Here is a 144,179-nt window from a genome sequence, read left to right as displayed (position 1 = left end):
CTCCTCAGGCCGCAGCCCCTAAGCCGCGAAACAACAATGTAACACTGCAGCAAATTGAAACTTTGTGAGGGACCTACCGTCAGTGTGCACCAGCAGCTGACCACCTCCACTTGGAGGGCGGAGCTGTAAGTACGTCCGTGCCAACCTTACTGGGGCAAACCTCCACCTTGTTCTGTATCACCATGGATACCCAACGCCTGCACCCCGCCTGATCTGTCTTAGAGCGTGCAAGTTTGCAGAGCAACCCCTCATCCCTAAAGAGAACGTTACTAAATAAGATCCCCGAGTTCTCCGAGGCCTTTCTACTGGCTCAACCAACTCAATCACCCGGAATGCTCCGAAGAAGGCCAAGGAGAACGTCTGCCAGAACAGAGTGAACTCAAATGACTTTGCCACCTTCCCCAGAGCTCCCACTAAACTCATCAGTAACTTCAAATCGATGGGCCGATGGGAATCCATGGGCACTGGATTCCCCCAGGCCCACCCCTTTATTGCCTTTGACAGCACAAAGGATTGGGTAAGATCCACCTTTCCCCGTAGATGAGCATGGAACGCAATCCCCGCAAGGGCAGCAGACATAGTCCCCTTAGACGTACCAGCCATATAATGCTCCCAAACAAAAGCCAACAACCTCTCTTCAAGGGACTCACCTTCGCGACCATACCTACCCAAAAAGGACTGGCAATCCATCCAGGCCGCATCATAAGCCCAATTTGTAGAAGGAGCCAACGTATTCCTGGCGAGAGCCACTATACCGCCTAGATAATCTGCCAGATATAAGGCCGACACTGTAAACCCTCGGTCACTGCCCCCAGGACCAACTCTCAGAACCTCTCCCACTGAGAGCAGGACAACGCATCCGCAATCCTGTTATCGATGCCGGGAACATGGCGGGCTGAGAAATTCGCATTGAACCTCAAAAACTGAGGAACCAAATGTCTAAGCAGTCGCAAGGCCTGCGGAGAGGAAGCACGCTGGTTATTTATGGTGTGCACCACTCCCATATTGTCGCACTGGAAAACCACTTGCCTATTCCCCAAACAGGGAGCCCACAATTCCAAGGCCACTATGATTGGAAACAATTCCAGCAACAAGAGGTTCTTGGTGAAACCCACGACTGAGGCCATGAGCCAGCACACCACTCATTCCTGAAAAAAGCACCAACACTACCTGACGCATCCGTGTAAAGCTGCAGGGAGCTGTTATAACAAAGGGAGGGTGGCAGCCAGACCCGCAAATCATCCCTGATCTCACGTGAAAGGTAAACTGTGTGGTGCTGCCTGACCACCACTGCCGTCGCTCGCTCAAGTTTGTGGCAAAAAACCCCACCAAGGGGATAATTCTGCACGCAAAATTGAAGACCCCAACAATGACTGAGGCGCACTTTGTGCTTACCTAAACAGTCCTCGATCAGGTCCAAAAGCTTCTGTACCTTGATCCCCAGGAGACGGCAACATCCCGCCTCTGTGTCAATCTCAATCCCCAAGTAGCTCAGACAGCAAGTAGGGCCCTCTGTTTTGTCTGACACAGTCGGGACCCCCAATGACATGGATAACCTCTTCTCAATCTCCTACAATTCACCGCAGGTTGACCTGTCTCAAGGGCCCACCAACATATAATAGGCAACCCCCCATTGACCCGCTGCCATCTGTATGCTACAATGCAGGAATAAGCTGAACTTTTTGAAAGTAGGCCCAGGAGACAGAGCAACCCATCGGCAAACACCTATGTATGAAAAACTCCCCTCCTAACCTGAAACCCAGGAACCGCAAGGATTCCAGGTGTAAAGGGAGAAGACAGAAAGTGGACTCGACGTCCAGTTTTGCCATCAACACCCCTTGGGCCTTCTCGAAAGACTGATAATGAATCCTGTATTCTGACTCAGGAATCACATCGTTCACCAAACCCCCCTGAGGGTGGGACAAATGTTAAATCAGTCGGAACTTTCCCGGGGTGCACTTGGGCATCACTCTGACAGGGGAAATGCACAAGTGGGGAAGGGGGGAGGGCACCGGGTATGGACCACACATGCGGCCCAAACCAATCTCCGCATCCACCATCTGCCTAACCACCGCGGAAAAGTCCACAACATAAACCGCCCCATCAATGGGCAAATGGAAACGAAACCTGAAGCCATCAAACAAAAACTGGGCAACCGCCCTGTCGGGGTATCGGACCAGCTACCTACCGAGCTTCGATAGGACTATGGGGGAATGGGCCTTAGTTATGACCTTCACTGGACGCTGTGGGATCAGTGGACTTCCCAGAGGAGCCCGCAGTACAGTCATTAGCCGGGTGACCGGCCCCACAAACTTTACATGAGTGTTGAAATCGGCAATTGGACCCCCTAGTACACTTCCCTTCATTGTAGGCAAAACATTTCTTTACCCGAGGGCTTGACCCCGGGGGTCACTGCCGGGGCTGTCTTCTTCCCGTGTGTTTCAAGGGTGGTTTGGTCTGTTGGGTCACCTCCAACCACACCTCCACGTCCTTAAAACCCATGGGCAAAACACTATTACCATCCTTCCAAGAATAGTACTTAGACTTTAGATACATATCATGTACCAAAAACAAATACTTTATCACATTCGTATACTCTTGCGCCGCAAACACACCGCAAACTCCAAAAAAACCTCCACTTGCCCCACTCCTACCCAAGCCCCCCCCCTCCCCCATCACCCGAGGGCAAGCGGGTGGAAACACCAGCCAGAGCCTGAGGGGGGTCCGCTGGGAGAGGCAGGACTGATGGCAAAGGGGGCGGAGCAGGGGCAGACCGGCCTAGCGACAGCCACGCCATATGCTAATCCCCAAAGGGGCGGTGGGTTGTAACCCTGGAACCATGTATACCCCGTGGGGGCTGAAGGCCTGGAACCACAGGCACCAGCAGACCACACAGTTGGCTGCACCAAAGGAGCACACTGTGATGGGCCAGCCTGGGACGGCAGTTGGGCCCAGGGGGGCCCTGTGAGCAGGTGGTCTGCACCCCACCCAGAGAGGTGGGAAAATAGGGGCCAACAGGCGACGTCCACAGCATGGGAAGGCCCATCAATGGAGCTCCCCGGGACAGCGCCAAGGACTGGGACCCTTGCCAGGATGTGGTAGACACATCTCCAATGAAACCTGTAGGCTGATACACTGCAGGCAATGGACCAAGCAGTTGAACCACAGTGGCCATCGTGCGCCTAGCAGCCACCACCTGCAGTAGTCCGGCTGTACCAGCAGGAGACACTGTCCCCCCACCAGCAGCACACCAGGCTGCACTAATCTGCCCAGATCCCACTAAAGGGTTTGGATAAAGCCCACCCTACTGAAAGGGAGCACCCTGTGCCCCCGGCCAGGACCCTTGACAATACCAGAAAGCTTCGGAGACACCCAGACAGTATGCACCCACAGCAGGGGTCATGTGACCGGCCACTGCAACCGCTCCAGCCTGCAAAGACAAGGGGCCTAACCCCCATGAATGGGGGGTATACACATCCCCCACACCACGACCTGCTGCCAGGACCAGCAAGGAGGGAGACACTAGAAAGCAGCACCAAGGCAGGGGGCTCCACACTGCCCGCAGGGGAAATGGGTGGGCCGCCTGCCAGAAGTAGGCCTGGGACCAAGAGCGCACTCGCCCGGGACAGCACAGCTAAGGTAGGTAAGGTGACGGGGGAAGGCAAGGGGCCCGCCGGCGGCTGCCTAACGGGGGTGGCTACCACCCAGGCATGCGGCGTGTGGTAATCCACTGAAGACAGGGGCCGTGCCGCCACCGGCGGGGTGAGGGGGCGGAGCATTTTGGACGGGGCATATTACCAGAAAAAAGGGAACAGTAATCTCAAGAGGGAGGAGGAGAGGACAATAGCCGGGCAGATACTGCAAGCTTACTCACCAGTTCAGAGGACACTGGCAGCAGTTACCCACAGCTTCCAAACAAGCAAGAGGAAGAGGCCTCATGGAAAAAAAACCTCTATACACCCAGTTCTATGTAAATGCCCCCTGTCACCCTGATAGGCTATGGCCTGTCACCAACTCATAACAGGCCACACTACCAGAAACTGAAACTAGCTATACTTCTCCTGAACTTAAACTGACTCAAAAGATAGGGCTCTTATGTGGTCTCAAGCTTATGCAGCCATTTTTATTAACCTCAATAACATTCATTTCCACTCATTTCCAGTCTATTCTGAACACCTCCAACTCACAATATTGTTTTAAGGCCAAAAGGTTGCACCGAGGTAGCTGGATAACTATGCTAAGCCACACAAGTAGGCAGCACAAACACATGGGCTGTCTAAAGGCCCCCATACACTAGGGCGACTTGTCCTTAGGACAAGTCGCCCCCGACTTCCCCCTGAGCTTCCCCGGCTGCTCCCCGGGGGAGCTTAATTAGATTGGCACTTGATGTGCCATTTTTTACATGTGATAAATCGTCTCGATTTATCACATGTAAAAAACCCGGGGAGCAGGGGGGGGGGCTACAGAGCAGGGCTGCTGGTGGGAGCAGGGGGGGCTGGGGACGCTGCGGGGGACACAGGTGGCATAGAGCCGGGCAGAGGGAGCCGGGAGCTGTCAGTGCTAGAAAAAAAAGCCTATACAATGAATGGAAAGCCTGTGATTGGCTGAGCACTCTCTCAGCCAATTGCTGACTGGCTGAGAGAGCGTTCAGCCAATCACAGGCCGCCCATTCATTGTATGGGCTTTTGTTTTTATTCAGTACTGACAGCTCCCGGCTCCCCCTGTCCGGCTCTATGCCACCTGTGTCCCCCGCAGCGTCCCCAGCCCCCCCTGCTCCCTCCACTGCCGCGCCGCCCCACTAGGTCCCAAGTCGGGTTGTCGGACGGCGCATCGGATCTGAGGGGACATCAAAACTAGCCGATTTTGGTCCGATTTCGTCCAGATCCAACTGATCTGGACGAAATCTGACCAAAATCGGCTAGTGTATGGGGGCCTTTAGAGTAACACTGCAGCAGCAGATAGGATGTCAGTCTGAAAAACTAGGCCCCAAAGAACACATAATGCTAAAAAAAGAGGTGCAAGATGGAATTGTCCTCCCACACTTATGTTGCGAAAATATGCACACTTTAACAAACCAATCATTTCAGTGGCAGGGCCTACAAAACTGTGGCTGAAATAATTGGTTCATTTGGACCCCCACAAAAAAAGCTGGCGAAGAAAAAAAAGGTGCAAGATGGACTTGTCCTTGGGCCCTCCCAACCACCCTTATGTTGCATAAATAGGACATGCTCACTTTAACAAACCAATCATTTCAGCGACAGGGCCTACAAAACTACTGTGGCTGAAATGATTGGTTTGTTTAGGCCCCCACACCAAAAAAAGCTAATCATCTCACCCTGTATAAACTGGCTCTACAAATCCAAGATGTCCTCCTTCTTATCCCCTAATTCTTCACCCAATCACAGGTCCCTCTGTAGTCTCTGGAGGCAATTGCTGGTCTTCATTGAAGAATTGATCATTCATTTTTATGAACATCCCCTTCTTCACAGTTTGGAAGCCCCTGTACAAACTGCCTCTATTTTACCTGAGAGACAGTACACAGCAGCACACACGTCTGACGCCTGACTGTGCTGCTCAAACAGTGGAGGGTTAAGGTTTTAGGGTAAGGCCGTAGGAGAGGATTAGGGGGAAGGGGGGCGGTTAGTACAGTATACTTACCTACCCAATGTTGGTATTCCCTCCATCGAGATGTCTCTATCTGTATTCTGACCACCGCCATTCCCACTGCCGGTCGTCTGTATGTCACCCTACCAATAGTCAGCACTATCTTTTATTGTCCAATAGTCCTTGTGCTCTCCAGCGTACTCAAACATAACCCCATTCACTGCAAAGACAGGTGACACCCGACAGAGCTAAGTTTGATGAAACCACTAACACATTTATCCCTGTGTGTGTTTTTCCTTTATTGACATTTTCTTGTTTTGCTATTGCTGAAATAATGTGTTGTTGGCATTATATTATTTTATATATTCTATTATGTTTTTTTATGTATTAAATAAATACATTTTATTTAAGTTTTCATTTATCGTTGAGAGAGTATTGTCATGTTTTCATGCATCCCTGGTGTAAAAAACAGAATTCTGAGCCAAGCTCTCTCTCAAACTACCGTCCCATCTCTCAACTTCCATGCAACTCCAACTTATTGGATCCGCTTCAGTCAGGCTTTCGTGCCCAACACTCCACTGAGACAGCACTGACTAAAGTTGTGAATGATCTGGTCACTGCTAAGTCTATAGGCCATCATTCACTACTAATTCTTCTAGATCTCTCTGCTGCTTTTGACACTGTTGACCACACACTTCTCATACAAACACTACAATCCCTAGGTCTTAAAGACACAGCCCTCTCTTGGTTCTCATCCTACCTTTCTAACCGCTCCTTTAGTGTTCGTTTCTCTGATTCCACCTCTTCTTTGCTACTATACCTCCATCAGTTGGAGTACCTCAGGGTTCAGTTTTAGGTCCTCTGCTTTTCTCAATCTATACCTCCTCTCTTGGCAAACTAATCAGCTCTTTTGGATTTCTGTATCATCTGTATGCGGATGATACTCAGCTCTACCTATCCTCCCCGGACCTGTCCCCATCTGTATTGAGCCGTGTCTCTGAATGCCTTTCTGCTGTTTCATCCTGGATGTCATCTCGCCACCTCAAATTTAATATTTCGAAAACAGAATTAATTATATTTCCGCCAATAAATAGTAGTTACCAACCTGATATCTCTATCGCTGTTGAGAAGATGACAATCACTCCTACCTCTCAAGCTCGCTGCCTAGGTGTTATCCTTGACTCTGAACCTTCCTTTGTTCCCCACATTCAATCTGTCTCGAAATCATGCTAAGTGCAGCTAAATACATATTCAAAATTCGCCCTTACATTACTCAAAACACTGTAAATACTCTAATCCATGCTCTCATCATCTCACGCATTGATTATTGCAATAGTCTCCTTATTGGCCTTCCCCAATACAGACTCTCACCACTACAGTCCATTATGAATGCAGCTGCAAGGCTAATCTTCCTAGCCAGACGTTCATCGTCTGCAAAGCTACTCTGTCAGTCACTTCATTGGTTACCTGTATTCTACCGTATTCAATACAAAATCCTTTTACTTACACACAAAGCCATAAACCAAACTACAGTAACATACATATCTTCTCTTATCTCAAAATATCATCCAACACGACCTCTACACTCCTCGCCAGATCTACGCCTCTCATTCACACTCATTACTCGCTCCCATTCCCGATCGCAGGACTTTCATCGGGCTGCACACACACACTGTGGAATGCTCTCCCAAGCACAATAACACTCTCCTCCAGTCTCCAAACCTATAAGCGTTCCCTGAAAACTCACCTCTTCCGGCAAGCTTATCAAATTCCAGAACCAGCCACTTAACCTTCAAATACCATTCCTATCTAATTACATCCCCACTGTACAGTCCACACATATCCACTCTTTTCTTCACATTTTTCTTCCTCTTGATCCATGGTCAAATTGCTGGGTCACCGTATCTTACAGCACACCAGGAACATTTGCATTCTGGTGGACTTTATGCAATAATTATCTATCCTTGTGTATCAATGCCTATTTCCCTATAGATTGTAAGCTTGCGAGCAGGGCCCTCATACCTTTGACTGTCTGTAAATACCCGGTTTGTTGTATCACTGTCTCCTTTGTAAAGCGCAACGGAATATGCTGCTCTACATAACAAACTGTTAATAAATAAATAATATAATCTATAATGGGTTCAAGGTGTGGGTCACTTGGGCCCCTTGGCACCCATTTAATTATTCAGAGCTGCAAATATCACTGGGAAAATGGCCACTGCAACCATTTTCTGTTGATTCCTGCATGCACAATAGAGATGTCCCTGGGAACATGGCGCAGGCACCATGTTCCTGGAGACCTGTGCATGAGCAGTAGATGTTGGCACAAGGCCAGCGTCTACCGCACTGCCGGAGAGGAGGGGGGGCGGATCAGCGCCTGCATGCCGCCCCCCTCTCTCTTAAAGCACTATAGTGCAAAAAGCACAGGATCCAGGATAAGTTCCCAGATCCATGTGTTTTCACAATCACGACAGCAAATAAATGGAACTTATCGTAGATCTTACATCTCGGTGCATATGGAACAAAATCCTGATAGTGTCAGTTATCGGGGATTATTGAATGATCCCCCCCCAGTTATTTACAACGGCTAATTGAGGGGCAGATTTATGAAGCCTGGTGAAGTGATAAAGGCAGCGTATACTGCAGGTAACCGCCGCCCACCGAACCTTGTTACACCGTGATCACTGGCGGTCTGTAATTGATGCAGTGCAGCCCACACCACTGCTGGTGGCCATTTCCCTGGCTATTTGCTTTTCTTTTTTGCAGAAGGACTTCTTGAGTATTACAATTGTATTTCATATTTATATATGTATAAAGAGGGAGTCAAGCCTTCTTTAAAGAGAGTGTTGATATTTGTATGATATTTGCAGTAGACACCAGTGAAATCCAGACACAGCAGACAGACCAAGTATTTAAACAGAGTTTATTGAAGGATAGTTTGGGTGGTTGTACAGCTGTGATCACAGTTATACCCTCAGTGGTGAGGGGCGGGAAGGGGGCGTGACACAGAGGAGGTGACTAAGGGTGTGGGCGTGGCTGTACAGTCACCATACCCACAACCCTCTCTACAATACCACTATTAAAAACATTTTGCAGTGGGGGTGGGGGCATAGGCACGATGATGCAGTTCAGCCACATGGTCCACCCACTTTAACGGTATATGGTCGACTGCCAGAACGCCCCCCCCCCCCCCCGTGCCACATGACTCCCCTCTCTAACATGCGAGGGGGTGTATTTGCTAACACTGGTGCAGCCGCCCACCCCAAGCAGGCATTACTACTCCTTCGTGTGCAGGGGAACACCCAATGTTTATATGACGACTCCCATACAATGCTGGACATTCCCCTGCTGCCGCCCCCCTGCACTCCCCCGGCCCTCCCCTTCTCGAGCAAACAGCCCGGTGAGTGTGAAACTCGCCGAAGCCGTTCGCTCCAGAGGTTTTGCATGTGCATATTCGCGTATGTGCAAACCCTGAGCAACGGGGACGGGGATAAATTCAGACCCAAAAAAATGTATATGAATTGGCCCCTTTGTGTTATTTTCATTATCTTAATATTTCCACAAACTCTGCATAATTGAAAAGCAAATGCATAAAAAAAAAAATGCAATCAATTTATACAGACCTCGTTAATGGCGCAAAATGCTGCCGAAGAAATAAATCCCAAAGTGTCACCAACGCCTCAAACATACAAGAAAAGAAGCAGAGGAGAATACTTCTCAAAGGCTCAAAGAATTAGAGTCAATGAAGAATTCCTTATCGTAGAGTGTTCTTGCTTTGGTATGTGTTCATATATACATTGGAGGTCAATCCACAATCCAAAAAAATACTGGTAGGTTAATTGGCGCCCAAAAAAACAAATTAACCCTAGAATGTCTGTGTGTGCATGTACATGTGGTGGGGAATATAGATTGTAAGCTCCACTGGGGCAGGGACTGATGTAAATGTTCAAATATTCTCTGTAAAGCGCTGCGGAATATGTATGCGCTATATAAGAAACTGTTAATAAATAAATAAATAAATGACAAGATCTCAAAGGAAATAGATAAAGAACCATATTAGTGTTTTATCACATAAAGGTACAGTATCAATATTAACGATATGGAGGAAAGTGATGGGCGTACCCCTACTCACGGTAGGTAAAGATATCGTCAAACTTGTAAAGGTTTCTTTTTGGTGTGGCAACCATATTCAGTCATCCAATGTAAGGTTTAATTGTTAATAGTGGAACCCGCACCTCCTATTGCATGGTGAGGACAGTTCTAGTAAGTGGCCAACGTCCCCCCTCGGGGGCAGGACTCACCAGCCTTCCTGGCAGAGGGTGGCAATACCGCAAAGTGACCTCCTGTACTTCAAACTTGACCGCTGATTGAGAGCGCCCTCACATGCCTATACAGCCCTTGCTTTCTCTAAGGCGCCTATAGAATTATTGTGATTAACTTTTTCTTTTAACTTAAACCTTGATTACCCTTAGAAATAAATCACACGGACACATGACCTGAAATAAATCACACGGACACATGACCTGAAATAACCACACGGACAACCACTGCGTAAGTTTAAAAGGTCAACGGTATTTATTGTTGGTATGACCCTATTGAAAAGGGATGGCCTGGAGAGCTCTTGGAGACCAGCTAAGTCATAAAACGTTAACAATGGCGGCGACTACAACGCCCCAACTTGTAATCAGGGCGATGAACCACCCCATTGAATTCAAGGCACAGCCCGCACTGTGACGGTCTTACCGCACCTCCTATTGCATGGTGAGGACAGTTCTAGTAAGTGGCCAACGCCCCCCCTCGGGGGCAGGACTCACCAGCCTTCCTGGCAGAGGGTGGCAATACCACACAGTGACCTCCTGTACTTCAAACTTGACCGCTGATCGAGAGCGCCCTCCCACCACAGCTAGGTTCAAAAATTGCCACTTAAAGACAATTACTGCAGAACCCTAGCCCGCCAACCCTATCAATAAACTAAAGCAAACCAAGAATAAAAACTAACATAAACCCCTATCTGAAACAACTAAACAAGTCCTGAAGGAGGACGGCCATGCCTGATTCTGACAAGTGGACTCCATCATGTCTGTAGAAAGATGGGGACTCCAGTACTAAAGAGGGATGCCTGACAGCTATGCCTCCCATGGACGTGACCACTTAGAGACCGCAAAGTTTACTTTGCGCCTGATCTTTTCCAAAGACTTGGGGTTCCAGCAGCCTCTCCAATTAAAACGAGGCACTATGTCAGACCAAACGATCTGCAATCCGGGCCAACGGCCAACCAGAGTCTTGAGATCGATCCTCAAAATAAGGTCTATGCTGGTACCCTGACCCAAGTCGTTCCCTCCTAAATGGACAACCAACACATCCGGGCGACCCCACCGACGCTCTCTGTCAGACAACAATGATAAAAGATCATTCCACCGGAGACCCCTGACACCAAACCAATGGACTGCCTTTGCCCCTAGCTCTACCCGGGCCCTGACAGCTAACTGATGCTTGGATGCCCAGAAAATAAAGGAATGCCCGACGAACCAGACAATGGCATGAGTCGTTGAAGGGGGGGAGGGCTGAAAAAGAAAAACCCTAACCTGTTAGCATTCAAACTTAAACTGTATGATGCACAACTTAGGGTTAGACAGATAATGCACAACATGAATTAGTACACTAGAATCCAAGTGAAGGTGAAAACCTTAAAAAACCTCCAGTGGACTTGAGGGGGGAAGCCAATTGTAATCAGCCCACTATCGGAGGAAAAAGTAAAAAATTCCCTTCACACCCTCGATTTCGGAACGCTGCCGTTCCAAAACTGAGTGTAAACAGCGTTTTTGGATCCTGCACAACAGGCGCGTGCTAAACCTTATCTAAACGAATATAAGATTTATAAGCGGAGGACTTCCAGCGAGTTCTTGTATGGCATTCACTGGAAGACCCTCTGCTGCTGCGTTGGTGGCCGCACCAATACGGAACAAATGCGTCCTGTAGTCGGCGGCCTCCAAACCCAACGCAGCCACACAGCGCTTAAACACCGCAGTGAACTGGAAGCGCGTCAAAGGTGATGCATCTGCATGCGCAAGGAACTGCGGCGGAGGGGTCGGCCTCAGAGGCAGGTATGCCGTGGCCAGACGCACGGGGCATATTTCCCCTTCCAGCTGGGACTTCAGGGTAACCCAGCGGCCTCTGCCCAACTGATCGGTCTTAGACCGGCGGATCTTGCAAAGGACTAAACCTTCCTGGAAGACCATGTCTTCATACCGCAAACCGGAATCAGTGGCACTCTTATTGGCCGCTACAAGTTCGCTTACCCTAAAAGCCCCGAAAAACGCAAATGAGAACGCCACTTGAAAGAGCGACGCCTCCTCTGCGCTTTCCGCCACGCCCTGTACACAGGTAATTAACTTACGGAGCATCAGCAAATCAATCGGCTTGCGAGAATCTGCTGCTACCGGGCGTTCTTTCGCCAACCCACGCAACGCCTTTGCCAATACAAAGGACTTGGTGGGATCACGCGTCCCGCGTAGCCTGGCGTGGAAAGATATCCCTGCTAGGGCTGCCGACATGGCGGACTTTGACAGGCCCGAGCTGTAATGCCCTCACACGAACGCCAGCAAACGGTCATCGACCGATTTACCGCTGTTCGCCGGGGACTCCTGAAAGGCCTCCCAGTCCTGTTGCGCCGCAGCGTATGCCCTACGGGTGGAACGGGCCAGGGATCGCAATGCTAGACCCATCATGTCTGCTCTACAATTTGGCATACAGAACAAGGACAAGTAAGCCCCAGGGGTGACGCGTCCGGAGCCAAAGTTGAACCGCGACAGCGCATCAGCGATGCTGTTTTCTACCCCCGGAACATGCCGCACCATGAAATGAATGTTATGCTGCAGGCAGTGCAAAACTAAATGCCGTAACAGACGCAGGGCCTGAGGTGAAGAGGTACGCTGGTTGTTAATGGCGTGTACCACCCCAAGGTTATCGCACCAGAACGCGATCGTCTGGTTCGCTAACCTCTGAGCCCACAACCCCACTGCCACAATTATGGGAAAGAGTTCCAAAAACAATAAGTTGGAAGTAAAACCTCTATCTACCCACGACCGGGGCCACGGAGCTGCGCACCACTGCCCTTGGAAAAATGCCCCAAAACCCATGGATCCAGCAGCATCCAGTTCAGAGGGCCAGAGCAACTCCCGGTTGAAGTTTACCAGAAATGATGCCCAGACGACCATGTCGTCCCTAATTTCCGGTGACAACCTGACCATGTGATGGGGGTCCCGTGTCCCTGCGGTAGCCCTCTCCAACTTGCGGCAAAACACCCTGCCCATTGGTATCACCCTGCATGCAAAGTTCAGCGAACCCAGCAAAGACTGGACCTGCCGAAGCTGGGCCTTCTTTCGTGGTAAACATTCCCTTAAGAGCCCCAGCAACTTGCTAACCTTGTCGGCAGGCAGGCGACAGCAGCCGGCAGCAGTGTCGATCTCAATGCCCAGGTAAGATATTACACAAGTGGGCCCCTCGGTTTTGTCGTCGGCGATAGGCACCCCGAGGGTTCGAAATACCTTGATTGCCGTGGACAAAACGAAAGCACAGGTGTCCCCGTCTCCGGGTCCCACAAAGAGAAAGTCGTCCAGGTAATGTGCCACTCCAGGGCACCCTGAGGCTTCCTGGACACACCAATGCAGAAAAGTGCTTAACTTCTCAAAGTAGGAGCAAGAGACGGAGCAACCCATGGGTAAACACTTGTCGAGGAACACCCCGCCGTCCAAGCGGAAACCCATGAATCTGAAGGATGTAGGGTGCAACAGGAGCAGGCGGAAGGCGGACTCAATGTCCAACTTTGCCATCAGGGCGCCCCTGTCAAAACCCCGTACCAATGCAAGTACCTCATCAAAAAGTTGATATCGAACACTGCACACCTCATCGGAATCGCATCGTTGATGGATGACCCATAAGGGTGAGACAGATGCTGGATAAGCCGGTATTTACCCGGAGCTTTCTTGGGCACCGCGCCTAAAGGCGAGAAGCACATATCGCTCAATGGCTCGGAGGCAAATGGGCCGACCATTCTGCCCAACGCCACTTCGGCCTACACCTTCTGTCTCACCACCTCAGGAAATTCCACCGACGATTTTAGATTCCTGTGGGACACAACCCTAGCATCATCTGAAATTGGCAAACTAAAGTCATAACGAAAACCTTGTAATAAAAACAGCGCATCCTCCCTATTGGGGTAGGATCGCAAACGCAGTTACAACTCATCCAAGACTATGGGGGAGGGGGCCTTACTTAGTGCCAGCGTTGTGCTCGCCACCCGTGCCTGACTTACAGGACTTGGCCGGGTGGTTGGCTCCACAGTTGCGACACTCGTGGCGAAAACGGCATTTCGCGCTACTGTCGCACTTGGAGTCATTAAACGCGTAGCATTTTGCCTTTAGCGGCGGGCTTGGACCCCTTCTTGCCCGCAAGAAATGGCTTCTTGTGGGTTGCCTCTGAACCCGGTTGGCCTTTCCTGATGACCTCCAACCAAATTTTGACATGTTTCAAACCCATGGGCATTACACGGGTGCCGTCGTGGGTCAGACGAAACTTGTCATCGTAGTCCCTCCACGCCGTGCCCTTGTAAGCCATGAACGTCTCGTTCACCAGGAATATGTACCTGAGCACATTGTTATGTTCCTCGGGCCTGGTGTCGAGGTAGCATGATGCAAATATGAGGAACCCCTTGAGCCAGTGGTGAAAACTCCTGTAAGGGTTTTCACTGGCACCAGCAGCTTTCCTGGCCTTTTCATGTTCCGTCTTCATATCGCTAGTCAATGTGAAAACGTCCACAAATTTCCCCTTGGCTATTTTTCCCTTGATGCCTTTGCGCAAGCCGCGGGATCCTGCCGTGTTGCTGCAATGGACCATGTCCGTGGAGGGCTGTGGTGCCTCCGCGGGCTTGGCTTTGCTGGCCTGCTTACCACCGCCCACCTTTTTTGCTGCCGCATGCGCCACCAACCTGGCTAGTTTATGGGGGCGTCTACCAGTACCTGACCCATCACTGCTACCAGAGGAATGGCCAGATGTGGAACAAGAAGAATCAACATCGTCATCATCATGCTCACCATCACCCGGCATGTCCCCAGTGCCCAGAGACATGGCCTCTTGCGATGTTCCTGCAACGGCCAAAGGAAGGCCCGAAGCTGCGTCAGCTGCGGAAGCCAGCGTCGTTGATGCCGGCCGGCACCCCGGCCTCGGTTCGTTGTCGCCATCTCTGGAGGGACGTTCCGCCTCTGAAACCACTTGCTGCCGTACCGCCGATACCTCGGGAGAAGCAGAAAAGGTTAACAAGGTACTGGTGGCCCCAGGTAATCCTACCTCCCTGCGGGACTGGGTGGCCGTGGCTGACGTCACGGTGGCGCTGCTAGCAGCCGGGGCCTGGGAATACCGTGAACTGGATGCAGCCAGGAAGTTATGCTGAAAACCCCCGTGTGCGCCCAGTGGGAACTGCGGGGGAAAGTGCTGCTGGCTTGGCCAGCCCTGCCCGAAGTAGTTGGGGAAGTGCCCCCCCATACCCGAGCACTGGAACCCCTGATGGCCTTGACCCTCTGCGTGGGGGTACCCCCAGTGCAGCTGGTAGGCATGTTGCACATTGGGGCCCTGCACCAAGCTGTGGTGGGTAGGGCCATGAGGGGGTGAACTGTTGCCCCTGCACCGGTGGGAACACCATTGGGAAACAGGGAAGTGGCCCGGGGTAGGGTACCTGCAGTGGGTCCCCGCTGTCGGTGGCCCCGTGTGACGGGGTCTAAGACCCCCCCTACCAGGGGGGTGTCAGGGTGGGAAGCTGGTGAAGGGGCCCCACCATGGGAGCCCGGGCGGATGGGGTGCCCTGGCTAAGCAGGAAACCCCCTATGTGCACACTAATGGGACCCTGGGAGAGCATGGATGCAAGCTGCCCAGCAGGTGGTGCTAGAGCACCGTGACCTGCGCCGAGAATGTCCTGTATGGGATCATACCCACCCCCCTGCACGGGTGTCCTGGCACCCCCTTGAATTATGGGCCAATCAGACCTGGTGCCTGGAGTGGAGGGGGCCTGGGTGCCGGAGTGGAGCTCCTGCGCGGTGTCTGTGACCCCCCAGCCACCGCCGGGGCTCATTCCCCACCGCGATGGGGCTGGGGAGAGGGGCAGCACTAGCTCTGCCAGAGCTGGCTGTGCTGGGTGATCCGAGCGGTGGCGCGGGGACCGGGGATGGTGCAACCATGTGCACACCCTGCGCCCCGCTCGGCGCGTGCATAGGCCGCACGCCGGACAGATCCAGCGACGAATCCGAGCGGGGACCCGCCTTCCACGCTCGCCACTGGAGGTGGGGAGGGGGACACTGAGGAGGCAGCCTGCCCGGAGAACAGAAGAGGGCTGGCGTCGCGGCGGTAGGCCGCGACTCCCGAGCGGTGACCCCACGTGCTGCTGCGGCAGACAGGGGACGCGCCGTGGCGGAGAGCCAGCGGGGAGGGGGGGCATGCCTTTGAGAGCGGCGCATGGTGCTAGCGGTGGGCAGAAAGAAATAACTGGGGCACAAAAATGTACTTAGCTTCAGCTTTCTGTCCCTGCAGCTCGAATTGTCCCTGATCCTGAAAGAAATCCAGACTCAAGAGGAAGATGGATCACCTGACTACCCTTTATATACCTCTGCCTAAGCTACCACCCCTTCTACACCTGATTGCCTACACCTAACAACCCTGCACTTCTATGGGTAAGGGAACTCTTATTCCAGCTTTTGTCATACCATCACAAAATTCCCAGGCTCTTATATGCCCTCATGCCTAGGCAGCCCTCGCTTTCTCTTGACTTAGTTCTATGCGCCTTTGAGAAGTATTCTCCTCCGCTTTTTTTCTTGTACAATTAAAAAAAAGTATATGCAAAAACATTTTATTTTAATTTTAATACAAAAGGTTATTTTTTTAATGGCCTGGAAGAGGATTATGATATAAGTAAATGAATTTAAATCTTCCCCTTCATACTGTAATGCAATCCAAGGCAGCTTCTTAATATTATATTTTATACAGCAATGTACCATTTCCTCCAGCTTACTGGGCTTTGTGTGGGTAAACAGGCGATGGGAATGTAACCCAGCGCTGGTCTTTAACCCCATCACCTCTTCTCTAATTGCATTATATCATGAAGCCAACGCCCCGGTGCTGGTTATTAAAAGAAACCTGCTGTTGTCAATCCATCTCCTCCGCTCATCTCCTCCACAAGTAATCATGGAAGCACAGCTTCTCCTAACCACCGTCATCCTGGCTGCGCTGGTCACTACAGGTAAGTGCTATCCCGGTATGATGTCACTTGTACTTTAGAGTTGCAGCCGCACAGAACATGACTGAGCTGATTTCTGTATAGTGCATAAAGACATGATATAAAGGGGTATGTGTATTACTTATTGCATCTAGCCTCCAAACATAAACATTCTCCTTGATTTTATTCTCCCAGAAGTACCATTACTGAGTTGCTGGGACAGGGTTCTGATAGGATCCCTCTCCTGAAAAAAGGTAAAAAGGTAGCCTATAGGATACTATAGGCTAATGTCATCTGAAGATGCCATTAGTGACCTCCGAGTGCAAGCTCCAGAATGCTTAACATTCTAGAGCAGTAGATCAGACAACACAGCAACCCCATAGATACCTAGGGGTACATTTACTAAAGTGTGAGTAGTGTGAGATGTTGCCCATAGCAACCAATTAGATTCTACTTATAATTTATCAAGCATCTTCTAGAGGATAATAGATAGATTCTGGTTGCTACGGGCAACGTCTCTCACTTCTAAAATCACAAATGGGGTCTTCTGTTGCTGTCGGTGATGTAGAGACAGCGGAAAATATTAGATAAAGGCACTGTGGTCCCTTCTTCTTACATAATGGGGATCCTTAATATTTGTGTATATATATTAAAGTATAAAGACACTTTAATAAATATGCCTCAAAATTAATATTATAATGTGTATGAAAACGATAATTATATATATATATATATATATATATATATATATATATATATATTTAATAAAAAAGCCTAAATAAGTATTTTAGAATTTTCTGTCAAATAATAAACTAACACAATTTAATTGCAATAAGGTATTTATTAATTAATGTCATTGTAGCAATATAAATATGATAATCAGTAATAAGAAATTCAAAGCAGTTAAGTAGATAATACATATATTTTCCTACATATTGTGCATTATAACAGTACCTTTCTCTACTTGGTGCGTCCTCAGTAAATGCTATAAATAACTGTGTTCTGAGATTCCCGTTATGGAGATTTTAGATTACTTATATGGGGATCTGGTCAGTGTCAAATTCCATTTATCAGTTCCGCTTGTGTCTGTGTTATGGGAATGCCAGTTACATAATGACGTTCCTTTATTTTCAGTTCTGTAGTACTGTAAGTTATACACTGCCCTGCGTACACTCTTAGTCTATAGTATACCGTTAGCTACGAAGGCTGGTGAGCTTGTTCTAGCCTGTCATCCCAGCGAGTGTTACTCTAAATATAGCAATGCTTGGAACATTCACTTAACTAGTGGATACAGTGCCAGAAATTCCAACAGTGGAAAACACTCATGCTGAGAATAGAATGCGGATTATAATGTGCTCATGTCAATAGCAATACACAGGAACCCTTGTCGTAAGTATATGCGCTCAGGCCCTCATTCTGGTTGACTCCCAAAGCAGTGAGTTTCACTGCTTTGCTAGCCAACTATCGTCCCCCGCACGAACAAACCACCCCCCTCCTCCCCACTGGATGCCGAATTTTTCCGCAGGCCTGCGAATGTATGTTTTGTATAATTGTCCAATTGCAGCCTTCCATGAGATAAAGAAACACAGAAAGCTGAATAAGCCTGAGGTGACATAAACCACTGAGGGTTCTCACAGGGTACACTCTGCTGTTGGTCACATGCTATGCTAATGAGGATGGGCACAAGGCCTATCAGAGCAGGGGGAGGGTTTAGACAGGGTAGGAATGATTGAGAGTTTAGAGTGATCACCCTCTGTCCAAGAAGCCCCACCCACCCTTACCTATTTCTCTTCCTCTTCGGCGGCGGTAAAGAACGGTCATTCTTTAAGAACTCTGTATGTGTGTAGGTAGTGGGGGTGCACTCTCCCTCGACAATGATTATCACGGGCCACGCTTCTGCCCGGGGGATGGCCGTCACCACCAGGCCTGGTGGCTGACCAGGGAGAGTGGTCATCCAGCGTTGTATGTATGCTTAAGTGATCTTTAACCCCACCTTTTCTATAATGACCGTTCTTTAGTGCCGCCACCATTTATAGTCATAGTTAATTGTCAAAATAAATTTGACATTCTGTTTTTGAAACGCCAGCACTTTGTGTCGTGTCTTTATTTTAGGTTAAGTTTTAGATAAGGTTTAAGTAAGTTTGTATTTAAGTGTATCAACAGACAGGGTGGGTCAAGGGGATACCCGATGGTGAGTTTATTCAATAGTCGTCGAACATCGAATGATTTCTCAAACGCTTGCTAATCTAAGTCACTCCCTGGTGGCATAGAGAACAGGGTGGGCAGCTGATATCCAGAGATGTCAGCCGCCCGCCCCTAGAAGGCAGGAAGCTGCCCCCTTTTGTATGGGGATGCCCAGTGGTTTCCTGGGCGCGCCCAGCGTTTTTTTGGGTACGCCCCCTGCTGTGAGCGCCTTGGAGACTATGCAAGCGTGCGGGGGCGCCCGCAGGGAAGACGAATTTGGAAAAGGATGACATGTAATAGGTTGACATGTTTGTTTTTTTCATACATTTTTTACTTTAACATCCATGTCGGCAAAGAGGGAGAATGTAATAGTGTAGCGAGGCACCGAGCCTGAAGCATGGTGAGCAAGGGTATGTGTTACCTAATTGGGGGTCCATGTCAACAGTTGTTGACATTGACACCCCAAAAATTTTTTGTAAAAAAAATCATGTCTACCTATTTCACGTGTCTTTCTTTTTCATGTCAACAGTTTGACCCTGTGGGCCTTCCCCATGTTGTCTGTTTGACCCTGTGGATCTATTGCATGTCCACCTTTTGGGGTAGACCTGTTGACTGTCTATCTCTAGATATGGTCTATCTAATAATTCACCCCCACCTTGTCTTGGGCTGTAGATTTAGAGCAGGGGTTCTCAGACTTGGTCCTCAGGACCCCACTCACGGCAGGAGCACAAGTGCACTCACTAAAATCGGGTCCTTCTCCCGCCCCCCCGGGAAGGTGGGCAAGTCTCCCGTTTTCTGGTGATAGCCCCCGTTCCCCCCTTGCCCGCTGGTTTAATTACCGTAAATCGTGGGTCCGCGGTAAGGGGGCGGGGCTTAAATGATGCGACCGCTGCATTTCGTGGCATTTAAGCCCCGCCCCCTCTCAGTGGCCCGCGAATCACAACGTTTTCCAGTATGGGAGCGAGGCCAAGTGATGTCAGCCTTGCCCCCTCCCCCCCCGGACGTGTTGCCTCTCCCGGTTTCTCCCGGAGAGGTAAAATCTAAAGTAGGCAAGTATGAGTTAGATGCCATCCCGCTATAGTGAAATCCTGCCTGACAAATAAATGTGCCGCTAGCAAGGACTTTGCAGTCAAGAACCGGTGCTTCCCAGCAGTTTCACCTAAGGTCGTGCACCCTCCCCAAAAATGCTTGGGCACGCCTATTGTTCCCTAGGCAAGCCTGCGTTTCTCTCGGCACTCTCGCTAAATGGCCGGTAACCACCCCCAGATCCCGACTTCCTGTCAATCACCGTGCGAATGGCTAGCAAGCGTGCATTGTGGCCCATTTTCCTTCGCACAGCAGCGATCCAGCGAATCAGGCCCATAATGTCCATATTCCTCGGAGAGGTTCACTGCAGGCTGCAGCTTCTTCAAGAGGCAGAAAACAGCTCAGATCCATGCGTGGCAGGTCTGAATTAGATACTGTAAGGCGGATGATAAATATTTTATATACAATGTGTCAGACGGGGAAACGAAGCAGAAAATAACTGCAGCCTCAGATTGCCAGCTATAATATTAGGCTATAGGAGTGTACACGTGGTGCAACTTACTTTCTATTAGATCCCATCCAATCAGGATCGAATCGCTTGGAGCGGTGTACACATTTGATTATTACGGAGAACACACGGTTCATTTTCATATACTTTCGTATTCGTTTTAGCTTAAATCTAATCAAAATGGAAATCAAAAGGAAATCAAACACATTTGATTCAAAATCAAATAGAAAAACAGACTGTGCAGTTAAGACTATATCGTAGTACGATATAGGCCCTTATTCTAGTTGAATCGTACGGATGCGTATTTTCGGACAGGAACCGAGTGTTCTTAGCCCCGCCTTCTATACGGATCGCTCACACCGTCAGAATGCGATAAGACGCCAACTGAACGGAACTCGAGTGGATTTTTCATGTGAACACCTCCTCCATCTGTGGGAACCTGTTAAGGTTTCGGGGCGTCCCCGCTGACCCTAACTCCGTTGTCTCGGACTAGCAGTTGACGGACACGTGCGGTGCTAGGCTTCGCCTATAATAGCCGCGTCCGAAAGAGCCAGTTAGGCCGGCTCTAACCCCGATGCCACCAGGTCTTGTGTGTGACAACGTGTCTGCTAAGGCTAGCCGACAACAAGGGGAACCTCTAACTAGTGCGGAGCTCAGCGAGGAGCCCTGAACCTCCTAAGGAGGGGTGACTCTTCCGAGATGGCAATAAAGATGTATACAGTCAATGGCAACAATGCTCTGAGGTGGTATATAACAATCAATGGCAACAATGCTCTGAGGTGGTATATATAACAATCAATGGCAACAATGCTCTGAGGTGGTGTATACAATAAATGGCAACAATGCTCTGAGGTGGTATATAACAATCAATGGCAATTCCTGCAACCTTCAAATACACACGGCTGAGATGGCAAAACAGCTTAACGTAGTAAGAGAGGAAGATATGGGAAACGTTCCCACTTATCTGGTAGGTGCACAGGAATGCTGCTGAGCGCAAGGACAAGGCAGGGTCTGGGCTGGAAAGCTGGAAGGCTAGAGGAAAATCCCACAGGACAGGCAAGCAACAGCTGACAGACAGGACTGGCCTCTGGAACCGGGAACACTCTGGACAGGACGTCAGAACTATATCCGGCGTCTGACCAGAGGCTTGAGGGGTTTAAATATATTGACCAGCCAATGCCTGCCCTGCAGCTGCGAGTGGAGACAGCTGAGAGCTACACCCCTTCCTCCCTGCGGCTGCCTGGCGTCCCCCGTCGCCTAGGCAACCGCTGCTGCTGGGGAGGAAGTGGCGATGCGCTGCTCCCCGCCTCCCTAGCCCTGCCTGTCAGTGTGGTCCTACAGCGGCGTCCTGGTTGCCGGGCAACGGCCGGGACGCGCTGCTGGGAGACCATCGGGCGGCGGCGGAAGCTGCTAGTGCGGCTAGCAATACTGTCCCCGCCCGCCGTCGTGGTCACGCAGCGGCGTCCCGGTTGCCGGGCAACAGCCGGGACACGCTGCCGGGAGCCCGTCGGGCAGAAGCCGCCAGCGCGGCTCGTAACAGTACCCCCCCCTTGAGGAGGGGTCACCGAACCCTTGGCCCCAGGCTTCTCAGGGAACTGCTTGAAAAACAGGGCCTTTAATTTAGGAGCATGCAGGAATTTCTCCGATACCCATGACCTTTCTTCTATCCCGAAATTTTTCCAATGTACAAGGAATTTAAGGTGTCCCCGAACCCTCTTGGAATCTAAAATCTTTTCCACCACAAATTCTTCATTCCCTTGGACCAGAACAGGTCTGGTTTTACGGATCTGAGAGGTTCCAAAACGGGTAGAGGAAACCACCGGCTTAAGGAGAGAACAGTGAAACACGTTGTTAATCTTTAAGGACCTGGGTAACAACAATTGGAAGGCTACAGGATTGACTTTCTTGAGAATTAGAAACGGCCCAATAAACTTTGGACCCAACTTCGCTGTGGCCTGGTGGAGTTTAATATTACGAGTGGATACCCACACCCTTTGTCCTACCCTGAACCGGCAAGGTCTTCTATGTCTGTCGACAGAACGTTTAGAAGCAAGGGATGCCCGTTCAAGGGCTTCATGAATCTTCTTCCAAGACTTCCTTAAATGAGCTACCAGAGACGAGGAGGAAGTGTCTTGTGACTGAATATCAAAAGCATTGGCTTTAGGATGTATGCCAGTATTACAATAAAAAGGAGATCTCCCAGAGGCCGTGTGACACGAATTATTGTAAGAGAACTCCGCTACTGGAAGTAACTCAGCCCAGTCATTTTGGCATTTAGAGACAAAGCACCTTAAGTACTGTTCCAGACTTTGATTGGTTCTTTCGGTCTGTCCATTAGATTGAGGATGATACCCCGAAGAGAGACTCACATGGATGTCCAGACTTTTACAGAAGGATCTCCAGAATCTGGCCACAAACTGAGATCCCCTATCCGACACGATATCCACAGGAAGTCCGTGTAATTTAAAAATATGTTGAATGAACAGACGAGCCAAGTCTTGGGCGCTGGGAATTTTCCGTAAAGGAACAAAGTGGGCCATCTTGCTGAAGCGGTCTACGGTTACCCAGATGGTGTTGTAGGAACCGGATAAGGGCAGCTCCACAATGAAATCCATGGAGATGTGAGACCATGGTTTGTGAGGGATGGACAGTGGATATAAATGGCCAATGGGTGATCTTCTGGAGGATTTATTTCGGGCACAGACCTCGCAGGACATGACAAACTGATAAGTGTCCGACCGAATAGTGGGCCACCACACCGCTCGGGACAGTGACTCCACTGTCTTCTTTACTCCGGGATGGCCAGAAACTTTAGTGGAGTGGAATTCTTTAAGAACCAACATCCGGAGGGTTTTAGGCACAAACAGACGACCTTCCGGAGTACCTTTGTGAGCCAGAACCTGGGATGCCACGACCTGGGAGGCTAGATCTTGCGTTAGACCGGCCATGATGATAGATGCTGGCACAATGGCAACCTCCGGAGACTTGGGTTCTTGAAGCGGCTGAAAACTACGGGATAGGGCATCCGCTTTAACGTTCTTAGGACCCGGTCTGAAGGTTATAATGAAATTGAATCTGGTAAAAAATAGGGCCCATCTGGCCTGTCGGGGATTCAGACGCTTGGCCGACTCAATATAGGCTAAATTTTTATGATCAGTGATAACCGTGACCACATGTTTGGCCCCCTCCAACCAGTGGCGCCATTCCTGGAGTGCCCATTTGATGGCCAAAAGCTCACGATTCCCGACATCATAATTTTTCTCTGCAGAAGAGAATTTGCGAGAAAGGTATGCGCAAGGATGGATCTTTTTATCAAAGGGATCCTTTTGTGATAATACAGCACCAGCTCCGATTTCAGATGCGTCCACTTCTACCAGGAAGGGCACTCTAGGGTCCGGGTGTCTCAGAATAGGTGCCGAACAGAAGGCCTCCTTAAGCCTCTCAAAGGCCGCAATAGCTTGAGTGGACCAACTCTGAGGATCAGCTCCCTTCTTGGTAAGTTCGACAATAGGGGCTACGATGTCTGAAAAAGAGCGAATGAACCGGCGATAATAATTCGCAAAGCCCAAGAACCTCTGGACGGCCTTCAAACTGGTGGGGCGGTTCCATGAGAGAACAGCCTGAACCTTACTTGGGTCCATAGAGAACCCCCTGGGGGAAATAATGTATCCAAGAAATGCAATTTGATCCACCTCGAACTCGCATTTTTCCAATTTAGCGTACAGGCTATTCTCACGGAGTTTCTGAAGAACCAGTTTGACGTGCTGACGATGTTCCGGAAGGCTTTTAGAATAAATAAGTATGTCATCAAGATATACCACAGTGAAGACTCCAAGATATTCACGGAGAACCTCATTGATGAAGTCCTGAAAGACTGCAGGGGCATTAGACAGGCCAAACGGCATCACGAGATACTCATAATGGCCAGTATGAGTGTTAAAGGCCGTTTTCCACTCATCCCCTTCACGTATTCTGATGAGGTTGTAAGCCCCTCTTAAGTCAATTTTGGAAAAAATGACAGCTTCCCGGACTTGATCGAATAAAACTGAAATTAACGGTAACGGATAAGAATTTTTTACCGTAATCTTATTCAATGCCCGATAGTCGATACAAGGCCGCAGGGAGCCGTCTTTTTTCTCCACAAAAAAGAATCCCGCCCCAACTGGAGATTTGGATGGGCGAATAAACCCCTTTAAAATATTTTCTTGGATATATGAATCCATGGCCTGAGTCTCAGGAATCGAGAGAGCATATAACCGTCCCTTCGGTAAAGAAGCCCCAGGGACCAGGTTGATGGCCAGGCCTAAATCTAAAAAATTACCCGCAGCACCACTATCTAAGAAGGCCGTGACAGTAGTGGCAACCCCCGCAAAATTGATCATGGTGGTAATTAATACTGAGTTTAAAGGGGAAAAACTGGCTAAACCTAAATGACGCTCCCCACCCTCACTTAGGCTTTGTCTTTTACTGACTTTTGGGGACACTCCACAGCCCGATGACCTGGACCCCCACAGTAGAGACACAAGCCCTTGCTTCTGCGACGGTTCTTCTCGGATACCGAGAGCCGGGTTGCACCCAGCTGCATGGGTTCTTCGTCGGACTCGAGCACCTCCTCAGTAGGTCTAGAGAACCACCCACCAGAGGCCTTTTCCCTCTGCCGCTCCCGAAGCCGCCGGTCTATTCGAATAGTGAGCTTCATTAACTCATCTAGAGACGCGGGCACGGGATATTGTACCAAACAATCTTTAATGCGTTCGGACAGGCCAACCCTGAACTGACTACGGAGAGCGGGGTCATTCCACCCCGAATCGACCGCCCATCTTCTAAATTCGGTACAGTAGGCTTCTGCTGGGCCCCTGCCCAGTTTCAGGGAACGCAGGTTCGCTTCTGCTGAAGCGATGCGGTCGGGATCATCGTAAAGGAGACCCATAGCCGAAAAGAAATTGTTCACTGAGGTGAGGGCTTCTGCATCCGCAGGGAGTCCAAAGGCCCAGGTCTGAGGATCCCCTTGAAGGAGAGTAACAATTATCCCAACCTTTTGTATTTCTGACCCTGAGGAGAGTGGACGTAACTTGAAATACAATTTGCATGCCTCCCGAAAATTGAAAAATTGGGATCGATCCCCCGAAAATCGATCCGGGAGATTGACCTTGGGTTCAATCTGACGGGGAGTAGCAAGGGACTGTGCTACCTTCTCGTCTTGAACATCTACCCGGAGGGTAAGGTCCTGGAGTCTCTGAGTCAAGCTATGTACCTGACCGGCCAGGATCTGAGCCGCGGACTGTTGCGTGGGATCCATCTACTAAATGAAATGAGTCAAAATATTTAAATATTTGTCTGGCCGGATATAATGTTAAGGTTTCGGGGCGTCCCCGCTGACCCTAACTCCGTTGTCTCGGACTAGCAGTTGACGGACACGTGCGGTGCTAGGCTTCGCCTATAATAGCCGCGTCCGAAAGAGCCAGTTAGGCCGGCTCTAACCCCGATGCCACCAGGTCTTGTGTGTGACAACGTGTCTGCTAAGGCTAGCCGACAACAAGGGGAACCTCTAACTAGTGCGGAGCTCAGCGAGGAGCCCTGAACCTCCTAAGGAGGGGTGACTCTTCCGAGATGGCAATAAAGATGTATACAGTCAATGGCAACAATGCTCTGAGGTGGTATATAACAATCAATGGCAACAATGCTCTGAGGTGGTATATATAACAATCAATGGCAACAATGCTCTGAGGTGGTGTATACAATAAATGGCAACAATGCTCTGAGGTGGTATATAACAATCAATGGCAATTCCTGCAACCTTCAAATACACACGGCTGAGATGGCAAAACAGCTTAACGTAGCTGCCGGGAGCCCGTCGGGCAGAAGCCGCCAGCGCGGCTCGTAACAGAACCTCCCCCATCGAATGCTGGACCGAGTGCTCAGGCAGCACCGAGTGCTTCAGACCACTCGGGCATTTCTCCGTGCAAAAGCAGGGATATGGGCGGGCAGCTGGCATCCGGCTATGTCATATGTCCGCTCCTCACACGTGCGTCAAGGCCGGATTACCATACGTACGCCCAGCGTTTTCATGGGAACGCCCATGAAATGCAGGGGGTACGCATATGGTAACGAGCAAAATCAGCCCTTCACGCCCCTCTCCACCCCCTGCTCGGATGGTTCGGATGTTGTAGTGGACATAGAAGATGAAGGCGCCACCGATACTTTCAAGACAGCCTTTCTATAATATTATGACGTTATAGTTTTGTTTAACTTCTATTCCATATATTTTATGTGTCAAATATATTTGTACTTTTATTCATCTTTCAGGTTATTCAATAACCTGTACGAAATGCGCAGGGCTGAGCGGCTTGCAGTGTTCTGGACCTGAAGTACCGTGTCCGTCTCCGGAGGATGTGTGTATATCCATGTACACAGTAGCTGTGATCGGTACGATATTATACATTATTTTGTTCTACCAAAGGCAGACAACGGATAGCAAAAATGTAGAATACCAATACATACAGTATATTAGTTTGTCTTTCTTTTGTTTTATAAAATGAACCCTTTGGGTGCCCACAACTCTGTGGGACATGTTAAAAATATCTGCCAAAAATGCCGGCGTCGCTCACATTTGTTATAGAAATTCAAATAAAAAATGTTATGTAGAAAAAAAAGATTTTTTTAAGGATTTATTAAGAAGAAAAATGTTTTCACACGTATTTTGACAAATTTACTTGGCACTCAACGGGTTAACCCTTAAATTCAATGAAACCACAAAAAGCCCGTATGGCAGCTAAGTTTGAACCTACTGAAAGATATTACACAAACACTGGTACTTGTTTCCTAGCACGGCGCCCAGATTTGCTACGTACGCAAACGTAGTCAAATCGCATCGCATAACGCATAGTACTAGCATGCGATGCGATGCGATTTTCATGTTCCCGCTACCTGTCATTATTATTTATTCATTAACAGTTTCTTATATAGCGCACACATATTCCGCAGCGCTTTACAGAGAATATTTGAACATTCACATCAGTCCCTGCCCCAGTGGAGCTTACCATCTATATTCCCTACCACATGTACACGCACACACAGACATTCTAGGGTTAATTTTGTTAGGAGCCAATTAACCTACCAGTATATTTTTGGATTGTGGGAGGAAACCAGAGTACCCAGAGGAAACCCACGCAAGTACGGGGAGAATATACAAACTCCGCACAGTTAGGGCCATGGTGGGAATCAAACCCATGACCTCAGTGCTGGGAGGCAGTAATGCTAACCATTACACCATCCGTACTGTGATTACATGTGATGGGTGCTTACAATTGTAAGGACCTCTGGCATTGTTTTGCGTCACCCCCTGTGTCCAAGTGTGGCACGCGCATCGAGCCCCTCGATGGGCGGCGGAACGCATCCTCCGACTTTTTCATATCCCACTATCCACGTTGGCATGGAGTTGAATTTATACATGTATACACCGAATATACATGTATACATGTAAAGTAATCCGCGTCCGCTCACCACGCTTTGGGCTCGGTGGCTCGCTGCGCTCGCCACACTGTATAAAATCAGCTCCACGCCGACGTGGATAGTGTGGGTATGAAAAGGTCAGAGGACGCGTTCCGCCGCCCCTCACGGGGCTTGCTGCACTCACCATGCTTTGGGGTGGCGTGGATACAGGGGGTGACGCAAAACAATGCCAGAGGTGCTTACAATTGTAAGCACCCATCACGTGTAATCACATCACATGTCATAGTAAGCACCCATCACATCTGATGGCATGGGTGCTTGTACAATGAAATATTGCATCGCATCGCATTTGGTGCCATGCGATCCTATGCGATATTTCATTGTATAAGCACTCCTGTGCACTTAATATGGACATCACATTGCACGCTTCGCACAGCACTATACACGATACGCGATGCAATGCAATGAGATTTTCCTACGCAGAATAGCCCACTAAGCTATTTGCTTAGTGGGCGCAGTGCTAGGAATCAAGTACCCAAACACTATTGTTAGTAAATGTGAGATTTGCAGCTCAAAACATTCTGGTGATAAGGGGTGATTTGGGATTTCATCCCAAAATGTTTGCAAAATTTTCCTGTGATCCAAATAGCTTGAGATCCATAAAACATTTGAATGAAAAAAAAAGTGCCAGGGAGCAAATGGACCGCCCATGAGGAGCATGTGCCACCAAGACTGCCCCCGAGGAGCATGTGCCACAAAGACCGCCCCCGAGGAGCATCTTTCACAAAGTGATGATACTTCCAGTGTATATTATTTCCATTAATCAAAATGAAAATTCACATTTAATCTACTCTTTATCTACAGGTGGAGTTGGAGAAAGCAAAATGTTTGTTAGAGACTGTGGACCACGCAGCCTATGTCCCAGTGCTATGAGTCTGAGTAACACTATTGCCAAAAGCAAAACCGGCATCACCTGCTGTTACGCGGACAATTGTAGCCCTCAGCAGCCTGTCCGTAAGTGTCCATTTTCTTGTAGTGGGAACAACAGGGGATGATCCATGCCACTTAGACCATGGATATGTAGGGACTTAGCGCTTTCATTGCAAAGAATGGGTGGAACTCGTCGTTCATAATTTTCTTAAAGCTGTAAATGACATGTCCCACTCTCGTCAAGTGCTCTCTCTCCCCTCCCCTCCCCTCCATTTACAAACCTTTTCTCCATCTGCACTTATCATGTGTGGGCAATGGGGTAACTAGAAATTTTGCACCCCCTGCAAAAAAAAATTCAGACCCCAACCCCCCCCCCCGTTCATGTATTAGACTTTTTTTTTACCTAAATGCTCATCTCCAGGGGTTTCGTGCTCATTGACAGGAGTTGCATGCTCATTGCCAGGGGTTTCATGCTCGCCAGGGGTTACATGCTCATTGCCAGGGGTTACATGCTCATTGCCATTGTCCGATGCCCATTGACAGGGGTTTACATGCTCATTGTCAGTGGCAATAAATATAATGCTAACCGAAGTCCGTAACTTCCGAGTAGTTATATAAACTACCCAGTAGGACCTGTAGCATCTATCCCTACTTCCAGTAGGACCTCTTGCATTGTCTCCTCCAAGGCAGCGGCCATTTTTGGAGGGATATTTTCTGCAGATTCCATACAGATGGCCAAACCCATTGGTATCTGCAGAGCCCATGCGCCCCCTACAGTGCCGGCTTCCCCAAGCCACCGCTTGGGCTGCAATGCCAGTGTTACGGCACTGCATGTGGGGAGTCCTGGCAATGACCATGTACCCCCCCAGCAATGAGCATGTAAGTCCTAGACAACAAGCATGTAATCCCCAGCAACAAGGATGTAAGCACCCGTCAATGAGCATGTAACCCCCGGCAATGAGCATGTAGGACAAAAAATTATAAGTAATGTATGGAAGAGTGGTGCCAGAATTTTTTGGGCCAGGGGGGCCCAAAATGTCAGCATGTTTTTACTTCTTATTACAACTATTCTCCTCAATTATTGCAAAAATCAAAAACATTTTACACAAATACCAAAATAGCTGTGTTGCTTTCAATTCTGTTTCCTTTCTGTTTGATATTTTGAAGCGCCCCCGGATTACTACAATAAGAATGGTGTTAGGTGCAAGTCATGCTATGATCTGTCAGACAAGCCCTGTCAGACTGATGTATTCATGGATTGCCTTGGGGAAGAGAAAAAGTGCATCTCTCAGGTCTCATCCGTAAGAGGTAATTGCTGTTATTGAATCTCTCTGGTATTTGCCTATTTGTGCAGTCTCCATATCTGCCGGAAGATTTCTACACTTATGGGCCCCATACATCTACAGATCGATTGTCAGATCTGGCTGGTTGGAACAAAGTCCTGGTAATGGATGAGACCAAATGACAGTTGACCATTTGCTTTGAAATGCTGGAAAACTGCCAAAAACTGTCAGTCATCCATTACCAGGTTTTTGTTCCAATCAGCCCAATCTGACAATCGATCTGTAGATGTATGGCCACCTTAACACAAGCAAAGCGGCACCGTTCCCGATGTATGGCGGGGGAAGCGAGCCAGCAAGGATTCACGTTTGTACTGATAGCGGTCACATAATATAATATATCCAAGATTCGGCCCACTTACAACAACGTTTGGTGTTGGCCTGTTGACTAACAACCTTGCCATTGTCAATCTACCATACTACACCCCTGGAAATACCCAATATTAAATCATTGCACGGAAATGTACATAAATATAGACTCCTGTTTGGCGGGAAGTAATAGCGTTCGAGTTCGCCAGAGGTACAGGTACTGGCTGAACTAGGACATTGCAGGTTACACAAGTTACATGTTAGGAGCGTCAAGCACTGGCATATCTATGGGTGCAGGCTGTGTGGTGCAATCAGGCCCCTGGGTCCAGCACACCGCACACCCTGCACTCATGTCATTCAATACTTACAGTACCTCCCCGAAGTCAGGTACCTGCAGCGTCGGCTCTGAAATGTAACTGGGAAAATGGTGCAGTGGACATTCTTCTGGCATTTTGCTGATAGACAATAGGGAAATCATTGGAAAAATGGCTCCGGTAGCATTTTCCTGGAGACCTCCACATGCACAGTAGACTCTAGCACAGTGTTACAGTATACCAGTGGACAGAGCTGACGGTAGCCAATCCCTCCAGCTCTCAGACAATGGGGGTTATTCTAGTTCACTCGGAAAGGCACAAACACTCTCTAAATGACAAAACCATGCTGCACTGCAGGGGGGCTGATGTAACATGTGCTGAGAGAATTAGATTCGGGTGGAGTTTGTATCTCAAACTGATATCTATATTGCAGTGTAAAAATAAAGAAGCCAGTAGTTACCCTGCACAGAAACATTAAAACACCCAAATCTGACTCTCTCTGCACATGTTACATCAGCCCCACCTACAGTGCAGCATGGTTTTGTCCATTAGAGAGTGATTGTGCCTTTCCGAGTGAACTAAAATAACCCCCAATGTCTAAACCGAGAGTCTTTAGGAGGATAGATAAAGGTGGACATGCACATAGTCGACATAGTGGACGTGACATTTAAAGGACATGGTAAAAGGTTGACACGAAACATGCCTATTATCTTGTTCTCCTCTCCGGGAGAGGCCCGGAGAGGAGACTTTCAGCCTGTTTCTGGGGTGAGTGTGTGTGTGGGGGGGGGCTTGCTGTAATGTAGCCCCACCCCCATCTTTACAACTGCTGCGGTTTGCGTGTGTACGCGGAGTGGGCGAGGCCCAAATTAGGCATTTTTAGCCCCCCTGAGCATTCACTTACGAATGCCGTTATTTAATCGGCATTTACAAGTGGGACTTGTGGGAGGATTTCCCAACCTTCCAGGGGGCCAGGAGGGGGACCCTATTTTCTGGATGCAAGTATGGTCGACACATGATAAGGTCAACATAAGTTTTCATCTATTTTAGTGTCCCTGATCCGACCCAGCAGTAGCGACCTGAAAGCGGTATAAGACGCAAATGTATATGCTATTTATTTTGCATTCCTTTGCTTCCCCAGTGGGATCATCCGGCGCAGCGTCCGAGAGCCTCCGCGGCTGTGCAACACCAGAGTTTTGTGCCCTTCGCCTAACAAATAAGTCCTACGGAGAGTTCACCATGAAATCGCACGTCACCTGCACGGACGGAGCTGCTGGGCTCCACTATAACTTGCTTTTGCTTCTTATTTCAGCTAGTCTCCTTTTAAAGTTCATATGATCAATTGCTACATCTATGGGCCTGATTCAGAAATGTAAGTAGTGCCACAGCAGCTACAAATTAGTATGCAGCGGCTGTGCCCACATATACCCAAATGTCGCCGGTGCCTGGATTTGTATTGAGACTGAGGCCAGCTGACCGCTTTGTACATCCCAGCGGTTGCATACAAGAGGGGATGCAGTTAAGATCCCGGCGGTCGGGATCCCGGCGTTCAGAATCCCGACGCCGGAATCCCGACCTCCGAAATCCCGACACTTTCTCCCTTCGGGGGGTGTCCACGACACCCCTGGAGGGAGAATAAATTAGTGTGCCGAGCGTAGCGAGGCACCGGGCCCGCTGCGTGGCGAGCGCAGCGAGCCCGCAAGGGGGGGCGATCCACGTCCCCCCCTTGTCGGGATTTCGGCGGTTGGGATTCCGGCGTCGGGATTCTGAACGCCGGGATCCCGACCGCCGGGATTCAATACTGAATCCGTACAAGAGGCATCAATCCCTGGCCAACTAAATCTTCCCCGACAGACCTTCGCAGTACACGCGCAATGAGCAAAAATGGCGCCAAAAAAATTATTGCACAGCGGAAAACATGGATATTGTGTACGTCTCTGAATCAGGCCCAAAATCTATACTTCCTAATTGACTCATTAATTAAAAGTGTTCTAATTTTATGCTTGGTATATCCCTGCTTACATCTATAATGCAGGTGAGGGCATGTCAGGACAGGATAAGAACGCTAGGACGACATGCATTAGGTTGACCACTAAAGGTTGACATGGCTAAAGTCAACAGGGTCGGAAAATCGACACAAGCATTAGGTCGACAGTCGGTATTTCATATCCTACCATTCACTAGGGCATGTAGTGAGAATATACCAGTATGCTGAGCGCAGCCCGAAGCATGGCGAACGCAGCAAGCCGTACGAGGGGGCGCAGTACACTGCGATGGTGTCCGTGTTGACTCACGTCGAAATTCGGGACATGAAAAACGCATGTCGACTTTTTGTCGACATAATGCTTTTGTCGGCCTTCTGAACCTGTCGACGTCAGCCATGTCAATCTATTTCATGTGTTGACCTTTAGTGTTGACGCAATGAATGTTGACATTCAGAGTGACGATCCTATGACCCATCTTCATCAGGCCTGTCTGTATTACATGACTGCGGCGGGAGGAAATACGCTGTTAAAAATGGTTATGATATGTATCATGTACAGTCATATGGTCGACGCATAAAGGTAGACAGTCACAAGGTCGACAGTGTCAAAAGGTTGACAGGTAAAAGGTTGACATGGTTATATGGTCGACTTGAAAAAGGTCGACATTGTCAAAAGGTCCACAGGTAAAATATCGACATGAAAAATGTCGACATGGTCAAAAGGTCGACATCCAAAAGGTCGACATGGTAAAATGTCGACATGAGTTTTTAATGTTTTTCGGGTGTCTAGGTTGACATGGACACTGTCTAAGTGTACAGCGTCCCCTCGCATGGTTCGCTGCGCTCGCTATGCTTCGGGCACGGTGCCTCCCTGCGCTCAGCACACCATTATATTCTCCCTCCACGCCCTAGTGGATGGTAGGGCATGAAATACCGCCTGTCGGCACATGTCGGCTGAAAATTTAGTCAAAAGATGCATGTCAATCTTTTTTAATGTTGACATTTTCCATGTCGACCTTTTGACCATGTTGATCTATTGCCTGTCGACTTTTAAACCCTATTGACCTTTTCCATGTCGGCATTTAGACCCTGTCGACCTATTGTGTGTCCACCTTTAAACCCTGTCAACCTTTTGACTGTCGACCATTAATATATCATGAGTTAGTCTATGATCAGTCCGGATACATCCTGCCGTATACGTCACTTTTGTCAGGACTGATTTGATTTGCTCCTACGGTAGAAGAGTCATTATTACAGTATGTGTCCGTATCATTCATATACAGGGGAATCACAATACAAATTAAATGTCTTTATTTGATTATAATAGAGGCAATTAAACAAATAAGATGCTGATCATTTTGTCAGCATTATAATCGCTATCAATTACACACATTTTTTTTGCAAAGTTGATTGATTATCAGCCGACAAAGCGTGTGGTGCAGATGCACAGCACGCGTACCACAGACGCACAGCCCGCGCACCACAGACGCACAGCCCGCGCACAACAGACGCACAGCACGCACACCACGCGCACAACAGACGCACAGCCCGCGCACCACAGACGCACAGCCCGCGCACAACAGACGCACAGCACGCGCACCACAGACGCACAGCCCGCGCACCACAGACGCACAGCCCGTGCACAAGAGACGCACAGCACGCGCACCACAGACGCACAGCACGCGCACCACAGACGCACAGCCCGCGCACAAGAGACGCACAGCACGCGCACCACAGACGCACAGCCCGCGCACCACAGACGCACAGCATGCGCACAACAGACGCACAGCACGCGCACAACAGACGCACAGCACGCGCACCACAGACGCACAGCCCGTGCACCACAGACACACAGCACGCGCACCACAGACGCACTGCAAATCACTAGTGACTGCTTGTGGGAGACGACAGGGAGGGGTGGCAGTGTCACAACCGTTTTCAGGGCATGTAGTCCTATACGCAGAAAACACGGCACCAGTGTCTCCGTTCTGTGTAACCATAGTTACTAAAAACAGTGACAATCGAATGATCTAAAATCGATGCCACTTTTGTGGTTGCCCGGGTCTGCGAATCAATACAGATGTTGGAAGCAACATTTGCGCATTGCCGCACAGTGCGGGTGCACCGCTGTAAATGCGTTAGTGTACTTGTAGAGCAGGCTTTCCCAACCACGGTTCTCAAGGCACACCAAAGCCCTGTACACACGGGGGGTGATATATTGCTCAGCAATATATTGCCCAGTGTCTCCTTTTCATCAGCGACCAGAGATGGTCGCTGATGAAAAGGAACCTCTGCCGGGGGAGCCGCAGAGGTAATTAGCTGGTCGCAGGAGCAAGCTCCTGCGACCAGCGATTGGAAAGGGGCTGAAAACGGGAGCACGCATTTATCGCCGGGGCACACTCCCAATCACTGGCAATATGGTCGCCAGCGACCATATTTCCAGCGATTTCAGCCCCCGTGTGTACACAGCATAACAGTGCAGGTTTTGTAGATATCCAGGCTTGAGCACAGGTGACTTAATTAGTACCTGAGTGATTCTGATTAAACCATCTGTGCTAAAGCCTGGATACATACCCTCCAACAATTCTAATACAAAAATCGGTACATGCCAGGGGGTATGGCCATATATGGTGGGCGTGGCCATCTATAAAGGGGGCGTGGTCTTCACTTTTCCACTGGACCGTTGACTACACATGTGTGTATAACCGTTGGCTACTCCGTGAGCCCCAGCCTCTGTGTCCTCCCCCCCCCCCCCCCCGGTCCCCGCTCACCTGGATCCCCGGCTCAGCGCCCAGGTGAGGTGCCCGGAGGGCAGGTACTCTTTGATCAGGGCTCCAATCCGGGTGTCCCACACCCGTATCAGCCAATCCAGCCTGGAGAGGGGGCGAGCAGGTCCTGGGCTGCAAGGGAAGAGGCCAGGGAGCTGGGAGGGGAGAGAGCGGCTCGCACACGCCGCCCCCCACAGCCGTGATGTCCCCTGACCAGAGTCTCCCCCTGAGTGGGGGAAGCCGGGCCTGCACGTCCCACCGATATGCACCCTGGGAGATGTAGTCCTGGCCGGCCGCTCCCCCACATTCGCTGGGGAGCAGTCGGCGATGTGTTAACTACATCTCCCAGAATCCCTCAGCCACAGCTTTAAAAAAATCGGTAGAATCGGTACACTTTATTTTAGCCGGTACACACTGTTAAAAACCGGTACTGTACTGGCTAAAACGGTACAGTTGGAGGGTATGTGGATATCACTAAAACCTGCACTGTTGGTGTGCCTTGAGGACCGTGGTTGGGAATGCCTGCTGTAGAGGGTTTGTTACATCTCATCCACAGTACCATATTTTATCTTTAGATTTGTATTATTTCATTTTGAACACGGTACAACACTTAGAACCTTCCCATTGGTCAAGCTTGCTTTATCATACGGCTTCAGCGAATCAGTGTGGACCATCAGTTAGATACTGTACATGATAAATTGTCATGTATCTAACCCTATTGTGCTTCACAACCATCATTTAGTCATATACTCTATATATATAATTCTCATTTATGTAAGCTGCACATCACTAACCACTGCTGGTGGCATTAAATTAATGTTAATATTAATTATAATGTATAAAGCAGCAAATCAATAACATATCACTTCTATATTCGCTTTAGTACTTAAAGTACATATTATACCTGGGCATTAATGAATCAATCGCTAGGGGTTGGAAATTCCGGATACAGTTGGAATTATGGTCTTTGATATATGGGAAACTCATTGCAGAATTAGCCACAGATAGAACATTTTGTAGCCTTGGTGCTGACTACCAGACAGGATTTTGCTCATAGCAACCAATTGTACTAAGTTAGCACCGGAGTACCTACAACCCCCCCCCCCCCCCCCCCACCCCACGCCCCAACAGAGGAGAGAGCAGACGTGTTGATACAAAGCCCCACCCCCTCGAATCAATTTGCCTCAATTTGCAGATCAACAGGAATCCGCAAATTAAGACAAGTTGTCATAAAGGGCGGGGCTTAATACTATATCATAGTTTTTTTTTTTTTAAATAATAGACATAACCTTCCTAGTTGCTATGGGCTACATTATCTCTTTTCATTTTTAGAAGCTTTAGTAAATTTACCGCAAACATGACACCACAGCTGGATACACATGTATCTGTATCTAGTGATATAATAATAATAATAATAATAATAATAATAATAATAGAGGTCTATTCAGGAAGCAGTGAAATGAGTAGAGAAGTTAGCCAGTGGAGAAGTTGCCCATGGCAACCAAGCAGCTGCTACCTATAATTGAATAGAATGCACTTTATAAATGTTACTTCAAAGCTGATTGGTTGCCATGGACAACCTCTCTACTGAATTACTTCTCCACTCATTTCACTGCTTCAGGTGTTAAGGGGAAACTGATTCTTGTTGTTCAATTGATTGGATTGTGTTGTGTTTTTTTTTGATGAATTAAATAAAGATATTGTTGTTCAAAGTCGCTGTTTGAGGGCATTTATTGTGTATATTCCATCGTATTGTGTTAGTGATGTTTACAGTAAGTAAATGTGAGAGAGATATAATATATGAAGTACAGTATCGTGCCGTAAACCAGAGTTTCTCGAATATCACCAATACAGCCCAGGTTATAAGCACATCCATGCTGGAATCCAGATGTTTACATTATGTTGACTGAGGAATTTTCGGTTAATCATGGATTTGGGTGTTAATCATCAAATGACCTGACCCGGTAGACGCATCTCGCTTGCTGCCGCTTCGTGGGTCACCATCATGGCACCACACAGCTGACTGTTACCAACGGGAGATCTCAACTACGTCGAGGGACGGAAAGTCTAGATCTAATCCTTCACACAAAGACCAAAGGTACTTTTGCGGGCGACTGGGACGTCACGCCAGCTCCCCGCATCACATTCCCCACTCCTGAGACTTTTTCATCCAACCCACCCTTCCCTTTTCATTCATTCTTTACATTCCCCCTTGATTTGCCCCGTATAGTCCGGACCATTCTGTTTTTTTCTACATCCCCGGACAATACAGGGGAGCTGTGCCCTCTCACTCCTCCTCTCCCTGATGATAGGTGTCACAGGCACCCCAACCGGACAGAACACCCCCCAGGCAGAGACCCCATGGATGGGACCCTACAAGCTCCAGAATGGCAGAGTCTGATCAATGGAAAATCTCCCGTCTAGCGTTCCAGGTTCCATTCCATTCTCCCATGCTATGCTGCGACCACCCAAACAGAAACGCGTCAGCTTTGGTATAAAAAAAGAGCTTCACAACAAACAGCTTTCTGTAACTTTATTTTTTGCACTTGGGTCACCCACATGGACATCTGCTTTCATATTATGTACATTTTATTATATGAACATATGAAATCTATAGAACAATAATAAGTTATCTAGTTTACAGGAATATACATCATGCTATAGGTTACAGACTGGGGGTGGGAGGAAATCTGACTGCACCAGTGGCAGCTCCAGAAGGGGGGAGTCACCAACTGCCGGTGAGTTCCAGCCAGCAATGTTTGGAGTGGCAGTTGGTGTGGCTCCCCTGTTTGAATTTTGGACTGAGCCGCCACTGCCACAGACCTTGCAAATCAATTACCGAACATGGGACAGAAACGGCGCTTCGTATAATGAGTTACTCTGCTCTCTCCAATAGAAACGTTAAAGGGGCAAAAAACATACTGCTTCTCATAGGGATGCCTTAAACTAATGAGTATGGAAAATAATGAGCTGCAGTGATCAGAGGTTCCCAAACTGGTTGCCTTGGGTTGGAGGTCCAGGATCCCTTCAAAGTATTTATGGTCAATGTAATCTGCAAAACCAGAACATGAGGACATGACACTAGAGCAGTGGTGTCAAACTCATGGCCCTCAAGCTGTTGTGGAACTACATGTCCCAGCATGCCCTGCCACAGTTTTAGCAATCCATTATATAAAATCTGTGACAGGGCATGCTGGGATGTGTAGTTCCCCAACAGCTGGAGGGCCATGAGTTTGACACCACTGCACTAGAGGAAATTTGAGAAAAAAATGACCTCACAGAAAGGGTAGTGGACAAATGGAATAGGTCCCAACAGAGGTGGTAGAGGCGAAGACAGTAGAACAATATAAACATGCTTGGGATAGACATATGAATATACTTACCTAGAATTAAGGATCAAATAGGATTGAAATTGCCATAAAGATAGAGGACATAGGTTAAGCTTAATGGACTAATGTCTTTTTTCAACCTCACCAACTACTGTATGTTGTTTTTTTCCTGTTACTATGGGCCTTATTCTAGTTCACTCTTTCTGACAAATTCCTTCTTAGATGGACAAAACCATGTGCACTGCAGGGGGGCAGATGTAAAATGTGCAGAGAGAGTTAGATTTGGGTGAGTTATTTTGTTTCTGTGCAGGGTAAATACTGGCTGCTTTATTTTTACACTGCAATATAGATCTCACTTTGAAGTAAAACCCCACCCAAATCTAACTCTCTCTGCACAAGTAACATCTGCCCCACCTGCAGTGCACATGGTTTTGTCCAGCTAAGAAGGAATTTGCCTCTAAGAGTGAACTAGAATACCCCCCTATGCTAATATGGGGTGATTCTAATTGACTCGCTAAGCAGCTGTATGAACATGATGTCAGGCGGCTGACATCATGTGATGCACTCCCAGCAGGCATCAACCTTCCCGTGCCCCTCCCTCCCCACTGCAAACTGCCCGACAAGTGAGAAACTCGCCACGGCCGTTCGCAGTTGGGGTTCAGAAATGCGCATGTGCAAACTCCGACCATCGGCCCCTATGGGACTATGGGCCTTATTCTAGTTCACTCTTTCTGACAAAATCCTTCTTAGATGGCCAAAACCATGTGCACTGCAGGTGGGGCAGATGTAACATGTGCAGAGAGAATTAGATTTGGGTGGGGTTTTACTTCAAAGTGAGATCTATATTGCAGTGTAAAAATAAAGCAGCCAGTATTAACCCTGCACAGAAACAAAATAACTCACCCAAATCTAACTCTCTCTGCACATGTTACATCTGCCCCCCCCCCTGCAGTGCACATGGTTTTGTCCATCTAAGAAGGATTTTGTCAGAAAGAGTGAACTAGAATAAGGCCCTATGTTACTATGTAAAAGGGGCAGACTATATGGGCCAAGAGGTTCTTATCTGCCATCAACTTCATTGGCCGGCATGCATAGCGCCCGACGGTCTCAGCACACATTATACCCCTTTCACATCGCACTTTTAAAACGGTATATTGCCGTTTTTTTCCCTTTTTAAAACGTTTAAGGGTGCACTGTGAATGCACCACAGGCAATTTACCGTTTTAAGTTAACTGGCATTTCGAACCGTGTAAAAAGCAGAGTCCTACACGGTTCCTTGCCGTTTTTTGTGCAATGTGAATGTGTGCAGTTTGTCTGAAACGGTATTTCAGGCAAACAACACAAGCACAAGCACTGATAGCGCCCCCCCCCCCCCCCCCCCCCCCCCGGACAATTTTGCAGCTGCCCCCCCCCCCCCCGTTAAAAGACCTCCCCGGGAGCTGGCAGGGGGGTCCGTGCGGCGCGGAGGTACCTGTTAAGGGAGAGCCTGGAGGTCCCTGCGCCTGCGGCGCTGAGTATGATGCTGCCGGGGTCCCGGCAGTGAAGTGGAAATAACGCGCTATCTCCAGAGATAGCGCGTTATTTCCACTTCACTGCAGGGACCCCGGCAGCATCATACTCAGCGCCGCAGGCGCAGGGACCTCCAGGCTCTCCCTTAACAGGTACCTCCGCGCCGCACGGACCCCCCTGCCAGCTCCCGGGGAGGTCTTTTAACTCAGCGCCGCAGGCGCAGGGACCTCCAGGCTCTCCCTTAACAGGTACCTCCGCGCCGCACGGACCCCCCTGCCAGCTCCCGGGGAGGTCTTTTAACGGGGGGGGGCAGCTGCAAAATTGTGGTGTTTTTTTTCCGGAGCGTTCCCCACCACAACCACAAACAAAATTGGACAACAGTATTCCAAAAGACATCCTCTATCCTATGGTACCTGCGCTACAATGATTACATGTTGTTATGTCATATACACTGAGCTGAAACGTGTTCAGAATGAAACGTTTCAACTGCAATGTGTAATGACACTGAACCTGCATTTAAAACGGTAATCTGGCCACTATTAAGGCTCTGACCCGTTTTAATTACCGGTTTAAAATACCGGTTTTTAAAACGGGTCTGCGATGTGAAAGTGGTATTATAGGATGACTCCTGAGTACAGGAACCTCCTCAGTGTACAAAAACGTGGAGCTATTTTGTGTGGAAACAATTCACCAGTGGCGCTAGGTGTCACTAGTCTGACCTCATCTATAATATACTGTAACATCTTACTGAACTTACCATGGGGGAAATATATTAATCCTTGGAGAGATAAAGTGCTCAGAGATACTAGAGCGAATTGATAAGCCCCTAACTGGCATTTTTCAAACACAAACTGTAAAGTTAAGAGCTGATACTTTATCTCGCTGCACTTTATTAATGCTTACCATAGCTTAGTACATCTCCTGGTGAGAGATATACCTTGGGTTTTGTCAGCATGAGATGTTTGGTGAAAGTGTCAGGATTTGTAACCCCGCCGGCTTACAGTACATTTAAGGTTTCAAAGGCCATTTATCGACGACACTTTAGACATATTGGAATAAATTTACTAAAGCTTTTAAGGGCCAGATGTATCAAGATAAAATGGAGAGTGATAAACAACCAGCTCCTAACTGTCATGTTACAGACTGGGTGTGAAAAAATAACATTTAGGATCCAATTGGCTGGTAGTTTATCACTATCCACTTTTAGTATCTTGATACAGCTGGCCCTAAAAATGAAAAAAATAAATTATGTTACCCATAGCAACCAATCAGTTTATGACTATACTTTTAGAGGATGTTATAGAGAAATCTGATTGGTTGCTATGGGCAACATGACCTGTTTTCATTTTTAGAAGCTGTAGTAAGTTTACCCCATTGAGGTTATACAATATGTAGTTTATAGTGAAGCCTATTGACCAATTACCGGAGGCCTCTTAACGTAGACACATTATTACAGTATTAGTAAATACAGAAAATGCTAAACAAAAGCTGATTTTCACTTTGTTTCCTTCTTTGTGTAAATAACAATATAAATATGATTAAATATACCTAAATATCCAGGGAGCTGCCGTTTTTACCTCCTAAAAGTGAGAAAGAAAAAATTCATACTGACGGCTACTAAACAGCGCCCCCTATCTCGTTATGATTATGAAAAAGATCTCTCCAAATTCTGAACAGAAAAAAAAAATATTGTGCCTTTAGGACAGGTATCGAGGGTATCTCATATGTAGGGGGAGTAGTGTCAAACTACTGGGAGAGCAATAAAGTGGGGATGTTTGCCATAGCAACAGCTTCTAACTCATTTTTGGTTGCTATGGGCAAACTCCTCTCTTGTCCTTTTTAAAAGATTTAGGGGTCTGTGTCCTAAGCCTTAGATGGAGATTAATGATACAGCCAACAGATCCTGTCACGATACAGGCGGTGTTTAGAAATGCCGGTTTGGAGCTGGTTGACTTGTACTTTATCTCTCTCCACTTTATCTCCAGCCAAGACTTAGTACATAGACCTCTTACTAAATAAACCCCTAATTCTTCTTCCTTAAACTCTTTTACAGAGATTGCATCTCAAGATGCCAGTTCCCTCACAATCGTCCCTTTCAAATTAGTGGAAAGGGGGAACAGCTAATTCCCATGACTCAGTATCTTCAGTCCCTTTGCTATCTGATCCAGCAACTGAATGCGACAGAGCACACGACAGATGTACAGTTTTTTTTTTTTTTTTTTTGACTAACAGCACAAAGGATTATGGGTAGGAAGATTAAACCGTAATACAGATTAATAATTACCCATTTCTCCTCACACAACTGGCAGCATTATCCAAAAGGGTCCTAACAGGCAGCTTATCCAGCCACAGAAAACACACATATGTGGTAAATGGATTATTTTTTTACCATTAACCCTGCTGCCTGGATTCACCATCTTGGCTTGACAAGCATAATACTGACATTAATGGTGGGAAAGTTCATTTGAAGGCATACAGTAGGCTGGAATTAAAACTTTAACTCATAAACCCAGTTATTATATGGGACTTTCTAAAGTATTGTTAAATCCCAAGGTCTCCAGATTTCCTTACATAGAAGTGACATCAAGAAATTATATATAAAGGAATAAAAGTTGTAAAGCCATATCTCAGCGGTGCCTACATTTCAGCATTCAATGAAAACATGTGTATTATAATTATCTTGATTGATATATATATATATATATATATATATATATATATATATATATATATATATATATATATATATATATATATATATATATATATATGGGAAGCACCTCAGTTCTCTATCCTGTATGCAGTAAATGTTCAGAGTTATTCGGTATACTGCCATGGGTAGCATAAATGTCCCATAATGCACAACAGCCAAACAGATGACAGCTTTTATTATTGTGTAGAACATTATGATGAAAGAAAGTGTTATACTGTTTGCTATGTAATAAGAGACAGATATGCTACCTTTTGGCTTGGATAGATAGATAGATAGATAGATAGATAGATAGATAGATAGATAGATAGATAGATAGATAGATAGATAGATAGATAGATAGATAGACACAGAAAGATAGGCAATAGAGAGAGTGATAAGCGATAGATAGATAGATAGATAGATAGATAGATAGATAGATAGATAGATAGATAGATAGATAGATAGATAGATAGATAGATAGATAGATAAGCATTAGATAGATAGATAAGCATTAGATAGATACTTTAGATGGATAATCGATAGATAGATAGATAGATAGATAGATAGATAGATAGATAGAACTTTAGATAGATTGATAAGTGATAGATAAGCAATAGATAGGTAGATAGATAAGCGATAGACAGGCAGATAGATTAGAAAGATAGATAGATAGATAGATAGATAAGCAATAGATAGATAGATAGATAGATAGATAGATAGATACTTTAGATAGATAGAGACACAGACAGGAAACTGAGAATACATTTTCCTATAGAGCGAGGGCTATTGGTGACATTTTGTGGTGGAGGATGGACAGCGTGCCAGTTATGTCTGTGCTGTTAGATGAGTGGCCGTCATTTGGCGCGGATTTCGGCATATTCTGTCAGCTCCTCGGGGGAGGTGTAGATGTCCATTACATTCCGCTTTGTAAAGTCAATGTTTGCATACTCAGAGTCCGCAGGTGGAGGCGGCTGCCTTTTGCTCAGCAGGATTCTCTCGGAGATGCTGAGGAATCGGTTCTGCAAACACAACGAGAACAGAAATTCCAAAATGACACCATGGAAGTAATGCTGCTCGCGTGTTCGCTTTCTTTCCTGTTATTACAACTTGATAAGGGGAACATTTAAAAAAAAAAAACATTCATAAATAATAAACGTCAGTAAAGAAAGAGATTTAAATAATCACACAAACGGTACAGGGTCTCTGATAGCAGGACATAGCCTGGCAGCATTATAAATGAAGCGATCCCTAATGTGACCTGTGTACTTCTCTTTCAGGACCCCAGCGCTGTTTTGTACATGTGCGAGATGAGATCATAGGGGAGGGATCCAGGGCTGCCACTAGGAATTTTGGGGCCTGGTACTGATTTCCAGTCCAGGCCCCTCTGCCCCCCCCATCCCCCCCCCCCCCCCAGCAGGTCCCGAAGCACAGGTTTCTTCAAAGCAGGACGCAGGCGGACAATTAAAATGTAGCACCGGCTAGTAAGCAAATCACAGCTCGTGTACCGGCAGCCTCTCTGATTGGTTAATGTTACACAAGCTGTGAATGGGTCAAAAGTCGGTGAAACATCCAGCATTGAAGGCGGTCAGGTGGGGGGGTTGCAGTGGGCAAAATTAGCTGCCTGGGTCCTTCCAGAGGCCGGGGCCTGGGACAGATGTACCCACAGCACCCCCCTGGAGAGATCCTCTACTAATGGTTGCCAATGGCTACCATGCAGAGGCGAAACTACCATTGGTGCAGCAGGTGCAGGACTAAAGGGCCCACTTTTGTGTAGAATATTGTAAACTTGGGTTGGAGTGGAGGAGGGGGGCCCAAATTCTGTTTTTGCACCTGGGCCAAATACTCACAAGTTCCGCCACTGCTACCATGGCTAACTACAGCAGCAGATGACGTCAGCCTCTGCGGGCAAGCTCAATTAAGTAACCCCATAGAAACCAATAGGGGCTACTTTTGCCATCTTCTTCTTTTACTTCATATGTGAGGGTGCCCTCCCCCCAAAAATAAATTAAATCTAGTGTATCTTACAAATATTACTTGATAAATAGGCCTACAGAACAAATTTACTTTAGTCTGAGTTACTAACAAATAAATGCCTTTAATTGATCTTCAGCCTCATCAGCCTCAAGAGCTTTCCATTAAAAAAAATATATTTACTTACATATTGCAACAGAAATAAATTCTTTAAATATTGACTTTACATTAGAGAAACCAGTGTCCAGTAATAATGCACAGGTCAAGGAAACCCCTATACATAATAGGGCGACCCCATGAAAACACTCCGCTGGGAACGTGGGTGGGCTGGGTGCCGGACGGGGTCCCGACAGTCGGGATCCCAACAGGCATTCACCCGATGTCGGGATCCCGACTGTCAAAACACCGACAGCCGGGCTCCCGACGGCCGTCGGCTATTTTCCCTCGTGGGGGTCCACGACCCCCATAGAGGGAGAATAGAATAGGTGGCTCGCGTAGTGAGCCACCATGCTCGCAGCGCAGCGAGCGCAGTGAGCCTGCAAGGGGCTTTGTTGCACTCGCCATGCTGTCTGGGTCCGGCCAGTCGGGATCCCGACGTCGGGATAATGACTGTCGGGATCCTGACTGTCGGACCCCTATACCACACCCGGTGGGCTGATGCCTGCCAGGAGTGGGAGGCTAATGTCATGTGACGTCAGCACCCACCCCCTCTTCGGGGGATGCCGACAGAAATAAAAGTTAGTTCATACTGACTTTTATTTCCGAAGGAGAGAGAAGTCATTCAACGGTCGGCGACTATCAAATGATTTTTCTCCCCTTCGGATGCAGGTGAGGGAACGTGTTCTCGTGCACATCACCTTGCATGGTGCCGAGGGGATTCAGACGCAGGCGGCATTAGAGGCTTGCTGGCAGAGAACGACGGCTGCCTAGCGAGCCAACCTGAATCACCCCCAATCTCCGCATTAGTGGTGAATTCGGCCATGGCTTATATAAAGTTATATAAAACCAAACAATGCATAATATATGGAAATATATGAAAATAAACAAACAATAAATTCACTGTTAGAATTAACACACTTTCTACAGTAAATTACTCTGTGTTAAATGTTCGTGGGCCCATGCCCATAAGACAACTCATTTCAGAGTCACAGAACAATACATGGACAAACACTGGTTGGTGGTAAAACAAGTGGCACCCCGAAAATTAACAAGAGCCAAAAATGTTAATTTGGGGTTTTATGTTATATTCTCTTCTTGTGAAGCGGGAGCAGACCATAGCCATGTCTAGCAGAAGGAATCGTGACTGGAGACATGGCAGCGGCCATTTGAGGAAGTCAGTGGGTTCTCACAATGGCCACAATGTGGTGGATCCAAAATGGCCGCTGCAGTGCAGGGTATCACTAACTGTGACTAGTGACTGACAGGCACCTATTCACCAATATCCAGGTGTTAGGTTTTGTGTTACCTCTTCTAAATATTGTTGCGCCACATAGGAATAATGTTATTGGCCATCATTAACACACAACACAAACAGCTGATTACCTACCTCGTGGGTCATTTTACCTCCACCGAGCTGATCTCTTCTGACTATTAAAAAAGGAATATTAGTCAATGGTTCTGAATATTATATAATGGTACATGGTGGTTCTGAATATTATATAATGGCACATGGTGGTTCTGAATATTATATAATGGTATATGGTGATTCAGGGTATTATATAATGGTACATGGTGGTTCTGAATATTATATAATGGCACATGGTGGTTCTGAATATTATATAATGGTACATGGTGGTTCTGGGTATTATATAATGGTACATGGTGGTTCTGAATATTATATAATGGCACATGGTGGTTCTGAATATTATATAATGGTATATGGTGATTCAGGGTATTATATAATGGTACATGGTGGTTCTGAATATTATATAATGGTACATGGTAGTTCTGGGTATTATATAATGGTACAAGGTGGTTCTGAATATTATACAATGGCACATGGTGGTTCTGAATATTATACAATGGCACATGGTGGTTCTGAATATTATATAATGGTACATGGTGGGTCTGAATATTATATAATGGCACACGGTGGTTCTGAATATTATATAATGGTACAAGGTGATTCTGAATATTATACAATGGCACATGGTGGTTCTGAATATGATACAATGGCACATGGTGCTTCTGAATATTAAATAATGGTACATAGTGCTTCTGAATATTATATAAGGTACAAGGTGGTTCTGAATATTATATAATGGTAGATGGTATTTCTAAATATTATATAATGGCACATGGTGGTTCAGAATATTTTATATTGGTACAAGGTGGTTCTGAATAATATTTAATGGTACACAGTGGTTCTGAATAATATATATTGGTACATGGTGGTTCTGAATATTATATAATGGCACATGGCGGTTCTGAATATTATGCAATGGTACATAGTGCCTCTGAATATTATATAATGGTACATGGGTGGTTCTGTATATTATATAATGGTGCTAGAGTCAGAATGTTGGGTAATAGTACACACTGGGTCGGGAATGTTAGATAATAGTACATAATGGGGGAAATTTACTAACAGAAATACGCATATAAAAGGTGTATTCGTATTTTAAAAATATGCCTATTTTATGCGTATTCATATTCAAAAGAATGGAAAAAGAAATGGGTGATTCAAAAGAATGGTGATTCCTAATTTACTAAGCAGCCGTATATTATATATTGCCGGTAATTAACGGGATACGGGTACCAGTGGTTCTCCAAGTCCCTGCATGCGGTTCAGGCTTTCTGGGACTCATAGTTCCACAGCAATACAATAATTTATTCTATTTTTTACAACACCATCAGTCCAGTGCCCACTGCCCAGTGGTTCAGGGGACAGCCCCAGGCTTCAGCCTTGGCAGGTACATTCTGGAGGGGGGACACCTTAATTGGGAGGTCCCAACTTCCCCAGGATCCCTGCACAGGCTGACCCGTCAGGGGGTAAATGCTTTGGCTGGGGGGACTTGTAAAAAAAAGTCTCAACCTGGCTGTGGCATTACCCTGCTGGCTCATTGGATCTGGTGCTGGTTTTAAAATAAGGGGGACCCCTACTCATTTTGCCCACCATATTTTGGGAACCGAAACTGGCCCTTGAGCCTGATGCTGGTTTTAAAAAAATCTAGGGGAACCCTATTTCGTTTGATTCCTGATTTTTTAAAACCAGGACCGGCTCTTTGAGCCTGGGGCTGGTTATGGCTATGGGAGGGGGCACCACACACTGTTATTTTTTTTAAAAATAATATTTTTTTTTTTTTATTTTTTTTTTACACTGCAGCCTGCACAGATCTGACTGAGTCGTATTCGTATTTTTAGTACATTTACCCCAGTGGGTCAAAATGTTCCATAATGGTAGAATGAGTCGAAATGTTATTATATAATGCCACATGGTGAGTTGGAATGTTAGATAATGGTACATGATGGGTCAAAATGTTAGATAATAGTACATGGTGAGTGTGAATGTTAGATAATAGTACATGGTGAGTTGGAATGTTAGATAATAGTACATGATGGGTCGAAATGTTAGATAATAGTAAATGGTGAGTGTGAATGTCAGATAATAGTACATGGTGAGTTGGAATGTTAGATAATAGTATATGATGGGTCGGAATGTTAGATAATAGTACATGGTGAGTGTGAATGTCAGATAATAGTACATGATGGGTCGGAATTTTAGATAATAGTACATGGTGAGTTGGAATGTTAGATAATAGTACATGGTGAGTTGGAATGTTAGATAATGGTACATGATGGGTTGGAATGTTAGATAATCGTACATGATGGGTCGGAATGTTAGATAATAGTACATGGTGAGTTGGAATGTAAGATAATAGTACATAGTGAGTTGGAATGTTAGATAATAGTACATGATGGGTTGGAATGTTAGATAATAGTACATGGTGAGTTGGAATGTTAGATAATTGTACATGGTGAGTTGGAATGTTAGATAATAGTATATGATGGGTCGGAATGTTAGAAATAGTACATGGTGAGTTGGGATGTTAGATAATATAGTACATGATGGGTCGGAATGTTAGATAATAGTACATGGTGAGTTGGAATGTTAGATAATGGTACATGGTGAGTTGGAATGTTAGGTAATAGTACAGGATGGGTCGGAATGTTAGATAATAGTACATGGTGAGTTGGAATGGTAGATAATGGTACATGGTGAGTTGGAATGTTAGATAATAGTATATGATGGGTCAGAATGTTAGATAATAGTACATGGTGAGTTGGAATGTTAGATAATGGTACATGGTGAATTGGAATGTTAGATAATAGCACATGATGGGTCGGAATGTTAGATAATAGTACATGGTGAGTGTGAATGTCAGATAATAGCACATGGTGAGTGTGAATGTCAGATAATAGTACATGGTGAGTTGGAATGTTAGATAATAGTACACGATGGGTCGGAATGTTAGATAATAATACATTGTAAGTTGGAATGTTAGATATTTTGGGAAGCACAGGGGCTGATAATGCATGGGAGTTTATGCACTGGGCGGTGGATGTTGCTGGGTGTCCCGGAGACCCACCCTAGGGAGTAGGCAATTATGCCTTAGCTTGTCTCACTGTAATAGACGCTTGTGTATAGCCATGTTTCTATACCTCACTGCTTATAGAGAAAGGGGGGAGTGGAGGCTTGGTAATGTTATTTTGATGTCAGGGGGTAAAGGTCATTTTGATATCTGACCTACCTACCTGAGTAAACACGGAGGGTCATGTAATTTTTCACGACCACTGGCGGCTCCAGAGAAGGGGCTGCACACTGTTCCAAATTCAAATTGGGGAGGCACAGCAACTGCCACCCACTGCCATTCCAAACTGACTCACTGGCTGTTGGTGTGGCTCCCCTATTTGAATTTTGGACTATGCTGCAGCCAGGGGCGGATTTAGGGAGGAGGGCGCCCCTAGGCACAACAATAATGTTCACTAAGTAGGACAGTTTATAGGGGCAGTATCTGCATGTCCTATCCATTTACACTCTATTTAAGATGGAATATAGTACAGTACAGTGGATATTTTGCAGTTATTGGTACATTTTGGGCTGACAGTACTATCACAGGCATCCAAGTGCCGCCCCCAAACTTGTGCCGCCCCTAGGCCGGTGCCTCACGTGCCTAATGGGAAATTCGGCTCTGGCTGCAGCCACTCCTCTGGAACTACTTAATCTGTAGCATCTGTAAGGGGAAGGTAGTGCACCCAGTGTGGATTCCAATGAGCATGTAACACCCCCCCCTGGTGAAGATCATTTCGCCCCCTTACAATGAGCCAAAAAAACCCTGGCAATGAACAAGGAACCCCTAGCAATAAGCCTCTGTAATCCTACGCAATAAGCACAAACCCCCTGGCCACGAGCACTTAAGAAAAATTATAATTGATCTATGAGGGGAGGGATCCACCTCTGTATCAGCTGGAACCCTTATTTAGACCCTGTTCTAGATTGACTGTGTTCAGCAAATGAGACCCATGGCTAGCAATCCCGCATCACGCAACTACTGTACACTGACATTACCATACAGGTGTTTCCCACCTGGGAATACACCGGCCCTGGACAGTCTGCCCACAGCTGCACAGTAAGTAGCACACTAAAGTGCAATCCGGACAGGTGACGGTGCAAAATAAGAATTCAATCTTCATCTTACCTCCATCTTTCCCAACTTTTTCTTGGTGGAGGCGTCGCCACTGTACGACGGCGTGGTCTCTTTCTGGATGAAACTAGAACTCTCTGTCATGCTCTTTCTGCAATAAAAAAGAGTATAAAGAGTAACTATGAAATATACCTGAAGAAATGGTGATTGTGCCGCAAGCCATAGAAAGAGCATAAAAACACGGCACATGTATGATATGTACTGTAACATGTGTGCCGTGCACTCCAGTGACTACCTGTTTTGTGCACATCTCAAGTATCTGGACATGCAAAACTAGAGCAAACCAAGCCATAGCCCAAAATCTACCCATTCTGGAACAGAACTCCACCCATATCAATGTAAGCCCCACCCCTTTTGAGTCTTGAAAATCAGAACAGTAGGGAGGTATGTTACATTTGCTCTTACTATTCAATGTAAAACCATTAATCTAGAGTAGCGCGTAAGTGTATTTGTGTACTGTAAAGATGTCTCTTGGAGCAAATTTTCTATACCTTGCACATGCTATACCTATACATTCACATAATAGTTGCCTGCCCTTAATTGTGCAGGAGGCTTCTCTTTCAGTCTTAAATCACCTGCTGCCCTGCATTGTACTCCTCATCTCCCGGATTCTTCAGATTCTCCCAAGGGTGCCACTAAGGTATTAATTTGCAAGGAGAGTGGTTTACTGTAATCACTATGATTTGCTGTAGCTGCTTAGGATTCCTTTCATTTTCCCCTTTGTGGGAACCCCTGACAGGAGAGAGGGAGACACACACATACACACACACAGACACACACATGATCACACACAGGTTCTCCTTATCTGTGCTGATGAGCACTCATCCATACAGTGCTGCTGCTGCTGCAGCTTTTGTTAGTCATTTTTCTTTAGTTAAACATATTTGTTTAATTACAGTATCTGGCGTCTATAACTGATTTGGCTATTGTTTTAATGGTATGGAAAACAGCACATCCAATGTAGTTAGTGCTTACAAGATGCAGACAATCCAGTGTTCACAATAAAATAACATTTAATACACAGAAAACATACTTATACGCTTAGGGATGAATTCACACAAGGTCAAATTGCATTTGGAATTTATTGCATTTATTGCATACTCTGTTGAGTGAGAAGAAAATAAATATCACAGTGAATATATAATAGTTACAAACATGAAACCCATATTGCCGACAGCAATGTTAATATCAATATTTGAAATGATTCCCAAAATATGTTGTCACTAATGTTACTGTATATAGAAATATCTAGCAAAAACAAGCATTTAAGCATAGACATGCCCATTTGTGGCGCTGGATACGCCCTTTAGGGAGAGTGTGACGCGCCCCCTCGTACTATAATATCCCTGATTCTAGTTTTTAAAAGTAGGCAGGTGTATTCCACATATAAATTGGAACTTACATTAGCTCAGATCAAGGGGCACTGGCCCCCTATTCCTACTACAATTGATTTGAAGATGGTCACCCTCACTGACAAAACCCCCATAATGCCCCTCCCTATTCGTGGAATACACCCTAACACAACTACTCTGCTCCAGAGCTTTGCCTCCTCCTCTACACACTCTCATTTTCAAAATGTCTCCTTCGCTGCTCCTTACTCCTCACCTAAGGAACTCCCCGCCTCACACTACCAAACTCTCCCCCAAACTCCAATCCTCATTAGTAAAAGGAAAGGGTGTGAGTAGAGATCTGTGCGCAAAGGGCTAGTGAAGTGGGAATAAGCGTTGATGGTGTGGGGATATACAGGGTATTAGACAATACTACCCTTGTATCGGTATCTTTGCCCTCGGTGGGTCACCAAAAGGTTAATATATGAAAAAGATATGGAAAATATAATGGTGTAAGACGTTTTTAACACACAATTTATTATTCATAAAATGCAATTGAATGGGGATAATTTACCCCCAAAAATTGTTTGACCTGGAAGTAATCTAGACCTGGGCAATATATACCAGAAGCTTCTCCCTGTCAGCATCACTGCTTGAAAAAGGATCCAGGTAGGATCTGAAACATGTTGCGGGTGCAGAAGGGATTTTGATTACCTTTTACTTGGAGACTGAAACCACTGCAGTGTTTACACTGAGGGCCGGGCGGTCGCATCATCCGGAGATCCGAATACGCTAAATAAACATCTGTCGGGCCTTACTTTCTTACCGTTCTGGTAAAAGTCCCTATCTTACCTTTTGAGACCCGCTGTTTTTATTGATGTTATTGTCCCATACATTTTTGGGGGTAAATGATCCTCATTCAATTGTATTTTATGAGTAATAAATTGTGTGTTAAAATCGTATTACACCATTATATTTTCCATATCGTTTTCATATATTAACCAATTGGTGACCCACCAAGAGTGAAGATACCAATACAAGGGAAGTATTGTCTAATACCTTGTATATCCCCCCACCACCAACGTTTATTCCCACTTCACAAGCCCTTTCCGCACAGATCTCTACTCACACCCTTTCCTTTTACTATTGAAATTTGGCTATTTCTTTGAGATTTAGCCCCGAGAAGAGTAGTGCAGCATATAGGTAAGGTTGAATAAAGGTGGATGGGTGGTTTGCACATTTTTGCACCATATAGCGGAACACCACTCGGTTTCCAATCCTCATTACTCTCCCTCAATTCCCAACTCTTCCTAATGATGATGGTAACGATGACAACAATGAGGATGAAAGCCTATTTATCGGGTATCCCTAAAGTTTCGCAACAATATTTCTATAGATATAAGTGTTTTTTATTTTTATTTAAGCTATCAGAATTTGTTCTGCGTATTTAATACCAGTTTATGTAACTTAGAGCCGATTGGGCCCTCCATATTGATAAGTATAATAATATTAAATTGCAGCGATACATAACATTCTGTGGAGTAAATATACTAAAGCTTCTTAAATGAAAAAAAAACTGATGTTGCCCATAGCAACCAAATCAGATTCTGTCTCTCATTTCTCTATTGAATCGTAGAAAACGAAAGATAGAGTCTGATTGGTTGTTTTTAGAAGCAAATTTACACCTATGACTGTAATAAAATAAATAAATAAATGTTCCCCATATTGACCCTTTGGGGTAAATTTACTAAGATGGGAGTTTTATTGAAAATGGAATGTTGCCCGTAGCAACCAGATTCTACTTTTTTTTTTTAATTTCGCACCTTCTAAAAGATAATAGACAGAATCTGATTGGTTGCTATGGTCCGCTAAAAAGGCCAGGGCCGTAGGCGAGGAATACGAATTGCCGGCAAATGATGAAGTAACTTAATTGACGTTCTGTTAAACATTGCGCCCACAAAAAAGAAACGGTCACTGTAAGGGACATTTTAAGTGGATATTTTGCACATCTCCCACGGCAACGCTGGCACTCAAAGGGTTAAAAATCTAAAATAAATAAAGTATTGTTTACTAGTTCTGTAAATATTCTGAAGACATTTCTACGTAACGTTCTGCACTTCTGATTGGTGGATGAACCAGGGGAACGTAGGACAAGCAGATGCACTTCTGATTGGTGGATGAGCCAGGGGAGGGAAGGACAAGCAGATGCACTTCTGATTGGTGGATGAACCAGGGGAGGGAAGGACAAGCAGATGCACTTCTGATTGGTGGATGAACCAGGGGAGGGAAGGACAAGCGGATGCACTTCTGATTGGTGGATGAACCAGGGGAGCGGAGGACATTTATTATTGTAGCATTCACCCTTGTTAGAGGATGTTGGATGCTTGTTCCCTGCTAAAGCTAATACCACATATTTATTCCAGTCAGGGTCCGCGTGAGATCCCATTCAGCGCTGAACATTTGTTAAATAGGATCACAAAGGCTGACCGGAATCTGGCAGGAGAACCGTAGCTAATTAGCAGAATGCTGGAGCCATGAAAGCATTTGGCTGGTAAACAAGACATTTCAGCAGTAAAGCCAGAGCGGTCCCTTACTTCTCTCTGGTTTTAATCATGTAGCCACCGACAGCCACGAGAATGACGAAAACCACCACGGCTCCAACGGGACCGATCTTGGCCCATATGAGATTGCCTGTGAGGAGAGGAGAAAGCCACAAAACATGTAAGTGAGAGGTTGTATGACTGTACACAGACACACTGGGGCAGATGTACAATGTGGAGAGAGGTAAAGAACAATCCAGCTACTAACTGTCATTTGTCAAACACAGCCTGTAACATGAAATGTAGGAGCTGATTGGCTGGTACTGTAGCTCTCTTCCTCTTTAAGGCTTAGTATATCTGCCCAACTGTAAGGTAGGTACTTGCGGCAACAAGAGGGCAACAAGGATTTTGTGCTCTTTTCTAAGTGATCTGTCTAGGGGCCTTATTCAGGACCGTTCGCTCGGACCCCTTTGTTTGCAAGGGGTCCGATGTTTGGCACATGCGCAGCTGCATTTCTGTGCATGTGCAGACTGTTTGCAGGCCCTGCGAGTGACTCAATAGTGGGCAACCATTCGCAAGGCGGGATCTGGTTGACTCGCAAGGATGCAAATTCGCAAGCCAGCCAGAATAACCCCCCTACATCGTTTAGAAAGTAATCACGTATCGCTCTGTGTGTACGCCGTATGGCGATGCCGCGTATCACCGCAGATCTCTCCGCATCGCCGGTGCATTGGAGGTGTGCTGAACAATCTGCGCTTAAATACATCGCTCAGCACCGGCCTCCTGATGAGTATACTGCCGTTGGGTCAACACACTAAAGGCCGACATAGATCGGGTCAACCACTAAAAGTCGCCACATGTTATGTTAACACTCGACTCGGGACAAAAAAAAGTGAAAACCCCATGTCGACCTTCCAACCCTGCCATCCTTGAGCATGTCGACCTATTTTCTGTGTCGACCTTTAGCGATCGAGCCATTGTATGTTGAACTTTGCGTGGTCGACCCAATGACCTCTACCCTCCCATTGGCCTGTGTGTATGGGGCGTTAGGGGTCTATGTACTAAGCCTTGGAGAGAGACTTAATAATGCACAGACACCAGGAGGGAGGAGGAAAAGCTGGGATCCCGGCGTCACTTACAGCTCTCTCCAACCCCCTATTTCTCCTCTGGTCTGTACTGTCCTGCTCACATTGTGACTGCCTGGATCTGCTGCTACATAAGAGGGAGAGCTAGCATTGTCAGTGTGCTCCAGCCAGGGGGGGGGGCCTGACAAAGGGGATCCCGGGGTCACTTACAGCTCTCTCCAACCCCCTATTTCTCCTCTGGTCTGTACTGTCCTGCTCACATTCTGACTGCCTCGATCTGCTGCTACATAAGAGGGAGAGCTAGCATTGTCAGTGTGCTCCACCCAGGGGGGGGGGCTGACAAAGGGGATCCCAGGGTCACTTACAGCTCTCTCCAACCCCCTATTTCTCCGCTGGTCGGTACTGTCCTGCTCACATTCTGACTGCCTGGATCTGCTGCTACATAAGAGGGAGAGCTAGCATTGTCAGTGTGCTCCACCCACGGGGGGGGGGGCCTGACAAAGGGGATCCCGGCGTCACTTACAGCTCTCTCCAACCCCCTATTTCTCCCCTGGTCTGTACTGTCCTGCTCACATTCTGACTGCCTGGATCTGCTGCTACATAAGAGGGAGAGCTAGCATTGTCAGTGTGCTCCAGCCAGGGGGGGGGGGGCTGACAAAGGGGATCCCGGGGTCACTTACAGCTCTCTCCAACCCCCTATTTCTCCTCTGGTCGGTACTGTCCTGCTCACATTCTGACTGCCTGGATCTGCTGCTACATAAGAGGGAGAGCTAGCATTGTCAGTGTGCTCCAGCCAGGGGGGGCCCTGACAAAGGGGAGCCTGGGGTACTTTATGCCCCCCCCCCCTATCCTTAATCTGGCTATGCTACTATAATCCTAAAGCGCACATAAGAGCAATGTGGCCACATCATAGGAATGTCCGCATACTGGGGATTATTTTGGTTCACTCTTTCCGACAAATTCCTTCTTAGAGGGACAAAACCATGTGCACTGCAGGTGGGGCAGATGTTACTTGTGCAGAGAGAGTTAGATTTGGGTGGGGTTTTACTTTAAAGTGAGATCTATATTGTATATATATAGCGTAAAAATAAAGCAGTCTGTATTTTCCCTGCACAGAAACAAAAATTACATCTGCCCCCCCCCCCCCACCCCTCTGCAGTGCACATGGTTTTGTCCATCTAAGAAGGAATTTGTCAGATAGAGTGAACCAAAATAACAACCACTGTGTCTGCGATGCGAGCTGCATACGCATACTTGGAAAAATACGCACGATACAGAATGGTGCAGATCTCAGACATTTCTCTGTGGCTGATAAATGGGATAGTGGCGGAAGTGCCCTCTCTAAGCAGCATACAAATGTTGCTTAGTAAGCAGAATTAGGCCCTTTGTGCCATTCAGAGATGGACGCTGCAGTGTTTTTGGGCAGTATATCGATGTGTAAATATGCTAATGTCACAGGTGGCTTCTGTAGGACAAAGTCGCCTCCTGCCAGGACCGGCGATTCAAGTACTGCGTCCATACTGTAGGTCCTCATGTTGGCATCAATCAAGAATGCTTGTCAGCTCCGCCCACCCCACACCTCCAAACACAGGCAGCCTGCCAATCAGGTTGCAGCTATGGGGCATTGCAGGAAAAATGGGCCCTGCACGTGCAGAGCCACCACACCATCATAGATCTATACACCTTTGAATGAGGCCCTTTGCGATTAGGTACATGGGACAGACATTCACTGGAATATGGCAGCACCCAATAAACAACCTATGGCTTCTTTCACAGAATAGACCTGATCAAAGCGTATTAGAGAGAGCATCACCACTTACTGGTGTCTTGGAACAGAAGCTCATGGACCTTCTTCCCATACAGGTTGCTGGCAGAGCAGAGGACGACTTTGGGTAACTCGGTGTCCTTCTGCAGGGTCAAGATACTGCTCACCATGTAGCCATTCCTCTGCGAATGCACATACTCTGTGTTCAGCTCGCTGACTGTGAAGTTCTTCTCGGGGATCTCAAACATGATATAGGGATCCGGATTGGACTTGACGGTGCACATGCATTGGACATTGTCCTTGGTCACCGTGCACTTAGATTCGGATAGAACTAGCGGTGAAACTGGAAAAGAAAAAAGGAACAAACTTTTTGTAGTAGAAAAATGATCTTACGGTAAGCGTTGTAGGAGAAGGCCACTTTTTGTGGTCCTCGTTCACAAGATAGAATGCCAAAATACACCGCAATAGTGTCATATAGTTTTCTAGACATCATCCCCAGTAGAGTGTATCTAGTTATTTTTCTGGGACATCTTCAGTGGGCTTGGTATCTTAAGTCACCGGTCTATGACCATCCATCGGCAGGATGGCAAAAACTTGACGTCACCAAGCTGGCACGGTTATCTCCTAAGTAAAAGTCCATGGGGGGGGAGGCTTGACTTACCCATTAAAGCCAACCGGTTTATCATAAGTGTAAACACGTAATATGTGACATCTGGTGTTCAACACATTCCTGCGCTCAGTATTATAAAATAATTTTAATTGGGCAGAGTGATTCTTTTCCTGGCACGGAGATGCTGCAGCGTTGGCCAAATTGGCAGGACGGATCTGAGCAGGTGTAGCCAGCTTGGGGGTGAAAAAAGTACCTTGGACTGTGAATATGTTCTGTGATCAACAACAGTCTCTGCAAAGCGTGGGGCTGGTCAGGAAAGTGTGACTTATCTAGTCTGTGCGCACGCCCCGAGAGATGCAGACGGCGGGTGATTCACCCGCATCGGATTATCTGATAAACACATATTAATAGCACGAAAAAAACCTTGAGTTGACTTCATTTAGTGTGCCATCGGTTGCTGTTATGACTACACGACTGAGGTTGTAAAATGTTTTGTCCTCCGGGAAGGTCATCCCACACTATGGGGGATATGTATCAAGAGTGGATCAGTGGGGAAGTTGTCCATAGCAACCAATCCTCTTTGAGGTAGCATTTATCAACTGCATCTGATTGGTTGCTATCACCGGTCCACTTCTCCACTCTTTACACACTTATTGATACATCTCCCCATAAGTTTGCCATTCAAGGTTGGGCGTTCACATTTAAGAAACACAACTACAGATGGAGCGCCTCTCAGCCAGCGATGGGATTCGCCAGATTCTCTTAGCTGGCGATCGCCGGTGGAGAGGCACTCCACCTGACGGGGATGCACGAGCGTCTTGCATGTACATGCGTCCCTGTCAACACGGCGTCGAGGAACCTTCCCGTCTCCGCTTCAGGGAGATGGGCAGGGATCGGGGGGAGTTTTGGCCAGCTGCTGAGGGCATCGGGGGAGCTACAGCGGGCTGCGGAGGGTGGCGGAGGGCTGTGTCGGAACAGGGCGTGCGAGCGTCTCGTGTGCTTTCCCCCTTCCAGCAGATGGCGGCGGCTGGTGGTTGGCGAATCGATCACAAGGAGCAGCTTCGATGGGAGCTGCTCCATCTGTATACGGGGTAAATTTACTAAAATGTGAGTTTTTAGAAGTGTTGCCAATAGCAACCAATCAAATACTAGCTATTATCCTCTACAACTGGCATGTCCAAACTGTGGCCCTCCAGCTGTTGTGAAACTACACATCCCAGCACGCCTTGCCATAGTTTTAGCATTCTCTAATAGCAAAACTGTGGCAAGGCATGCTGGGACTTCTGCTCTAAAAATTGCTAGATAAGTTCAATTTAAGTAGAATCTAACTGGTTGCTTATAGCAACAGCTCTCACTTCTAAAAACGTACACTCTGGATTTCGCGGTTGCCATGGGATGCTTCTCTACTTACTTACTTCTCCACTCATTTCCCTATGTCATAAACAGACCCTGCTGAATAGTGATGGGGACATCTTTATGTCTAACGAAGGAACACTTACACACGACGGTGAGGTTGAAGGAGCTGTTGCTGTGTCCGTACTGGTTCTCCGCCAGGCACCAGTATTCCCCGTCATGCTCATGAGTGACCGAGGGGATCTCTAGCACCAGGTCATTCTGGAAGATGACGGAATTAAGAACCTGTTTGTCCTTCACGATGGAGATGATGGGATCGGGGTTCCCCTGGGTGTTACATGTTATGGTGACCGTTTCTCCTTCCACCGCTACCATCGATGCGTTCACCGATGGCTTCCAGGGGGCATCTGAGAGATAAAAGAGTCACATGGTTATTTCCCTAATGACTACTGGATCAGACTATCAGTAAAACGGGGTCCATTAAATCCAAGCTGAACGCAAGCCGTCTTGGAGGGGACTTAAATGCTGACTGATCCGCACAACCCTAGAGCCGAACAAGATTATCATTGACCTTGAATACACCCATGCGGTGGTAGAATCAGATGACAAGTGGAATATTACGGAAGGGGGGGATGTTTGGGATTTAGAGTTGGAGGTACTGTTAAGTAGTGTACATACTGTGCGATTGTGGGTCACTTTCTATTCGATCTGGACTATATAGTTCGAAGCCATTTGAAGTTTAGGCCCCCATACACTACAACAATTGATTTCCTTCGATTTCGATGTTTCGGGCCGATATGTAATTTAAAAAGTGTCAAATCGTTTGTGTTTTCCATACGATCCGATGCGTGGACACGTGAGAGATGGATTGGAGCCCCTACATCATTCGTACTGCACCATTGATTTATCAGAATTACATGGAATCAGATGGAAAGAAAGGAGTGTTTTTTGCACATGCGATATATCACTTGCAATATATTGCTTGAAGTTTGACTGATGTTTCCAGTCCCTCTAACCCCCTAATCCAGCCCATCATATATATCTTATGATACAATTGTATACTATAAGATATATCTCATGCAATCTATCTCGGCTTGATCAATCACGAGATATATCTTATGCAAAAATTACACCAAAGTACAAAATCGGATGGAATCACTCCCAGGAAGGTCCAGGGGGAGCTCAAGGGAAATTCCCAACTGCCCCCAAACCACACCCCCCTCCGCGGGACACTGCAGTCCCCGGGCGGAATGCAGAGACGTCCCCAAAAAATGAGACGATCCCGCGGAAAGCGGGAGAGTTGGGAGGTATGCTGAATCGGTTCAAAAAGATAGACCTAAAAATGGTTTCAAAATTGAGGACAAAACTCTTACAATGCTCTGTACACACTATGGGCGGTATTCAATGAGAATACCTGCGAGGTGCAGCGAATCCTTTTTAGGATTCGCTGCACATTCGCCACGTTTCGGAGCCGGCGGGCTCCGGTATTCAACGTGTCAGGGGCTCGCTGCCCCTGACTGGCGAATATGAGCTCCTGCGGCGATTGCCGCAGGGAGCCTGAGGACGCGGTGCCAGGCAGAGAGATGGTAGTCTCTCTGCCTGCCCCAGAACTTTGTGGGGGGTAGGTGGGCTCCCCGGGTGCCAGGCAGCACAGGCTGCCCCCCGGGGGTGCCAGTAGGGGAGCGTATATTCACTACACCCGATGGTAACGATCGGGTGCAGTGAATATATGAATATGTAATGAGCGGCTCGGCTCCGGCGCCCCCTGCTGGCTGCTGTGTAAAAAAATATATATATATATATATATTTTTTTTATTAAATATATATTCATGTGCTTACAGCACATGAATAAAAATAGCATGCCCCTCCTCAGAATAAAATTCCTGATTTTTTGACACCAAATGTAAAAAACAAAACACTTTATATTAAAAGTTCACATTCCACTTCACCATAAAAAGATAGCGATTGCTACTCGGTGAATCATGGTGAAAAAAACCTTGAAATGTATTCGCCATGTGGTCATTGAATAGGGTGATTCACCGTTTTAGTCAGAAATTCGCCAAACAGCACAAATTCGCCATAAAAACATGGCGAATCAGGCTCATTGAATACCGCCCTATATCAGTATAAAAAGATTTGTACAAATATAAACAACTTTTAACAACTATTTCTAACAAACGTTTGTGCCGGTTTTGGAATTAAAGATTTTTGAACAGGAAAAAAAGCTCTATATCAGTATACATTCTAGTCCATTGTTTTAGGTGTTTTTTCTTCAATATTAGAGACAGGGGCATGTATAGAAGATGGGTGGGGTTAGAACAGCCTGTAGCCAATCAGAGTTTTAGAAAGTTAACAGCAGCACAGAGTATATAAAACCAGCCAAGGAGATACACATGGGTGACCGTCATTTCGAAGGAGGGAATCCCGACAGGGGTCAGATAAGTATACTTAAGTGGTGATGTGGTTTTGGGTGAAACGCGCCAATCTATTAAACCAAGTCCATGTATCCAACTTATTTGTGCTTCTGATAATAAGCAGGTTATGTTCAGCAATCCCTCTAGAGGCCAAGAGAACATTGCAGTGTCCTGGTTACTGCGAGGTGGGAGAGGTTAGTTATTCAGCAAAACATTCCAACCTTAGGTGCAACAGAAAACTCTTCCAAGTTGTTTTTAACTCTGTCATGCCCACCCCAGTCAGAGAGAACAAGGGGTCAAATTGATCACTTGTTTATCAATTTAACAATCACTCTTAATCAATGTTGGGCTTCCTGGGCTAGAAAACACATTTAATAACATTTATTAATCATTTTTCAAAAATCCATCCGTCAGAAAATGCGCGTTTTAGCCCTGGAAAACCAACTTCTGGAACTCTTGGCCGAGCGACTATCCTGCGTACTAACTAGAAGTGTTTTCCCGTTAATTGGGACAGTCCTCAGATGAGCCTTAGACCACACACACAGCCCTGTGCCTCGCCCGCTTCTGTCCAACATCTGCTCTGATAAATGAGTTGCAGAGGAGAAATGCAGGTGGCGCCTGAATGCTGTCTCTGCACAGTAACTTGGCATCAGGCAGCTGGAACCCCTGTTATGGTCAGTGCTGTATTATATCTATCAGACAGAATTAATTATAACAGTGATTAGAAATTGATTGCATGTAAAGTAGCCCCAATGCAGCAGTTCCATTGATTTGTTTTATTATTTACAAACATCTTACATTCTTAAATTCACGGACACAAAGTGCGCCCTCTGTGCTGTATGAGGCTTTCAGAAATGTTGTGCATGTGTAGATAATGGAAATCAACCAACTACTTGTAAATTGGAATCTTATTCAGATTGGCCCGTTCATGCTGTACATATGTCCTTATTCAGATCTGATCGCAGTACAAATTTGTTCTCAAAATGGGCAAAACCATGTGCACTGCAGGTGGGGCAGATGTAACATGTGCAGAGAGAGTTAGATTTGTGTGGGTTATTTTGTTTCTGTGCAGGGTAAATACTGGCTGCGTTATTTTTACACTGCAATTTAGATTTCAGTTTCAACACACCCCACCCAAATCTAACTCTCTGCACATGTTACATCTGCCCCACCTGCAGTGCACATGGTTTTTCCCATTTTGAGAACAAATTTGTACTGCGATCAGATCTGAATAAGGGCCATATCCCACTTCTGTCTACTCTATAGCCTGACTTTTGCAGATTATGTAGCTTATGGGAAATGAGCACAAGGGTGAGTACAAAGCAGGGGCAACTTATCAGGGGCCTCAGGGCCCCCAGGTTCACTGTAGCAGACCGCATAATCAATGTTAGCTCTCTGGTAAAGCTGCCATACAGGGTATATAAACAGCAGGGGATAGTGATCCCAGCCACACAATGCTAGGGGGGTGATCGCCCCGTTAGCCCCACCCCCTGGATCCGCCCATGGTATAAAGACCACCCTATGACTATGGTAGGACCAACCCTTTCATTAATTTCACCTTTTCTTTCTCCTATCTTTACATATGGCATGCAGTCGTTAAGTCGACACATTAAAGGTCGACATTGGGTCAGCCACTGATAGTCGACACAAGCATTAGGTCGACAGTGTCTAGACGGACAGTCAAAAGGTTGACATGGGTTTTTCACTTTTTTTTGAGGACATGTGTCGACAAGCGGTATTTCACATGCCCTGTCATCCACTAGGGCGTGAAGGGAGAACACAATAATGTGCCGCGCATAGCAAAGCATCGTGCCTGAAGCACCGATACCATGTCCACTATGTTGATATTCGAGATAAAAAAGGGAAAAACCCATGTCGACCTTTTGACTGTCAACCTAGACATTGTCGATCTAATGCTTGTGTCGACCATCCAACCATATCAACCTTAAGCATGTCGACCTATTTCAGGTGTCTACCTAGCCCATGTTCGACCCACTGTATTTTGACCTTCAGTTGGTCGACCTAATGACCCATACCCTTATAGTAAATGCATTGCAAAACTGATTACACTTATTATTAATGTCTGGCTGGTGGCTCGACGCACGTTCACTAGAGCTGCTGAGGCCAGAGTCCGTCCCTGTAAGCCATACAGCTCAGATACCTCACCATGCCCATCGACACCCAGTGTGCTGTAAACAGGTGCACCAGCAAAAAGGTGTTAGGAAAGGGTGTGGCCTGTGGGAAGGGTGTGGCCTCACAGTCCAACCCCCGTTTTCAACACTCCGGGGGTCCTGTAGATGCAGGGCCTTCCCCAGTGTCTGTCTAGCTGCATTGCCGGCTCCTGCACTGTGATAGTTGCCTGGTGCTGCATGTAATGTAATGTTACAGGGGTGTGGATCATTAGATAGACTCTGTCTAGATAGACAATCAATAGGTCGAACACTATTGGTCGACACATGAAAAGTGTTCACACGCACTAGGTCGACGTTGACCAAATGTCGACATGAACAAAAGGTTGACACGCACAAACCATAGACATGAAGAAGGTTGGCACCTGGTGCATGTCAAGCTCGTGCATGTCGACCTTTTATCTGTGGCAAACTATTGCAAGTCGACCTTTTGGTGTCGACCTACTGGCTGTCTATCTAGATCAGTGATGGCTAACCTTGACAATCCAGCTGTTGTTGAACTACACATCTCAGCATGCCCTGCCTCAGTTTTAGCATGGCCAAATAGCAAAACTGTAGCAGGGCATGCTGGGATGTGTAGTTCAACAACATCTGGAGTGTCAAGGTTAGCCATCACTGATCTAGATACTGTAGACCAGAACCAATGTTAGACTGCAGCACAGGGCTCACGTCAATGAGGAGGAGCCGGCATTTTGGGAAAACTCACGTGTGCTCCGCACCCCCTCCAGTGATGTCACTGCCCCAGCAAGTTTTGCATCATCTCAGCCATCAAAATATTTGCCTGCAAATGAGTGCGATTCTCATAAGTACATTGTTCCCTAATTAGCAGCACAGAGCAGCTCTGGAAGCAATTGAATCAATCTTCATATTTAACTGTGAACTCACAGACACGTGGGGCTGAGCATCGCCACAGAATAAGATCTTGCAGTAATGTTACCAAATAAATGGCGCTTCCTCTGTGTCCCCAGAGGACCTAATAGCTGGCACCAGTCAGTTGCTGCTCGAGTTTGATTTATGGGAACATGTCTGAGTTACCAATATCAGATTGCTGCAAAGTGTCTGTGCTGGGAAACAGCAACACATGGATACACAGGTCAGGGGATGGTTGTAATGAACAGACAAAACACAAAACAAACTATAACCCATGCACCTAACTCTATGTAGGGCACTACTGCCATCTTGTGGAGGAATACATATTACAGCAGTATGATGATTCTGAGGCATGCAATGGCAATGGGCCTAATTCAGACCTGATCGCAGGGAAAATTTGTTCTCAAAATGGGCAAAACAAGTGCACTGCAGGTGGGGCAGATGTAACAGTGAGAGTTTCTCATCATTTCTTATATTTTCCAGACTATGGGGTAGATTTATTAAGCCTGGTGAAGTAATAAAATGTCCGGTGATAAAGTACCAGCCAATCAGCTCCTGATTGTTGTTTTTCAAACTCATAGCTTTAACCAGTGGTGGGTCCAAGGTGGGGCAGTTGCACAATCCAGATTTGAATAACTGCCAGTGAGACAGTTTGGATTCTCAGTTGGTGTGCCTCCGCTATTTGAATTTTGAACTGTGCTGCAACCCCCCTCCAGAGCCTTCCATGTTTATAACCCTAACCATAAAACTGGTCCTAATCCTATAACCCTAATCCGAATCCTATCCATAATCCTAGTTTTAACCCTAAACCTAGTTATAAACCTATCCCTAATTCTAACCATAGCTATAATTTTATTTGAACCCTAGTCCTAATCCTAGTTATAACCATAAACCTAGTCATAAACCCTATACCTAGTCCTACTAACTGTAATCCTAAATCAAGTCATAACCCTATACCTAGTCCTAATACCTGTAATCCTGAACCAAGTCATAACCCTATACCAAACCTTAGATATAAACCTAAACCTAGTCCTAATCGTATAACCCTAATCCTAACCCGAGTTATAACCCTATCCCTAATTCTAACCCTAGCTATAATTTTTTTTGAACCCTAGTCCTAATCCTAGTTATAACCATAAACCTAGTCATAAACCCTATACCTAGTCCTAATACCTGTAATCCTGAACCAAGTCATAACCCTATTCCAAACCTTAGATATAAACCTAAACCTAGTCCTAATCGTATAACCCTAATCCTAACCCGAGTTATAACCCTATCCCTAATTCTTACCATAGTTATAACCCTAATCCTAAAAATGGGCAAAACCATGATGTGCTGCAGGCGTGCAGATGTAACATGTGGCCCCTTATATTTGCCAAACAGTGAGGAAGATTTATTATGCCAGGTGAAGTGACATCCGAAACCTAGTCCTAATCCTATATCCAAAATCCTAACCCTAGCCCTAATCCTAATACTAGTTATAACTCTAATTCTAATCCTAGTTATAACTCTAATTCTAACCCTAGTTATAACTCTAATTATAATCCTAGTTATAACTCTAATTCTAACCCTAGTTATAACTCTAATTCTAACCCTAGTTATAACTCTAATTCTTATCCTAGTTATAACCAGCGGCGTAACTATCATTTCGGCAAACCCCCCGCCCCCCCCCCCCCCGCGATAATAAAACACGCCCCCCCCTCACCCCACCACCACTCCGGACGCCCATCCCCCCCCCCATCCCCCGCATACTTACCTGTATTCGCTGCGCTGGTCCCGGCTCCTATCCTGGCTTCATTCTGATATGAAACACGGACCATCACAAAATGGCCGCCCCCATACAGCAGACAGTTTCTGAGAATTGGCTGCTATATGGGGGTGGACATTTTATGATAGCCCGTCGCAATAGCAGAATGAAGCCAGGGGAGCCGGGACCACCGCAGCGAATATAGGTAACGCTGCAGGGGATAGGGATTACAATAGCACCGCAGCCTCCCGGCGCCCGCACTTACCCAACGCCTCCCCGCGACCGCGGGGGCTGCGGTGCTGTAGTTACGCCACTGGTTATAACTCTAATTCTTATCCTAGTTATAACTCTAGTTCTAATCCTAGTTATTACTCTAGTTCTAATCCTAGTTATTACTCTAATTCTAATCCTAGTTATAACTCTAATTCTAATTCTATTTATAACCCTAATTATAACTCTAATCCTAACCCTAGTTACAACTTTAATTGTAATCCTAGTTATAACTCTAATTCTAGTTATAACGCTAATCCTAACCCTAGTTATAACTCTAATTCTAATCCTAGTTATAACTCTAGTTCTAATCCTAGTGATGACTCTAGTTCTAATCCTAGTTATAACTCTAATTCTAATTCTAGGTATAACGCTAATCCTAATCCTAGTTATTAATCTAGTTCTAATCCTAGTTATTACTCTAATTCTAATCCTAGTTATAACTCTAATTCTAATTCTATTTATAACCCTGATTATAACTCTAATCCTAACCCTAGTTACAACTTTAATGGTAATCCTAGTTATAACTCTAATTCTAATCCTAGCTATAACGCTAATCCTAACCCTAGTTATAACTCTAATTCTAATCCTAGTTATAACGCTAATCCTAACCCTAGTTATAACTCTAATTCTAATCCTAGTTATAACGCTAATCCTAACCCTAGTTATAACACTAATTTTAATCCTAGTTATAACTCTAATTCTAATCCTAGTGATGACTCTAGTTCTAATTCTAGTTATTACTCTAATTCTAATCCTAGTTATAACTCAAATTCTAACCCTAGTTATAACTCTAATTCTAACCCTAGTTATAACTCTAATTCTAACCCTAGTTATAACTCTAATTCTAGTTCTAGTTATTATAACTCTAATTGTAATCCTAGTTATAACTCTAATTCTAACCCTACTTATAACGCTAATTCTAACCCTAGTTATAACTCTAATCCTAACCCTACTTGTAACTCAAATTCTAACCCTACTTATAACGCTAATTCTAACCCTAGTTACAACTCTAATTCTAATTCTATTTATAACTAATTCTAACCCTAGATATAACTCTAATTCTAGTTCTAGTTATTATAACTCTAATTCTAACCATAGTTATAACTCTAATTCTAACCCTAGTTATTATAACTCTAATTGTAATCCTAGTTATAACTCTAATTCTAATCCTAGTTATAACCAGCGGCGTAACTATCATTTCGGCACCCCCCCGCCGATAATAAAACACACACACCCCCTCACCCCACCACCACTCCGGACACCCATGCCCCCCCCCCCCCCCCATCCCCCGCATACTTACCTGTATTCGCTGCGCTGGTCCCGGCTCCTATCCTGGATTCATTCTGATATGAAACACGGACCATCACAAAATGGCCGCCCCCATACAGCAGACAGTTTCAGAGATCTGGCTGCTATATGGGGGTGGACATTTTATGATAGCCCGTCGCAATAGCAGAATGAAGCCAGGGGAGCCGGGACCACCGCAGCGAATATAGGTAACGCTGCGGGGGATGGGGCATTACAATAGCACCGCAGCCCCCCGACGCCCGCACTTACCCAGCGCCTCCCCGCGACCGCAGGGGCTGCGGTGCTGTAGTTACGCCACTGGTTATAACTCTAATTCTTATCCTAGTTATAACTCTAGTTCTAATCCTAGTTATTACTCTAGTTCTAATCCTAGTTATTACTCTAATTCTAATCCTAGTTATAACTCTAATTCTAATTCTATTTATAACCCTGATTATAACTCTAATCCTAACCCTAGTTACAACTTTAATGGTAATCCTAGTTATAACTCTAATTTTAATTCTAGTTATAACGCTAATCCTAACCCTAGTTATAACTCTAATTCTAATCCTAGTTATAACTCTAGTTCTAATCCTAGTGATGACTCTAGTTCTAATCCTAGTTATAACTCTAATTCTAATTCTAGGTATAACGCTAATCCTAACCCTAGTTATAACTCTAATTCTAATCCTAGTTATAACTCTAATTCTAATCCTAGTGATTACTCTAGTTCTAATTCTAGTTATTACTCTAATTCTAATCCTAGTTATAACTCAAATTCTAACCCTAGTTATAACTCTAATTCTAACCCTAGTTATAACTCTAATTCTAGTTCTAGTTATTATAACTCTAATTGTAATCCTAGTTATAACTCTAATTCTAACCCTACTTATAACGCTAATTCTAACCCTAGTTATAACTCTAATTCTAATCCTAGTTATAACGCTAGTTCTAATCCTAGTTATAACTCTAATTCTAATCCTAGTTATAAATCTAATTGTAATTCTATTTATAACTAATTCTTACCCTAGTTATAACTCTAATTCTAGTTCTAGTTATTATAACTCTAATTCTAACCATAGGTATAACTCTAATTCTAACCCTAGTTATAACTCTAATTCTAACCCTAGTTATAACTCTAATTCTAGTTCTAGTTATTATAACTCTAATTGTAATCCTAGTTATAACTCTAATTCTAACCCTAGTTATAACTCTAATCCTAACCCTACTTGTAGCTCAAATTCTAACCCTACTTATAACGCTAATTCTAACCCTAGTTACAACTCTAATTCTAATTCTATTTATAACTAATTCTAACCCTAGATATAACTCTAATTCTAGTTCTAGTTATTATAACTCTAATTCTAACCATAGTTATAACTCTAATTCTAACCCTAGTTATTATAACTCTAATTGTAATCCTAGTTATAACTCTAATTCTAACCATAGTTATAACTCTAATTCTAGTTCTAGTTATTATAACTCTAATTGTAATCCTAGCTATAACTCTAATTCTAACCATAGTTATAACTCTAATTCTAGTTCTAGTTATTATAACTCTAATTCTAACCCTACTTATAACGCTAATTCTAACTCTAGTTATAACTCTAATCCTAACCCTACTTGTAACTCAAATTCTAACCCTAGATATAACTCTAATTATAACCCTAGTCCTAATACTTACCCTAGTTATATTATCCTAATTCTAACGCTAGGTAAAATATTAACCCTAACCTTAGTATAACCCTAACCATGAATTTAGCATTACAATGCTTGTAGACAGTCCGACCAGATACCGTATGGGGAAAAAAATAAGATGTTAAAGTCAGCTCCTGTGGCCTGTACACAGCCTGCTGCTGTAATAGGACCCGCCATGCCTTATATTTAGCAGCAGAAGTACAATATCCCGGAGACACTATACATAACATAATATATGGTTATTCCTTACACATGACGGCCAGCCCCATGGATTTATTGGTCCTGCCATACTCATTTTCAGCCGCACAGACATAGATCCCGTCATGGTTGTAGGTGACATATTCCAGCTCCAGTGTAAGGTTCCCCGTGTAGTCCTCTTTTAATAGTAATTCATCCTTGTACCACGTGACCCGTGACACGGGGTTGCTGTCTATAACACATATGAACACCACCTGGGTGCCCTCTGTGGTTTCCGTGGACGAGTTTATATCCACAATGCGGGGGGCATCTAGAAGAGACAGAAATGTTCACTTTCCATTCTAAAACTGAGAAATCAGAAAATATGTTGGGAGAATACTGTGCAAAACGTGGGCACAACCCAACTGTTGAGGATGAGCTACTTATAAAAATATAACAGCATGCACGAATTGCCAACATTAACTGGAACAAAGAGGGGTTTATTTACTAAAATGGGAGTTCTGGTGAAGATGGGATTTTGCTATGGGCAACCAATCAGAATCTACTTATTTATTTTGTACCTTCTACAACAGTGATTTTCAACCTATTTCAACTCGTGGCACACCAAACAAGATTTTAAAATTAGCAAGGCACACCACCACCCACAGGGAAAAACACAATCGCCTACACAGGAAAAAAAACTGGTCCCCACAGGTAACAAGAATATCAACTATTACGATTGACAAGCGGAGGAGCCAAATCTGGACCCCTGACATCAAAGGTCCCAAATGCCTAGGATACAGAGGATACTTGAGCAGGATGAGACCAGTGAATAAAACTTTAGGGACACCTGAGAACAGCTCAAGGCACACTAGTGTTCCACGGGACAGTGGTTGAAAAACGCTGTTCTAGAAGATAATATATAGATTCTGATTGGTTGCCTATAGCAACATCCCATCTTCAATGGAACCCATCCTAGTAAACAAACCCCCATGAGATATTGACATGTTCTGTAACACTGAAGTGGAACCACAAACAATACAGACAAGTCCGCCAACGTCTACCACCAATACCCTCATGAACGTAAGTTATCGGATATATTTTATCTAATTGTATCGGACATTAATTGGGACATAAATTGATAGCACTTGAGAGATTATATTATAATAATAATAATAATAATAATATAACAACAGATTTTATGGCTTTTTATATATATATAGCTTACATTTTACATCCATTGTTACAAAGCCTTTATACTCCAGCTCAGTGCCCGGAAATGTAACCTTACATCCCAGCCGCTGGCCATTGTTCTTATGGGACGGCAGGAACTTCAGGGTGGATATTTGTTTCCAGGCAGCATTACTCTCCTCCAGACGGGCATACACGGTGTGGTGCTCCAGCCCCTCCAGGTCCATCCAGGTTACAGTGGGCTTCATGTCAGGACAGTTATCGTCCACCAAGCAGGTGATCTCCGCTTCAGTTCCAGATATAATTTCCTGAGGTTCAACTACAAAGGGCTCATCTAGAAAGGAAACACCAGCCATATGTTAGACATGTAACATACTGTAAGTTAACCCTTCCAAGTCTGAGACCTGCTCATGCTTCTCCCCTAGGGGCAGATGTATCAAACTTCTAAAGAGTGGAGAAGTGGACTTGATAAATGTTTGATAGAAGCTGGTTGGTTTCTATGGACAACTTCTTCACTCTTCGGAAGGTGTGATACATTTACCCCACTAGTAAAAAATTTAGGACATGATCTAAAGGGGTTTGGTTCAATAGAGCTATATTAAAACAGTTAACAGTCAATAGGTGGACCTCAAATGGCCGATAGGGTAGTAAAGTATCAAAAAGTTTAAAAAGTAAAAAAAACTTGAACCTGTCGACCTTTTCTATCTGTCACCTTAGGCACTGTCCACCTTTTTTGTTTTGGCCTTTTAACTTAGTTGACCTTTGTAACCATCACACCAATACATGTGGACCATACTGTCTGTTGACCTCATAATAGTTGACCTACAGTATACACTGGAGCCCAGTTTATAGATACATAGTCACATATATATTTGGAATGTATCTCACAGATAGTAGCACCAAATGCCCTAGAAGGGACCGTTTCCCAGGGTGCATCTCATATGCAACTTAGCATGAGCCCCATTCGTTGTAATCTTTTGCCCATTCTTTGCCTCCTCCATCATACCAGATACTAACTGAAGTGGTAAAATATTCTTAGCATACTGAGAACAGACCGGTCACCTAATATAAAGAGGTTGGCGTGTTCTGAGTAGGTGTATTGATTGTAGCCGCCCAGGTCGGCCCGGAAGTAGTATTTTCCCTGCAGATCACTGGTGACTTTGTCAATCTGTATTGAGCAGTTGGACATCTGAAGATCTCCAATCATCTTCGTTCGACCCATGTAGAGTTCATGCGCTGTGTTGGTCTTCGATTTGAGGACCACCGGAGGGAAGTTCTTAGGGTACGGGCTGTTGAGGTACCAGATCCCGTGCACTGCTGATGGACGGATGTCCTCGGGATAGTCGAAGGTGCATGGAATGGCCACACAGGTCTCCTTAAAAGCCGAGATTGATGGGGGCATCCAGGCTGACCACTGTCTGCTCAAAACGCCTAGAAGGGAGATGATCATAGAGTTGACTATCGAGGCAGATCATTTGGTTTAATTTGCTCTTTCCACAAATATACTAAGCTCAACTCTATAACTGAACCAATGGGCATTGACAAAACTTTAGGAAAAAACAGCATTTGGTGCTTGTGTATTATAAGGGCGCCCATCGCATCGCATACAACTAATTAAGGTATGCGATGGGATGAGATGGGACCCGATTTCCAGGCCCACAGACCCGCAATGTACTATAAAATATTGCATCGCATTGCATACCATTAGAAATGGCATGCGATATTAAATTGTACAAGCAGCCTGATGGGCCGACCCCACTATCAATGGCCACCCGAAGAGTGGCGAGCGCAGCGAGCCAGCGAGAGGCGGTGGTACGCGTCCTCCGACCTTTTCATACCCCCACTATCCACGTCGGCTTGGAGCTGATTTTAGATAGTGTGAAGTAATCCACATCACCTCGCAGGGCTCGCTGCGCTCGCCACGCTTCGGGCTCTGTGGCTCGCTGCGCTCGCCACACTTTCTAAAATCAACTCCATGCCGACGTAAATAGTGGGGGTATGAAAAGGTCAGAGAACGCGTACCGCCGCCCCCCTCGCGGGCTCGCTGCGCTCGGAACACTTCGGGTGGCCGTTGATAGTGGGGGTGGCGTTAACAATGGGGATGCATTTAACATAGTAATCACCCATCAGGGTGCCTGTACAATTAAAAATTAGGTCCAATCGCATCGCATGCCATCGCATGCAATGCGATGCGATGTGACCAAAACTATGTCGTACAATGGAAATCTTGGGCGCCCCCTGATAATACACAAGTACCCAGCATTTAATTTCGCAAATCAAGACCAGATGAGTCTCTGTCTGCACTCATGGACGTGTGTCCTCCGAGTAGTGAATCAGGGAATTCACTACTCGGAGGACATACATATATGAGGGTGTTTTTTGGGGACCTTCCTGTGTCTCACCCGGGGCCTGACAGTGTCAGGGGGGGGGGGCAGTTGGGAGTCCCCCCTGTCACCCACTGAGCAGTGTCTATTAACCCAGGCAGAGGGGCTGTGGGTATGGGCAGAAGCTCTGAGAGTCACTGGCCATGCCCCGACAGCAACATTTGGGGGTGTGGCCTCACGGGAGTAATGTTATTTGTAGGCAACACCCCCCTTGCCAGCAGGCTAAGCCCCCAAATTTTGGGAATGAAAGCAAACCATGGGAACGCTCCATAGTGGGAGGAATGGGGGTGGGCAGGGGCAGAAGAAGGGCACGCCCTGCTTGGGGCGGGAAGCTGATGTCACATGACCAATCTTGGCAGACTGTTATTAGTGAACGGGCAAAAAATCATTTGATGGTGAGCAACATATGCGGCCTAGCAAAAAGGTCTGAATCAGTCCCAATGTATCGGTCAGGGTTTATGATGAGACAAGATACTGGTACACTCTTACCTTCCACCAGAAGGAATAGTAAGGGAAGAGATCTCCGCCTCCATGCCATTGTATCCTTCAGTCTTACGTGATCACTGTAGGAAGACATAGTCAGTCAGTGATGGCGTCAGTCACTCATATTGCTGTAGAGTCATCAGGGACGGACACACTCAAAATAAGAGATATTACGCAATGCATTGCTCAAAGATCTGCCTGCCATAAAGGCCTCCAGAGGAACGGATGAATGAAGAAGGGGGGGCGCCACACAACATCATTAGGCCAGAGTAGGCCATGCATAAGACAAACTTGAGTTGAGCAGTAGATGTATCGGTCCAACCTGTACCAACTTTCTCTTCTGCCAGCCGAAGGCAGAGGTGTTTTTTAAAAGGGCCAAGCCAAAACCTTGCCTTATAAACGATTGCCAAAATCTAAGTTCGGCCAGCATCCTGCCCAACCACTAGACTTGCAACGCAATACATCTGCCCGTTGGTTTTTATAGGTTTCTTGGTGCTATTTTCATAAAATATTCTAAAAGAAGTTCCGTCGTGTACAGTTCTTTTGGAAACGCAAATTTTAGTTTTCAGTATTTCCAGAACTGTATTAAGTATTGAAACATCAATTTCATTACAGCACTATAAAGCCCGATACGCACGTGGGGCGAGATGTACTAAGCCTTGAAAAGTGATAAAATGGAGAGTTATAAACCACCAACCAATCAGCTCCTACCTGTCATTTTTCAAACACAGCCTGTGACATGAAAGGTAGGAGCTGATTGGCTGGTGGTTAAGCACTCTCCATTTTTATCACTTTTCAAGCTTAGTACATCTGGCCCTAGATGAGAAAGTAATACCGCTTTTGCAACACAATGCCGGGTCGGACCAGAGATCTGGATCCCAGGAATGACCAGGCTCCGACCCGAGTCTGACACTTTCACACTAAATCCATGTTAAATCCGGATCACCTTGTGTATAATGGGCAACCTGATTTAACCCTTTTTACAGCGCGGGTAATGTTGCTGGGTTGGTCGACCCAGGTTATTAGGTTCTGTGCTTTTACACCGGCAGCAACCGGGCAATTACCCCGGTTATAACTGCAATGTGAAAAGGGTATAAGATATCGCTCAGAAGGTCCCCCGCTCCCCCCTCCCCTCCCCCCTGCTGTTACTCCCATCGCCTAGTGTGTACCCGGCATAATGACTTGTAGACGGGATGCAGTCAAAATCCCGACGGTCAAAGCACCGACAACCATTGACCGGCGGTCAGAATCCCGACAAGGTCAAAATAGCGACATTTAAAATCCTGACAAGGTCAAAATACCGACAAGGTCAAAATAGCGACATATAGAATGTAAACAGGTGAAAAAGTCAACGTGACTTTCGGTTGACAGGTCACAAGTTCGACATGGGTTATTTTCACTGCTTCTTGAGCCGACCTGCCGACAGGCGATATTTCATGCCGTACCATCCATTAAGGCCTGTTGTTTGCCGAGCGCAGCGAGGCACCGTGCCCGAAACATTGCGAGGGAAGCGAGCGCTGTGAAGGGCTGCGGTTCACTTCCAAATGTGTCCATGTCGATTGTGTCGACATTTGGGTAAAAAACTGTGAAAAACCCATGTCGACCTCACAACCTGTCATGTAGACTTTTCCACCTGTCTACATTCTATATGTATTTTGACCTTGTCGGGATTTTAAATGTCGGTATTTTGACCTTGTCGGGATTTTGACCTTGTCAGGAGTTTGACCTTGTCGGGATTTTGACCGTCTGTATTTCATGCCGAATCCTTGTAAACATGCAGAAAACTATAATGTTATTTTATAAAGAAATAGGTCTCAACTAGAAAACAGATTATTGTGCTGTTTCCCAATATGTTTCACATTCACTTTTGTGGTCAACATGGTTAAAACTCATGTTGCCCTTTTCTTGTGTCGTCCTTTTTTCATGTCAACATTTTGCCAATGTCGACATTTTGCATGCCGACATTTTGGTGCCTGCCTATTGACTGTCGACACTGTAGATTCTTCCATCCACACCCCAGTTTTGTAGACTTGTGTTATTGTCATAAATGATCACAAGTTTGAACACTCTCTATGTACCACATTGTATGAATCAGTCATCAGCTGGGTATAGACGATATGTGTGGATAAGTGCAGATGCCTTGCACAACGGTCAACGGTGGTAGAGGGTGGGGGACCAGGAGCCATGCTGTATTACAGCCAACATTGCTAACGACCCACAGGAGCGTGCATCTTTAACGATATAGTGGGTACACACTGGATATACATGAAAACGTCATTACGATATATTGTTACCCTTCAAAACTTTTACAAAATTGTCTAGTGTGTACAGTAAGTCTCACAGTATAAGGTATAATTGGAGTGCTGTGCTGTACTAGTGACCGCTCCAGTAGCACCTGTTCTGACGCCATTCACTGACTGTCACCATAGCAACCCCACGGAATGTTCTTGAAAATGTTTGACTCAAAAGTTTCCCTAAGAAAATCTATTTCATATAATTGCTATGTACTGTACAAGTAGCTGCAAAATGTGCTCTGATCAGGATTGTATTAATTACCACTAATTATGAAGGCATGCAGACATCCTAATAACTATAGTAAAAAAACTGCAATATGCTGGGAATGGGATGGGGGTCGGACCCATGACCTCAGCGCTGTGATGCAGTAATGATAACCATTACACCGTACGTACTGCTGTAATAATGTTATTACATTACATATTTAGCCTAAAGTCATTTTGGGAGGTGATTGTATGTAACCTTGTGCTTGGTCCAATTCAGTTAGAAATGCCAATTCAGGTTACGGCGCGGCGAGGGAACACGGGGAAATGTAATCTGAGATGCGGGATGTTCTGGGATGTTTTTGTAAAGCTGCAATAATTTACATGGTTTTGCCTTGTAAATGATTGCCGCTATAATAATAAAAAAAATGTCAGCTTAATAAAACATCCGAGATCGTCCGGCATTCCGCACCTTGGACGCTATTACATTTCCCCATATGTGTGCATCTGTTGCACTATTTTATCCCAGTAGAGGGCGCTGCCAGCAAACATTTTCTACGCCGCACATTCCTGACCGTGACAAAATGACAGTGAAGAAGAAACAGTCATTACTATGTTTCTCCTGCTAAGGGGTAAGATTGGAAATCAGTTGAAAATGGGATGTTGCCCATCAGATGTTGCCCATAGCAACCAATCAGATTCTATTTATTATTTTCTAGAAGGTGCTAAATAAATAAATAAATAAGAAGTAGAATCTGATTGGTTGCCTATAGCAACATCCAACAGTGGACACTATCTAGATCACGGGTATCAAACACAAGGCCCGCGGGCCAAATCCGGCCCGCCAGACCTCGTCATGTGGCCCGCGCGAGGAGATAGCACGCAGGGGCAGTGTGTCTAAAACAGGAGTGCTGCGGGCCGTGTCCACGTCCGCCTTACCTGTTCCTCCACTGTCGGTGGCCATGTTCCTGTAGGCACATATGTATGCGACTACAGAAACATGGCCGCCGGCCTCCACGGCTACGTGGAGGAGGGCCCGGACGCCTGTTCGCTCTGATGCCCGGCAGTGACAGACACTGGGTGGGGACGTCATGACAATGACGCCGCCCGCCCATGCGTCTGTAGAGAAGTAGGAGCAGGCAGGGAAGCTGGACCGGGAGTCGGGGACAGTGTGGCCGCAGCAAGCAGTGAAGAAAAGCTGGAAGCCGCAGCAGCTGCAGGACAGACGGAGAAACAGTAAGTGAGGATTAGGATCACACTCACAATAAAAAAAATATATATATCTGCTGTTTCCTGAGGTGTCCCCGTGTATAATAATAATGCCATGACACCACAGGCTGCTCCTCCTGTATAATCATTAATGTGTCATGGCATTACTTTTATTATATTATACAGGGGGAGCAGTCTGTGGTGTCATGGCATTATTATTATACAGGGGGAGCAGCCTGTGGTGTCATGGCATTCATTTTATATTATACAGGGGGAGTAGCCTGTGGTGTCATGGCATTATAATTATACAGGGGGACCTACAGATAAAACCGGCCCTTTGAGGGTGACCAAACTGCTGATGCGGCCCCCGATGAATTTGAGTTTGACACCCCTGATCTAGATGGACAGTAACGGAAGATGGACACAATCGTTAGATCAACTGAATGTGATAGTCACAAGGTTGACATGAGTTTTTACAATTTATTTTTTAACTACTTTTTCACACTATACCATCCCAGTGGACATAGAGGGAGAATAAAAAAGTGTGCCGAGTGGATACTGTATACTTATATTGTTCCCATATTGACCTATGTCGACATAGACACAGAAAAAACTTGAAAAACCTGTTTCGACTTGGTCACTGTCTACCACATTTCCGTCAATCGAACGCTTGTGTCTATCTTCCGTTACTATCTATTAAGACCCTGTGGACAATCTTTATGCGTCTAACTAGAAGCATACCATGAGTGGTCGACCACATGATGCACAATCTAGGTGCTGTTCGTCCGTTATACCAGAACCATCTCAATACTGTTGGTTCCGTTATATTTTAGACACTCCAAATACATTTGAATTCATAAAACTCACAAACTACAAAAACATTGACCTCTAACAAAACAATTAAAACAGGACTGATTCAGGCCTGATCGTTTGGCAGCGTGTATTCGCTGTCTAGAGAGCAGGAACTATGGTGTCTAAAATTTACAGCTGACTCCTGAGAAAACCGTAATCAGACATTGCTCGGTGCCCAATGCCATATTTGTGTGGACGTCCATTCCACAAGTACATAAGGTAGTTGCTAAGTGAATCAGATTCCCGGTAACAATGATCACCCGAAATAACAGAAAAAGGCAGGAATCTGCGACGCTGAGAGATTACTCATTGTTTCATCGTAACACATTGACAGTTCTGTCATGTGGGTGGGAGGAAAGTGAAATCTATTAAACATGAATTAATAGACCTAAACACTGCGATCGTAGTAGACGGCGTGGCAATTTGATGTGTAGGAAGCCTACAGCGTAATTCTTCACACGTCTGACAGGATGGAGATGACAGGTTCCTGGCGCACAAGAAAAGTCTACACACGTAATATAAGAAAAACAACTTTTGAATGATTTTATTACAGTAGCGAGGAGGGTATCCAATCGGATGCGCTCGTTTTTCGGCTGATAAAATTGGGCTATTTTTTTGACTGATGGTCGTTATCAACCTATCCAATCATTGCCCATTGTTATCCGTATCCGGTCGATAGAACAATGGCATCTAGATCCTGGTTGATCGCGTCTAGTTAGATGCATACATACAGTCGACAGTGTCTAGATCAGTGGTTCTCAACTCGGCCCTCAAGGACCCCCAACAGTGCACGTTTTCCAGGTCTCCACACAGAATCCCAGGTGAAATAATTAGCTCCACCTGTGATCTTTTAAAATGTGTCAGTGAGTAACGAGTGCACTTGTGCACTTGTGCACGTGCCGGGTGACGAAAACATGCACTGTTGGTGGGTTCTAAGGACCGATTTGAGAACCACTGATCTTGATCAACAGCAATGGAAGCAAGTGTGTTAGGTCGACGGGAACTTGATTGACTGTCAAAAAGGTCAAAATGAGTTTTCATGGGTTATTTTTGCTTTAGACTGACTTGGTTCATACTGTACTTTACCATCACGTGGGCATAGAGTTAGATTATAAGAGTGTGTAGAGCACAGCATTTTCAGGCGATAACAAATGGGATCTGGATCCCTGTGTTACCAATGGCTGGCAAGCAGAGATTATGCTTCATGACCCTCGGTCTCATTAACATTTACTTATATAGCACAGCATGTCCCCATGCACATTACAATGGGGCGAGGTCCCCAGAGCTTGTCACACACACAGGACAGGCGTAAAGAGGGGAATGGCGGTCGTCAGGTTGCTGCAAGGCCCTTTGGTGACCACCGGGGATTTAGTGAATGGAGCAGAGCAGGGGAGTAAAAGTTACCCCTTGTTCTCTCTTGATGGATATACTCCACTCTGTAGGGAACAGCAGCATTGTTGCAATATATGAAGAAAACAAAAATCAGTTGTTTTTTCCAGGTTAAAATGATTCATCGGCTGAAACCTCCAGCGTGTACGTAGACAGTGGCAGTTTAGCAAGAACTTGAAATAATGCCTATTCTCCTGCAAATATATAAAAGTAATGTGGGATCGGGGCGATCTGGGTGGGTTGAGCAGAGCAGTGGTAAATAGACGCTGTGCTTGCGATCACGGCATCCCGAAAAGCCGCGCACCCTTTCCAGGAGCACCACACGCACAGGCAGTCCCGGCTTCACTCTCTGCAAATTTTGGAAGGAATGGATAACAGCAATGGTAACATACCCAGGGTAATAGCGGGGATGACCATCGATGGTTATATAGCCATCCAGGGTTAAGCACCAGTTGATAATTGTTTGGTCATTCATGGCAGAAAGCCAATGGATCTCAGAATTGATGGGGGGTTTGGAGCATAACTCCCCCCACACACACACACACACACACACACACACATACATACAAACACACACGTACACACACACGTACGTACACACACATATACACACACACAAACACACACATCTCTCTGGAAAACTGTAAACCCTAACCCCATTTTTGTTTGGCCATCAGTGGTTTGCGGGTATGGGTAAAACCCAGACCCAGACAAGACCCCTGACCACCGGACATCAAAATCTGCAGTCCGGAGCTTGTAGTGTCTGGTCTGAGGGGTGTCCCATACTGGGAGTGTCCTGTCCGGGGGGGGGGGGGGGGCCTTCACGTGACAGCTGTCACCAGGGAGCGGAGGAGGGGGAGAATAAATCCTCCCTGTATGGTCTGGGGGTGTAATAAAAACCGGACGATCCAGACCACACGGGGAGGCTGTAATCGCCCCTTCCCCATGTCCCTGGTGACAACTATCACAGGCATCCCATCGGACAAGACACCCCCCGGACGGGACTCCCCCCGGATCGGACAGTACAAGCTCTGGACTGCAGATTTTGATGTTCGGTCCGGGGTCTTATCCTGGTCCGGTTTTTACATAGTCCTGTGGTTTGCTTGTTGGTGTTTTCATATCATCCAGTTTAATGGTGCCATCAATGGTGACTTTATGGTACTTTATGTGTACGCAGTTCTGTGACAGTTCTGTGACTCCCTTACACAGTACAAGTTGCTACATTATCACAGCAGGTCAGAGGTTGCACTTCCCTGCAGATGCTGGGTCCTAGTACCTGGCAAGTTCTGGTATAATTTCACAAAAACCTGAGACAGGCTGCAGTTGTCCTATAGATAGCTACAGGCCTCATTCACACATCTTCGCATTGAGATGAACATCGGAGACGACACTGAGACTTAAGTATTGTCTGTATGTACAGTACATAGCTAGCAATTATATGAGACCCCCCTTCCTTGAGCTACCCGGGACCTTCCCAGGCAGCTGGATTGCATGCGATATATCGTATGCGGTCATTTTGCATACGACATATCGCATGCAATCCCACCCAAGCCTGCCTGGCTCGGAAGCAACCCAGTGGTTTGCTTCTGCAGCCTCTGCTAAGGGCAATGGGGAAGCGAAGCTGGGATTGGGAAATCTGACAACATCCCTCCCCATACATTGTACCACCCTGTCCTCAGAACACAAGAGGAGACAGGAGGCATCAGCCATACATCTCCCTCCACCTCCTGGACTCAGGCCAGGCTGATATACACACAATGGTGCCTGTTGTGCTGGCGGGCCACAAGCGGCCATTGAGTCCTGCATGACGGTACAAGAGCTGTTTTGATCGCACGGTGTAACGCAGGGCTGTGGGTCCAGCCAGCGACTGACTCACTTCCACATGCAGGAGGAAAGTGAGGGGGCGTGTGCGGCATGTCATCTGCTTGTGTGGAGGCCCGGGCCTTGTTTTCCCTGGAATTTAACACCTTCAGCGCCGGACCGAGCTGTGCTTTGTAATTACTACACGCAGGACACCCGGCTCGGATCATTATCTATGTGCAGATTCCTTGGACAAAAGACGGGACGTTGTTTTGATATCTGATTTTCATTGAATCCACAGTCTATGCTGCGTCATAAGGTCGACACAAGCATTATGTCGACAATGGGAAAGTCAACAGTCATAAGTTTGTCACGAGGCGGTATTTCATAACCTACCATCCCCCAGGCGAGCGCGACAAGCTTGGACTACTTTTGGGAATGGTGTCAAGTGCGCCAAGTACGTGTCGACTTTTTTTATGTCGGCATTTTGCTTGTGTCGACTTTCTGACCATGATGACCTACGGCATGTCGACATTTTGTCTGTGTTGACCTAACCTAGTGTATGTCGACCTTTTGCATACCTCCCAACTGTCCCGCTTTCCGCTGGAAAGTCCCATTTTTGGGGGTTGGCAGTGTTCCGTGGTGGGGTTGGGGCAGTTGGGAGGGGTGCTGAACGGGGTCCCGACAGTCATTTACCCGACGTCGGGATCCCGACTGTTAAAACACCGACAGACGGGTTCCCGAAGGCCACCCGCTATTCTCCCTCCTGGGTGAACGGGTAAAAAAACATCCTTTCCTGATGAGCCACCATCCAATGATTTTTGGGCCATGCAGACAAACGTGAGGGGATGTTTAATCGTATATATCCTCTTGCAGCAACCAGGTCTGAATCAGGCCGACATTTCTTTCTGAAGCTTCTTTTTTTGCCAAAATGCTGCTAGTGTTCCACAAGATAAAAATTGCTCTAAACTTTTAACCCCTTCAATGACTAATATTTTTTCCAATTACCGCTCACAATTTGTCAGTTTTTTTATGAGAGAAATAGGTTAAGAACATTTATTTAAAGTATATCCCATTATCCAATACAATCTTTATTGATTTTTAAAAAAAAAACATTGGTACAAACATTGATGGTCGGAACATCGCGTCCATCACAACTTCAGTTTTCCCGGCATCTGATATCGGGGGAGCCACCGGGACCCGCTGCACATTGCCGGCCACATCACAAAGGACAGCTCGTAATGCAAGAGCTGTCCTTTGCAATAATTATTGCAAATGTTAGAGCATATGCGATAATTATGTATGCGGTAGCCGGCGGTGAGCGGTGAAGTGGGGGTGCGGACGTTAGTGCATCCCGACCTATGTGAGCGACGCTGTGAATACAGTGTGTCAGGCTTGTCACATAACACATAACCTTCCAAAATCTGCCTCCTGTCCCAGCATTCTGGTCGAGAGATCATTAAACTCAGAGCGCAGTATGGTGTTGTCATATTCTACTGCATTATGTAGATGAAGTCAATGAAAGACAAAATAAACAGATTGGAAGCATATTGCAGATAGATTAGTAGTAATGAGGATTCAGAGATCAGATTTGTATTTTTAAATCAGACAATCATCCCCCTTTCACACAAACCCGGGACAATCATCCCCCTTTCACACAAACCCGGGACAATCATCCCCCTTTCACACAAACCCGGGTCTCTATTTTTCTGGAGAAATAGGTCCAGGAACTTCGGTTCTGGGGGTGGATCGGTTAATTAAAAATAGAGGGAGGGAGAGAGAGGGAGAGAGAGAGAGAGAGAGAGAGAGAGAGAGAGAGAGAGAGAGAGAGAGAGAGAGAGAGAGAGAGAGAGAGAGAGAGAGAGAGAGAGAGAGAGGAGATGTATATATTGTATTTAGAAACGAAGGCACTCATAGGGGACTTTAAAATTAAACTTACGTTATGGAAAGTACATTTTGGCCCAGAACAGGTTAAGGAGCCCAGTTCCTGATGATGTCATATATAATTAGAGGTTCAGGAACTGAGTTCCTGCAGGTTCCTGCTGAAAAATAGTACTGCTGTGCGGTGTGAAAGCGCCATTTGGAAAAACCCAGGTCCAGCGACCCAGGATTCCAACCAAGGTTAAAAGAAGGGTTGGACCCGGGTTGCTGGGCAGTGTAAATGGGTAACCCAAGTTGCTCGACTCGGGTCCCGTTTGCACTATAGGGATGAGGCAGAGTGAGCTCCAATCGCTGCCTCCTCCCCCGCCCCACGATGGTGCACCCCACCCCTGCGTGACATCGATGACCTGGATTATTGCTGGGTCGCTGAAGGGAGCTGCACTTCGCAATTGGCGGGGAGCTCCCGGGACAGACCAGTGTCCAAATCCCTGATGCGACCCAGCATTTGCAATGTGAAAGGGGTATTACTCTGATTTAGTGAAAGTGCTGAATTCTCAAAGAATTACATGGGGGCAGGGAACACTGGTAGCAGGTAAAACTGAATATGTCCACTAAAACGTACCTGCCGACTATGATCAGGAGGATGCACCATGCGAGGCTGAGGGGTGTGTGTCACACTCTGCCCAGAGGGCGTGTCTAACACCACATATGGGCGTGTCCATGCTTAAATAATTGTTGTTACAAGATATTTCTATACAACATTAGTAACAATATGTTTTGGATAATATTGCAAGTACTGACACTAACATTGCTGTCTGCAATATGTTTTATCTTGTTTGCAACTATATACTCGCTGTGATATTTTGTCTCTTTCACTCAGCACGATATACACAATAAATGTGATGTCTATGCAATAAATTCCAAATGCAATTTGACCTTGTGTGAATTCATCCCAGACCGTATAAGTATGTTTTCGTTGGATTAAATTATATTTTATTGTGAACACTGGTCTGTCTGCAACTTTTAGGCACTACTTATTTTATAAATACTCTAAGTAGAATTTCAGTGACACTGTGTGAAATATAACACTGCATAATGGCCCTTAATCAGATCTGATCGCAGTACAAATTTGTTCTCAAAATGGGCAAAAAAATGCTGCACTGCAGGTGGGGCAGGTGTAACGTGTGCAGAGAGTTAAATTTGGATGGGGTGTGTTGAAACTGAAAACTAAATTGCAGTGTAAAAATGATGCAGCCAGTATTTACCCTGCACAGAAACAAAATAACTCACACAAATCTAACTTTCTCTGCACATGTTACATCTGCCCCACCTGCAGTGCAGCATTTTTTCTCCATTTTGAGAGCAAATTTGTACTGCGATCAGGTCTGATTTAAGGGCTATTATGCAGTGTTGTATATCACACAGTGTCACTGAAATTCCATTAAGAGTATTTGTGCTTCTTCTATTATAAACACGTTCAGGAGAAAACACACAATATTCACAATTGTGACCATGAAAATGAGTCAATTATCAGGGATTTTTTCTCCCGCCAAAGTCAGTCACTTTGCACTAGGACAAGCTCGTCCTCTCTTTTCTAATCTACAGTATATTAATAAACCACTCTAATGCTGTGTACACACGGGGTAATATGATTGCTGGGGATATATTGCTAGCAATATATCCCCAGCAATCATATTGCTCAGTGTCTCCTTTTCATCAGCGATGAAAAGGAGACACTGCTACGGGGCGGAGGGGGAGCGCAGCAGCAGCAGTCACTTTGATGGGTGGAGGGAGGGAGCAGCGGCACGGGGTTGGGGAGATCAACGCTGATCTCCCCAGCGCTGACCTCCCGGCACAGCGATTGCCGGGGAAAGCCGCTGGTCACAGGAGCATGCTCCTGCGACCAGCGACCATTAGGCAGTGCACACGGGAGCTCAGCGACCATATTCCCAGCGATTTTACATGAAATTGCACCCGTGTGTACTCACCTTAAGACATCCTGACATAATATAACTAGATCGGAGCATCTTCATAGGTCTCATTATTTTCATCTAAAAAGCGAAACTTCAGGCCTCTTGCCGGAGCAGAAGATGTTGACTCAGATCAAAAAGCTTTTGCACGTTTCTAATTCAGGTCAAGTCACAACTTTTCCACACTAGCCGATTTTGAATATCTCAATTAAAAAAAAATTCACTCCACCCTACTACTCACATTTAAGCTGTAATGTGTATTGAATTGTGGTACTCTATTTTTGTTATTTATTTACTGTAATGTTATGTTTTGTCTCCCTGTACTGCTCCTTTGTAAAAAACTTTTGGTGCCTTATAAATAAAATATAATAATAATTAGCCCAAATCATTGTGGACATCAGATACTCTAAATAATGTGTTTATCTAAAGAAAGATTACTAGCAAACATACTTTCCTTTACAGCTAACAGCAGCACACTATGGATCAGTGCATACCAGCACAGAAGACCCTGTGTGATCATGTTCTTCTGTCTCTCTCCCCTGTCAGGGGGTCCCAAAAGGGGGATAATAAGAGTCATCATCAGGGGCTCCTGAGCAGCTACAGCAAATCACTATCCATTTAAAGAATCTCCTTAGTGGTGCCCCTGGCAGAATCTGAAGGATCTAGGAGTACAATGCATGGCAGCAGGAGATATATGGCAAAAACTGGAGCTTCCTGCAGCATGCTGGAGGGTAGAAAACTATTATTATTATTATCTCCTATATATTTAGCCAGATCTGTCAATCACTGTGTGTATAATGCTGGGAGGAGTTACAGTTACACACTTAACTCCACCCCCTCCCAGCGTTATACACACACAGTCCAACAAATCTGGCCAGCCCTTCCACCCCTTACACACCCTCCGGACTCATCCAATGCCTACACACCCTCTGAACTCACCCAGTGCCACTCCCATATACCGCAGCCGCATATACCCCTGTCCGGTGCCCACCAAGCCGTAGTCCCGCGGGAACTCCCGTGAGTCTCACAGCCGGCGCCTGCATGTGTGTGCTGTAGCCGTCATTACGTCTGTGATGCTATTTAAATGCCGCCCACCATGGGGCTGTGTGGGTAGCGGTGGCCGCAGAAACAGAGTGGACGGAGAACCTGGACTCCCGGCACACAGCCGGAGGATCAGCAGGCAGCAACAGCTGTGATACCACCACCCCCACCGACATTACCGCAAGCTCCGCCCCCTTCCGCACCGCAGAGACTCAGCTCATATTGCTGCTGTGGCCAGCAACATCAATGTGCACCCTGACACCTGAGTCTGACATAAAGCCCCACAGCTGCTGTCATTGGCTATACAAGGCCACGGGGCCCAGGGACAGGCAGTGCTGAAGTAAGAAAACAAGCATCCCCAGTGGGAGGTCAGTGCTTTGAGTTCAGCACTGTAGCTCAGGTCATTGGCCAGGGGGTGGGCACAGAAGGCACTGTCCCCCCCCCCCCCCCCCCCCCCTTTGTGCTGTCACCCTTTTTTAGAGCCCCCCTCCTCTGGTTTTGCCACTATATCACACCCCTCTAGGTTATCACCCGCCCTGCACCAGGGCCGCCAACTGGGGGGTGCTGTGGGTACAGCTGTCCCAGGCCCGGCCTCTGGAAGGGCCCGGGCAGCTCATTTTGCCCACGGCATAAGGGTGATGCCGCGCCGATGCCCCCTCCACCAGGTGAGAAATTGGGAGGGAGGGGGCCCGGACTAAAAATCGTGCCCGCGCTCCAAAATTCTTAGCGGCAGCCCTGCGGTAAGTGAGGGGGCCCAGACTAGACATCAGTCCCAGGCACCACAATTTCTAGTGGCATCCCTGCCTGCCAATATCACACCTTCTCTGTGTCTTCGTCCCCCCATGATCTGTCATTTTATCACCCCTGGGTGTTCTATCAAACCCCCCCCCCCCCCATTCTGCGACTATCCCCCCCTCTATGATCTGTCACTATCACACACCCCCATCTTTGTTCTCCTTAAATCATATTTCATGCAATAAAGGTGTTCACAGGTTAAAGGGTGCAGAGCCCCGTATGATGGTACGAAGAGCACCCGTAGGACGCGATGAATCGCCAAGTTTTTATTATTATTAAGATTACCAGTTATTTATATAGCACACACATTCCACAGCACATTACAGAGAAAATTGTAACATTCACATCAGTTCCTGCCCCAGTGGAGCTTACAATCTATATTCCCCACCACTAGGGGTGCAAATCCCAGGGCATTTTTAATATCCCTGAATTCGGGATTGAAAAATGCCCAATCCAATCATTGATGCCAAAAGACCCTCTATATATATGTCTAGTGTCTGTTTGGCTCAGAAACACTGCCAACTACATCTCTTTCTCTCTCACACAAGCACAAGGTAGCAGACTAGCTTTCGAAGCATTGGCTTCGAGTGACCCGTATCAGAAGGGTGTGGATCAAAAGATAGGCATCGATAGGCATCAATGGCAACCACATCGATGATCATCTTTAGTCCAAACTAATGCCTAAATGACAAATTATTGTAAACATAAAGCTGTCCAGCGTTTGTGAGCTACACACAGAAGCAGGCAGTATTTACCCTGCAGGCAAACAAATGTATTTGCTCCACTGCAGGATAGTGTGCTCCAGGCGCACAGTTATTGGTTTGATTTTTCTTTTGCTTTGCTCCTAATGAGTGAAAACGCCACAATATCATCTCCGGAACCACAAGAAGATCTGACTTTCATTGGGAAAGAAACAATGCTCTTTTTGTTCTTTCCACAAGAAGGCTGAACAATGAGGCTTTGTCTGTGAGTGTGTCTGGTGCTGTCCTTCTATTGTTATACTGGCTTTATAATCACTGGCTGTGCTGCTGATATATTAGTGTTATTAGTAATGCAATGTTTCTTTTATATATTTTACTTATACAGCACTGGAGTCATTGAGGAGGATGCTGGGGATTTCGTTATGAATCGAGGGGGCATCCCAAGTTACCTTTACATGCCGGACAAGGGCTCAGTGGCTTAACTACCTAATTTTTGCCCCCCCGCCACAGATTTTTCGGCGCCCCCCCCTGTCCTCCCTTCCCTCCCTCCTCTCAGCGCCCTCCCTCCCCTCAGCGTACCTGCCTTGCCGCATCTGCGGTCACGGTCACGTCTCTCCCGGTGCCGGCTCCTGCTGCTATAATGAAAACGGACTCTTAGAAAATGGCTGCCCCCATACTGCAGAAAGAACTGTCTGCAGTATGTGGGCAGCCATTTTCTAAGAGTCCGTTTTTATTATAGCAGCCGGCGCCGGGAGAGACGGGACCGTGATGGCAGGGCACCAACAGCAGCGGGTAAGTGGTAGCTATAGCCCCGCAGACCCCCGGCGCCCACATGTTCTCTGCGCCTCCCCGCCACCGCGGGGGCTGCGGAGCTATAGCTACGCGACTGCAAGTGCTGTACTTCCCTCCTACTGCGGAAGTTACTACACATCTATTACATAATCTTCTGGAGCTGGCGGACCTTCACCCCACAGCTCTCACTGGCTGCCCGACAGGAGGTTGATCGTGGACACAAGCTCTGATTGGCTCAAAAGCCGGTACAGCATTTTAATTGGCCGCCGGCTTCCTGCTTTGAAGAAGTTTGTGCTTTGGGACCTGCTGAGGACCGAGTGCAGCACAGGCAGCACACAGCGGAGGGTTGTAGTGGGCAAAATGATCCGCCCCGGCCCTTCCAGAGGCCGGGGACTGTGCCCACAGCACCCCCCTGCTGCCCCGACATCTGCTTAACTTCTGCCTTCTTTTCTAGCACTGGTAGAACAGGACTGGTCTTTTCTGTCAGTACCAGTAGCCAGAACCCCATCCCACCTGATATGGATTATTGAATAGTTATTGGAAGCTGAGTAAATGCAAATAATGTTTGTGCAATGCTTCTAGGTTAAGAAAAGAAACTGTTGCTTTAAGAATGATTTCAAAAGCATTTAATGAAACTGTGATTTTTGATGTTAAGGAATTTAGAGCCAGTTGCCGGTGAATCATAGTCTGTGGTCAGCCAGTGTCTGAGATAAGGGAAGTGAAAATTCAAACTGTAGCAGGTTATATTTTTAATACAATAGTCATTATCACAAGATAAGTCATAAGATGCTTAGACAAAGGGGGGTACTTGTTTCCTAGAACGGCCACAACGATTTAGATCGTTGTGGTCGTAAGATAAAAAATCGGATCGATCGCATCGCATGCGATTTGGTCGCATGCGATGCGACCGATCCGACCGACCGATTTTTCACCCGATTTTTTTTTTTTTTCACATGATTATTTTCAATTGCCCCCCCAAATGTTACTAAGTGGGCTAGACCCCACGATAGACGTCAACCCGAAGCGTGGCGAGCGCAGCGAGCCCGCGAGGGGCGGCGGTGCGCGTCCTCCGACCTTTTCATTCCCCTACTATCCACTAGGGCGTGGAGTGAGAATAGAATAGTGTGGCGAGCGCAGCGAGCCACCGAGCCCGAAGCGTGGCGAGCGCAGCGAGCCCCGCGAGGGGACGCGTATAACTTCACAGGTATACGCGTCCCCTCGCGGGGCTCGCTGCGCTCGCCACGCTTCGGGCTCGGTGGCTCGCTGCGCTCGCCACACTATTCTATTCTCACTCCACGCCCTAGTGGATAGTAGGGGAATGAAAAGGTCGGAGGACGCGCACCGCCGCCCCTCGCGGGCTCGCTGCGCTCGCCACGCTTCGGGTTGACGTCTATCGTGGGGTCATGGCGGGCACATAAAAAATGTGAAATGGGTCATATTGGCCCATTTCACCTTTTTTATCATTTTTCCCTATGTGAGATGGACTTAATCAAGCCCATCTCATCTTGTGCCATTATAATGGCACAAGACCGACCGATTTCAATGTTAAAAGATTTTTTAACATTGAAGTCTATGGAAAAATCGGGTCAATCGGTCGGTCGCATCGCGGCCGATTTTAATTGGTCGCGACCGACCGATTGACCCGATTTCTGTCAATCAAACGGAAAAAATTGTAAAAAATCGGCCACATCGTGAGGATCGTGTCCCTTAATTAAGAGCCACGATCACTCACGATTGTGGCCGTTCTAGGAAACAAGTACCCAAAGGGGTGTTATGGGCGAAAGGGGTGTTTAATTATTATACTTACTGATATCTGATTGGTCTATGTATATGATTGGCCTGTTAATTTGATTGGTTTATGTCGAATCTGTAACGCAAATGTCTTACGGTATGAAAGTCTGTGAACGCCATAAATGTTTTAAGCTTGCAATTATCCTTATTGTACGCTACACAACGCAGAATAAAATAATCTTCAAGGAGACTTCATTCTTATTAATTATTTGGGCCTTATCACCACCCATGGACCCTTCTCGAGGGGGTGGGTGTCCACTGCGGTCTTATCAGCATCCCACGTTGACTCCAACTACTCCCCACCACTTCCACCACCCCCGAGATGATAGCCAAGGGGCTGATATGAGGGACAGAGATGAGAGTCAAAGAAATGGGATGAGGGTGTCAGAGATGAGATAGAATGGGAGGTGAGGGGAACATAAGCAAAGGAAAATGAGAGTGGGTGAGGGGGCAGAGATGAGAAAAAGGGAAATGGGGAAATAATGGGGATATATGAGAGAGAGGTAGACAAAGGGAATGTAAAAGAAAGGGGTTAGAGAGAGGAATACAAGATGAGGGGGACAGAAATGAGAAAAAGGGAGAAGTTGTGTAAGGAGGACAGAGATGAGAGACTGGTGTAGGGGAATCAAGATAATAAAAGAGGGACAGAAATTACAGACAGTGGAGGGGATCTGAGCTGGATTGAAGTGATAAACAGGGGGAAGGAAACTTGCAACATGAACCAAGATAATTAGCAATATGTCATATGACAGAGATAGAAGAGACTGTTATAGGGATATAGATGTAAGAGAGAGAGAGAGATGGGGGCAGGTTGATGGCGGTCAGAGATGATTCAGTGGAAGAGATGCGGTTGAAGGTGACAGAGATAAGACAAAGGGACACAGGGTGGTTGGGGGGTGATGGCAGATGAGGAAATGGGTGAGGGGACAGACATGAGAAATGGGAGATGTAAGAGGAACAGACATATAAGATGAGGAGCCTGGGAGATAATAGAAAGTTGGGGAATCAAGATGAGATATGGGGGAAGGAGATGAGGGGAATAGAGATGAGATACATGAATAGGGAGAAGTAAGGGAGACTGAAATAAGAGACAGGATAAGTGACGGAGACAGAGATGAGATACATGGATAGAGTGAAGTGGGGGGAGAGAAATTAGAGACAGGCGAAGTGAGGGAGACAGAGATGAGATACATGGATAGGGGAAAGTAGGGGGGACAGAAATAAGAGATAGGAGAAGTGAGGGAGACAAAGATGACATACATAGATAGGGGGAAGTACGGGGGACAGAAATAAGAGACAGGTGAAGTGAGGGAGACAGAGATGAGAAACACAGAGAGGGGAAGTAAAGGGGACAGAAATTAGAGACCGGAGAAGTGAGGGAGATGAGGATGGTGGACTTGCAATATTGGGAACAGTGGCTAGTGACACAAGTGGGAGATGGGGCAGATGAGATATATGAGTGAGAGGGAAAGAGATGAGATACAGGGGAGATTTTAAAACAAGTCAATATGTCCCATCCCTATAATGAGAAAGTCAGCTCCTGATTGGCCGCTAGGCGGCCAAGAGAATCAGTCTGAGGAGAGGCGCGGAAGATGAAAATCTCTGCAACTCTCCAGTCCGTGAGCGGGTACCAGCCGGGAGCAGCGCGTCTGGAGCTGAAGATGCCAGGGTCGTCGCCGGGGACCAGGTGAGTAGGATTTCCTTCCTCAGGTACCCCTTTGGATTACAACGGATCCAGGACCCCGGACTCTTCAGCCCTGGAGCCCCGGATCAGCCCCGGTACCAGGACCAAGGCCCCGGAACCGGACTCTTCAGCCCTGGAGCCAGGACCCCGGATCCAGGGACCGACCCACGGGCTCAAGGTAGGTAAGTATCAGTATGTGTGGGCTGTGGATGTATTAAACTTTTATTTTTCTGGGTGTCAGTGTGTGTTTTATTTAACTATTTCTTGTACTGTGGAACTACAAGTGCCAGCGGGCCCTTTAATGCCCCGCATGCTGGGACTTGTGGTTCTCCAAGTCCCAGCATGCGGGGTAGGCTTGCTGGGACTCATATTTCTACAGTATAAGACAATAGTTTTTATTCTTTTTTTACACTTTTCATCAGCCCGATGCCCACCGCCCAGGGGCATCGGGGACAGCCCCGGACTTTCAGCATGGGCTGGTAAGTCCTGGAGGGGGGGGACCCCTTCTTTGGGGGGGTCCCCACTTCCCCAGGACCCCTGCCCATGCTGACCAGCCAGGGGGATAATGCTTTGGCCGCGGGACCTTATATAATAAGTGTCCCCCGGCTGTGGCATTACCCTGTTGGCTGGTTGGGTCTGGTGCTGGTTCTTGAAATGCGGGGGACCCCTAGTCATTTTGTCCCCCGTATTTTGGGAATCAGCGCCGGACCGTGAGCCTGGTGCTGGTTTCATTAAATCAAGGGGACCCCTATTTGTCGGGGACCGTGATTTTATGTCACCAGCACCGGCTCAAAGAGCCCGGGGCTGGTTATGCTCTGGCGGGGGACCCCGCGCAGGTTTTTTTTTTTTTTTTAAATTGCGATTTCCTGCAAATGTGCGATTTTCAGACCTGAAAATCGCACATTTTCAGGACTAAAGAAATCGCATCAAATCGCACATATTCGCACTATTTGGCCCGTTTTTCGCATCTCATTAAATATGCGAAAAACGTCCCAATCTTGCGATTTTCAAAAGTGCGATTAGGTGCGGTAAAAAACATGCGGTTTTTACCGCTACACATAGAATGTCACCCCAAATGTCAAAAGGAAACCTACTGTATGTGGCTTAAGCAAAGTCAAATTTGAAATAGCTAAAAAAAAGGAGGGCATTCAAAACATTTAAACAAGATGGGACACCCAAATAATTTCCCACATATAAAGAATGTAATAAGAAATGTAAAAATACAATCAAGATGGCTAAATTTGAGACTGAATGTAAAATAGCCGCAGATCGCAAATTTAATCCAAAAAAATTCTACAGTTATATAAACGGAAAACGGTTAAGGAAGGAAAATATTGGCCCCCTAAAAATAAGCCTGGGTACCCTGGTAATAGAAGGAAAAGAGAAAGCAGAATTATTCAAAAAAAATTTTGCTTCTGTATTTTCCATGGAGGAATCTTTAGATCTCCCACAGATTAAATGCTCGGCTTTTGATGGCTCCCAAACTATGTGTTTGAGTGAGGAAATTATCAAAAATAGATTACAGAACCTAAATAGTAACAAATCTCCTGGCCCGGATGAAATACACCCTAGCATACTAAAATAATTGAGTTCTGTCATAGCACAACCATTATATCTGATATTCGAAGAATCAATCAACTCGGGGACGGTACCAAAGGACTGGCGCATAGCAAACGTAGTACCAATATGGAAGAAAAGTAAACCGTGAAAATTATAGACCGGTTAGCCTTACATCCATTGTGGGGAAAACATTAAAAGGAATAATAAAATATCCAAAAATTCTTAGAACAGGAGAAAGTAATAAGTAAGGCTCAGCATGGGTTCATCTAAAATAGATTGCCAGACTAATTTAATTAGCGTCCATGAGGAAGTCAGTAGGGGGCTGGACTTGCTTGATTTCGCTAAAGCTTTTGACACGGTGCCTCATAAAAGGATATTAATGACACTAGGTAATTTAGGGTTAGGAGATAAAATTTGTAATTGGTTTAAAAACTGGTTGCACAACCGGGGTCAGAGAGTGATGGTAAATGGCATACATTCCAGCTGGGGGTAAGGTCCAAAGTGGAGTCCTGTAAGGTTTAATATTGAGACCCACCTTGTTTAATATATTCATTAATGATATTGGAAGTGATATAGCGAGTAAAATTGAAATTTTTGCAGACGACACAAAATTGAGTAAGGAAATTAACTCAGGAGAGTATGTGGAAACACTACAAAGTGACTTAAATAAACAGGAAAGGTGGGTGGAAAGGTGGAAAATGCAGTTTAACGTTGAAAAATGTAAAGTTATTCATTATGGGAACAAAAATGAACAACTACTTATAGGCTAAATGGAGTTATTAGAGGGGATTCTACTGTAGAGAAGGATTTGGGGTCATCATAGATGAAAAATCGGGTAATAGTGCACACTGCTCAAGTGCAGAAGCAAAAGCAAACCGGGCACTGGCATGCATTAAAAGGGGTATACAAGGCATTGGTGAGACCACACTTGAAATATTGTGTTCAGTTCTGGGCAACGCACCTTAAAAAAGGCATAAATGAATTGGAACAGGTACAGAGAAGGGTGACTAAGCTAGTAAAAAGTCTTGAATCACTAGAATACAAAGATAGGATAACCAGGCTGAATATGTTATCACTGGAGAAATGGAGGTTAGAGGAGATATGATTAGTATGTTCAAATACAGGATTGGGAATCATATGGAACTGGGAGATGATTGGTCACTAACAGGCCTATACTTAGGACACACGGGCATGTACTGAGGCTCGAGGAAAATAAATTCCGTACTGAATTAAGAAGAGGATTCTTCACCATTAGAGCAGTAACATTCTGGAACTCATTGCCGGTTGGGTGATTACAGCGACTACTGTTAACGAATTTAAATAAAAACTGGATGCATTTTTGGCCACTAAGGGAATCCTACTTACTCAAGCCAGTAATTACAAGTCAGATAGGTTACACTCGATGGACTAACGCCTGTTTTCAGCCTTAATTAATATGTTATGTTACTATCTGGCCTAAATCTAGACAGGTGGGAAGTATTGTACAATAGTCCTATAAAGCAAGCGCTGGCTGTTTCCACCACCTACAAGACAGAAATATAGTATATATATATATATATATATATATATATATATATATATATATATATATATATATATATATATATATATATATGTGGGAGATTCTTACTCATTGCCATGTCAGCCATACTGTTTAATAACTGTGGGCTGTTTGCCGCTATCTCTGACAACAAAAGCTCTACAGGAACCAGCCAGATCTTCTAACAATAGGAATAATTATTAGAGTCAATTACCCCAGTCTCACAGGAATCTGTTACTTTTATTCTTGGAAACCGTAATAACCGCTGTCGCCCAAACCTCGCACTGCGGATCGTCAGATTATCTCTTATATTTAGGACTGAGGAACACTTACACGTTGTTTCCCCAGTCTAGTTCTTAGTCATATGTCCCAGCGAGCAGATGCAATTCTATTATTCTTTCATTAGGCTTTTTTTGGCCTTCGTAATTCTATAAATATTCATGAAAACAAAGGGGCATGCATTGCATTAATTCGGAAACAGAGAGACCTTTAACGCTACCAAACAGCATTTCTTATTGAGTGGGAGTTGTCATATTGTTTTCTCTGCTGCAATACAGTAGAGAAAGCAAACAAAAATGGAGGGGCCCAGCTGCTGTCCCCTCTTCTTACATGGCTGATCCTGAAGAATTACAAATATTCCATAACATCCAAACTAATTTACAGAAGAAGACTCGTTATTCCTCATTTCACCTATTTCATCAGTTAACGCAGATGAATTTATTAACGCACTAATTTTAACTAATACATGAACAAAAATGACTACAAAATAACTACTAAGTACACAAGGAGCTTTTTATGCACTAAATAAATAATTATGATGCACAAGATTGCAGCCTATCACTTTTCTAGGAGCCAGTGACATCACAAAGCATGCCTAAAGCTTCCCTAGGAACCAATAACATATCAGAAGCATGCCTATCACATCTCTAGGAACCAGTGACATCACTGAGGCATGCCTATCAGTTCTCTCGTAACTAGTGACATAATTGAGGCATGCCTGTCACTTCCCCTTGAATCAGTGACATCACTAAGGCATGAATGTCACATCCCTAGGAACCAGTGACATCACTGAGGCATGCCTATCACCTCCCTAGGAACCAGTGACATCACTGAGGCATGCCTATCACTTCCCTAGGAACCAGTGACATCACTGAGGCATGCCTATCACTTCCCTAGGAACCAGTGACATCACTGAGGAATGCCTATCACTTCCCTAGTAAACAGTGACATCACTAAGGCATGCCTATCCGTTCTCATGGAACTAGTGACATCACTGAGGCATGCCTGTCACTTCCCCAAGAATCAGTGACATCACTAAGGCATGCCTATCAGCTATCTAGGAACCAGTGACATCATTGAGGCATGCCTGTCACTTCCCCTTGAATCAGTGACATCATTGAGGCATGCCTATAATTTCCCTAGAAACCAGTGACATCACTGAGGCATTTCTGTCACTTCCCCTTGAATTAGTGACATCACTAAGGCATGCCTATCACTTCCCTAGGAACCAGAGACATCAAAGAGGCATGAGTCAGAGAGCAGATCCTAGGCCTGATTCAGACATGATCGTTGCTGTACGACTTCACACATCGGCCGATTATCAATAAACTGCACATGTGTCTGGGTCGCAATGCACGCGGGTGACTCTGGCCGGTGATGAAAGCCCGCTAGTTTTTTTCTTTGCTAGCTGTTCACAAGTTGATTGACAGGAAGACGCTTCTGGGGTGATAACCATTTAATGGGCGTGCTTACAGACAACACAGAAGTGTCCAAGTGTATTAGGGGAGGTGTGTGACGTAGTCTCTGGCCTCGATCAGGCTGATTTCATTGAAGCTGCCCAGTAAGTCCCGGACTACTCAGAGCCTGTGATCAGTGGTGACCAGTGGGGAACTCATGCGATGGTGAGCCAGAGGCAAACGCAGGATTTTTAGAGGGGGGTTTCCAAATATAATCCAAAGTCTCCCACTCTGGAATAAGTCCGGGAGTCTGGGGGAGCGGTAACAGCCCTGAAAATTGGTCTTTTTATACACTGGATACTGTATATAATACAGTATTAATATTTAACAGTACAGATGGTCTATAGTCAGGGGTTAAAGTGAGGGGGAACGGGGTGGAACTGAGGGGCAGATTTATTACGCTCGGTGAAGTGATAAACTGTCTGGTTTTTATCACCGGCCAATCAGCTCCTACCTGTCATTTTTCAAACTAAGCCTGTAACTTCACAGTTAGGAGCTGATTGGCCGGTGATAAAAACCAGACAGTTTATCACTTCACCGAGCTTAATAAATCTACCCATGAGTTCCACCACCTCTAATGGTGAGGTGGAAAATTTTAACCTCCACATTGGCCCTGCACAGTATTCTAGTTTTCAGGGAGGGGGATGCCAAAATCCCTACCACTGGTCCTGTCTCTGCCTACGTGTGGGAGGGGAGAGGGTAATTAAGTGGCACAGAGAAATGAGTTCCCCCACCTCTGCATAACCACTTGCCAAGAGGAGGGGGTTACCGGGCAACCAGAAACCCCCCCTGCGTTTACCTATGTGAGCAGCTTACAAATGGATTTGGACAATTTCACTCAGCACCGAAAAGATTTGCAGCCGTACACATCTATCCCCACATCGAGCGCAGTCATTCGCAGAGCAGGATATTACTCTGGTAAGGTGGCTTATACTGATCGCTGGGCCCCTGAAAATTAGCAGCCGCGGGATCGGCTCTGAATGGGACCCCATATATTTGTGATGTTATGAAGCGACGCTCTCTCTCTTTCTACTTTCTCAATGAATCATTTCAGAAGCGGGAGAAACAGAAACACGTCTGTCAATCTGTGACTCATCCGACGCATCTATGTCATCAAATGCACTTACATCTATACATTGCATCATGGCAGGAGGGCCCTGGCCTGCGTCCCTGTGCTGCGCGAGCAATCTATAACGAGCGCAGCGTCTGACCGCGCACATCGTGTGCTGAAACCCTCATTAGCCTCACAATAATAACATTAACAGCAGGGAACAAGACGCTGTGAACGTACCTGATACGATTTAGCTTGGACGGAAAATGATCACAAAGTTTTGATGTAGACGATCTAGGGAGAAAGAAATAATCATTACGTTCACATTGTACCATCGTAAACCTGTGATGTGTATATTAGAGGAGGCTTATCAAAGGGTTATTGTGCTGCTGTCATTTCAGTAAATCTCAAGAGCACAGGTCCTCAAAGTCGGTCCTCGGGACCCCACACAGTGCATGTTTTCCAGGTCTCCTCACAGAATCACAAGTGAAGTAATTAGCTCCACCTGTGGATCTTTTCAAATGTGTCAGCTAGTAATGAGTGCACCTGCCGGGTGACCTGGAAAACGTGCACTGTATGGGGACCTTAAGACCGAGTTTGAGAACCCCTGCTGAACCTCGAGTTTGAGCACGGGGTACCTTAATTCATCAGGTAAATACTTTTAACTGGTTCATTCATTCATTATGACACCTGTTTCCGCATAAGGACATTTCCAGATGATATGTGAGGTCCGTGGTTCAGTTCCTTACCTGTCAGAAATGCTGAGCGTTGATTGGTTGGTACTTTTTATCTCTTTACTTTATCACTCTCCTTAGAAAGTACCTGCCTACTCTCCAGCAATGGAAGAGTCTCCCAAATGGTTGGTACCCCTGGCACCAACACATTACCCCCACCACCATCGGAAGGGGCAGATAACGGGATTTGTGCTGAATTGCGTCATCATGGCCCCGCCCCCCCTGCCCCACAATGGCAGTAATCTCAGCATTGTGTAGCGGGGGTGGGGCCACAATGACATGATTTTGGAGACATACTCATGCTCCGCCCCTTCTCATCATCATGCACGCTGGCAAGCCCCACATATGCTGTGCCAGCATTATGGATGGACATCGATGCAGTCATCATCGATGGTTGCTATCGATGAGGTACTGCAACCAGCCATTGATAGTCATAAACTATGTGATGGAAAACCATCGATAGTTTTAGCCATCGAAGGTCACCCATTATCTTTGACTGAATGGCCGTGGGCCAAATAAAATGCGGGGGTGGGGCTTCTGGGTGTCGGGGGTGGGGCTCTGTGTCCCGGCACCTTAAAAAAAATAAACATTGGCACCAGGGGCAGATGCAACACAGCAGACAGCATGGCACCAGGGGCAGATGCAACATAGCAGGCAGCATCGGCACCAGGGGCAGATGCAACACAGCAGGCAGCTTCACACCAGGGGCAGATGCAACACAGCAGGCAGCATCACACCAGGGGCAGATGCAACACAGCAGACAGCATGGCACCAGGGGCAGATGCAACACAGCAGGCAGCATCACACCAGGGGCAGATGCAACACAGCAGACAGCATGGCACCAGGGGCAGATGCAACACAGCAGGCAGCATCACACCAGGGGCAGATGCGACACAGCAGGCAGCATCACACCAGGGGCAGATGCAACACAGCAGGCAGCATCACACCAGGGGCAGATGCAACACAGCAGGCAGCACCAGCACCAGGGGCAGATGCAACACAGCAGGCAGCATCGCACCAGGGGCAGATGCAACACAGCAGACAGCATGGCACCAGGGGCAGATGCAACACAGCAGGCAGCATCAGCACCAGGGGCAGATGCAACACAGCAGGCAGCATCGGCACCAGGGGCAGATGCAACACAGCAGGCAGCATCAGCACCAGGGGCAGATGCAACACAGCAGGAAGCATTGCACAAGCGGCAGATGCACCAGGGGCAGATGCAAAGCATCAGAGGAAACATCGTCAGATGGCGCAGATGCAACAGAGCAGGCAGCATCGCACCAGGGGCAGATGAACCACAGCCAGGGCCGGCAACAGAAATCTTGGGGCCTGGTACACTGATCTCTCTGGGGCCCCCCAACGGCACACACAGATTTTTAGTACATTGAATGTGTTTTTATTATTAGAAAAAAATGATAATTAATATTCACTCTGCATTATAATAGGGAAGATGGGAGGGCGCAGCATTCTGCGTCACATGGCTAGCTGTGTTGTGGGCGCAGCATTCTGCGTCACATGGTTAGCTGTGTTGTGGGCGCAGCATTCTGTGTCACATGGCTAGCTGTGTTGTGGGCGCAGCATTCTGCGTCACATGGCTAGCTGTGTTGTGGGCGCAGCATTCTGTGTCACATGGCTAGCTGTGTTGTGGGCGCAGCATTCTGTGTCACATGGCTAGCTGTGTTGTGGGCGCAGCATTCTGTGTCACATGGCTAGCTGTGTTGTGGGCGCAGCATTCTGTGTCACATGGCTAGCTGTGTTGTGGGCGCAGCATTCTGTGTCACATGGCTAGCTGTGTTGTGGGCGCAGCATTCTGTGTCACATGGCTAGCTGTGTTGTGGGCGCAGCATTCTGTGTCACATGGCTAGCTGTGTTGTGGGCGCAGCATTCTGTGTCACATGGCTAGCTGTGTTGTGGGCGCAGCATTCTGTGTCACATGGCTAGCTGTGTTGTGGGCGCAGCATTCTGTGTCACATGGCTAGCTGTGTTGTGGGCGCAGAATTCTGTGTCACATGGCTAGCTGTGTAGTGGGCGCAGCATTCTGCGTCACATGGCTAGCCGTGTTGTGGGCGCAGCATTCTGTGTCACATGGCTAGCTGTGTTGTGGGCGCAGCATTCTGTGTCACATGGCTAGCTGTGTTGTGGGCGCAGCATTCTGTGTCACATGGCTAGCTGTGTTGTGGGCGCAGAATTCTGTGTCACATGGCTAGCTGTGTTGTGGGCGCAGCATTCTGCGTCACGTGGCTAGCTGTGTTGTGGGCGCAGCATTCTGCGTCACGTGGCTAGCTGTGTTGTGGGCGCAGCATTCTGCGTCACATGGCTAGCTGTGTTGTGGGCGCAGCATTCTGCGTCACGTGGCTAGCTGTGTTGTGGGCGCAGCATTCTGTGTCACATGGCTAGCTGTGTTGTGGGCGCAGCATTCTGCGTCACATGGCTAGCTGTGTTGTGGGCGCAGAATTCTGTGTCACATGGCTAGCTGTGTTGTGGGCGCAGCATTCTGCGTCACATGGCTAGCTGTGTTGTGGGCGCAGCATTCTGCGTCACGTGGCTAGCTGTGTTGTGGGCGCAGCATTCTGCGTCACATGGCTAGCTGTCTTGTGGGTGCAGCATTCTGTGTCACATGGCTAGCTGTGTTGTGGGCGCAGCATTGTGCGTCACATGGCTAGCTGTGTTGTGGGCGCAGCATTCTGTGTCACATGGCTAGCCGTGTTGTGGGCGCAGCATTCTGTGTCACATGGTTAGCTGTGTTGTGGGCGCAGCATTCTGTGTCACATGGCTAGCTGTGTTGTGGGCGCAGCATTCTGCGTCACGTGGCTAGCTGTGTTGTGGGCGCAGCATTCTGCGTCACATGGCTAGCCGTGTTGTGGGTGCAGCATTCTGCGTCACATGGCTAGCTGTCTTGTGGGTGCAGCATTCTGTGTCACATGGCTAGCTGTGTTGTGGGCGCAGCATTCTGCGTCACATGGCTAGCTGTGTTGTGGGCGCAGCATTCTGCGTCACATGGCTAGCTGTGTTGTGGGCGCAGCATTCTGCGTCACATGGCTAGCTGTGTTGTGGGCGCAGCAATCTGTGTCACATGGCTAGCTGTGTTGTGGGCGCAGCATTCTGCGTCACATGGCTAGCTGTGTTGTGGGCGCAGCATTCTGCGCCACATGGCTAGCTGTGTTGTGGGCGCAGCATTCTGCGTCACATGGCTAGCTGTGTTGTGGGCGCAGCATTCTGCGTCACATGGCTAGCTGTGTTGTGTGAGGTCACATAACGCATTAGTACTGGTAGCCGGACAGGTGACCAGACTGAGGGGGAATACTGGATTGGGGGCCATGTAAGTTTCGGTACTTATGTAGTATCTGGGCGCCCGATTTTTTGATTGTATACCTTAAGTTAAGGCATACAATCAGATGCGATGCGATGACCCGATTTTTCCATAGGAATCAATGTTAAAATGGACTGAGTCCATTTTAACATGGAATTCAATGGGAAAAAGGGGTCCTTTTCATACCCCTACTATCCAAGTGGGCATGGAGTTGGATATAAACCTGTGGCGAGCGTAGCGAGCCACCGAGCCCGAAGCGTGGCGAGCGAAGCGTGGCGAGCGAAGCGAGCCCCGCGAGGGGACGGTATTCTGTGTCCCCTCGCGGGGCTCGCTACGCTCGCCACACTTCGGGCTCGGTGGCTCGCTACGCTCGCCACAGGTTTATATCCAACTCCATGCCCACTTGGATAGTAGGGGTATGAAAGGACCCCTTTTCCCATTAATTTCCATGTTAAAATGGACTCAGTCCATTTTAACATTGATTCCTATGGAAAAATCGGGTCATCGCATCGCATCGCATCCGATGGTCGCATGCGATGCGATGCGATGTGCCCGATCCGACCCGATTTCTAAATCGGGCACCCAGATACTACATAAGTACCTAAGTTTCCTTCCAGGAAGCCAGGTGGGCAGGCAGCAGCTTTATAAACTATTGCTAGGGATGCACTGCCGCAGCCATGCTTACATCCCCTGAGCCGCTCAGAGCCTTGGGGCCACTCACAAGGTTGGGGCCCGGTACGAGTGTCCCCTTTGACCCCCCCACCCCTGTCACCTGCCCTGACCACAGCAGCCAGCATTGCACCAGGGGCAGATGCACCACAGCAGGCAGCATCACGCCAGGGGCAGATACACCACAGCAGGCAGCATCGCACACAAGGTAGATGCACCACAGTAGGCAACATCACTCTGGGGCAGATGCACCACAGCAGGCAACATCACTCTGGGGCAGATGCACCACAGCAGGCAACATCACTCTGGGGCAGATGCACCACAGCAGGCAACATCACTCTGGGGCAGATGCACCACAGCAGGCAACATCACTTTAGGGCAGATGCACCACAGCAGGCAGCCCTGCTGCTATAACCCTAATATGTTTGGTCATAGATGACAGCAATATTGGTAAAGTGCAATAGAATACACTGGTGCTATAAAATAGCTTCTAGTAAATATATCAATGTTAGTATATATATATTAATAACTTATAACAAATAACTGTTAGTAAATATATAAATAATTTAGTAAATGTACAAATAACTGATAACAAATAAACTATAGTAAATATATAAATAACTGTTAGTATATGTATAAATAACTGATAGTAAAGCTATAAATTATAAGTAATTATATACATAACTGATAGTAATAGCAAATAGCATAACTGATAGTAAATATATAAATAACTGTTAGTAAATATATAACTGTTTGTAAATAAAAAAATAACTGTTAGTAAATATATAACTGTTTGTAAATATATAAATAACTGATCGTAAATGTATAAATAACTGATAACAAATAAATGATAGTAAATGTATAAATAACTGATATTTAATATATAAATGATTGTTAGTAAATATAAATAACTGTTAGTAAATATATAAATAACTGTTAATAAATATATAAATAACTGATGGTAAAAATATACATAACTAATATTAAATATATAAATAACTGTTGGTAAATATATACATAACTGATAGTAAATGTATAAATAACTGATATTAAATATATATAAATAACTGTTAGTAAATATATAACTGTACATCGCCTTGAATTGTAGCAATAAGTTGGGCATTACCTAGATGAATTCCTCTTCAGAGTCCCAGTCCCATCACTTGCCTCCGGTACCCGTCACCTCTCCAGCCCTGTGCCCAGTGTGCGCCGGTCTCTCGGGGATAATGACACTCACACTGGACTTGTCAGTTGCACTTTTCTCTTTCCCCAGGGATGGAACCCACACAGAAATTCCTGTGTCTGCGCTGAGCAGCTCCCTCCCTGTGGCTGCTAAGTCACCAGCTGTAAGGAGATGGCACGGAACATGTTACTGAGTGTACTGCGAGTCTGACTGCCTATCTGTAGGTGGGCAGGTGGGAGTACAATCTGTGCCCATCCTGGCAGCAGGCGAGAGCCTGACTCGTCTCCCATAGGATGGGTGCACAGCTCTGGCCAGCCTGCTACATCTTATTTACATCAACATGTTCTTCTCTCTCCACCAGCTCCAGTGATATATCAGATGAATGTTCTGTAGTGCTGCTCGCTAGTGCGGGGGGATTCCACGCCACTTATACATCGCAACTTAGGGCTCAATTCAGACCAGATCGCTCTGCTGCAGCCTGAGGGATTATCGAACGATGGTCCGCAGTGCACATGCTCGAACCGTCACAAGTTAAGTGACAGGCACCTGGCATTTAGGGGAGGCATTTTTTGGTGGTGCCCCGAAAAAAACGCAGGTCTTGCCTGGCCATTGGGTGGGAGGGAGGGCCGGCTATCGCAACGCTGACTAAGTCAATAGGTTGACACCTACTGGTTGATAGGCAAATGGTTGACACATGGAAAATGTCAACATGCATTAGGCCGGCATGTTGAAAAGGTAGACGCAAGCAAAATGTTGACATTGACATGGTTGACATGAAAAAGGTTGACATAAGTTTTTTGAATATGGCCAATAGTACATATATGAGTGAGGCCGTCCTGCAATGATCTCCTTCTACCGTTTTGAACACTGTCCGTACGTAAGGTGATTGACAGGAAGCAGGGGCTAGAACTGTTGGGGCCCGGGACTGACCTACAGTCCGGGCCCCCAGCGGCACTGCGCTACATCCCCCCCCCCCCGCCCGCCCCCGCCCGCACGTGCCTGCCCCCGCCTCCCCATTACCGTTACTTACCATCACCCGGCTCCTTCAGCCTCCACCGTCAGTCAGGTCCGGAGCGCACACTGCAGCCTGCAGAGCGTCGAGCTCCTCTGTGTCCTAGGCTCGGCACGCTGCAGGCTGCACTGTGCATGCCTGGCTGGTGGGCCGCCGGCGTCGGGAGGGGGAAAATAGCCGACGGGCGTCGGGAACCCGACGTCGGGTGAATGCCTGTCAGGATCCCGACTGTTGGGACCCAGTCCGGCATCCCCCCCCCCCCCCCCTTTGCTCCCCCCTTCCCCGTGGTAAAAAATTCTGAATTTTGCTGGTCCGCGGGGAGGGGCTAAATGACACGAATCGTGTCATTTTGAGTCATTTAGCCCCTACCCCCATCCACAGACCCGCAAATTAATGTGGCTGCCGGTCGCGGAGGCGGGGCTTAGTGACATCAGCCTCACCCCGCCCCCAAAACAGAGCCTCGTCCAGCCACCCTTTCACTCCTCTCCGGGCTTCTCCCGTAGAGGAGTTTTCAAAAGTAGGCAGGTATGAGCAAGTGAGAGCTTTATTAAGAAATCTCCAGGGTTTTTTAAAGCGGCAATCATTTACACCAGTTTGATTTCTTACCAAATCTCTCACTTTCTGAATCTCTTGTCCTATTACATTTCCCTCAAAGTTTGATACATCTCCCCTCACTCATGTCCCTGTTATTCTGTGACATGTTGGTTTGGGCCACAGACAGGATGACACCCCTACTGTAATGTGTAGGTGCCAGGTCTACTATTACGCAGGTGTTTGTTTTATTGAAGGTGAGAAAGACGCACAGTATACCATTATCTCGGCTTTGAAGAACAGGAACCCGCCTGACCACTCCGGATGCGCGTGGGGCAAATCACTTGTTTGCATATCGTCTATTTAGAATAGAATTAAGACTATTTTCGTCAATTTTGTTTATTTTCTAATGTTACCAGCTAATTATTATGTCCCATTATGTTTTCGGAGCCAGTCATGTTGACATAATTCGCCAGATTTGGAAACGAGTGGGCGGGACAATATGTCGGCCTGTTTATCAGGGAAAGATTACTTAAACACAGCGAGCTGTTGCCACAGCGACGTGACCGCTCTCAACAAGGCCGTGCTAGCCGTGCCCAGAGCTGCTGACAGGCCAAGGTATTGAGACTTCCCTAATTAGCTGGTAATTAGTTGTGTTGTGTGCCAGGGCATCTCAGGAAACAAATGGTTTAATTGCATAAAGGCACATGCTATAATTCTTCTTAATTCCAACAGTGTTTTCTTATATCCATCTGTATAGCCAGAGAATTAGGGGCTATTTACTAAGATGAGAGTTCTAGTGAAGAAGAGATGTTGCTATAGGCAACCAGTTAGATTCTACTTACTTATTAAGCACCTTCTGGAAGATAATATAGAGGGCCAGATGCACTAAACTTCAAAAGTGATAAAATGGAGAGTGATAAACAGCCAGCCAATCAGCTCCTGCCTCACATGTCACAGACTGTGGGCGGGATTCTTTAAAATCCGCAGCCCAGTATCGCCGGCATTCGCATTTCTAATGACCGCATATTCTCTAAAATATGCGGTCATTAACGCAAGGGACAGCTCTTGCGATAAGAGCTGTCCCTTGCGATGCGGCGCCGTTGCTGGACTTCCGGGTCTATGACCCGGGAGTCCGTCTGCGCATGCGCAGACCGACGCTCCGGCCGCGGGGCATGCTGGGAGGGATCCGTGATGGATCCCTCACACAGCGCTGTGGTAAGAAGCCCATAGGCTTCTGCAGGGGATCGCCAGCTTTTTCTGGCGATTCCCTCCGCAGCGCTGACACTGCGAAGGGAGGTTAGAGAATACAGAAATACAGAAATGCGGTAAAAACCCCGATAACGGGGTTTTTACCGCATTTCTGTGATAGAGAATCTCGCCCTGTGTTTGAAAAATGTCAGACAGAAGCTAATTGGTTGGTTGTTTATCACTCTCCGGGCAGGATGTTCTAAAATCCGCAGCCCAGCTCCGCCCCCCTTCACCTGCATAATTATCGCATATGCTATAACATATGCGATAATTATGGCAAAGGACAGCTCTTGCGTTAAGAGCTGTCCTTTGCGGTGAAAGTCAGCGGGTCCCGGCAGGTCCCGGCGGCTCCCCCCTCCCTCCCTTACCCGGCGCAGCACCCGGAAGAGGATCACAGTGCAGGGAGGAGGAGGTCATAGGACTGGGCAGCACAGCACTGTCCGGACACAGGTGAGGGGGGGGGGGGGGGCGGTGCAGGGCGGCGGGGGGGGGGTGCGGGGTGGCAGTGGGTCACGGTAGAAGCCCATAGCGATGCCCACCGCCGCGGTAACCCGGCGGGGGGATGTTTAGAGCATCCAAAAATGCGGTACCGCATTTTTAGTTTAGAGAATCTCCCCCTCCATCTGATTGTTTGCCCATAGCAACATCCATCTTCAATAGAACTCCCATCTTAGTAAATAAACCTCTTGGGGGCAGATTTACTAAAGCTTCTAAAAAAGAAAATAAGTTATGTAGCAACCAATCAGATTCTAGGATGCAATTGAGAAATGACATCATCTGATTGGTTGCTATGGGCAAAATCCTCTCATTTCATTTTTAGAAGTTTTAATAAATTTACTCCTTAGTTTTTACTTCAACTTATTCATGCCAATGGCTCCAGTATGCAAATGAAGCGATTACTATTAGTACTCTGTATTTATAAGGCACCACATAAATCTGCAGCATGGTAGGCTACAGTATAACAAACACACACTGACAGGCAACCAATGGGCAGACAGGAAGCAAATGACAGTGCATAGTGGGTTAGAGGCAGGTTCATGGCTGTAACTAAGGAGGGTATCAGATCAGACAGCCAGTTCGGAACTAGGATCTCAATCCCCAGGTCCATCGGTTTCACATTAAACCTGGGTCGCCCATAATACAGAGGGCAACCCGGGTTTATCCCTTCTTAAAACCCGGGTCGAAGTCTCAGGTTGGTCAACCCGCATTATAAGCCTTTGTGCTTTGACACCACACCTGGACCCAGGTCAAAGCATCAGCAAACCGGCAATTACCTGGTTCCGAGGTGCAGTGTGAAAGGGGTGTAAGAGGTGTTCCAGGGCCAGGGGATGGCCCTGTAGCACTTGCAGATGGCTTTCCAAGTGCCTGGGATGGACCCTGCAACCTTAAGTATCCTAAAGAAAAAAGTCTTTCTCCGACAGTGGTGGTCTACAATGTCCTAGTGAAGGTCAAACGGGATCTGACACTTCACAGGGAAGAGCAAACTTTTTGCCCCACCCACTTGGTGCCATCTTGCTGCACTGCCTCATTCCCAGTCAGTGTCCGCTGCGGAGGAGAAATAGAAGCAGGTCCATATGGTCTGTGGAGGCCACAAATTTCCGACCTCGTATGTTTACAAATGAGGTCGGAAAGTTTTTGTTCTCTACAGTTGAAAATTCAGTCTTTAAAGAAAAAAAAAGTCCTTTGTGTGACAATTTTCCGCATCTTCCAACACACATTCATGTCATTGTGTGTCACCCAGGTTGGTGTCATTGACAAAATTCCATCCAGTGGTGAAGCCATAAATAATAGTCCCTCAGACAATGAGGGCACCAGCCTGAGGAGAGCCAGCTATGGGACCGCTCAGTACGTATATATATATACAGCGGCACCACACTAATGTGACACAGCCGCGGCTGCGGCCGCAGAATGGAGCTTTACACTTGCCCAGATTCCTGCCATTCCACATAAGCATTCCTGACACACGTCACACCTACACCCATGGAACGGGGCACAAAAGATTTGTGTATTGTGCTTGGGTGATTATTCTGCTTGGCCAGCTCTGCCCCAGGATACAAGGAGGCCGGGGTCCTGGCAGCGAGGAGACAAAGAGATGCTTAACGCTGAATAAAGGTCACAGCTAAGTTATAATGGAACTCAATGGGGGGAGAAGCATCAAAGCTTGGACAGAGAGATAGTGGGGAGGGATAAAGTTGCAAACCAATCAGATCCTGTCGTTTTCAAACACAGCCTGTAACATGGCGGTTAGATGCTGATTGGCTGGTACTGAGGGCCTAATTCAGACCTGATCGCATGGCAAATTTGTTCTCAAAATGGACAAAACAATGCTGCACTGCAGTTGGGGCAGATGTAACATGTGCCGAGAGAGTTATATTTGGGTGGGTTGTGTTGAAACTGAAATCTAAATGGCAGTGTAAAAAAATAAATAAAGCAGACAGTATTTACCCTGCACAGAAACAAAATAACTCACCCAAATCTAACTCTCTCTGCACATGTAACATCTCCCCCACCTGCATTGCAGCATGGTTCTGCCCATCTGCAAAAAATTGCAGCTTTGATAACAGCTCTGAATTAGGCGATAGATTCTACCACATCTTTTACTTATCTACTTTTCAATGGTCCCCTCCAGCAGATGGCGTAGGCCTGGCTGGTATCATACGCCAGGCGTCCCCCCTGCTGCTCTGTGGTTCGCCCAGTACCCTCATGCTGTGTTCTGACCCTGCACTCTGAGCCGTGCTACCAAAATTCCTCTCTGAAAAAGCCACATTCACTTTACAGTCAGCGGGGTCAGTGTCAATCCGAGGGGCTGCACTGGTGACAAGTCCCCATTCAGGCAGCTCCCTGCCTGCGTCTGAGAACAAACAGCCGACACAGATTAGTTCAAGAGCACAAGGAGCTGTAAATAGCACCCGGGGGAAGCGCTCAGATTCAGCCAAGAGAACAACAACTGAGAACTACGCTCGCCACGCTTCGGGCTCGGTGGCTCGCTGCGCTCGCCACACTATATAAAGTCAACTCAACGCCGACGTGGATAGTGGGGGTATGAAAAGGTCGGGAGGACGCGTTCTGCCGCCGCTCGCCACGCTTCGGGGTGGCGTGGATAGTGGGGGTGTGCCTAAAAATCACATTGCATGTCATTGCAGTGTTAATATCTACTTAATGGCATTGCACCCTATAAAATGGCATGCGATCGCATGTCAATTTGCGTGAGGTGCGATGGCATGCGATGCGATAAGCCCGGGGTGAGAGAGCAGTGAATAAATTACTTAGGAAGATCGCATCGCACGGCACTAAAACGGGACAAGCGATGCGATGCGATTTCCTTACGCAGACTAGCCCACTAAGCAAATTGCTTAGTGGGCTCCCTGGTACTACATAAGTACCGAAATATAATACAGCATTACAGGTAGAACAGCAGGAAGCAGCTCAGCTCACATGGCCCGAATATATGGTATATACTGCGTCATTCTGCATTATACTATAGGAGAAATATAATACAGCATTACAGGTAGAACAGCAGGAAGCGGCTCCGCTCACATGGCCCGAATATATGGTATATACTGCGTCATTCTGCATTATACTATAGGAGAAATATAATACAGCATTACAGGTAGAACAGCAGGAAGCGGCTCAGCTCACATGGCCCGAATATATGGTATATACTGCGTCATTCTGCATTATACTATAGGAGAAATATAATACAGTATTACAGGTAGAACAGCAGGAAGCGGCTCTGCTCACATGGCCCGAATATATGGTATATACTGCGTCATTCTGCATTATACTATAGGAGAAATATAATACAGTATTACAGGTAGAACAGCAGGAAGCTGCTCTGCTCACATGGCCCGAATATATGGTATATACTGTATCATTCTGCATTATACTATAGGAGAAATATAATACAGCATTACAGGTAGAACAGCAGGAAGCTGCTCCGCTCACATGGCCCGAATATATGGTATATACTGCGTCATTCTGCATTACACTATAGGAGAAATATAATACAGCATTACAGGTAGAACAGCAGGAAGCGGCTCAGCTCACATGGCCCGAATATATGGTATATACTGCGTCATTCTGCATTATACTATAGGAGAAATATAATACAGCATTACAGGTAGAACAGCAGGAAGCTGCTCCGCTCACATGGCCCGAATATATGGTATATACTGTATCATTCTGCATTATGCTATAGGAGAAATATAATACAGCATTACAGGTAGAACAGCAGGAAGCGGCTCAGCTCACATGGCCCGAATATATGGTATATACTGTATCATTCTGCATTATACTATAGGAGAAATATAATACAGCATTACAGGTAGAACAGCAGGAAGCTGCTCCGCTCACATGGCCCGAATATATGGTATATACTGCGTCATTCTGCATTATACTATAGGAGAAATATAATACAGCATTACAGGTAGAACAGCAGGAAGCTGCTCCGCTCACATGTCCCGAATATATGGTATATACTGCGTCATTCTGCATTATACTATAGGAGAAATATAATACAGCATTACAGGTAGAACAGCAGGAAGCTGCTCCGCTCACATGGCCCGAATATATGGTATATACTGCGTCATTCTGCATTATACTACAGGAGAAATATAATACAGCATTACAGGTAGAACAGCAGGAAGCTGCTCCGCTCACATGGCCCGAATATATGGTATATACTGCGTCATTCTGCATTATACTATAGGAGAAATATAATACAGCATTACAGGTAGAACAGCAGGAAGCGGCTTAGCTCACATGGCCCGAATATATGGTATATACTGCGTCTTTCTGCATTATACTATAGGAGAAATATAATACAGCATTACAGGTAGAATAGCAGGAAGCGGCTCAGCTCACATGGCCCGAATATATGGTATATACTGCGTCATTCTGCATTACGCTATAGGAGAAATATAATACAGCATTACAGGTAGAACAGCAGGAAGCGGCTCAGCTCACATGGCCCGAATAAATGGTATATACTGCGTCATTCTGCATTACACTATAGGAGAAATATAATACAGCATTACAGGTAGAATAGCAGGAAGCGGCTCAGCTCACATGGCCCGAATATATGGTATATACTGCGTCATTCTGCATTATGCTATAGGAGAAATATAATACAGCATTACAGGTAGAACAGTAGGAAGCGGCTCAGCTCACATGGCCCGAATATATGGTATATTATGCGTCATTCTGCATTATACTATAGGAAAAAATATATTACAGCATTACAGGTAGAACAGCAGGAAGCGGCTCAGCTCACATGTCCCGAATATATGGTATATACTGCGTCATTCTGCATTATGCTATAGGAGAAATATAATACAGCATTACAGGTAGAACAGCAGGAAGCTGCTCCGCTCACATGTCCCGAATATATGGTATATACTGCGTCATTCTGCATTACGCTATAGGAGAAATATAATACAGCATTACAGGTAGAACAGCAGGAAGCTGCTCCGCTCACATGTCCCGAATATATGGTATATACTGTGTCATTCTGCATTACGCTATAGGAGAAATATAATACAGCATTACAGGTAGAACAGCAGGAAGCGGCTCAGCTCACATGGCCCGAATATATGGTATATACTGTGTCATTCTGCATTATGCTATAGGAGAAATATAATACAGCATTACAGGTAGAACAGCAGGAAGCTGCTCCGCTCACATGTCCCGAATATATGGTATATACTGTGTCATTCTGCATTATGCTATAGGAGAAATATAATACAGCATTACAGGTAGAACAGCAGGAAGCGGCTCAGCTCACATGGCCCGAATATATGGTATATACTGCGTCATTCTGCATTATACTATAGGAGAAATATAATACAGCATTACAGGTAGAACAGCAGGAAGCGGCTCAGCTCACATGGCCCGAATATATGGTATATACTGCGCCATTCTGCATTATGCTATAGGAGAAATATAATACAGCATTACAGGTAGAACAGCAGGAAGCTGCTCAGCTCACATAGCCCGAATATATGGTATATACTGCGTCATTCTGCATTATGCTATAGGAGAAATATAACACAGCATTACAGGTAGAACAGCAGGAAGCGGCTCCGCTCACATGGCCCGAATATATGGTATATACTGCGTCATTCTGCATTATACTATAGGAGAAATATAACACAGCATTACAGGTAGAACAGCAGGAAGCGGCTCAGCTCACATGGCCCGAATATATGGTATATACTGCGTCATTCTGCATTACGCTATAGGAGAAATATAATACAGCATTACAGGTAGAACAGCAGGAAGCGGCTCAGCTCACATGGCCCGATTATATATGGTATATACTGCGTCATTCTGCATTACGCTATAGGAGAAATATAATACAGCATTACAGGTAGAACAGCAGGAAGCTGCTCAGCTCACATGGCCCGAATATATGGTATATACTGCGTCATTCTGCATTATACTATAGGAGAAATATAATACAGCATTACAGGTAGAACAGCAGGAAGCGGCTCAGCTCACATGGCCCGAATATATGGTATATACTGCGTCATTCTGCATTATGCTATAGGAGAAATATAATACAGCATTACAGGTAGAACAGCAGGTAGCGGCTCAGCTCACATGGCCCGAATATATGGTATATACTGCGTCATTCTGCATTACGCTATAGGAGAAATATAATACAGCATTACAGGTAGAACAGCAGGAAGCTGCTCAGCTCACATGTCCCGAATATATGGTATATACTGCGTCATTCTGCATTACGCTATAGGACAAATATAATACAGCATTACAGGTAGAACAGCAGGAAGCTGCTCCGCTCACATGTCCCAAATATATGGTATATACTGCGTCATTCTGCATTACGCTATAGGACAAATATAATACAGCATTACAGGTAGAACAGCAGGAAGCTGCTCCGCTCACATGGCCCGAATATATGGTATATACTGCGTCATTCTGCATTACGCTATAGGAGAAATATAGTACAGCATTACAGGTAGAACAGCAGGAAGCGGCTCAGCTCACATGGCCGGAATATATGGTATATACTGCGTCATTCTGCATTACGCTATAGGAGAAATATAATACAGCATTACAGGTAGAACAGCAGGAAGCGGCTCAGCTCACATGGCCCGAATATATGGTATATACTGCGTCATTCTGCATTACGCTATAGGAGAAATATAATACAGCATTACAGGTAGAACAGCAGGAAGCTGCTCCGCTCACATGGCCCGAATATATGGTATATACTGCATCATTCTGCATTATACTATAGGAGAAATATAATACAGCATTACAGCTAGAACAGCAGGAAGCTGCTCCGCTCACATGGCCCGAATATATGGTATATACTGCGTCATTCTGCATTATACTATAGGAGAAATATAATACAGCATTACAGGTAGAACAGCAGGAAGCGGCTCAGCTCACATGGCCCGAATATATGGTATACACTGCGTCATTCTGCATTATACTATAGGAGAAATATAATACAGCATTACAGGTAGAACAGCAGGAAGTGGCTCAGCTCACATGGCCCGAATATATGGTATACACTGCGTCATTCTGCATTACGCTATAGGAGAAATATAATACAGTATTACAGGTAGAACAGCAGGAAGCTGCTCCGCTCACATGGCCCGAATATATGGTATATACTGCGTCATTCTGCATTACGCTATAGGAGAAATATAATACAGCATTACAGGTAGAACAGCAGGAAGCGGCTCAGCTCACATGGCCCGAATATATGGTATATACTGCGTCATTCTGCATTACGCTATAGGAGAAATATAATACAGCATTACAGGTAGAACAGCAGGAAGCGGCTCAGCTCACATAGGGCCTTATTCTAGTTCACTCTTTTTGACAAAATCCTTCTTAGATGGACAGAACCATGGCCCTTATTCTGATCGGTGCGGCCGGATCCGAATATGCGGCCAGCACCGTGCGTCCTAAACCCCGCCTTCCATACGGATCGCCAATTTCGTCCGTACGCGGTAAGAAGCTGTCCGAACGGACCGCACGTGTATTTCTCATGAATACACCTCCTCCATCTCAGGGAACCTCCCCCATCATTCGATGATCGCAGACCATCGAATGCAGGACCGAGTGGCCAGGCAGCTCCCGCAACCTCAGACCACACGGGCATTTCTTCGTGCAAAAGCAGGGATCTGGGCGGGCAGCTGACATCCGGCAATGTCATATGTCCGCCCCCTACACGTGCGTCACGCCGCATTACCATACGTACGCCCAGCGTTTGCATGGGAACGCCCATGAAATGCGGGGTGTAAACATATGGTAATGAGCCCAAACAGCCCTTCACACCCCTCTCCACCCCCTGTTCGTAGTGTACACATTTCATGCGGAATGTGGCCGTGCGTCCCGCTCGCACATGCGCAGAGACACCTCTGCACATGCGCAGACACAAAACATCGGCGGCACGAACGCACGCAGATATTACCGCACCAACCAGAATAAGGGCCCATGTACACTGCAGGTGGGGCAGATGTTACTTGTGCAGAGAGAATTAGATTTGGGTGGGGTTTTACTTCAAAGTGAGATCTACATTGCAGTGTAAAAATAAAGCAGCCAGTATTTACCCTGCACAGAAACAAAATAACTCACCCAAATCTAATTCTCTCTGCACATTTTACATCTGCCCCCCTGCAGTGCGCATGGTTTTATCCATCTAAGAAGGATTTTGCCAGAAAGAGTAAACTAGAATAAGGCCCTCTGTTTGGTTGCTATGCAACATCCCCTCTTTTCATTTATAGAAGCTTTAGTAAATTTGCACCTTAAATTTACCTCAAAAATTGTCTCCCACAAAACTGAAATGTCAGCTAAGTCTGACTGAAACTACGAATCCCTCCCTGTAGCTTCCAGTTAATCATTTATAATGCATGTTTGCCCAGCCAGAGATAACATACAAACCTTTCTTCTGGTCATGGGTGCAACACAACAATATCACCACTGTGCTGTAACTCATAGCATACCTACATTTACCCTTGTAACATGACAGTTATGAGCTAATTAACTGTCTCCAATGCTTAGTACATAAACCCCTGTCACCTATACCCAACTTTATATCTTTCCCTGAGCCCAAACATTTGTCAAATCTCAAGATTAACACAAGGGCCAGGCCTGATACCAGCACCCCTTTCACCCCAGCCAAAGTTCCCGGGTTGGCACCGGGAACAACTCGCGACTAACGCTGATGTGAAAGGTACCCGATCCAAATTCCCAGGAAAATTTGCCATGATTTCAAACCTGCTAGCTCGCAGGGTTTCTCCTGCGACCAGCCCATGTTACTGGCTGGTGTGAAAGATAGTTACTCGGGTCCGGGCAGTAAGCGGCGGGCAGCGAGGTCCAGGCAGCGAGCAGCGAGGTCCGGGCAGTGGGCGGCGGGGTACAGACTGCCAGGATCCGGACAGCAGCGCATGGGCGCTTGTATCGCTATTTGCCGGGCGGTGGGACGGGAAGCGCTGGATTTGAAAATATATTGAAAAGACTGGCCGAACATTCTCAGCCAATCAGCATCCGGCCAGTCTTTTCAATATGTTTTCAAATCCAGTAGCACTTCCCGCCCCGCTGCCTGGCAAATAGGACTACAAGCACCCAGCCGCTGCTTCCTGGAACCCGCAGTCTGGACCCCGCTGCCCGCCACCCACTGCCTAGACCCCGCTGCCTGGATGCCGCTGCCCACCTCACACCAAAAAATGCAGGGACAATGGTGGTGTGAAAGGGGCCAACCAGGGAATGTCCCTGGTTGATCCAGGGATCATTTTCCTGGGTAAGTCCCTGCATTTTTTTGGTGTGAAAGGGGTATTAGATGCTGATTCCCCTTAATAGGGTGCTTTGAGCCTGGTGGAACGCGTCGTAGAATGAAATTTATACACATTTGGGGCCTGATTCAATACCGCTCGGAACGGGGCGAATACTACACCATTCCGATGGTGGTCTGATAAAAGTCAGTTTAGATTGGCTCTTATTTCCAAAAGGGGAGAGAAATCATTCATGTTCAGCGACCATAGAATTATCTCTCTCCCCTTTGGCTGCATGCGAGGGAATGTGGTCACGTACATCCCCTCGCATGGTACCAAGGGGATTCGGGGTGTGTGGGGGGGGGAGGGGGCGAACATTCGTCAGGGCTGCGAGCCCTGAAACGCAGCCCTGACAGCGAACGACCGCTGTTTAGCATGCCTTACAGAATCACCCCCTTTTGGTATGTGTGTGTGTTAGTTTCCCCTGTATACGGTACTTGTGAGGGCCCAATATTGCTGCCAATGGGAGCACTAATGTCTTACTGCTCCTTCCTGACATTCAGAGCTACAGCCAGGCACAATGATATGACACAGCGGGTGACATTCTATGGGATGCGATTTTCGTTTTTTGGCGTTAATTAGACCACAAAATGGCGATATCGCATTTTTCCATTAAATCGCCAATTTAATGGGATGCGCTAAGGGACTGAAATCGCATATTATGTGCGTTAAGGTATGCTGAGTAAAAGTGCGAGATTAATTCGCATTTTTATCGCATCCAGATGTTTTCGTACAGAAAAGTATACAAATCGCTTATTTAATGCAATGCGCATTTGCACATCGCACTTTTTAGGTGCCTAATTATCGCACTTATTTCAGACCAGGGTCTGTTTGGCGAATTAGCCAGAACCCTGCACAGATCGCAATGTTCTGTGCAGGGTTCTGGTGTAAAAAAATAAAACAAAGGGTTAAAATAAAAAAAAAACGAGCGCGGGGTCCCCCGCCCGAGCATAACCAGCCCCGGGCTCATTGAGCCGGTGCTGGTGACATAAAATCAGGGTCCCCGACAAATCGGGGTCCCCTTGATTTCATGAAACCAGCACCAGGCTCAAGGTCCGGCGCTGGTTCCCAAAATAAGGAGGACAAAATGACTAGGGGTCCCCCGTATTTTAAGAACCAGCACCGGACACAACCAGCCAGCAGGGTAATGCCACAGCCGGGGGAAACTTATTATATAAGCTCCCGCGGCCAAAGCATTAACCCCCTGGCTGGTCAGCATGGGCAGGGGTCCTTGGGAAGTGGGGACCCCCCCCAAATGAAGGGGTCCCCCCCCTCCAGGACTTACCAGCCCATGCTGATAGTCCGGGGCTGTCCCCGATGCCCCTGGGCGGTGGGCATCGGGCTGATGGCTTATGTAAAAAAAAGAATAAAAACTATTGTTTTGTACTGGCGAACTATGAGTCCCAGCAAGCCTACCCCGTATGCTGGGACTTGGAGAACCACAAGTCCCAGCATGCGGGGCATTAAAGGGCCCGCTGGCACTTGTAGTTCTGCAGTACAAAAAATGGTTAACAAAAACACACTGACACACTGTAAAATAAAAGTTTAATACACACAAAACACACACACTGATACTTACCTACCTTGAGCCCGTAGGTCGGTCCCTGGATCCTGGGTCCGGGCTCCGGGGCTCCAGGGCAGAAGAGTCCGGTTCCAGGACTGGACCTGGGGTTCCGGGGCTCCTGGGCTGCAGAATCCGGGGTCCGGGATCCGAGGTAGTCCCCAGGGGTACCTAAGGAAGGAAATACAACTCACCTGGTCCCCGGCGACGACCTCGCCATCCTCTCCGGTGACAGCGCTGCTCCCATCTGGTACCCGGCTCGCAGGACTTTGACAGGCGCAGAGATGTTTCCTCCTCAGCGTCTCGACACAGAATGATTTCTGGCCAATCAGGAGCCGAGAAAGTCGGCTCCTGATTGGCCAGAAATCATTCTGAATACAGACGCCGAGGAAGAAACATCTCTGCGCATCTAGAGTAGAGATGTTACTTCCTCGGCGTCTGTATTCAGAATGATTTCTGGCCAATCAGGAGCCGACTTTCTCGGCTCCTGATTGGCCAGAAATCATTCTGTGTCGAGACGCCGAGGAGGAAACATCTCTGCGCCTGTCAGAGTCCTGCGAGCCGGGTACCAGATGGGAGCAGCGCTGTCACCGGAGAGGATGGCGAGGTCGTCGCCGGGGACCAGGTGAGTTGGATTTCTTTCCTTAGGTACCCCTGGGGACTACCTCGGATCCCGGACCCCGGATTCTGCAGCCCAGGAGCCCCGGAACCCCAGGACCAGCCCCGGAACCAGGACCAAGGCCCCGGAACCGGACTCTTCTGCCCTGGAGCCCCGGAGCCCGGACCCAGGATCCAGGGACCGACCTACGGGCTCAAGGTAGGTAAGTATCAGTGTGTGTGTGTTTTGTGTGTATTAAACTTTTATTTTACAGTGTGTCAGTGTGTTTTTGTTAACTATTTTTTGTACTGCAGAACTACAAAAGCCAGCGGGCCCTTTAATGCCCCTCATGCTGGGACTTGTGGTTCTCCAAGTCCCAGCATGCGGGGTAGGCTTGCTGGGACTCATAGTTTGCCAGTACAAAACAATAGTTTTTATTCTTTTTTTTACACAAGCCATCAGCCCGATGCCCACCGCCCAGGGGCATCGGGGACAGCCCCGGACTATCAGCATGGGCTGGTAAGTCCTGGAGGGGGGGGACCCCTTCATTTGGGGGGGGTCCCCACTTCCCCAGGACCCCTGCCCATGCTGAACAGCCAGGGGGTTAATGCTTTGGCCGCGGGAGCTTATATAATAAGTTTCCCCCGGCTGTGGCATTACCCTGCTGGCTGGTTGTGTCCGGTGCTGGTTCTTAAAATACGGGGGACCCCTAGTCATTTTGTCCCCCGTATTTTGGGAACCAGCGCCGGACCTTGAGCCTGGTGCTGGTTTCATGAAATCAAGGGGACCCCTATTTGTCGGGGACCCTGATTTTATGTCACCAGCACCGGCTCAGTGAGCCCGGGGCTGGTTATGCTCGGGCGGGGGACCCCGCGCTCGTGTTTTTTTTTTTTAGTTTGCGCTGTCCTGCAAACGTGCGATTTTCAGACATGAAAATCGCACATTTTCAGGACTAAAGACAGCGCACCACTTCGCCGCAAATCGCCCCTCTTCGCACTTTTCAGCCTCCAATGCGCATCACATTAAATATGCGAATTTTTACTGAAAAAGTGCGATTTGAAAAAGGGCGATTTGCGGCGATGTGGTGCGCGAAAAAAACATGCGCATTTAGCGCATCCCATAGAATGTTACCCACAGCGTCATGACAGCAATCAATAAACATCATTCCTGTCAAATAACAAAGTCAGCGAAATATGTCCCCAGGGGCGGATTGGCCCGCCGGGAAACCGGGCCATTTCCCAGTGGGTTGGCCCAAAACTCCATAAAAACGAGCCGGCCGCACTCCCCCCTGGACTGTCTGGGCACTTTGCCCACATCCAAAATGGCCACGGGAGGGCTGCTGCACATGCGCGATAGCGCACAGCACCTTCCATGGACCTTAATGTGTGGCGGCAGCGGGCTCCCAGCTCCCGTTCCGATGGAGGCAGCAGAAAGGTGCAGGTGAGCCCGCCCCTGCCCCGCATTACAACAAGCACTGCATCCCCACATTACATACGACCCCGCCTACTCCCCCCCCCCCCCCATCACACCCCCCCGCCACCAGCACCTCCCCCCCGGCTGCCGTCAACACCCCCCCCCCCCCCCCCCATCTCCCACAAGTGAGAAAATCCTCCCTATGGGCCAGATGTACTAAGCTTGAAAAGTGATACAATAGAGACTGATAAACCACCAGCCAATCAGCTGTAAACTACCATGTCACAGGCAGGGTTTGAAAAATGACAGGTAGGAGCTAATTGGTTGGTGGTTTATTATCACTCTCCATTTTATCATTTATTAAGGCTTAAGGCCCATACACACTGGGCGACTTTGAGCTGAAAGTCCCTCAAAACAGCAGGGTTTGAGCCGCCCAGTGTGTATGGCCCGGCGATGAGCGGTGAGCGCTCCCGCAACATCGCCGGGAAAGCCGTTCATCTGCTGGTTATACCTGCTGGTTATACCATAGCGCTCCGCTATGCAACGCCCCCCCCCCCCCCCCCCCCCTCTGTTGGCACCGGGCAGGGGGAAAGCCGATCAGTGTGTATGCACTGAGTGGCTTTCCCCGCAGTGATGAACGCTATAATCTATGTCATCATTTATGTATCAGACTAACTGTATATTATGTAGCATTTTGCCATGGATGTTTAATGATCCACAGTACTCCCTGCACCATTGGAGCTGACAGTCTAAATATCCCAACCACATAAACAGTAAATGTTTGTGCTGTGACATGCCGTCCGTATCATAACATCGCTTGTGTGTTATAATTATATATAAATGACAGGGTTCCCTGCACAGGTGATTATTACAGTAATGATGGTCGTCATACAGCCTCATATCACACTAGATGTAGCTGTAGCGTTTTCTGTAAGGAACATCAGGCATCCTATTTATCAGATGGTATAGAAGTAAATGTTAATAAGTTCTACTGGTGGTCTCTGTGAACATTAATGTTCTGCATCGGTTCACTTCCCAGGTCCTCTGTCCCAGCTGCAGGATCCTCTGTCCCAGCTGCAGGATCCTCTGTCCCAGCTGCAGGATCCTCTGTCCCAGGTGCAGGGTCCTCTGTCCCAGCTGCAGGATCCTCTGTCCCAGCTGCAGGATCCTCTGTCCCAGCTGCAGGATCCTCTGTCCCAGCTGCAGGATCATCTGTTTCAGCTGCAGGATCCTCTGTCCCAGCTGCAGGATCATCTGTCTCAGCTTCAGGATCCTCTGTCCCAGCTGCAGGATCCTCTGTCCCAGCTGCAGCATCCTCTGTCCCAGCTGCAGGATCCTCTGTCCCAGCTTCAGGATCCTCTGTCCCAGGTGCAGGATCCTCTGTCCCAACTGCAGGTTCCTCTGTCCCAGCTGCAGGATCCTCTGTCCCAGCTGCAGGTTCCTCTGTCCCAGCTGCAGGATCCTCTGTCCCAACTGCAGGATCCTCTGTCCCGGGTGCAGGATCCTCTGTCCCAGCTGCAGGATCCTCTGTCCCAGCTGCAGGATCCTCTGTCCCAGCTGCAGGATCCTCTGTCCCAACTGCAGGATCCTCTGTCCCGGGTGCAGGATCCTCTGTCCCAGCTGCAGGATCCTCTGTCCCAGCTGCAGGATCATCTGTTTCAGCTGCAGGATCCTCTGTCCTAGCTGCAGGATTCTATATCACAGCTGCAGGATCCTCTGTCCCAGCTGCTGTATCCTCTGTCCCAGCTGCAGGATCCTCTGTCCCAGCTGCTGTATCCTCTGTCCCAGCTTCAGGATCCTCTGTCCCAGCTGCAGGATCCTCTGTCCCAGCTTCAGGATCCTCTGTCCCAGCTGCAGGATCCTCTGTCTCAGCTGCAGGATCCTCTGTCCCAGCTGCAGGATCCTCTGTCTCAGCTGCAGGATCATATGTCCCAGCTTCAGGATCCTCTGTCCCAGCTGCAGGATCCTCTGTCCCAGCTGCAGGATCCTCTGTCCCAGCTTCAGGATCCTCTGTCCCAGCTGCAGGATCCTCTGTCTCAGCTGCAGGATCATATGTCCCAGCTGCAGGATCCTCTGTCCCAGCTTCAGGATCCTCTGTCCCAGCTGCAGGATCCTCTGTCCCAGCTGCAGGATCCTCTGTCCCAGCTGCAGGATCCTCTGTCCCAACTGCAGGATCCTCTGTCCCGGGTGCAGGATCCTCTGTCCCAGCTGCAGGATCCTCTGTCCCAGCTGCAGGATCATCTGTTTCAGCTGCAGGATCCTCTGTCCTAGCTGCAGGATCCTCTGTCCCAGCTGCTGTATCCTCTGTCCCAGCTGCAGGATCCTCTGTCCCAGCTGTAGGATCCTCTGTCCCAGCTGCTGTATCCTCTGTCCCAGCTTCAGGATCCTCTGTCCCAGCTGCAGGATCCTCTGTCCCAGCTGCTGTATCCTCTGTCCCAGCTTCAGGATCCTCTGTCCGAGCTGCAGGATCCTCTGTCCCAGCTGCAGGATTCTATGTCCCAGCTGCAGGATCCTCTGTCCCAGCTGCAGGATCCTCTGTCCCAGCTGCTGTATCCTCTGTCCCAGCTGCAGGATCCTCTGTCCCAGCTGTAGGATCCTCTGTCCCAGCTGCTGTATCCTCTGTCCCAGCTTCAGGATCCTCTGTCCCAGCTGCAGGATCCTCTGTCCCAGCTGCTGTATCCTCTGTCCCAGCTTCAGGATCCTCTGTCCGAGCTGCAGGATCCTCTGTCCCAGCTGCAGGATTCTATGTCCCAGCTGCAGGATCCTCTGACCCAGCTGCAGGATGTCCCAGCTGCAGGATTCTCTCTCCCAGCTGCTGTATCCTCTGTCCCAGCTTCAGGATCCTCTGTCCCAGCTGCAGGATCCTCTGTCCCAGCTGCTGTATCCTCTGTCCCAGCTTCAGGATCCTCTGTCCCAGCTGCAGGATCCTCTGTCCCAGCTGTAGGATCCTCTGTCCCAGCTGCAGGATCCTCTGTCCCAGCTGCTGTATCCTCTGTCCCAGCTTCAGGATCCTCTGTCCCAGCTGCAGGATCCTCTGTCCCAGCTGTAGGATCCTCTGTCCCGGGTGCAGGATCCTCTGTCCCAGCTGCAGGATCCTCTGTCCCAGCTGCAGGATCCTCTGTCCCAGCTGCTGTATCCTCTGTCCCAGCTGCAGGATCCTCTGTCCCAGCTGCTGTATCCTCTGTCCCAGCTTCAGGATCCTCTGTCCCAGCTGCAGGATCCTCTGTCCCAGCTGTAGGATCCTCTGTCCCGGGTGCAGGATCCTCTGTCCCAGCTGCAGGATCCTCTGTCCCAGCTGCAGGATCCTCTGTCCCAGCTGCAGGGTCATCTGTTTCAGCTGCAGGATCCTCTGTCCCAGCTGCAGGATCCTCTGTCCCAGCTGAGGGATCCTCTCTCCCAGCTGTAGGATCCTCTGTCCCAGCTGCAGGATCCTCTGTCCCAGCTGCAGGGTCATCTGTTTCAGCTGCAGGGTCCTCTGTCCCAGCTGCAGGATCCTCTGTCCCAGCTGCAGGATCCTCTGTCCCCAGCTGCAGTTAGCGATTGGCTTTCAGTCCAATTGGCTCACGATCCGACACCATATTTCAAATGTCTATCGGCGCTGGTATCAGCCACTTAGCAGCATAGTAGCCGAGCGCGTACCACCCAGGGTTGTGGTAGTGAGTGCTCTGCTCCCTCTTCTCTCCTCTCCTCCGTGGAGCACTAATATGGGCAATCTGTAAGGGGCAAAGTGTATGGGGCATTACTCTGGGCATTATGTGCGAGGGGCACTACTGGGGGCATTATGTGCGAGGGGCACTACTGGGGGCATTATGTGTGAGGGGCACTACTGGGGGCATTATGCAAGTGGTGTGTAGCAAAATGTGTAAGGGGCATTACAGTGTGGGGAATAATGTGTAATGGGCATTATGGTGAGTGGCATGCGTGAGGGGTATTATGGTGTGCAGCATAATGTGTAATGATCATTATGGTGAGTGGCATAATATGTAATGTGCTGCATTACGGTATGTGGTATAATGTGTAATGGGCATTATGGTGTGTGTAGCATAATATGTAATAGTTATTATGGTGTGCGGTATAATTTGTAAGGGGCATTATGGTGTGTGGCTGGAAACCTTAATCAGGCCCTGGTACAGAGCCCTCATCTCCCCCCCCAAACTTTTTTTATTTCATAACAATCAACACTTTAATTCAAAATTGTCCATACACACTGGAAAGTCATAGGGCCAGATGCTCTAAGCTTCAAAAGTGATCAAATGGAGAGTAATAAACAGCCAGCCAATCAGCTCTGACCTGCCATGTCACAGGATGGGTTTGAAAAATGTCAGGCAGGAGCTGATTGGTTGGTTGTTTATCACTCTCCTTTTAATCACTTGAAGCTTAGTGCATCTGGCCCTCAGTGAGAACGTGCAGGTGGAATCTGGTCACATCCAAGGAAATGAAGCTGCAAACTATATTTATCTCAGGGACTGACATAACTAGGTATAAACACTGCTATCATGTCAGATCAAGAGAGAACTTGTCCGGGAATGCAGACTATGCTGGAAACCGCCATCAGTCTGAGCAAGCCGTATATTAAGGTGCATACGAGTTGGGATCATTTGGTCTACAGCATGATGGTCGACAGTCATTAGGTCAACACCATTAGGTCGACATAAGAAAAGGTCGACATGGTTCTAGGTCGAAAGGTCATTAGTTCGACAGGTCGTCAGTTCGACAGGTCATTAGTTCTACAATGTCTTTGTCGACAGTCAAAAGGTCGACATGGGGTTTTTCACTGTTTTTTTACCTTAATGTCAACACAGTCAACATGGGCACAGTTCCATGTGCACCGCATCCCCTCGCATCGCTCACTGCGCTCACAATGCGTCGGGCAGTGATCAGTCAGACAAATTGTTTCAATCATTCTGACAAATGTATATATTTTTTTCTGTTTTTCTGAATTTGGGTGGACATTTTTGAATAACATTTGCTCCCATACATTTCTAGGTTTTTGTTCCAACCAGATAGATTGGACAGATACATCTGTACATGTGTACGCACCTTAACAGAGAACTGCAGGTAGAGGAAATCCTGCACTGCCACATGACGCCACTGGGCAGGTGATCCTCTAATACCCCTTTTACACCAGAGGTTGGACCCGGGATATTGCCGCTCCAGTCCGGGGCAGAGCATGGTGTAAATGGGCTGAAAAAAAATAACACGGGTACTGTTCCCCGGGAATCTGACCCGGCAAATGTTCAGGGTCGGACACAGGGCTTATCCGGGGCTCAGGGTGGTGTAAATGGTCATTATCCGGGTTATTTGGTGGGTAGAGGGGCGTGAAGAGCTGATTGGTGCTTCTGCGGCTCTGGCAGATGATGTCATCTGCTGGAGACCCGCACAGGGCGCATGTAGCAGCGCAGCAGCAGCGTTACCACGCTCTCTCCTTCGGCACAAATATTGGTGTCGAGATCTAGACCTCTCAGCCAAGAATTGTGCTCTCCTCCTCCAAGTGTGAAGCAAGTAGCACAGGGTGAGAAGCTGCTTCAAACTCTCAATTGCTGAAAAGTACAGCACAAACTGCAACACAGCTACTCCGTCTGCCATCTTTGCTGCAATGCTGGGAGCAGAACCCACTCCCTCCCTTTTCCCTTTCTTGTGACCTCATCTCAAACAGCCCAAAGGTCCATTTTTAATGACACCAGCAAGGAAAGACAGGGCTGATCCGTTTTCAGTGTGAAAGGGCCTTACCCGGGAATAACCCGGATTGAATTGCAGTGTAAATGGGGTCTGAGGCAGGGCATGCCCTGGCAATTTCCTGTGTTCGATTTCCCGGGTCCTACCCGGTATTCTGGTGTAAAAGTGGTATAAGGAACCTGCACCACTCATGGCGGCCCTAAATCTTCAGGGCATGTAATCCGCGTGGGGACAATGCTATTATGTATACTGTAGTGTTTCCAATGTTGTTTGTGCAAGTTGGTCAATAAAGCTGCATTTTTTTAATGTGTGTTGGTCGGAGTCAGGCGGCCTACGGTATCTGTGGTAGAACAATGCTAGCGTACAGATGTATATGTGGGGGTTCCCCATAGGGGGTTATTTACTAAGATGGGAGTTCTAGTGAAGATGGGAAATTGCTATGGGCAACCAATCAGAATCTACTTATTTATTTAGCACCTTCAAGAAGATAATAGATAAAAGCCCTTATTCTGGTTCACTCGCAAAGGCAAATTCCTTTTTAAATGGACAAAACCATGTGCACTGCAGGTGGGGTAGATGTTACTTGTGCAGAGAGAGTACATTTGGGTGGGGTTTTGCTTCAAAGTGAGATCTATATTGCAGTGTAAAAATAAAGCAGCCAGTATTTACCCTGCACAGAAACTAAATACCTTACGCAAATCTAATTCTCTCTGCACATCTTACATCTGCCCCCCTGCAGTGCAGCATGGTTATGTCCATTTGAGTAGGAATATGCCTTTGCGAGTGAACAATAATAAGGGCCTATATCTGATTGGATATCAGATATAGGCCCTTGATTGGTCCCATCATAGTAATAACCCCTATATACCAAGAAGAACAGATGTGTCTAGGCGAGGATCTTCCTCAATCCACAAGAACAGGGATTAGGCACCTTATTCTGGTCCACATGCAATGCTGCGAAATTTGCAGTGTTGCCGGTGGATGCGATGCCCACCCCCCTCCTTTGCTCGCCGAGTTCCCCGCACAGATGCGAATGGATGCTTAGCATAAACAAATAGGTACGGGGCCACAGGGCCGTCTCAACATCAGTGAGGGCCCCTGGGCAAAATAATTCACTGGGCCCACACTGATGTTCCAGCTCCCCCTCCTCGTGTGCGCAGCACCGTGCTCTGTGCTGTTTGTCATAGGAAGCCCCCACCACCTCTAGCCCCGCATCTCGCCCCATGCAATATGCTTATACACTATACGCCCCAGTGTCTCCCAACATATATAAAAGTACAAAACTTGTGTAAAATAGAAATGCAATTGTAATATTTATGATGTATGGGCAGCCATGTGACCAGCTAGGGTCTCTCTGGTGATCATCATGCTGTCATGGCAATGGGCCTATTTTTATGACGGGGCCTGGAGCTTCACCTCCATCCACCCCATTGTTAATCTGTCCCTGCACTGGAGACTTCTCGCGTTTCCTGGTATCCTCTGCACTTCCTCAGGCCGATGCTGTAGATCTCTTTAGGAATCTGGAATTCCCAGCGTGAGTCACAACCAGCTCTGGCAGTAATATAATACAGCCACGTGAATAATTTATATTGTTATTGATCTTGTGAGTAGTAGAAGCGGGTGGTTTATTTATTTCATAGATAACGAGTGTAGACGTTTGTAGCTGCAGGGTCACATTACTGGAATGTCACCGAGCGGTCTATGGCGAGCGTCAGCTCCTGGCCCAGCTGCCTGCTTCTGGCTGAGCAGCCCCGCATTGTTTTCCTTGCTGCACAGGTGGAGATAGTTTCACTTTCAAACGAATAAAGGTTTCACTAAGAGTGGATCTGTGACACATAACCGCTCCCCTGTGAGGTCACTCAGCCTCAGCTCTGTACACAGAGACTTCCTCAGTCACGTCTACAGTATCAGCAGCAGCCTTACACACATGGGCCCTCATTGTAGTTGACTCGGACGGATGCATATTTTCAGATGGCCACTGAGTGTTCTTAGCCCCGCCTACCGTATGGATCGCTCACACCGTCCGAATGCGGTAAGACCCAGAGCGAACGGACCGTGAGTGGATGTTTCATGTGAACACCTCCCCCATCTGTGGGAACCTCCCCCATTCTCCGATGGTCGCCAACCATCGAATGATGGACCGAGCGGTCAGGCAGCACCGAGTGCTCCAGACCACTTGGACATGTTTCCGTATGACAGCAGGGATATGGGCGGGCAGCTGACATCCGGCTATGTCAGCTGGCCGCCCCCCACATGTGCGTCATGGCCACATTACCATACATACGCCAAGCGTTTTAAAGGGAACGCCCAATAAAACGCGGGGAGTACGCATATGGTAATGAGCCCAAACAGCCCTTCACGCCCCTCTCCATCCCCTGCTCGGATGGTTCCGGCCAATCAATTTCTGCACAGAATTCACGCCGTGTTCGGATGTGCGCGGCGTTCGCACATGCGCAGAAACACCTCTTCAAATGCGCAAACACCAAACATCGGCCGTCTGACCGAAGGGCCTTGGTGAGATTTACTTCCTATTCAAGAATCGGGATGGAATCGCACGGTGCCGTATAGTACAGATCTGCGTACCTGCCTACCTTAATTGTCTCCTCTCTTATTATTTTTATTTTTATTTATTTGTATTTTATTTTTATTATTATATATGTATTTTTTTATGTATATATATATGTGTATGTGTATGTGTATATGTGTGTATGTATATATACATATATATATATATATATATATATATATATTTTTTTTTTTATTTATTTATTTATTTATTTTTATTATACTACTATATATATTGTGTATACATCTATATCAGTATACTTTTTGATAGTTTGGAGATTTTTGTCTCTCTCTCATATATACTCTATCGCTCTCAAAAAAATATATTCTTTTCTCCTCTTTTTTCCCCTCCCCCTACCTCCCCCTGCCCATTTTCTCATTCCCTCTCCCTCCCTCTCTGTTCTAGGAACAAAATTATGATGTAATTATATGTGTACATAAATGTTTTTTTTTTTTTGCATATAAAAAAACATGGCGATTAAGCAAATTTTTGTATTATTCCGTATGTTTATAATATGTTTATTATTTGTTTCTATTTTTCTTTTCTAAAATAACTTTTTAAAACTGTTATTCTGCATTAAATAACGAAGCCACGTATATGGATAAAAATGGAGACCGGGCGCGATAACGAGGCTTGGTTGCCATACAAAAATAGTAAAGTTTGTTGTAACAACTACAACGAGGCTTGGCTTTCTCCAATAACTAAACTGTGTGTCAAAACGAGGCTTGGTTAATAACATACGGAGTTGCCGCGCTAGGAATCTGATTACAGCAAAATCCACGCCCATCTGGGTGGCGCAAGCACGTACAAATAGACGGAGCTACACTGTGACAAATCATCTGATGAAGCCGCTGATTAGGAACAGGCGGGGAAACGCGTCATCGAGCGTCACTTTCTACTTCCGCAAACAAGTGATACCACGTGAGCCGGGGAGAACTGCCGGAGCTGGGAGTCCCAGAGAGGAGCTGCAATATAGGGAAGACCAGCAGCTGGGGACCCGCTTCAGGCCAGCGAACTCTCACCCTACAGTGGGCATTGAAGTGCTGCACTCGCTTGGAAGCCTAAGTATTAATTACTTTTATTTCAAAAAAACGCTGCTTTGCTTGATTGTTAGAGCACCTGCAGTCCGGAGCAATTCTAAGGGCTAATAAGCCTGTATGTGTGACTGACTAACACGCTTGCCAAATACATCTAACATCAAAGATTATCAATGTGTTTCATAAGATTTTTGGGACTGTTCAACTGCTAAGTGGACATAATAGGAAAGAAATAAAGCCACCAAGCCTTGAATCCACTATATGCTTTAGCCTAATCAGGCAATCCTAGACTAATTATAATGGAGTATTGATCTTATATTACACGCTGCAGCCTAGAGAAAGAGGCCTTCTTTCTTTTCTTCTACTCTATTAGATTGGGGGGTCTCCCAACTGCCACCCCCCCCCCCCCCCCCCGCAGCGGGACAATGCCTGCGGGTGGGACAGCGGGACAGGACCTGAAAATCGGGACTGTCCCGCTGTAATCGTGACAGTTGAGAGGTATGTATACATATTAAGATCTTTTAGTCTTTCCTGGTATGTTATGTGATGTAGGCCATGCACCATTTTAGTTGCCCTTCTTTGTACAGTCTCTAATGTATTTATATCCTTCTGGAGATATGGCCTCCAGAACTGAACACAGTACTCTAGAGGAGGTTGTACCAATGACCTTTACAGTGGCATTATTACATCTTTCTTTCTACTGCTGATACCTCTCCCTATGCAACCAAGCATCTGACTTGCCTTCTTCATTGCTTTGTTACATTGCCTACCTGCTTTTAAGTCCCCTGAAATAGTGACACCTAGATCCCTCTCTTCCTCAGTAGTTTCCATTATAGTGCCATTTATACTATATTTAGTTTTTGGATTTCTGAGACCCAAGTGCATGATTTTGCATTTTTTGGCATTAAACTGTAGTTGCCATGCTCTTGACTATTCCTCTAATCTACCTAGATCATCAATCATTTGTTTTACCCCTCCTGGTGTGTCTACCCTGTTGCATACCTTTGTGTCATCTGCAAAAAGGCTCATTTTACCCTCAATTCCATTTGCAATATCACCAATAAAGATATTAAAAAGCACCGGTCCAAGTACAGATCCCTGGGGTACTCCACTTGTAACCTTTCCCTCCTTTGACTGTACTCCGTTCACTACAACTCTCTGTTTTCTGTCCTGCAACCAAGATCTTATCCATTCAACTATCTTAGAATCCAATCCCAAACTTTCAAGTTTATTTAACAGTCTGCGATGTGGGACAGTGTCAAAAGCTTTACTAAAGTCTAGATAAGCTACATCTACAGCCCCACCTTGATCTATTACTTTAGTCACCCAGTCAAAAAAGTCAATAAGATTTGTTTGACATGATCTTCCCCCAGTAAACCCATGCTGTTTTGGATCCTGTAAATTGCTGGTTTTGAGATATTCTACAACTCTTTGTTTTAAGAGTGTTTCCATCAATTTCCCTACTACTGATGTAAGGCTCACTGGTCGATAGTTGCTTACCTCTTCCTTGCTTCCACTTTTGTGCAGTGGGACTACATTCGCTGTTTTCCAGTCCTCTGAGATTACTCCAGTAGCTAGTGACTGGTTGAATAATTCTGTTATTGGTTTTACCAGCTCCCCTTTAAGCTCTTTTAGTATCCTTGGATGTATCCCATCTGGCCCCATTGATTTATCCACTTTCAGTTTTGAGAGTTCTGTGTGAGGACTTTCTCCTCTGTAAGGTTATTCTGGTTGGTGCGCAACTTTCCGAATTCTTTCGGAGCGTACTGCACGCCATGCTGTGCGGACATTGTAAGAACAAACGCCCACAGGTCCTCCGCATTCGGATGGACTCGTTCTCTAAGAAGAGGGTGTGTTTTCGGACAACATCCAAACCGTGCGTGTGCGGTGGCCACACAAAGATTCTGCATGGTCTTACAGCATCAGAACAGAGGGGAAGCAGGCCGTACGCACCAATGCGGTGTATTTCCGCAAAACTCACGACTATTATCTGAACTCATAAATCTGTCACATGACACACTTATGCAATTAGGATACCTCATAAAAAAGGGATTGTTTGTAATTGTAATTAATAAAATCCTATTTGATACTTAAACACATTACTACCACTTTACATTAACCCTTACATCATGTGAAGTGCTATTCAATCATTGTTACCCCTTTAAGTAATGGTCCCTTTAGGCAGCAATGCTTCCAATTGAAGCAATGAAAAGAGTGTAATTAATGAGTAATGAGTAGAGGAGTGGATTGTATTGTGTTCAGCTGACAGTGCTTCACGTGCGGGCGTACTAATTGGGCGAACCGAATGCCGGCCCTAGCACATGAACAAGTGCTCTCCGCAAAGTGAAACTTGCTTATGAAGACCGCATATTTCATGCGTGTTGGTTCGTTTGCAGTCGGTGTGCTGTCCGAATGCACGCCTACCAGAGTTCATGCACTCCCTCGTGTACACCCATATTTACGCCCAGTTTTTCCCACTTTGAAACCACGCCCTTGTGTAAGTCCGAATGACGCCCAAAAACGCCCATATTTCCCGAGTCAATTCGGTGGACATTTCTGTACGGTATTAGTGAGAAAGAGTACGGAGACCATGCGTGGTGCATAGCGTTGCCTACGCATGCGCAGACGGCTAAAAACCGCCCTCCGAAAGAATTCGGAAATTACCGCACCAAGCAGAATAAGGCCCTAAATGTACTTGTCTCTCCCTCAGTTTTCTGACTATACTTGCAACGTAACTTAACCCTTCCTGTCTCTTTCAGCAGTGAATACTGAGCAGAAATAATTATTAATATTATCTGCTATTACATTGTCCCCCTCAAGAAAACTTCCACTCAATGGGGGAGATTCTCTAAGCGAAAAATGCGGTAAAAACCCCGTTATCGGGGTTTTTACCGCATTTTGGGATGCTGTAAGCATCCCCCGCCGGGTTACCGCGGCGGGGGGCATCGCCAGAAAAATCTGGCAATGCCCCATAGAAGCCAATGGGCTTCTATCGCAACCCTCCGCCGCCCCGCGTCGCCCCCTCCCCCCTCACCTGTGTCCGGGCAGCACAGCGCAGTGCTGCCCGGACCTGTGACCTCCTCCCTGCACTGATCCTCTTCCGGGTGCAGGGAGGAGGAGAGCCCGGCTCAGCAGCAGCAGCGCCGGGTGTGGGAGGGAGGGGGGAGCCGCCGGGACCTGCTGGGACCCGGCGACTCTCACCGCAAAGGACAGCTCTTAACGCAAGAGCTGTCCTTTGCTATAATTATCGCATATGTTACAGCATATGCGATAATTAAATATGCGATGGGCGGCGAAGGGGGGCGGAGATTCTTAGAGAATTCAGTCTAATTATTCCACTTTTTGTTTTTCTCCTTTCACTTATATACCTAAAGAATGACACAGAATGGAATGGGACACGGTCATTAGGTGACCCTATTTAGGTCGACATGCTTTGGGTCGACGTCTAAAAGTCAACAGGCCCTAGGTCAACGCCTGACATAGGTCGACTTGGATAAGGTTGACAGGGTTGGAAGGTCGACACGAGCATTAATTCGACAATGGCAAGGTCGACAGTGAAAAGGTCAACATGAGTTTTTAATTACTTTTTTTCGAGCCGACATGTGCCGACAGGCTGTATTCCATGCCCTACCTTCCACGCGTGGTGGGTGAATAGAATAGTGTTCCCGATGTGAGGAGGCGCGACACGTAAAACGTAAAAAACTCATGTCAACCTTTTGACTGTCAACCTTGTCATTGTCGACCTAATGGTTGTGTCAACCATCCAACCCTGTCGACCTTAGCCATGTCGACCTATTTCAGGTGTCAACCTAGGACCTGTTGACCTTCAGTGGTCGACCAAATGACCCATACCCTCCAGAAAGCAAAAGCCTGGTAATCTGTATGATATAGTCTGCATAATGCAGCGGAGGGGGTTCTTGTGCACCTTTGTATCTGGTCAGCGGATCAACGATGCCTAGATTGGCGACCACTAATGGTCGAGTGCATCTAGTCAGACACCCCAACATAGTCAACAGCAGGGGGCAGGGCGGAGAGTGGGCAGGGATCACAGGAGAGAGAGAGAAGAGGTCCAAGGAGAGAGAGAGGGTGGTAGGGTGGCAGAGGAGAGAGGCGGGTCTAAGGAGAGGGAAAGAAGACAGGATGGCACAGAGGAGAGATCACAGGAGAGAGAGAAGGGGTCCAAGGAGAGAGGGAGAGGGGACAGGATGGCAGAGCAGAGAGGAGGGATCACAGGAGAGAGAGAAGGGGTCCAAGGAGAGAGGGAGAGGGGACAGGGTGGCAGAGCAGAGAGGAGGGATCACAGGAGAGAGAGAGAAGGGGTCCAAGGAGAGAGGAGACAGGGTGGCAGAGAGGAGAGGAGGGATCACAGGAGAGAGGAGAGAGAGAGAGAGAGAGAGAGAGAGAGAGAGAGAGAGAGAGAGAGAGAGAGAGAGATAGAGAAGGGGTCCAAGGAGAGAGGGAGAGGGGACAGGGTGGCAGAGCAGAGAGGAGGGATCACAGGAGAGAGAGAGAAGGGGTCCAAGGAGAGAGGAGACAGGGTGGCAGAGAGGAGAGGAGGGATCACAGGAGAGAGGGAGAGAGAGAGAGAGAGAGAGAGAGAGAGAGAGAGAGAGAGAGATAGAGAAGGGGTCCAAGGAGAGAGGGAGAGGGGACAGGGTGGCAGAGCAGAGAAGAGGGATAAATGGATTGGGTTCCTGGTCTATATTGTTAGTGATATGTATGTCCGAGGTCCTTTTATACATACGCCAGTGTCATGTTCTCAGCATGTAGGATTCCCAGCACAGGACTGCAGAGTATTTCAGCATCCCCGACACAGAGGCTGCTACAACCTGCTTATGTAAATATGGAGTTTACCTGCATTTCCTGCCTCTAGGTAACTCCGTCATATGATGAGACGTATGTGTCATTGGACAATAACAGGCACAGCCGGGTGATTGTGGATGTAAATAAGAGTTGACCAACGATGGCTATTGATTGGCTATTGAGTGCGCATTGATCAAATAAAAAAAATGTAAAACCTTATTAAAAGCACTGATAGCTCCCAACTCTCATTTTTAAAGTCACAATCCCCTGATATTTGAAACTTGCGCTCCGCCATCTCCCAGGGGGCAGATATGAAAGGTAGACAAGTATGTTTTATCCCTTAAAAGAAATATGACTAATATACCATCTCCTGTGTCGGAGAAGGGAGGGATCACTAGATCACAACTGGCTTCTGATTGGATGAGCACATGGTCATCCACTGACAGTGGAAATCACAGTAAGGATTTATTGCTACTACTCTCCCCAGCCATGCACAGGACACATACACATAACTCCCAACTTACCCCCTGCTCACGCCGCAGATGCACATCGAAATTGGCAGCATGGCCTAGTGATCAGGGGAAATGGCCTACAAATCGCTAGACTTCCATTTTCGCTGCTGTGGGGACATGGGCCCAGAGTGGGACTTGGGACCGTATGAATACATACGTGTGATGCACACACGTCATCCATGTGATGCCAGGACCAGTTTACAATTTGTAGCCCTTACCATGTATGAAGTTACTATTTCCCTATAGACTGTGAATGAATGTGAGCAGGGCCCTCCTACCTCTCTGTAGGTGCTACATAAGCAACTGTTAATCAATAAACAGGTGCATTCAGCGATACATATAGCTATACACATTCAGCTAGATATAAATGTGTTCATCCTCTGTGCTCATTTATCAGTGCTACAAGTGCAAAGTGACACTAAAACCACAGCAACCGTAATGAATGCGTCACTTGGTAATATTATATGTATGTCGAACTTAAGTGAAATACACTTCAGTGACTGTACATCTTCTGTTTCCAGGCAATAAGGCAGCAAAATCCTTATTTCTAGGTGTTCACATATATACACACACATATATACAAAATATATACAGTTCTATACATACAACTACTAACACCTCCAAGTAAGACACAAGCAACATTGATGATCTTGCACATTACAGGGCAAAAGAGACACTTCCAGATCTCCATAGGGATTTAGAGGGAGATTTATCAAATTTTGGAGTGAGATAACGTGAAGAGATAGGGAAACAACCAACCAATCAGCATCTCTGTATTTTTCAAATCACCTAACACATTTAGCGGGAAGCCACAGGTGCTGCTAATCAGCCCAACCGTCATTACATCAGTTTCCTTGCTGCTGCTGCTGCTGCTGCTCGAAGACCTGGATTGGATCTTTCACATGACTTTCATGTGTAAAGATGCTGTAACTGCCCAACAACCCATCAGCTACTTTCATTTTTCAAAGCCAGTCTGTAACATGACAGTTAGGAACTGATTGGCTGGTACTTTATCTCTCTCCTTAGTACATCTGTCCCTTCATTTCCTTGCAACCCGCACATTATCGGCACAATCACCTCCTGTTGTGTATGCTGTCAACTAAAATATATCATTTAAAAATGTAACACGATGACATAAAAGTTATGTTGTATCAAGTTCTGTAGAAAAAAACTAATGTTTTTACTTATAAATCATCACTTGTGTGACAATACGGGAAACATGCATTATAAGGCAGAACATAGTCATTGTTGTATATTGTTACATATATAAGAATCTCCACAGATTCCGACCTCTGGTACTGTGCATATTACATGGGGGAGTGCACAATATATATATATATATTACATATAGTTTAGAAGTTTTCTAAAGTATAACATAACGGGCACAAAACTTTTGAAACAAAAATATTACACTATGGATGAGACATCAAGCCTTGTAGAGTGACAATGTGGAAAGAGATAAAGCCCCAACCAATCAGCTCATAACTGTCATGTTTGAAAAATGGCAGTTATGAGCTGTACTTTATCAGTGGTGTTATCTATACAGCAACATACAAATGACTTACTACAAGTAGGTTGTGTAACATCCCTCAGTCCCGCATATTAGCGGACAACTCTGCAATAAACACGTTTGGGCCGCAAAAAAGGCAAAAATAAATACAAAAAAATTCCTTGATTAAGTGGAGGATTTTATAAGCCGTACTCACCAGCGGTCAGTCAGGAAGGATTGCCATATCCTCTGCCAGTCACAATGTGATGCTGCTTCTGTCATCCCTGGTCTACACACCAACGGTACCAAGCAATACCACCCTCTGCCTGGCACAAAGGACAAACAGCCACAGAGCTGTGAGGATTGTCCCCTCGGACAGGGTCCCCGTTTGAGTCACAAACAGAGCTTTGTGCGGCCTGCACTCGGTCCCTTTAACCTCTGACTCTCTCAGGGCTTGGGGTCTGGCCACCAGGAGATGGCCTGCATCCGATCAATGAGGATACAGAGAAAGAGCCCCGTATATAAGCATGCCGCAAATGAAAACAACATTATGTCACTCGGGCGTCCACGAATAACTTCCAAGATGTTAAGAAGCCTAAAAAAAAATCAATTGCTTATTTAAAAACTCTTTTAAGTTATTCAGGAAGAACAGGAGCTGGGTTTGGGAGGATCGTCGCGTAAAATCGTCAATAGATGAACCAGAAAAAACATCTTTAGCCTAAGACTATCAACTTTTACCCAAATGCTGGTAGTTAGTCCCTCGTTCATGTTCCGTATAACTGTAACAAAAAGGAGGAATTGGGACGGACAATATTGTTTTCTTCTAAATAGATTGGGTGAAATGTAATAGGATGAGAGTTTCAGAAAGTGAGAGATTTAGCGAGAAATCTCCAGGTTTTTTAAAGCGGCAATCATTTACACAGCAAAACCAGCTTGATTTTGCAGTGTAAATGATTGCCGCCTTAAATCTCTCACTTTCTGAATCTCTCATCCTATTACATTTCACCCATTGGGTTTAATCAGAAGTATCTAGGGCATACCTCCCAACAGTCCTGTTTTTTCCGGGACCGTTCCGGCTTTTTGGGACAGTCCCGCCACCCGCCCAGGGCCGGCAGTGTCCCGCGGCGGGGGTGCCAGTTGGGAGTCCCCCCGGCCTGAAGGAATAGACATGCGCACTGTGTCTATTCCGTGCCACTGCGGGTGTAAAAGGAGGCGTGGCTGGACGGGGGCATCATTTGCATGTATCACAACCCTAATTTACATAGGCCACACCCCTTTTGGTGCACCGCACAGCTACGCTGCGGGAGGGTCTCGCTTCTCGTCTAGGGGTGAAATTTACTAAGATGGGAGTTCTATTTCACATGGGATGTGAGTCTGAAGGGCTCTGGCAGCCTTATATCACATATTGGGGTTGGATCCACCATAGTCCCAAATGCTTTGAACCTTGCCTGGACAGTTTACCAAGGCGCACTCCTTGTATGTCGCCTGCAGGACTTTGGGCCTAGGCCACTGGATGGAGCCGCAGCAAGCCAAACTGGCCATCATCTTATATGTAGACCACTTTTGGAGCTATACAAGGTACCCGGACTCCCTGAAGTTAATAAAGTATATGCACCAAGAACTTTATGCAAAGAAGTGACCATTCTCCAAACTGACCTATTCCTAATTCTGAGCTCCAAGTTTCCCTTGAGGACCTAGCAGATGACCACCGCACCTCCTCAGCTAAGTGCTCAGGCTTTGGGGCTGAACCCCATGAAAGGACACATGGACATAGGGACACTGCAGTAGGATTCGACATGAAAAGCCGGCGTTCAAAATCCCGACGCCGGAATCCCGAACGCCGAAATCCCAACAAGGGGGGGACGTGGATCGCCACCCCTTGCGGGCTTGCTGCGCTCGCCACGCAGCGGGCCCGGTGCCTCGCTACGCTCGGCAAGCTAATTTATTCTCCCTCCAGGGGTGTCGTGGACACCCACGGAGGGAGAAAGTGTCGGGATTCCGGTGTCGGGATTTTGAACGCTGGGATCCCGACCGCCGGGATTTAACCTGCATCCCCTGCAGTAACATCTATGTAAGTGGTCTCCCTGAGGTCTGATCTGATGTAGTGATTTTGGTAAGATGTGGTAAGATTTTGACCTAAACAGTGAAATTAAATTGCCTAAAAATTTGAGACCCGGTATTTGGAAACGGTATTTAAAACGATATATGACCGTTTTATACCCCTTTCACACCGCACATGAATACCAGGTCTCAAGCAGGTTTGCAGTGTGAAAGCAGGACAGACCCGTATCTAGACTCAGTTCAGACCGGACCTCCACGTGGAGATCTGGACCAGGTTTTGGTTCGGTTCGGATGCACAAAATTCAGGTGGTTTGGGATAGAATGAACCCACACCCTAACAAAAACGCAGATGTCTTGCACCCATTTTCAGGGTGACTCAGGCTACGACTACGATCTTCACGCAGTAAAATATCGCCGGCGTCTTAGTTACACTGGACATTTTTGAGTGACCATAGTCTCACCCATTGAAATACGATTTCCACACTTGCGATGGGCACTTGCAATTGTTCCCGTGCATTTCTCAATACAAGTTCTTGCGACTGTTGCATTGGATATTTTCGCACATCATCAGCTATAGAACTTGCAGCCGCGGCAGCAATACTGCACTACAATGAATCAGGCCCATTGATGTTTTATCAGCATACAGAAGTATCCTAGTGCATGGATAGTGCTAATAACACAGGCAGAGATATAATGGGTGGCATTCTATGGGATGAGATAAATGCGCGTTTTTTTTATCACACCACTTCGCACTTTTTCAAATCGCAAGATTGCCCCGTTTTTCGCATATTTAATGAGATGCGAAAAACGGGCCAAATAGTGCGAATAGGTGCGAGGTGGTGCGATGTCTTTAGTCCTGAAAATGTGCGATTTTCATGTCTGAAAATCGCACGTTTGCAGGAAAGCGCAAATAAAAAAAAAAAACGAGCGCGGGGTCCCCCGCCAGAGCATAACCAGCCCCGGGCTCATTGAGCCGGTGCTGGTGACATAAAATCAGGGTCCCCGACAAATAGGGGTCCCCTTGATTTAATGAAACCAGCACCAGGCTCAAGGTCCGGCGCTGGTTCCCAAAATACGGGGGACAAAATGACTAGGGGTCCCCCGTATTTTAAGAACCAGCACCGGACCCAACCAGCCAGCGGGGTAATGCCACAGCCGGGGGACACTTATTATATAAGGTCCCGCGGCCAAAGCATTATCCCTGTGGCTGGTCAGCATGGGCAGGGGTCCTGGGGAAGTGGGGACCCCACCCAATGAAGGGGTCCCCCCCGCTCCAGGACTTACCAGCCCATGATGAAAGTCCAGGGCTGTCCCCGATGCCCCTGGGCGGTGGGCATCGGGCTGATGGATTGTGTAAAAAAAAGAAGATAAACTATTGTTTTCTACTGGCGAACTATGAGTCCCAGCAAGCCTACCCCGCATGCTGGGACTTGGAGAACCACAATTCCCAGCATGCGGGGCATTAAAGGGCCCGCTGGCACTTGTAGTTCTAAAGTACAAAAAATAGTGAAATAAAACACACACTGACACCCTGAAAAATAAAAGTTTAATACACACATAACACACACATACTGATACTTACCTACCTTGAGCCCGTAGGTCGGTCCCTGGATCCTGGGTCCGGGCTCCGGGGCAGAAGAGTCCGGTTCCGGGGCCTTGGTCCTGGTTCCGGGGCTGGTCCTGGGGTTCCGGGGCTCCAGGGCAGAAGAGTCCGGTTCCGGGGCCTTGGTCCTGGTTCCGGGGCTGGTCCTGGGGTTCCGGGGCTCCAGGGCTGAAGAGTCCGGTTCCGGGGCCTTGGTCCTGGTTCCGGGGCTGGTCCTGGGGTTCTGGGGCTCCAGGGCTGAAGAGTCCGGTTCCGGGGCCTTGGTTCTGGTTCCGGGGCTGGTCCTGGGGCTCCGGGGCTGGTCCGGGGTCCAGGATCCGATGAAGTCCACAGGGGTACCTGAGGAAGGAAATCCTACTCACCTGGTCCCCGGCGACGACATCGGCATCCTCTCCGGCAGACGCGCTGCTCCCGGCTGCTGTGGTACCCGCTCTCGGACTGGAGAGGCGAAGAGATATTTATCTTCCGCGCCTTTCCTCCGGATGATTCTATTGGCCGCCTAGCGGCCAATCAGGAGCCGACTTTCTCGGCTCCTGATTGGCCGCTAGCCGGCCAATGGAATCATTCTGAGAAGAGGCGCGGAAGATGAAAATCTCTTCGCCTCTTCAGTCCGAGAGCGGGTACCACAGCAGCCGGGAGCAGCGCGTCTGCCGGAGAGGATGCCGATGTCGTCGCCGGGGACCAGGTGAGTAGGATTTCCTTCCTAAGGTACCCCTGTGGACTTCATCGGATCCTGGACCCCGGACCAGCCCCGGAGCCCCAGGACCAGCCCCGGAACCAGGACCAAGGCCCCGAAACCGGACTCTTCAGCCCTGGAGCCCCGGAACCCCAGGACCAGCCCCGGAACCAGGACCAAGGCCCCGGAACCGGACTCTTCTGCCCTGGAGCCCCGGAGCCCGGACCCAGGATCCAGGGACCGACCTACGGGCTCAAGGTAGGTAAGTATCAGTATGTGTGTGTTATGTGTGTATTAAACTTTTATTTTTCAGGGTGTCAGTGTGTGTTTTATTTCACTATTTTTTGTACTGTAGAACTACAAGTGCCAGCGGGCCCTTTAATGCCCCGCATGCTGGGACTTGTGGTTCTCCAAGTCCCAGCATGCGGGGGAGGCTTGCTGGGACTCATAGTTCGCCAGTAGAAAACAATAGTTTTTCTGCTTTTTTTTACACAATCCATCAGCCCGATGCCCACCGCCCAGGGGCATCGGGGACAGCCCCGGACTTTCAGCATGGGCTGGTAAGTCCTGGAGGGGGGGGACCCCTTCATTGGGGGGTCCCCACTTCCCCAGGACCCCTGCCCATGCTGACCAGCCACGGGGATAATGCTTTGGCCGCGGGACCTTATATAATAAGTGACCCCCGGCTGTGGCATTACCCTGCTGGCTGGTTGGGTCCGGTGCTGGTTCTTAAAATACGGGGGACCCCTAGTCATTTTGTCCCCCGTATTTTGGGAACCAGCGCCGGACCTTGAGCCTGGTGCTGGTTTCATTAAATCAAGGGGACCCCTATTTGTCGGGGACCCTGATTTTATGTCACCAGCACTGGCTCAATGAGCCCGGGGCTGGTTATGCTCGGGCGGGGGACCCCGCGCTCGTTTTTTTTTTTTTCACCAGAAATCTGCACAGAACATTGCGATCTGTGCAGGTTTCTGGCTAATTCGCCCATCAGAACCTGGTCTGATTTTTGGGCGAATTATAGTCACACTTTATACAAATCGCATACCATTAAATATGCGATTTGTATACTTTTCCATGTGAAAACATCTGGATGCGATGTGCTGCGAAAAGCAGCCATCGCATTTCCAGTGTGTCCAACTTGTTGGCAAAAATCGCATTTTTTTCACATTTTCGGAGCTCATTAAATATGCGAAAATGGAAAAAAATGCGATTTCGGCCGTTTTTGCGAAAAAATTCGCAAAAGTCTAAAAATCTCAACCCATAGAATGTCACCCAATGTGTCTATTGGAGGATGTATATAGGTTTCCCATGTGTGCAGGTTACTCTGTGGAGGCACCGTCTGTCACCGCTGGGGTAACAGAGCGGGTGTGTATGTCACCTAAACAAAGGGACAGATTATTACCAAGAGTCTATGAGTCATAAACATTACTCACTGCTTAGGGACATCATCAATGCTGTATATGATGACAGTTGGTGCTACAAGGAGGCATTGTCTGCCCTGCGATAGAGAACTGTACTCCGGAGGAGACCTGCCAGGAGCAACCAGTTACGTGGCTCATACATGTCTACATTGGACAGACTGACCGCTCTCCCCGCAGCACCTGCCGACTTACCTGTAGGTGGTCACACACCTGTCTTCTATTAGGTGCTAGAATATCAGAAGCACTAATCTCATCCACAGCAGCTCGATGAAGGGTGAATTCTGTTTATTATATCCTATCTGTGTCTGCACAGAAATGTATTAAGGTTGCACCGCTCACTGAATTGTAAACGGATTTGCAGATGACGATCAATCGTTACGACAAATTCCTAAAATCATCAAGTGTGTGCGTACTACATCGTTATTGATGAGTGCTAGCGATGCCATGCTGCCGATTGCACCATGACCCGCTCCCTCCAGCCCTGACCCCCACCCCCGCGGTCACTTCTCGCTGACGCAAAGGCAAGTGGATGCTCCCAGGGCAGCCGAGAGGAATGCTGGGCCCCGGAAAAATTTTGGAGCCGTGGCCTAAGTGTGGGGGTGTGGGCACCTCCCGCACTTAGGCCACGCCCCCAAAATGTTTAGAGGAGGGTGAAAGAAAACTCTAAAAACTGTAATCTCAGAAGCCACACACCTCTACAGCATGTGCTGTGCTGACAGCAGGCTCAGCATGACCTCTCACGCTGTCAGTGAGACACTCATGCTGAGCCTGCTGTCAGCACAGCACATGCTGTAGAGGTGTGTGCTGCTGTTGCTACCTGGGAGTGATGGAGAGCCTGGGCCCAGGTAATTAGTACCCTCTCCCCCCCCCTCTCGGCTGCCCTGGATGCTCTACACCGCCGGGTCCCATCACTAACAAGGTCGATGGAAACGACATTGTGTAGGGTGTGTACCCAAGATGAGCTTTGATAAGTGATAAAGTGGACAGAGATAAAGTACCAACCAACCAGACAGATGGCAGTTTGGGGCTAACTGACTCTGATTGATACTTTATCACTTTCTTTCACTTTACTTTATCAACTTTCAACTGTATCACTTTTCAAGGCTAGTACATCTGGCCCCCTTTATACTACTTGCATACCATAGGCCCAGAATGTACGTATAGCCATTTAGACAATGCCCCCTATCTCAATAATGACACCTATCACCTTTTATTTAGAATCCAAATCTGTAGTCCCCGAGTGTGGCCTCTCGTGGCCAGGTAACATTTTCGGTGGCGGGTACTGTTGGAATGATGAGTGCTCCAGATTTATACAGGAACACACGAGCAGATGACTCAAGCTATGAACAGTCCAGTTACTTAACCAGTGGCGTTGGTTTATTGAAGCATAACAAGTACAGCTGTACTCACTGTTGTATGCACACTGGTTTTCATAGATCAAAGCTTTGAGCCCAGCTCCTACTGCATATAGGGTCTGATTCAGATATGCACGCTCAGCTGCAAGTTCGCAGTCCCAGCGATTATTGGACAGCTGGCCATGCGCACAGCGCGTGAGAAACCTTTACAAAGGAAGCAAGCGTCCGTTTGGGGGCGGTAAGCCAGTGTTTTCTAGGAGTGCCCCAGATATAGGAGGCGTTCCATGGCCGTTGGAAGGGAGGAGCACTGACATTATCAGCAGCGGCCTCCTTCTCCCCG

At 47.0% G+C, this 144,179-nt stretch overlaps 2 protein-coding genes across 5 annotated transcripts; one reads left to right on the top strand and one right to left on the bottom strand.

Moving 5' to 3' along the window:
- The first annotated feature begins 16,182 nt into the window (after positions 1-16,182).
- On the top strand, positions 16,183-36,771 carry LOC146042170 (phospholipase A2 inhibitor gamma subunit A-like). The gene is made up of 6 exons (XM_083162094.1): positions 16,183-16,322; positions 16,754-16,888; positions 26,889-27,008; positions 28,899-29,048; positions 30,132-30,272; positions 32,066-36,771. The coding sequence occupies exons 1-6, from the start codon at positions 16,319-16,321 to the stop codon at positions 32,260-32,262; spliced, it is 747 nt and encodes a 248-aa protein (XP_083018220.1). The 5' UTR covers positions 16,183-16,318; the 3' UTR covers positions 32,263-36,771.
- A 6,908-nt stretch (positions 36,772-43,679) lies between these two features.
- Positions 43,680-137,156, bottom strand: MAG (myelin associated glycoprotein). 4 transcript variants are annotated; one of them, XM_083162093.1, is made up of 13 exons: positions 136,941-137,156; positions 104,409-104,626; positions 98,807-98,860; positions 74,283-74,356; positions 72,472-72,840; positions 71,447-71,743; positions 70,292-70,549; positions 59,710-59,970; positions 57,656-57,943; positions 54,805-54,901; positions 50,877-50,973; positions 46,724-46,764; positions 44,089-44,225 (listed from the first exon to the last, which is right to left on the bottom strand). In XM_083162093.1, the coding sequence occupies exons 4-12, from the start codon at positions 74,329-74,331 to the stop codon at positions 46,732-46,734; spliced, it is 1,749 nt and encodes a 582-aa protein (XP_083018219.1). In that variant the 5' UTR covers positions 74,332-74,356; positions 98,807-98,860; positions 104,409-104,626; positions 136,941-137,156; the 3' UTR covers positions 44,089-44,225; positions 46,724-46,731. The 4 variants fall into 4 exon arrangements, with proteins under 4 accessions (XP_083018216.1, XP_083018218.1, XP_083018217.1 ...); XM_083162090.1 differs by lacking the exon at positions 46,724-46,764 and having other exon boundaries at positions 43,680-44,225; positions 136,941-137,155; XM_083162092.1 differs by lacking the exons at positions 46,724-46,764; positions 104,409-104,626 and having other exon boundaries at positions 43,680-44,225; positions 136,941-137,155.
- Between the last annotated feature and the right edge of the window lie 7,023 nt (positions 137,157-144,179).

Source organism: Crinia signifera, chromosome 19 (genome assembly GCF_055691185.1).
Source record: "Crinia signifera chromosome 19, ASM5569118v1, whole genome shotgun sequence".
Classification (NCBI taxonomy): Eukaryota; Metazoa; Chordata; class Amphibia; order Anura; family Myobatrachidae; genus Crinia; species Crinia signifera.
This window is presented reverse-complemented; position numbering and strand designations above follow the sequence as displayed.

Coding starts and splice junctions, on each gene's coding strand:
- MAG (XM_083162090.1), bottom strand. CDS start 74,331: ATGGCATGGAGGCGGAGATCTCTTCCCTTACTATTCCTTCTGGTGGAA. Junction 57,944..59,709: donor CTTCAACCTCACCGTCGTGT/GTAAGTGTTCCT, acceptor TTTCTTTTCCAG/TTTCACCGCTAGTTCTATCC. Junction 50,974..54,804: donor ATGATTAAAACCAGAGAGAA/GTAAGGGACCGC, acceptor TTTTTATTGCAG/AAAGAGCATGACAGAGAGTT.
- LOC146042170 (XM_083162094.1), top strand. Junction 27,009..28,898: donor GTACACAGTAGCTGTGATCG/GTACGATATTAT, acceptor CTTTATCTACAG/GTGGAGTTGGAGAAAGCAAA. Junction 29,049..30,131: donor TAGCCCTCAGCAGCCTGTCC/GTAAGTGTCCAT, acceptor GATATTTTGAAG/CGCCCCCGGATTACTACAAT.